Source organism: Falco rusticolus, chromosome 1 (assembly GCF_015220075.1).
Source record: "Falco rusticolus isolate bFalRus1 chromosome 1, bFalRus1.pri, whole genome shotgun sequence".
Classification (NCBI taxonomy): Eukaryota; Metazoa; Chordata; class Aves; order Falconiformes; family Falconidae; genus Falco; species Falco rusticolus.
This window is the reverse complement of record NC_051187.1, coordinates 10,481,211-10,603,106: the sequence shown is the minus strand read 5'-3', so window position 1 is coordinate 10,603,106 and position 121,896 is coordinate 10,481,211. Positions and strand designations below refer to the sequence as shown.

General features: G+C 54.0%; 1 protein-coding gene and 1 long non-coding RNA gene across 2 annotated transcripts; one reads left to right on the top strand and one right to left on the bottom strand.

Moving 5' to 3' along the window:
- Positions 1–2,275: 2,275 nt before the first annotated feature.
- On the bottom strand, positions 2,276–105,339 carry NTN1 (netrin 1). Its single transcript, XM_037409471.1, has 6 exons — positions 103,972–105,339; positions 50,787–50,975; positions 33,851–34,000; positions 30,578–30,631; positions 12,084–12,158; positions 2,276–2,687 (listed from the first exon to the last, which is right to left on the bottom strand). The coding sequence occupies exons 1-6, from the start codon at positions 104,993–104,995 to the stop codon at positions 2,359–2,361; spliced, it is 1,821 nt and encodes a 606-aa protein (XP_037265368.1). The 5' UTR covers positions 104,996–105,339; the 3' UTR covers positions 2,276–2,358.
- On the top strand, positions 33,975–47,604 carry LOC119158012. Its single transcript, XR_005107734.1, has 2 exons — positions 33,975–36,377; positions 37,014–47,604. It is a non-coding gene; the product is annotated as an uncharacterized LOC119158012 (long non-coding RNA).
- Positions 105,340–121,896: the final 16,557 nt, after the last annotated feature.

The window sequence follows — 121,896 nt, the reverse complement described above, 5'->3', positions numbered from 1 at the left end:
GCCTCACGTTCCTGCTCTGCAGGCAGGGAGCTGGCTTTGGGCTGGACGTGCCGCTTTCGGGCCGTTCAAGGTCTCCCAGGTTCAAGGGCATCCCGGGGGCTGAGCGAGCCCGAGCTGCTCCAGCCGGCGCAGGGTGCTGCTGGCATCAGCTGCGGGAGAACACCCCAGCCCCGCTCCGGGGCTTTAAGCCTCCATTTAGGTGCTTGAGGTCAGAATTTATCCTTCAAAGCCTGGTGGCTTGGGTTTCCTTGACTGCAAAACTGTTGGCTCTCCTTGAGCTCTGAAGTAAGGAAAACCAAGTCTGCTCCGGGTAAGGGGAGAAAACATGGGCTCGGGGGGGTTGCGAGGGTTGCTTGATGGCCAGGGTGGGATTTGTCTCCTAATACCCAAAGTAGTTTTGGAGGGGGCTCGAGATTGCCAGGGGAGGCTCAGCAGCGCTTGCTCCCTCCGGGTGGTGTCTCCAGCAGCCCGGCGCTGGCGGGTGCTTCCCTGGGAGCCCTCCACTTTACACCTATTTACATGGCTGCCTCGCTTTATGGTGGTTTATGTCATTATATAAATATTGTCAATTGCTATAAAACAAGGCAAAACCACTGGAAAATGTCATAAAATAGATGTTTCCAAGTTTCCTAAAAGGAAAAATATCAGGGAGGTTTTCCTTTTCGTAGCGACTAATGTTTGCTTCTCCTCCAGGTACCCGTCCTGCCCTCCCTGCTGTCCCACCCCGCTGTTGCCTGTCGCTGTTGATCCGCTGAGCTCAGATATCCCCATTTCTCATGGGCCGCTGTGGCGGGGGAGCAGCCTGGCAAGGGGACACGATGTCTGGGTGACAAACAGCTCAACAGCCAGTCCTGCCCGTAGGGTGCCCCAGGGAAAGATGCTCCAGCCCTCGGGCTGGGGCGTGGGGTGCGGGAAGGCGGAGAGGCAGCTGCCGCCTTGCCGAGTGCATTAGCGATGAGAGAGGGGGAAATTTAGATTTGCTGGTTTTCACCCCCAGCAGAAGCAGGAGAGCAATCTGGGGAGCTCCAGGTGGGTCACATCTCGCTCATCCAGCCCCTGGCTGACTCCCCTTCCCCTGGGCAGGTCTCTGCCCTGTGTTGGCTGTAACTTGGCCAAACCTCAGAGCTCTGCGCTGGCCCCGCTGCCCACGGGGACGGTCCCTTGGCACTCGCCACCCCCCTCCTTTCTCTCCCGAGGGGCTGGCCGCCCTGTGCAGGGATGCTGGGGAGCTGCGGCTCCAGAGGGAGCGTGGGCAGAGCTGGTGTGGGTTTGGGAGAGTTGGCTGAGTTTGGGAGCAAAGCCAGCGGCCAGGCAGGACCTTGGTGTCATCTGCACGGATTTTCTGTCATCTGAAGGTTCATCAGTCTGCTGGCAGCAGCAGGGAGGACCAAGCCCATGAAGAAGGGCTCAGCGGGGGCTGCAGTGGAGATTCAGGGACTGCAACAGGCAAGATCTTCCAGGGCACCTATGGGAACTGGATGCCAACTTTTTTTTTTTTTTTCAAAGTCTGGGTGTTTCCTTGGAGATTCCGGTTATTAACTCCTTGACTGTGTATCGGTGGCTGGGAGGGGGCCAGGGTGTCCCACGGGCTCACGCTCCTTCGGTGTGGTGGGGTCAGCACTCCTCGGGGTGTGGGGGACAGAGCAAGGAGTCCCCCCGAGTTGTGCCCATGTGGAAGTCGCCCACCAACATGGTCTCGGCTTGTGCCTAACCTGGGATCAGAGCATTGTCACGGCTGGAGACCTCGGCCACTCCTTGGTACCGTACAGTGGATGATCCTTATGGCTATCGGATACCCAAGAGTCTTCAGATGACCTGTGTAGTCAGTGCTCGGATCTGTCCCCGGCGATAAGTCTCGGTTTAGTTTCCTTTACCATAACTGACTTGTTCAACCTAAGCTGAGAATCGTATTTTTGGGGATGGGGAATTAATTTCCAGCATCGCAGTTGATTAGTTTCGGACAGGTTTGATGTTCCCATGCCGTGCTTTGGAAGCAGCAGATGTTGGCAGCTGGAAGGCAGTTTGGGGTCTCTGATTTCTTCAGCCAATGGGGCAGAAAGAAGCTTGAGGGGGAGCCTGGGTGCCACGCACCCGCACCCACGCTCCTTGTTTTATATCCACGTGTGCAAATTTTTTTGTTTTGTTGTTGTGTTTTGTTTTGTTTTCTCCCAGAACACGAGGTGAAACCTGCCAGCCCCACATCCATGATTGCCATCCCTCCCGCCCCCCCAGCCCGCCCCGACAGCGCGACTTTCCTCCCGCTGTCCCCATCGCTGGTCCCTGCCCGCCCCAGCTCTACACAAAGCAGCATGCACAGTCAGTCTCTCCCTCTCGCGTGCTCCATTGCCTTCTCCTCCTTTAGGCTTTCTTACACTTCCCCTTCTTCTCCCGCTGCTGGAACTTCCTGAGCCGCCGAGCCCACGTATCCCGCCACTGTATCACCAGGCTGGTTTTGTCTGCAATGATGCCGCTCTGGTCAGGAGAGTCCTCGTTGTTGCCCAGCAGCAAATACTTCTTCATGGGCTTGATTTTGGGGCACTTGCACGCTATGTCCTTGGAGTGGATCCACAGGGTCTGGTCTCCGCGCCGTATCCGGTTGCTCCCTTGTTTGTAGACGGAGATGATGTTGACCGTGAACTTCCACCAGTCGGCATTTTTTTCCGCTTTCAGGATGTGGATCTGGACAGCTGGAAAAAAAAACCAAAAACATGAGGCAAGAGAGGAAAAGATGTTACAATCTGAGCTGGCGAGAACAAAATGAATTTCAAGTCTCACCTAACAGGCTGTGTGAGGAAAAGGGATTTTGTCTCCTGAGCCCAGGCTGGGGGACAGCAACCAAACGGGTGGTGGCACAAGAACCACCTCTGTCCCCAGGCCATCTGTCACCAGCTGGAGTAGCCAGTGCTGGTGGCAGAGGATGTTAGCAAAGGTACTGAGACCACCACAGGCATGGGAGATGATCTCCAGCTCTGCTGCCACAGAGGTGGCCCTGTAGGTCCCCAGTGAGCGTGGGCATGGCTCACCCAAGGACCACGGGGACTGCAGGACCCCCAGGCCGGGGGGAGGCTGGGAGCAGCTGTGGGCCAGGAACCATGGGACTCCTCCTGCTAGGAGCCCTGGAAATGACACAGGGCTGCCCAGAGCAGTGATGGAGAACAGGTTGCCTTGATCTCCTGTCTGGGTCCTAGGGAAGACCATCATCTCCAGGACATGGTTATGAAGCAAGCACGGGCGGAGCAGTTCCACAGGACCGCTGGTGCAGCGGCATCTGCCCCAGCACTGGTGAACTCAGAATGATTGAAAGAACCTTTAAAAATCAGGTGGATTCGTGTGCGCTGGACCTGCCTTTTCCCTTGAAGCAGCAAGCACAGACAAAATGAACAAGCCCAGGGCCAGCTTGTGCCTCCAGCCCCGGGTGGTGGCCCGAGTGTGGGGCAGGGGCTCTGTGCACCAGGGGTGCGTTGCAGCAGGCAGGGCAGGGAGGTGCCTGTCCCCGTGGGCAGTGCCAAAACTCCAGGCTGCACCATAGGACCAGGGATGAGCTTTCCTCCTGACCAACGTGTCCAGAGAGCAGCACACGCTTCAGCCAGAGGATGGGTTTCTGCACGGGGCATCCCTCTCCCTTCCTTGCTGGATGGTGCATCTGCACAAGGACTGTAAGGTAGCCCCAGGTTTTAAGAGAAAATGAGGTAAAATCTGGAGGAAAACACTGCTATCAGCCCACATCTCCAAGCACTTGGCATCTGGAGGTAGGAAAGCCCTGTCAGGGCCTCCAGCACATCTGCCTGGGGCCGGTGCAAGGAGAGAGCTCTCCGTGAGCGCCCGGCCTGGGGGCAGGACAGTGCAGGGGTTCAGACCTATGGATGGATCTGGAAGCAGGGAGCATGGCTGTTCACGTGTTTCTAGATGTTCCTGAGTTAAGGTCGTTCATCGGTTGCTCCTGGTGAAAAGCACAGGTGGAGGACTGAGGGCAGGGCTCTGTAAGGAGAGGTCAGCGGCAGCGTCCGACCTGACTTCTGGGTCTGGCAGACTCACTCTGTAAATACTGAACAGCAACATCGGGCTCCAAGGGGGCACCTTGGCATGCAGCAGCCGGGCAAGCCAGGTGTCCTGGCAGGTAACAAGCTCCTAAAGCAAGACTGAGATGGAGGACAGCCGTGATCCATAAGCAAGATGATGATGTTTTCCAAGCCTGTGGCTGATGTTGCGTAGCCAGCCCACCTGTAGTCATACGGACTGAGGAAACCTGGTGGAGTCAGCGCTCTGCCACTCCGGCCCTGGCTCTTTCCTGAAGCACGGTTTGTACGTTACGTCATCCCTGCACCCACCAGCATCCGTGCAGGAGCGATGGCCCGTGGTCACGGAGGGCCAGAGTGAAGAGGTGGCTTGTCATTGTGATCTGGGTGGGAAGAGTATCTGCAAGATTGTCCGCAAAGATGCTGAGAGGTGGGACGGTGGTGGGCACCAGCGTGCTCAAGGCTCGGGCTCTGCTCGTGCCTGGTTTCAGAAGCCCCCCGGAGCCACCACCGTTTTATCCTGTGGGGCGGCCCTGGGCTGCAGCCCAGGTGGGCCTGAGCAGGCAACGATAAACCCTTCCAGCCCTTCCCCTCCTCCTCCCTTTCCTCCTGCAGGAGACTGCTTCCTTGGGCACCCTGCCCATGCCGGAGCACATTCACCCGTGCCTCCTGGCCATCCTTCCAGCAGGCGCTGCCATGCCCTTCCAGGTGACATCTGACTCGGGTTCAAGCCAAAGGGAAGGATGAAGACCCATGTGGGAAAGGGAGCGTTTGGCCCCACAGCAGGGCGAGGAGGAGGAGGAGATATAAGCCTGGAGGCAGCTCCTGCAGTGCTGGTGAGCTTCTTCCCAGCAGCGGTCCACCACGGTGCAGGGACAGCAGAAGAGGACGGGAGCAGCAGTCAGACAAAATCATGTCCTCCAGGGAGGCTGAACACATTCCTCCTCGCTAAAACTCAGCTTCCAGGAAAATATCTTCACCAGGAAGTGACCACCCAGCCCTCCTGGGTTTCTTTGCTGACTGGGATGAGGAGTACCCACCAGCAGAGACAGAAGGAAACACCTGGGTGAGGATGCCAGCCCTGGCCGGGAGAACAGGCGAGGGCCGGTGGCTCCGTGCAGGCTGGTGCAGTCCAACCATGAAGTGCTTTTTGACCAAATCTTTGAGTTTTTCCCATTTTTTTCCCCTTCCCCTCCATGCCCTGTGAGCTACAAACCCCTGCCCATCCACCTGCCTGGCTCAGCCATCTGGCCAGCCTCCAGCAGGTCCAGTCTGGCCTGTATAGATTAACGGGGGGGAAGAACCCTCAAAAAAAAAAAAACCAGGCACAACTCTCATTTGCCTTTTAACAACCCAGTTTTACCCCCCTGGATTAGCAGTGGAGGAGCATCACCCTCTCTTTAAAACCGCAACGTGCAAACTGATTTCAGGCTATGGAAGGAAGCTGGGCTCTGCAGCCCAGCAAGGCTTTTTAGCACATTACAAAATATATGGGGTTTGGTTGGTTTTTTGGGGGTTTTTTTTAGAGCATGTCATGGATGCCAGATGCTTTCATTAAAAAAAAATAAAATAAAAAAAAGAAAGAAAGAAAAAAAACAACCCTAAGCTCTGACCGTGTATTTCCCAGTCTGGTGTGAAGGTAACAAAATGTGAAGATTAGCCAATTTTTATTTTTTGGAAACAAATCTTTCCAAAAAAGCTTAACCCTTTGACCTGCCTGGATCCACACTGACAAAATGGAGAAAATGAATGAAAAGGAACCGGAGAGAGGTGGTTACAGGAAACTCTGCTTGAAAATACACAGTCTGTATTTTTTTGATGTCAGGGCCCCCGTCTCTTATTTTTTTCCCCTTTTATTAATGAAGTGGAAGGAGTGAAAGCTTCAGTGAAGGCTTGGCTGGCACGGCCACAGCTGCCTCTGCTGACAGCAAGTTTTCTGCCCATAACTTTGCATCCAGGACATGTGGTTTCCCCTGAGCCTGGTTTCAGAGCCCAAGTTTAGCGCTGACTTGTCTGGGCATTTTGGTGGTGATGTGTGGTGGGGTCTTCAGCACCCCCTGAGGAACGTGAGATGTGCAGAGAAGCAGAGAGGCGCAGGAGGAATTTTTGGAAGCACCTAAGTTGGCTCCCCTGGGTGAATCCCTGGGGATTTAGGCACTCATTTTTCATGAAAGTTTCAGTTCCTTCATGATTTCAGGAGGGGCTCAGCTGTGCCCCACCACTCCAAAGGCGGCTTTGGTGCTTGGTGGTGTCATTCAGCTGCCATCTCCTAGGGCAAAGCTTGGCTTTACCTGTGCCATGGTGAACTGCTCTCACTTTGCTGATGCACCCACTGAACCCCTGTACCGAGGCTGAGCTGCACTGAGGACAGTCCCTGTCACTGGAAAAGCATCCCTGGAAGTGTCTGTGGGGAGGGTGTAATAGGGGGTGATGCATCCCTTGCTGCGGTCCCCCAGAAGTGGATGGTGAGCCAGAGGGGGAGAACAAAACCACATGAGCTGCAGCTGTGAAGGTGCTGCTGCTTCAGCCAAGGCTGGTGACACTGATTTCCAGCGAGGATGGGCTCTGGGCCAGGTCCTGAGCCTGGTGGTGCCCTGGGGCTGCCTGTGGCTTGTTCCTGCTTTGCCCTGTGCTTTGCCAAGGGTGGGCAGCCCAGCCCTGCGGGTAATCCGCACCCAGCTGCGCCCCTCATAGCCCTCAGGATTTTTCTCCAGGTTCACTACTCTGTGCCTGCTCTGCTCTCCATCAGCCCCAAGGGAGCTCCAGGTCAACCAAAGAGGCACGGAGAGTGGGGGGACAGGCGCTGAGGAGCGAGGGGAAGATGCTCAGACCCGGTGAGCGCAGGGGTCTGCCCCTTTAACCACATCCCACCTGACACCAAAGCTGTTGATCCACAAAGCCCACCTAGATGGTGCCTTATAAGTCACCCCAGCCCAGGTGTCTTACCACATTATGCTTCTCTCCGAGAAAAAGGTGGCCGAGTGGTCCCCTGGCTGTGGGAGGGGATGGGGGTCCTTGGTCCCCCCTGCATCCCCTGGTGCAGGGTGCTGAGCAGTGCTACCTCCAGCACTCAGCTCTGGGGCCCTGGAGCTGCCCAGATCCTTGAGGCTTGGCTGGGAGCCTCCAGCCACAAGATAGACCTGAAGGCTTGATGTTGCAGATGAAAGCCGAGGGGTGGATGACGGGATGTTAATAAAAACAAAAACCAACCCCAAACCCTTGAAACAACATGCTTGAGGGCGGCTGTGTAAAGGCTTAAATAAAAGCAGCGCCTCACAGCATTCAGAGACCATGAGTCAGGGGCCCAAAAATCATGAGATTTCCATGAAAAGAGTGAGGCTGGAAAAAAAAAAGTGGGCCTTTTTTTTGTTGTTTTGTATTTACTTTTGGGTTTTGTGATAAATCTCCTGATTTCAAGGCTTCCCCTGCCAAAGCTGACCTAGGACTGGGCTACACAGACAAACCTACACATCCCATATGCTAACCTGACCGTGGGAGCTGGAGCTTTGTGGAACTGAGCTTCCAGCGATGGAGAACATCGCTGTGCTGGCCCCGGGGAAAGATCCCATGGGATCACGGGGCTGGCAGTGGTGCAAGTAGTTTGCCAGGAGAGACAAGAGGGTCTTTAACAGGGACAGATGGAAACTGGTGCTTGGGACAGCGGCTGTGGATGCAGCTTTCCAAAGGCTCCAGTCCCTTCTTTCTGCACAAGCAGAGCAGAGCCCCTGTGGATTGTACTCCAACCAGCAGCAGAAGGTGACCCCAACACCATTTGGGTTTGGGAATGGAAAGGGCTGGCTCCTTGCTGGAGGAAAGGGTTAAAACAGGGTTGCCCCCCCCCCCCCTTTTTTTTTTTTTTTGGTTTTAATTTATTTGGCCGTGGCTTTGCCTGCCTCCGGTTGCCAATTTCCTACCGATTTAATATTGGAGATTTATGACCCCTAATCCCTGCTGGCCTGGGTGCACCCTGGCCAGGCAGAGTCGTCCCCCCCCCGTAATGCCGGGGGATCCAGCGCTGCCCAGTCGCTCCCTCGGGACGCGGTTACGGGGAGGGATTGCTCAGCGCTTCCCCGCTCCGGGAACAGGATTTCCCTACCTTCCAGGGCAGTGGAAGGGGCTGTGAGCCGGGGATGGTGTTTCCCCTCTGGCCTTGGGTTTTTCTGTGGATTCAGGGTTTTTTCTCCCCCCTCTCTCTTTTCAAGCTGCCTTTTGAAAACACATTTTGCTTTTTTCCACCAGCCCCTGCCAAGCTCCTCTCGACAAAGGGGGTGACTAAGTGAAGTCTCCACGAAAGGAAGGATTTTTTTAATTTTTTTTTTTTTTTCCCCAAGAAAGGGCAAAGTGAGCAGATGATCTCACCTTTCAGATGAAGATCCTGCTCCTCGCCCCCATCTCCACCCCGATGCTGCGCAAGGGACGCAGGGAAGGCACAGGGGCAATGGCTGGGACCATGGTACTGGTACCCAGCAAGACACTCCAGCACCATCTGTGCAGGATTGGGCCCCACCGCAATGCGGGGAGCTCACTCAGGGAAAACTGAGATTAAAGAGCTCGGTTGTTCCTTCCCTGCAGCTGCCCATCCTGCTGGGATGAACCACCCCACACAGACAGTGGGAAAAGCCCAAAGATCGGGCTGGAACAGCAGCACGCAAGCAAACAAGAGATGCTCCTGCATCACCTGGACCAGCATCACCTGCCCTAATAAAATAATCCCCTCTCCTCTGGGGCCATGGGGGAATCTCCATCCTCAGCTGGGCTCAGCAGGGACCCCCCCCTTCTTCTCCAGGCTAATTTTAAGTGCCCCAAACCCAAGTAAACCCCCTTCTCTACCCCTGGTTTCCTGGGACCTGAGCAACCCCAGTGTTCCATCAGGCAGCCAAAATAAACCCAGAAAAAGCAAAAGCTGCTGTTCTTGCCTGCCCCCACCGAAATCTCCCAGCCTGCCCTCCCCGTGCCCTGTTTCACTCCAAATATTTGCACCAAAACCCATCTCGCGGGTAAGAGCCCAATTTAAAATAAAAAGAAATAAAAAAACCCCACAAACCCAACAAAAACAAACAGATAAGAAAAATAAATAAGGGAAAATATCCCCTTTGAATTGGTGAATGAAACGGGGAGCTAAAAAGCCCCATTGAGAAGCAGGGGCGGATGATAGCTTCCCGATTGAGCCTGCGGGAGAAGTAACTCTGTTCAAGCTAATTAGGGCCTTTTAGGACATTCAGCCCAGCGATGCCAGCATAACGGTGAGGAAAAGAGCCTCCTAATTGGCTTCCTGCTGGGGTGTCAGTCCCAAAGTCTTTATTATCCCTCCCTGCACCTTTTCAACCCTTTCTTCCCTCCCTGGCCCTGCAGCCCAGCGTGGCCGGGGGTGCTGCAGCACTGCTTGCCCTGCTCCCTTGCCAGGCTGCTTTGCCCTTGATAAAGCACATTTGCCATGGGGCTGGCTGGGGCAGCGGGGCTGGCTGGGGACCCCCAGGGCCAGGAGGGCTCGGGTGGGAGCACCCTGGTTCCCACACGGGGACAGCCTGCACCCACTTGCACTGAAGCAGCCCCAGCAAACGGCTTTGGCTCACTTGTGCGTTTGCAGAAGTGATGCTGCGTTATAAAAGACAAGCTCTTCCCAGCACCCCTATTCATTGCTCCGGGGGTATCTCCTGCCCGAGCTGGTTCTTGAGCTGCTCTCATCTCCCCAGGACCTCTTGAAGCCTGTGAGCCCACATTACAGCCTCAAACAAAACCAAGTGTGAGTTTTCACTTGAATCCCCAGGAAATATCTGTCCCCAGCGAGATCAGACAAGCCATGGAGCAAAACCACAGCGGGGCTGCCCCTCGAGCAGAGCCCAAACACTGCTGCCACCAAAGTGTTGCAACTGTCAACCCAAGAGCCACAGGGAAAGGTAGCGCTGCTCGGCTGGAAACGTGCTTCGAGGGGGATGCACGAGCCTTTTTTTCCTCCCTACCATCCTCTGAACCCCCGGGGCCAATTTGGATCGTGACAGGTCCAAGTTTCCTGCAATCAAGTGTCTGCTTTCTCCCCTCTTCAGAGAGCAAACGCTCCAGTGTGAGCTCAGCCCTTAGGAGATGCTGGAGAAGCCAGGTGGGAAAATGAAGGGATGCATGCACCATGTGAAGGAAACGCATTTGTACCTTATTAGCCAGCAGAGAATCCACCCACGAGGAACCCCACAGCTTTACTAGTCTGGTGCTCAGCCCTGCTCCCATCTTTAGTAACCTCATGTTCTAGCAGTGACTTTCTCATGTGCAATTAAACCTTTTTCTCTCAGGGAAAAGGCATTCTTTGGACCTTTCTAACATCTGATGAACCTTCAGCAGCAACTACGAGCATGGCCGGACCTCGGTGCAGCCTTGCTGGAGGGGGACCACAAGCACATCCTAGCCCTGGTAGCTCATCCTTGCCAAGGGATGCTCTCCACAACCATTTTGCCACTTGGGTAGTGGAAGAATAAATGGAATGCAAATAAAACATTGGCCTTCAAGCCCTTTTGCTTCCCCTGAGCTCACAGGGAGGTGCCAGAGCACAAAGCCAGCACTGAGCATCCCTCGTCCGGTCCTGCAGGGAAGCGCCTTGTCCAGGGATGGGCTGTTAAATGGGAATTCGTTCTGCTCTTGCAAACACTTCCCAGACATGCTGAGAAGCTGCTGTGAGCACGCTTGAAGGAGAGAGAAGGTATCTCCACTCCTGAATGTTTTGATGCAGATGGGATGGGAGTTTTTTCCTTGCTAGTTTGGTGAAAATATATACACACACAGAGAGAAACATATATACACATGCATATGCATGTATGTATAATGCATTCCTCTACTGTGGAGGGGAAGGGCTGGCAGACACCGAGGCAGCTGCAGCCCTGGCAGATGCTAAACCATGTCGCACAGCACCCTGTACTTCCCTGGCTGTTCACACCTTTGAAGGCTCAGGTCAAAGCCAGGCTCACCCGTACCCAGCCCGCTCCCCAGCCCCACACCAAACCTGAAGGCTCCAGTTTGGTTCCTCCTGCAGACACTTTGCTCCCCTCAGCTGCCGTGTCTGAGGGGGGGTGAGATAGTTGCCAGCCCCCGTGTATGTTTAGCAGCATTTCTAAACATCCCCTGGCGCAGAGCATCTCTATTTAACCAGCTCTACCTGATTTTTCCAGGTCAGTCCCATTCCTGACACTTGGCTCATCCCGGCAGTATTGGCGTGGCTGGTGAAGGAGGGTGATCTTTTGGGCAGGGAGGACCAAAGTGGAGCCATTCCTCCCACCTGCCCATGCCGGAGCAGCTCGATGGCAGAGCCGGGTTGGAGAGGGGCTGCTGAGCCCCAGGGAGGGCTTCAAGGGGTTTCTTGGTGTGGCCTGAAGGAAATCCCCTCCCAAGGTCACCCTGGACATCTCCTGCATGGACCTGCTGGTGACCACATTGGAAATGGACCTGCATCAAAAATAACCCCAGGAGCAGAAAGGTGGGGATGTGCCCGTTCCAAGCCAGAGCTGTGGCAGGATGCTCAGGACCTTGAGCAAGGATGGGGATCTCGCAGCCTCCCTGGCTTGTCCGAGGGCTGTGTCACCCTCTGAATTTGCCTGAGATTTATGGGGGAGATGGATCCATGTGATGGGGAACCGCCCGCTGCTCATCACCACAGCAAAGCACGGTTCTCAAAAGCTGCTGCATGGAACAGCACAGTAAGAAGAGACAGGACACAGTGTCACTGTAACCCAGAAGATGCTGTGGGATGAGGACACTACAGACACTGGGATGAGGACGCTACAGACCCTGATTTGGGGGTTTTCTCAGCATCTGCAGAGGAATGCATATTTTCCAAGTAACACATCACATTGCTTCTCCGCCAAGCATCGCTAGCCAGGGCTTCCTCTCCAAACCCAGCAAACCCCATACTCCAAACTGCACACCCCCAGCACGGACAGCCTGGCCCCAGCTGTGGCTGGGACCCAGCCAGCAACCTGCCCCTGGGCCAGGTGGGCTTGGGGACATCCCGGGAGGGAGATGCTCCCCCTCTCCATCTCCTTGCAACCACTCATCCCTGGGAAGTGGCGGAGAGAGGCGACTCACCATAGTCTTTCTTACAGTACTTCTTCATGTTGATCTTCAGTTTCCCCTTGGAGGCTTTGCAGTATGAGTCACAATCTGCACAGGAGAGAGGGGGAGGGCAAGAAAACATTAACAAAACAAATTAGCCTTAAAATGAATAAAAGGCTGGGGGGAGGAGGGGGGGGCGCGGCTCAAAGCTGCAGCCTGCCATGAATAAGCAGCGTGCCTGTGATATCCATCTGCCAGGCCCCGATTGGGTCGTCTAAGGGGGCATTCAGAAAAACCTTCCTTTCTAAAGAAAGCTTTTCACAAAGGAAACCATCCTCCCGCCCGCCTCCCCCTGCCCGGCTTCCCTGGGCCGCCTCTGTCTTCCTGGGAGACCCCGGGGGCCTCCCTTATTGTGCCACCCAGAGCTTTTGAGAGCCACACAAATTCCCCCTGTTCTCCAGCTCCCAACTGGAGCCTGCCCGGAGCCCACAGAGGCCCCATTGTCACCCCTAACCCGGGCCGGTGTCAGCCTTTGGCATTCATTGCCGAGAGATTTGGGCTGGGGTCACCCTCCGACAATGCGGGTCAGAGAGGAAATTAGCAGCCCATGAAGCATTAGCAAAGCCTTTTGGTGTCCACTCTACTGAAGTGTGCAAATAAAATACCCCAGTAGGAACATTTCATTTCTAATGGGCCCCCACTGCTGGGACACGCTGGCTTCGCTGGGGCGGCGCGGCAGCCGGCGCGGTGGGCAGGCGGGGGTGCTGGCATGGCAGCCTGGCAGCACGGCCAGGGCTGGTGGGGCTGGAGCCCGGCCATGGCCCCAGCTGGCTGCGGGGATGCTGAGCCCTGCTCCGGTAGCTGCTGCTCCCCGGGGACCTGCTCCAGTGTGGGATGCGGCTGGATGGCATCACGCGGTCAGATGGCATCACGCTGTTGGTGCCTCCAGCCACTGCTGGGAACAGCCTGGTGGCACTGTGGCTGGCTGGGTGATGTGCCACCATGTGCCAGCTCCCAGGATCAGTGCTGGCTCCTGGATGTGCTGTCCGTGCACATCCCATGTCTCAGTACTCATGGGTGCTAGAGAGAGGCCCCCAGCACCATGGAAACCCTGTACTTGAGGGAAAATGGGACACATCCTGCTGCAGCGGGAGACCTTGCTACAGCGACAGTCCTTGGACATTTCCACCTCTCCCAGCTGCCCACTGGTCCTCCACAGCCACCACTGGAGACCAGGTATGAAAACCTGCTGAAACGCCACAGCAGGGCCCAGGGCTCTGCAAGCAGGGCGGGATGCTGGGAAGGTGGGGGATGCTGCTGGTACCCCATGGCCAACACACACAGGGTGCCCATATCCTGCGCCAGGCCACACTGGCAGTGCCAGACTGGAGACACACGTGCCCATGCAACACCCCACACTCTTCAGGGGACCATGACATGAAACCCTGGGGGAGAGGCTGTGCGGCATCACCCTCTGCGACCCCCCTTAGCACGGCTGTGCTGCAGCCTCGGCAGGGCTTGAGGCCCCGTTTCTTACGCACTGCAAGAGCCCTTGGAAGCAGCAGTGCTTTCCTAGAGAAGCAGACACTAAGCAGCCTGGGAGGGGAAACTGAGGCACAGAGCTGGGAAGTGGCTTCACAGCTACAGCAGCTGCAGCATTTTGCGGTGATAGCTCTGTTTGCAGTCCTGCTGCACACACAGGGGCTGCACTATGAAGCCAGCTTTGGGACAGGGACACCCTGGAGAAGGTGGTCTCCAGCGGTGGATGCTCAGAGACAGCACAGGTAAGGCAGACACTGAGGTCTGCAGATGCGGTGTGCTGGGTGCTCTGCTCACCAGCCTCAGTACAGGAGGTGTCTCTGGAGTGGGAGGCAGGTTCAGAAACATGGGGAGCTTCTCTAGGCGGAGAGGAGATGCTCCAGGAGATCTCATGGACCCCAAATCCCACCCTCCCCACTGGCAGCAGAACCAAACCCAGCCTGAGCCAAGCAGCAGCTTCTTTTTCAGCTTGACTGGGAGAACCAGCAAGAGAAGAAAACCCACAGACCTGAACACACACACATCTCACGATTGTCAGGTACCACCTCAGTACCAATGCCTCTGATCCATCCATGCCCCAGCCTCTCAATGTCACCAGCAGAGTCACCTCACCTCAGCACCATCCTCCTGTCCTATTGCTGCTTGCTGCTCCTGTTCCTGAGGGGAGCACCCACAGTAACACGTGGCTTCGTGCTCTTTCAGTATGACCTACCCAGGGCCAAAAGCGAGAGCTGTGATATGAAGTGGGGCACCTTCCTCCTCCAAGAGTCCCAGCTACAACCTAGCCGAAGCCCTTAGAAAACGAGGAGCTGAGCTGAGGCCTCCCTTTTGCTTTTCTCATCTAATACGATCCCAGACATCAAGTAAAACATGAAACGCACTGAGGAAAGAGTAGATATTCCATAAAAACTGTAGTTCAGATGATGGAGAGTTGCTAGAAAAGCCTCACCCAGCAGGATGCCACCATGCAGAGGGATGTGGCTGCCTGGCATCACCAAGCCCAGGGAACAGAAATATTCGTGGTACAACTCGATGGTAAGAGGTTCCTGGCCATAAACACTGAAGGAAAAGTCTATAAAGGGAAATAAAGGAGCATGCAGCAACGTAAGAGCCTGGGGCGCTTCCCCTCACCTGCTTGGTAGAGCAGGGGACTGACAAAAGACAGGCCATGGGGCAGCTTCGCTGGGCAGCTGGTACAATTCTGCTCATCCACAGACTGCTGATGTTTTCAGGACACCAAAGCAGTTATGATAAACGTGACGATGGCTCTCCTCTGGCCCCAAAATCCCGGAGCTCTGTAGGTGTTCAGCATTGTTACATCTGAGTCCCTATGTGGTGCTGACCTGCAGAAGAAGCTGATGCAAGGGCAGGCAGGGAGCAAGCAGCTGAGCAGGGACAACACCGGGGAGCTCTGGCTGCAGATCTCTCCTCTCCTGGCCAAATCTAACAAGCCAGGCAAACAGATGCTGGTGAGCAGCTGGCTCTGAGCACTAGTGATGGGCAGGGGTGGGCAGCAGCTGCCACCCACGTGCCCCATGGCTTGCTTGACCATGGGATCTGCAAAGGGGTCTCCACCGGCCAGGCTGGCAGAGCCCACTGAGAGCAGCTCCTCCTTCCAGCCCCGCAGCACCGCTTCTGGGATCCAGCCTCAAGAAACTGCAACCAGGTAGAAACCATTGCTCTGGGCTTCAGTCCAGAGCGCTTCACAAAAACAACCCCAAGTCTCTTCAGCAGCCTCTCCCCACAGAAGCATCCCTAACCACATCTGAGCTTCCCAACCCTTACACTACTGCCATGATATTTCCACTCTGCCTGCGATCACAGACCTGCTGGAAGCCCATCCCAGCATCACTTCCCAGCCAGGGAGGCTGCGGGTTGATGTGCTACCACCCAGCTGCCTCCCACAAGCCCTGCAGGTCAGCACCCTGCATCCCTACAGCCTCCACTTGCCCCCAGGGTGCGGACCTGGAACCAGGTTTGCTGCTCAAGGCACCCAGCCACAGCCCTGCTCTGACCCTGCTTTTGCTAACACGACCCTTGTGCTGCCTTCCCTTTCTCTTTCTTTTTCTCCCAACCCCACAGGCTGTGCCAGACCCTCAGCTGGTTTAAATTGAACTTGATGTGGCCAGAGCCAGCTGGTGTAGATCAGTGTAAATCACCCGATGCCAGGGCTGCCAGGGGTGGGGGATTTGCCCTGGCTCATTTCCTTTGTCTCCTATGTGGAGAGCTCTCCTGCCTCCTGGGTGACTTGGAGGTCCTCCGGGGCCTCTTTGGGAGAGCAAATGAAATTTCTCAGAGCAAAGGATTAGAGCTTGTGCTTGCTGGTGAGCAATGCTACATGTGTGGGGTGATGCCGCAAGATCACTGCTTGCTTAGGGGAAGTGCACAGAGGGGATACCACAGGATATTATTTCCCTGCTGCCTAGTGCCTAGGGAAGATCCTGCTCGTCCACCAAGTGACGTTTCAGCAGTTTGCTGAGCTGCAGGTCTCCTGATGGAAGGTGACAGCAAAGCCAAGCTCAAAGGCTGGGGAAGGGGTGGGAGGAAGGGGCAGCAGGTCGAAATGGGAGGAGAGGATCGATCTGGAGCCCGGAGGGCTCTCAACGCTGCTGCAGTGACTCGTGCATGTGTGCAGGAGATACACATGCCGTAAGAGACTTGCAGAATTTCTCCCCAAAGTCTTCTGTTACAAACCTACAGAGTCCCGAGCCATGTGTTGCCTGCCCCGGTGCAAGGGAGGCTCCTTGAACTGCAGGTCCCTCTCGCCCCTCTCCGTGGGGTTGCAGAGGGCCAGCCTGGGGTAACCTGCCCTTGGAAGGTGATGCTGGAGCCTGACCAAGGCCAGGCTGAGAATAAAAGGAGGCTGCCTGAAGAACTGAAGCCCCCTTTTCGATGGGGAGCAACCTTGTATCTGAAGCATGGGATGGTAAGTGCCCCGGTCCTGTCCACCCAGGCCCTATGGGCATTATGGGGTGCACACCACGCAGCTCTGCCCTGCAGGGCTGCTGGATGGGATCAGCCCCAGCTCTCTGCCTGTCGCGTTGTACAGAGGTTTCCCGTGCACACGAGGTGCAGAGCAAGGGTTGGTCCTCATGCTGGTGCTGTCCTGCCCTGCTCCTCCTTCCAGGCAATCTACCCTCTCAGCCTGCCCTCAACGGACCCTGAAAGCTCTCTGAGTCCCTCCTAGCCTGCACTTGGCCTGGCCATCCCCCCGGGAAGGACTGGAACACCCCTGGCTACGGCACCATGGTGTGGGAGAAATTGAGTGGTGATAGCCAAACACCCTCCTCCCCTGCTCCCAGCACTTTCCTCCCCAAGTTTGCTCAGCTGCACAAATATTTCAGTGCAAATCCCCGTTTCAGAGATGCAAACCCAAAGCACAACCAGACTCTAGAGCTTGTTTTTTCATCACTGCATCCTAATGCACCATGCCCCACCGCGGGGGCATCCTCCACCTCCCTGCCCTGTGCCCCAGGTGAGGAGCAACTGGCCGCTTCCCCGCGGGAAAGCACAAACTTTCTGCATTTCCCGGACAAACAGAGCAGGAGGAGATCTGGGAAGAGGCGGTTGGCGCTACTTGTTCACAGAGGGCTGAGAGCAGGTGGCGGGCGGCTGTTTCGTGTCTGTAGCAGCTTAGTAAAATGTGTCAGCATAGCATTCAGCAGCTTTGCAGCTCAGCCCATCCCCTTGATATAACTAAGTCTCTGGCTGAGCAAAGAGTTTTCACAGCTAAACACCTTCTTTGTTTTGCTTAATATTTTTTTTTCTCACAAAAGTTGCATTTTTAATTTTTTTTAATTTTTTTTTTAACGTCTTCATTTTGGGGGGTTGTTTGATCCAGGCTGGTGCTGCTAACATGAGAGTGGAAACTGTGGGAAGCTGGGGTTCTGGTCACCCCGTGCTTTGTTAATGCACCCCACTCCTGCCAGAGCACTCATGCCTTTGGGGCTGGGCAGGATGAGGTGCTGGCAGCCCAGGCTCAGGGCACTGAGCACCATTCCCAAGAAGACGCTGCACGAGACCGCGTCTTGCTGCGCTTGCAGTTCCGAAATGAGCTTTAAGCCTCTGCGAAAGCCACATGTCGGTAACGGAAATTAAAGGCCCCTTGATTCTGACATGATAGAACGATTAAAGCCACATTTCTTGGCCTGGGTACCTAACTCGAAACACAGATATAAGGCTTAGATCCCCAAGGGGATTCAGATTTCTAATCCCAATTTATGCAGCTAAATTCTTATTGATTTCCCCCAGGTAGGGCCCTAAATACCTTTGCGGGCTGAGATCCAAAGTGGAGGTGTTGTGGCTTAGAAGGGGAGACCCCAGCCTTGCTGGTTTGGCCTCAGCATTCCGGGGGTGAAGGGCGCCTGCCTGCACTCCCTCTGCATGCTCCTGAGGGGCTGCGCTGCTTGCTGGGGCTCTGTGGGTGGGGGCCTGGGTGTCCCCACCTTCTGCTTGCACTGGGTGGGATGTGCAACGAGACCGAGCTCCAAAATGAAGGCGCAGGTCCAAATGTCAAATCTTAAATCCAAGAGTCCATCACTGGAGAGAGCAGGACTGAGAAAATGGAAATGGGGGTCTGCTTGGGGTCCCAGATACCCCCAGAGCTGGCTGGTTCAGACCAGTGGGGCTGTTTTGATTTGCTTTAATGCAAGGAGACCATGGTGATGAACAGCTTTCACCTTCTTTCCTTTTTTCTCTTCCTCCCCAGCATTATTGGTCAAAAATTGCCCATCTGGAGCTGCTCGCAGGCTGCAGCATCCCTGAATGGAGCTGGGGTGTGAGCTGCCCCCTGCGATGGGGCTGTGGGAGTGAGCAGTGGTGACTGTGGGGGAATGCGGCAGCACCCAGGTCCCCCCCAGCTCTGGGTGAATCTGTGCTTGGAAATGCTGGCTGTGGCACAGAACAGCCAAAGCTCTCTGCAGGCAGCTCCAAACCCATGCTCCAGCTCCTGCATTGCTACTGCTTCTGGCTTTCTAACAGCTCCTGAAGTTGCAGGGGGGGCTCAGTGCTGCAAAATCCATGAGTGCCCACCGGGAGGAAGGTGAACGTCTCACTACTGCATTTTTGTGAGCTCTGGTATCACAGTGATGCAGAAGATGGACCCAAGTGAACTCTCCCTTCACTGGGAGTTGGGGAATCCCAGCTCTCAACTGTGGTCCATCCCCAGACCTCACAGCTGAGCCACCAGTGTGCTCAACCAAAGCCCTGAGGTGGGTGCTGTCTGCATCAAGATGTTCCCTGAGCCCATCCAACAACCACAAAACTCTTCCAGGCCCTCCAAAGAACCACTACAGCCTTTAGTCCTGTGGGATGCACAGGGCAATGTGTACAGCAGCCTGCAACTCCACGCGTCTGCAGAGCTTCATGCTGCCCCATGCCCGTGGGACTGAGCGCTCCTGCAAACTGTTCAGACTGTGGAAATAAATTTCCAACCCCTTTACAGGCAGCAGCCTGACATCTTCAGCCTGTGGTTGGAAGCATGGAGGAAAAGCGCATGAGATGGAAGGGGTGTGTGTGGGGAGCCAGCGATGGGGAAGGCAGGGGCAGAAACATCATGTCTCTGCTCTGTGGTTAAACACAGGCTCAGCCAGGTGCTGGATGTGCCCAAACTGGGCACAAAAACATTTTCGTAAGTCTTCTCAAAAGTCCCAAAGGCAGCTGGGAGCCATGCTCCCAGGTGACACGGGGTAAAGTGCAATCCACCGCTGCCCAGCACGAGGACAGGAGATGATGACCTTGTGCTGGGGTTGGCCCGCGGCAGTTATGGCAGGGATGTCCTTGGCTCTTGGACTTCGGGACATTTCCCCAGATGACCATGAAATCCTGTTCTACTCCCCACAGCACTGAAGCTGCCCCTTCCTTCCATCCCAAAGAATTATTTTAACATCTCCTCCGTCAGTCTCAGCGAACGACTGTTAGAGTCATTTCGGAGAGTGCCAGCTCTGCTGGCCAAACACACTTGCTCCGAGCTTCTAGATTTTGGCCTTTGCTGACCACATATCCCGAGGGAGGGATGCTCTGGAGTAGCCCTCTCCCTGCACTGGGAGCATGGATGGGCTTCTCCCTGTGGGATGAGCGGCAGAGCCTACAGTATCTGGCTTGCAGAGCGCGTGTTGAACAAGAGGGATCAATGCTATAATTTAATTTGGGCTGGACTCCAGAGGGAGTCTTTTTCTCAGAACAGGCTTCTTTAATATAAAAGCAAACTTTAGGCAGCGAATCCCTTGCAGGTTATTCACTTTAGCAGTGACACCACTTCTCCTGGGCTCTGCTGCACCCTCCGCAGCCCCCTTCCCCGGTCTGGCTGTTGAACAGAGCAGGGGACTCTGTTATGACTAAATTGGCTCTTCTTCCCCCCACCTGGCAATGACCCAGCTATCATGCATGATACCCTTTGCAAATATAACATGGAAATTAGAGCTTTTCATTTTGGGGCCAGCTGTGGGACAGCCAATGCCTCTGGCTGGGTGGCCTTGGCCATCTCTCCAGCACAGCCAGGAGCTGATACGGGGAAGCACAGAATTTGCCAGCCTTGGACCTGGGATGAGCTGGGACTGGGCTGCTCCAGTCGTGCACGTTGTGTGATCTGCAGAATGGTCCCCAGGTTTGAACACTCTCAGCCTGTGGACGGGGATCCCGAGGGCCTGGGTCTGCTCCCAGAGGGTCTGTACAAAGTCGTGGTGCAAAGCAAGGCCCTGGCATAGGGTTGCATTTAACCATGTGGCCTTGTGACTTTGTTGTCTGTCCTTGGTCACCTCCTAAGCTGGCCCAGTCAGCCTCAAAGCAGTGGTCCCCACAGCGTGTCCTGGAAAAAGGAGTATCAGCTCCTGGGACAGCCTTGGAGAGGGTCTGTGACCAGCCAGGAGCATCTTCTGGTCTCCAAAGCAGGCTCAGGAGCGTTTACACCAGCATGACTGTGTGTGGGTCACGGAGGGCAGCTCTGCCCCATAGTGAGTACAGCCATAGCAGCAGCAAGCGGTGCCAGCCCTGGCTGGGCAGCAGAACTGTGATGAGTTATTTTTACTTTTTTGGTTTTCTTTTTTTGGTGCTCTGTAGACCCAAACATTTCCCTGAGACCCTATTGAAACCCCTGGCAATAGGTATGCAAAATCTTTTCTGCAGAACAGCACCAGGACTCCTTGGGAGCACCTGGCTGGAGGATCCTGTCCCTGCCTGCAGCCCTGCCTGCATTCCTGCCTGCAGCCCTGCCTGCCCCACCTTGTACACCACAGCCTGGGCCACTGGCCTGTTGCTGGCTGCAGAAGGTCCTCACAAGGCAGCATGTTTCAGAGACATCCTCAGGCAGCGGCCAGGCTGCTGGGTGCCCGAACTGGGAACCTGTTGCATGGTGCTGGGCGAAAACATGGCTAAACCCACCCATGCACCAGTGCACCAGCCCCCTGCAAAGGGAGAGCCAGGTCCACAGTCCCGCAGGCATCTCCAGCAGAATAATTGCCACTAACCTCTCTCTTGGAACAAGAAGGTGCAAATGAGCCCACAGTGGCCTCCTTTCTTCTGGCTGAGCAAGATTGATTGAAAAACAAATTGGCGCAAATAAAGCATGTAATTAGATTAAAGCCTCTCGCCTGGAGTGGGTGGAAAGCTGCAGCGGGTGCTTCACAGGAGCCCACAGCCCCCTTCCCACCTCCGCAGCATCCAGCATGGCTCAGGGGGGGCAACTGGCACCAGCTGCCCTGGCTGGACCACCAGCACACGGCAGGATGCGGCCGGGGCTGCCCACCACCTCTGGGGAGCTGCCCCTACGGGGACCAATCGATCATTCCTGTGGCCCGATGCAACATCCCAGCACTGGCTCCTGGCATGGTGAGGATGCTGCTGGGGCACACGTTAGCCCGGCCTGTTTGCTTCGGCCCTGGGACCCCTGACTGTTGCATTCCCAGGGGAAGCCACCCCCAGACACCTCCCAAGCCCCACTGTGGGTCGAGGTGAATTTGTTCCCTGCTTCTTTAGCTGCCTGCTGCCAGTTTGGGGATGGGATGGGATGGAATGCGCCTGAGCAGCTCTTGGTGTTTTGGGACAGGGATGACCATAGCAGCATCAGTATAATCTAATGGCCTCATCAGCATCCCGATTTTTCCCAGATATAAAGAGAAGTGAGTAGGCACGCTGTGGTCCCTGGTGACACATGGGGACAGCCCAACTGTGCCAGACACTAACGCACAGGAAAACACCACACGAACATGGGAGCCTTATGGCTCATCCACCCCTGCCTCTGCACACTCCTTGCTCCTCTCCTGGCAGCACGGGAGCTGGCAGCATGTTTCCTACCCCCTCCCCACAGGAGTAAACCCAGCACTGAGCCCCAGGACACACGGGGGATGTGGGGTGCTGACCCTGACAGCACTTCATCCTCACCCAGCGCTTCCCCACCGCAAACGTGTCCCCAGCTGCTGGCCGCTGATGAACTCCAGGGCTGCCGCTCCCAGCACCCCTGGGGACACAGCCCTGCCGAGTTGCAGTCGACATGATTAAATACGTTAATAGGAAACCATCTGTCTTCAGGAGTGTTGGCCACCCTATAAATTCCTGGCCTGACAGCAGCTCCCTGGCCAAGCGGGTGCTGCACAGGACATGGGGGCAGGACGCAAACAGAGCTGGGGCAAATCACTTTCTGCTCCGGGGGAGACACAGCAACAGAGAGCTGGCGTGGGGGACAAGCGCTTTCTTTCACCAAGGGGAACCAGCATCTGGAAATGTCCCAGGATGGGGACAGAATCAGTTCATTTCACGTCAAAATCACCATTATTATTTTTTTTAGATGGGTTTGACAGCGATGCTGGGCTTGCAAGTCCTTGCTCTGAAGCTTGTGGCTTGGCTATAGCACCCAGGGCTTGTGAGCACCTGCGTCCCCTCAGCGTCAGAAGAACAGTCCCCAAGGTGGCAGCATCCCAGAGCTGGGGAAGTGGGGATAGAGGAATTGGAGGGATATGGGGATGAAGGGATGCAGGAATGGAAGGATATGGGGATGAAAGGATGTGGGAATGGAGGAATGTGGGGATGGAGGGAAGCAGGGATGCAGGGATTCAGGAATGGAGGGGTTTGGAGATGGAGGGATACAGGGATAGAGGGATGAAGGGATGTGGGGATGCAAGAAGCCCTGCAACAGGATTATAAAAGCACGATGCAATTGTGTGTGAAGCTTATCTGCATTTCAGCAGAAGTTTTGTGGTGGTTTGCTTTGTGGGTTTTCTTCACAGACTTTCCGAAATATTTTGAAGTGACCAGAAGTTTCCTTCCTCACTGGAAGCCTATCACCCCCTATTGTGCTCATAGCCATTCACTGCAGATCACCATGAGAAACCTCTTTTCAGGAGGGAACTGGATGCTGCGGCCAATCAATCAGTCAATCAATCATGGAGTCAATCCATCACCTTGCTTACAGCCTGAGACAAGTGAGAGAATACCCATGCAGGGCTGACTTAATTACTCATTTGGATGGTACAAAGCTGGAGACCTCCAGCCTGCACCCAGATTTACACCAGGGTGACTGAAATGAGAATTTTGCCTCCTGATTGTACCACAGGCAGCTGTGCAGACCTTTATTCCCAGCCTGTGGAATGCTCCTGGCTTTTTGCAGAGCTTGCGCTCACTGTTAGCGCTTCCTTGGAGCAAAGAGCTGTGATTTTTCTCTCTGCCAGTGCAAAGCCCTTCTGGCCATACCCTATCCCTGGCTCTGGCAGCAGCATCACCAAGGCAGAGCAGGCACGGCTGTGCCCACAGCCTGGCAGCTCCTCCCCAGCCCAGCAGCAGCTGGGGACCCTTCGGGCAGGCGAGTGCTGCCGAGCCCCGCGCCCAGCTCCAGCGCTGCGGATCCCCTCCAGAGGTGTGAGCACTAACATGAGTGTGCACACATAGGCACACCTTTTTTTTCATTGAATATCAGTGCTGGGTGATGACCAAGACATGTTGCTACTTCACATCCGGAGAAAAACTAAGGCTAGCTGGTACTCTGCTTGCAGATCTGCAGAGTTTAGAATTTGTGATTTCCTTTGTTGGTCTGGAGACAAATCTAGTTTGCAATCAGATACCTCCTCAGGCTTTTCCTCCTCAATACATAATGTCAATACAGTGTCTTTCGATAGTCTTTTTCGCATTAAATTTGCAAGGTGCTACATAAATCTATTGTCTGTTTTTCTACTTTTTCCCCCAGTTTGCCTCTGCTAAAGGAGGACTCCCCAGGGATCAGCCTCCTCCAGGAGCCTGGGCTCCCTCTGCTCGGTGGAGAGCATCCCTCCCTCCTGGGCAGGGTGCCTGTGGCAGTGCAGCTCCCTGGGGGGCACCACACTGGCTGGGCCAGCCGCACCGGGCTGGTGGGAGGCTGGGGGAGGTTGGGTGGCTGTGCTGCACCCATAGCCCAGGCTCGTAGCCAGCCAGCCCAGCCTGAGCAGAGACCTGGACCTGCTGGGGTGACTGAGCCTGGAGCTGTCAGTCTGAGATTTCAGAAAGTTGCAACGCTCAGCACACACTGGCAGGGTTGGTTTGGGGCAACATCAAAGACAAAATTCCAGCACAGAGGGACTCAGCCCAGCCATCACCCCATGGGACGCCAAGGCCATGGGAGGCAGGGGGAGATGGAGTTTCAAGGAACATCTCCCTGGCCCCTCTGACACAGCCTCTGAGCCTATGATGGTGAGATGCCATGAGCAAGTGCCACCATCCAAACACAATGACCATGGTGCAACCCTGGTGCAGAGCTGCCCCCTTCCCTCCCTGCTTGCTCAGTGCTCCAGGGAGGAGGGAAGATTTGACCTTCAGCACGGTGTGGGACTTGCTTCCCCCAGCCCTCCCAGAGCCCACCCAAGAGCTCTGTCCACACGCCTGTGCCCAATCACAGAGTGATGAGCCACATCTTCCCTGGCCAAGCCACCAGCACCTTCACATTTACCCTTGTGGGCACAACGCTGGGGAGAGATTTGCCACTGACTTCACCCAGGGATGGAGCTGGTCCAGCAGTTTAGATAAACGTTTGGGAAGGGGCTGGGGAGCCGCGGTTTGGCCCCATGTCCTGTCCCAACCAGAGGTGCTGCGCAATGCCAGCGGCCCATCCCCACACTGTCATTTTCCGAGCAAGCCTCGCACCCCTCGCAGATGTTGTGGAGGCAGCTGGCGGCTCACATGGTGTTGACTCCTAGTTTCCAGCTGCTGCAGCTCATTAAAAGGAGCTACGGTACATTTAATCCTTTCCTAATGTCACTTTTCCCTTGAAGCGGTTGCTGCAGTGATGATCACAGTGTTTATGTGACCGTGAGCAGTGGGGACAGTGGTCCACAGCCTCTGCTTGAGACTGGAGCTGTTGAGGCAAAAAGACCACGTTCCCGTGGCGATGCACGGGTACAAGCTGGCTGGGAGGCTGGAAATAAGGAGGTGGCTCGGGCCGCTCAAGCTGTGATGTTCAGGCACAGCCCCCGTACCTGCAGTGGGAACCAGTGTTTTAACTCATCTAACAGCGCCTGGTGAGGTTTTGCTGGGGTGAATCAAGTGCTGGTGGCAGCAGACCTTTCCTCTTGCACAAAGGGACCCCTTTTCCTCCACGTCCATCTACAGAGAAAGCTGTGCGGTTGTGGCCACACTCTGAAATCTGCATTTTACCCTTCTGGTGTGGGATGGACAAGCCCCACTCTTGCTGCTCACCCCCGTGATTGCGGCAGGGGTGGTGGCACGTACCTGGGAGCAGGGCATTCTCTGAGGGGGGCCTGGAGTCACCTCAATTCATCTAGGCATGGGCAGGCAAAAATGAAAGCTTTTGACCTTCAGACAAAAGCAAACCAACCCTTTTTTAGGGCAGGATTACTCTGACTACCAGCAAATGATGCTGAAACAGGAGTACCAACTCATCAGAGAGGCCAGTTTTCCCCATTCCTGGCTCTTGATGGAGAGTTCTGGCAAAAATTTGGACAATTCAGCCCAAAGCCCAAGGCTGTAAGTAGTGAAAAGCCAGCTGCAGCCTGGGAAGGATGCGCAGCCTCCAGCTCTGCCATGGAAGGGGATGGGAAGGCATCAGGAGGTTCCCAAATCTGGGATGTGGGTACAGGGTGGTGAGGGCTCCAGAGAGCACCGCAGAGGTTGCAGGGGGAGGTCTGCAGGGGGTAAGAGTGCAGGTACACGCGTGGTGCACAGGGAAGGAGTGGCTGGCACGGGGGCAGTGGCTTGTCCCAAATGCTCCTGAGAGTGTGGCACGGTGGGGGGGACCTGGCAGCGCGATGGCACTGGGGGGCCACCTGGCCCTGCGAGGCAGATGGAGAGTTCTCCCTCCAGGGAATGAACGCTTTCAAGTGAATGTTTTCTACTATTTCCTACAAAGTTTCTATTTTCCCAGACTGAAGCCATAACCTTTGAGTGAGTTTTTTCTAAGTGAGACGCAGAAACAGGAACAGTCTTGAAAGGCTCAGACAGCCCATGGGATTTGGGTTTTTTTGTTTGCTTTTTTTGTTTTTCCTTGAGACTATTCCAGATTGTTCCAGAGCAGAGACCTGACTGCCCATCTCCCTCCTACAAGCTGCTTCCGGAAGGTCTTAATCACCCTCACGTACCACGGCACGCATCCACCCCTGTGCTGCGTCACCTCTGCACCCTGGGAAAGCTGCAACCTGCAGCTGAGCTGCTTCAGGTCCCAAGGGAGCCCCAGGGGTCCCTACAAGCAGGTTTTTTCCCTTTTCTGTGCATCCAGCCTCTTCCTCAGCAGCCAGGAGCAAAACGCACAGGCAACACCTTGAGCCCAAATGACTTTGGAAAGTCCAGATCTGGTTTTGAAACTGCAGAGGCTGGTTTCCAGGGGAAAACCATGCAAAGCTGCATCAATCCAATCACCTGTTTTTATTTAAGCCCACTAGCTGAAATCATCCACCTAAGATAATCATTTCCAAGCCAACGTGGATTCGATTCAGATAAGACAATGACTGACTGGCAGGTCTGTAAACCTTTTCCCTCTGCTTTTTTTTTTTTTCTTTTCCATTTTTCCTTTCACTGTGTCCCCTTCTGCATCTCTGAATGGGACCAGAAAAGGATGGGTGGTAGCAAGAGCTTGTCTTGCTTGGCCACAAAAATAAGAAGCACCCCCTCCTCATCATCCGATCTCCCAGCATGGGAGAGCATGAATGCATTTCATCTAAACAATTCGGTTTTGGACCATTTCCCCAAATTGATTCGGACCTCTGAGAGCCAGGCAGGACCCCCCACGCCAAAGTCGACATTGTTCCACCCCTTGTTCCAAGGCCAGCTTTGGCCTGTGCTCTTTTGAAATTTATCCCTCATTGACTCAGAGCAGTGGTGATGCTAACTCGGCTCTTGGCGAGGAAGGCGCTTTCTGTCCTGCATAGCTACGAGCAAAGGAAATAAAGCAGCATCTCTCCCAGAACTGGCTGCACCCAACTTCTCCCACTAATTTCTTTCTCCATCTCTATAACCCTTTTGCTCCCGTACCATGGGAGCTCTGGCTCACAGGCGCGCTGATTTAAGGATTTCTCACGAAGACAAGATGAATTTTGGCAGGATGCTTCAGGGTGGCGGGGTGGGGGCTGAGTAATGCCAAGACCCAGGACTGCCTGATGCTCCCCACTGAAGGGAAGAGATGAAATATGGAGGGTTCAAGCTCCCTGGACAAAATAGTGCTTAAAAAGTCCAATAAAAATCACTGCAAGAAGAATTATGATCAGATGCTGGGCCCATCAGATTGCTCAGCTTGGCTCAGCCTCTGCTGGGCTTTCACAGGGAGGCGGCGCGGGAGGCTCCTGGTGAGATGGATCGGTCCCTGGTCACCCCTCAGGGCAGGGAGATCCAACCCTCCAGGGACACAGGGATCCAAGAGACAAGAGACACTGTATGGCTCTCAGGCTGTCAGGGCACACGACTTGCTCCCAGCCCATGGATGACCCTCTCCCAGCCTTCAGCGAGGGTTTCCTTTGCTGAAGGGAGATCTCTAACCTCGCCGAGATGTTCTCAGTTACTGTCATTATGCAAACCCAGCTGAGCCTGGACAGATCCCTGGATAACCCTTCTCCCCACAACAAGGGGGCAGTTACAGGGCTCGCTGCTCCCCCAGTGGGGCTCTTTGCTGACAGGATCTACCGGGGCTTGGGACTGGAAGCTGCAACCTTGCCAGCAGCACCAGGGTGAGATGGCCCCTTTGCAGGAAGGCTGGAAAGTGTTGCAGACACCTCCCCAGAGCCCCTGTCAAAGGTGGGGGGCACGTTCTGACTGACACACCACTGATCCCCGCAGCCATCCCTATCGGCCCTCACCCAGGGAGATGCATGGGTGGCAGGGAGCACCTAGCTCTCCCCACCGGCTGCACAGGGACCGACTCTTCACCAAAGTGTCCACATTCAGCGCCTAAAATCGGCTGTGCACCCCCTTGTTCTGCTCGAGGGTCCTGTTGCTTCAGGCTCTGTGCTTTTGCTTTGTTCACCTTGGCCCTGCTTGTGGGCTGGGGCCGAGGGGCCACAGGGGCACCGGCCCCAGCCCACCCGGCACAGTGCCTGGCACCGAGCTGGTGGCTGTGACTCGCAGCCTGGGGCTACTGTGGGTCACACTGCCAGAGTACATGAGCTCTGGGCAGGCGCTGAGGAAGGCTGTGGCCAATCGAGGTGGCACATGGAATTTGGGATAGCCAAATGCAGCTGCCCCAGTTGGCATTCACCCAGGACAGTGTGGGGAGTTCACGGGAAGGAGCTGCTTCCCAGCTGTGTTGGGATCTGCGTGGAGCACACAGGTGGGAGATGTGTCGCCCCCAAAGCCGTTCCCACCCCTGGGGGCAGCAGGGCTGGGGCTTCAGCAGCTCTTTACTTTCACGCCAGGACGTTGGCTGATGGATGTGGATAAATGTTGCTTCCTCCAAGCCCTCGCCTGCATTCAGCCCCTCTCCTGGTCACGGTCTGGAAAGATGTGAGAGGACGTGGGGATTGGCAGGGAAAGACTGTGAATAATAGATAATGTCCTCAGAAAGGCTCCCTTGGACTCATGACTAGGAATGTGCCCAGATAAATGAGCTGCTAACAGCAGCAAAAAGACATTGAGAGATCCCTGTGGCCAAGTTCAACCTCAGGGACACCGCTCAAGTGTCACTGCTTGCCACCGGCTCCAGGGCTGGTAGGAGAAGCTGTGTGCAAAACTGGCCTGAGGGATGCTTCCCAATCCTCTGCTCACTCAGAAACGCACCCTGTGCCCTGCAATGTGGTCTCCAGCACAGGAGGGGATGGCACAAGCCAGGTCCTGCCTTAGGAAAGGGCTGGGGCAGCTGCACCGGGTGGGACATGCCCTGGCCCCTGGGAGGAAGGACCCCTAGGAAAAAGGAGACTCCATCAAGGATGAGGTTCTGGCCAGGAGGTCCCCAGCATCAATTCTGGGGCTGCTTCTGCTCCCTGGGTCAGTGATGGTGTGAGGACATCCCAGCACGGAGATTTTATAGCTTTACACACAGGGAGTTCAGGATCCCAAGCTCCTTGCAGAAAGGGCTGTGATAAGACATCTCTGCGTCTCCTTGGCTGCCAAACATCCACGATTTTTGGCAGAACCTGTGAGAAGCCCAGTGGCATCGTGGTGCAAGAGGTCTGTTCTGCCATCCCTGCAGCACGCTGGGAGCAGAGCGGGTTTGGGAGGCTGTGGGGGGACAGACAGATGGATCCTGGTGTGGAGCAAAAAATCCCAGTGTTCCCAGGCCACGAGACAGAACATTTAGTATGCAAATTCCTGCCAAATAGCCCATGAGAAAGCTGATATTTGATCTGTTGAGGTTTTTGTATTTAAGCATTGCTTGGGTTTGTTATTACCTGGCGGAGGGTGAGAGCACTGCCCCGCAGGGCTGTAAGGGCTGAGTAGTGCTTGGCTCCCCGCTCAGCAGGCTCAGTTTGGAAATTGTGATGCCAGGTGCCTAAGACCCCCTCCCCAAAGATCGGTCAGTGAGTCAGGCAGGTGAAGAGGCTCAGTCTAACATGATGGCACTGCGGAGCAGAGCTCACCCCAGCAGGATCCAGGTAAACCCTTCAGAGCCTGCTCTGCTGCTATCCATCTTCTGCCCCAGAGGGGACCAGCTGGGACTCAGCCTCTCCTGCAGCGTGCACTCAGCAGCGCAGCAGGCACATTTTTCTGGAAGTCCCACTGATTCTTAAACTGCCACTTGATAGGCTCTATCTGCCTATAATTCTTCCGTATATCAGCAGCACAGTCCCATACAGATCCTCCGTATTGCAGCTTGCATAAACATGGTGATCCGGGTCCATCGGGGCTGGGCTGCTGTCCCCAGGCTGCAGCTGCTACTGCAGGACATTTTGCTGCAGGATCTGCAGCTGCAGGACCTCCTGCTCCAAGCTAAGATGCTTCCCCTGCTCTTACAGTCACTGGCCTTGAGACACCTCTGAGCACAACTGGCCCCCACAGTCTGCTAACCACAGCCGTGTCCCACCCCAAGGACCTGCAAAGCCAGACATGAGACACACTGCTATAACATCCACAGGTCACACCTGAGATCGCTTAGCACAAGAAGCACACAGATATAGGCAAATAAAGGAAATGCTCGTATGCAGCGGTAAGCTATGTTTAGGAGCTTTGTTCTCTTTTGGAGGTTTTTTGGTTGTCCAGTCCTTCTCCACCAGAAAAACTTGGCAGAACAGTTCTCTTAGCCTCTTGAGAAGGTAACCACTAAACTTTAATAATCAACCAGCGGTGGTCTTGAGTCCTTACCCCTCTTCCATCAACATCTACATTAGGTAACGCCTGTGAGTTTATAGATTTAGCACCTCTGGGAAAATCTTTCTGCATCTTCTCCACACTCCCATGTGCTCCTAGAAACCCCCGTCTCTCAGGATGCTGCACACTTCTTTCAAACACTTGGACATTTTGGTATAAAAGGAATCCCCCTTGTCCCAGCACAAACAATAGAATTTACGTATTAATTTAATGTAATTTCATCCCAGGCAGATGATTGCTCATAAGACATTTACCATCAATATGCTTTAAAAGAAGAGACAACGTACCTGCAGGCTCCTCTGTGCTGCTGGCAGCGGTGGTGGGGGGAGCGGCGGGGATCTCTGTGCAGGGCAGCGAGAAGCAGACAGGAAAGGAGGGGAGATAAAAGAAGGAGGTATTATTCCAGATCCCAAAGAGTCTGGCTCCTGCACACAATGCATTTTCCCTTCCCAACTATGACTACCAGCAAGGGGTGTTTCCTAGCTATGTTTTCTGGCCAGGAGCCTTGCAAGAGCCCCAGAAACCAGCACACCAGGACCATACCCACTGGGGAACAGGGCCTCCCAAGAGGGTGTGGGAAAGGGATTTTTAAACCAAACATTTTAGCTTGTGGCTGAAAATAAAAGATACAGCTAGCCAAATAGCTGGTATGGTGCCATAGCCAGCAATTGCTGTGCTGCCCAGACACGGCCTGCTGCAATTGCTAGGTCCCAGGCTGGACCCCAGGGTGAGGGATGCCCTTGCAGGGGCTCGGTGGGTGCATAACCCCGGCAGGGTGGTACGGCTGCTGTGCGGTGCCCAGCCCCAGCAGACAACGGGAGCGGTGCTGCCTCTCCCCATCCCTGGGTTGTCCCTTGCAGTTGCTGTTTCCACCCTTGTCTGAGGCAGTGTCACCGTTCCTCTCGTGTGGGATAGGGTGCAGGTAAAGTATTGTATCTGTCTGCTGGGGTGCACGTGTTATCTCACACATTTAACGGAAACACAAACGTGTCTGGTGCCAAAGCCATGGCCCCTGGTTTTGATTTGGGGCCGGCTTTGCATAGCTGAAGCCACATAATGCTTGGGATATTCATACCCAAGTCTGACTGTGTTGATGTTAACGAGGACGGACTGCAGATGGAGCGCATTATATGGTCCCAGCCTCGGCAAGATGGTCTCTTTTCCCCCGTGCACGTACACAGCTCTCATCACTGACATCTTTTGTGCATTTAGGGCACAGGGCTGCAGTTTCTGGGCATCCCTGGGAATCCTGGCAGGGGAAGACCCTACCAGTCCATTTTGAAAGTTGAATTTAGGCATGAGCTGGGGGGTCAGCATCTGCCTCCTCCTGCTTTTGCCCTGGGCAACCTGCCTGGCCACAGAGGCAGGGTTTGCTGGGGTCTGTCTGCATTGCAGTGATGGCAGCTTATAGGGGTGCAACCCAATTAGTATTAGATGACTTTTTGATTTATTCACCTGCATGCAACTAAACACAGGCACAAGCCCATGTAAAACATGTGGTGCCTAGTCAGGCAGTACATGAACAACCAGCACAGCCAGCCCAAAGCCAGTGGCTGGATGGGTGCTCATGCCTGCCAAGCATGGGCTGCAATGCAAACAGACCCCGCTGGTGTCTTTTTCATTCCCCATGTGGTGATTTTTGCATGACTATAATTCTTTAGGACAAAGAAAATATAAGCAATGATAAATCAGGGAGTAACTGAGGACTTGCAGACAAGGTGGACAACCCCTTGGTAGCTGCAGTGTACCTGTCCCTCCCAGTGCCAGATGGGAGAGCAGTGTGGGTAGGGATGGAGAGCAAGTGCCCTCCACTGCATGTGTGTGAATTATGTGTCAACTACACCCCCACACACACGTAGGATATGCTGGCTGACATTTTTCAGGGATGAAAATGTGCTGGTTTCAGTTTTTCTAGGATGAGAGAATTGTGAGTTGCTCATATCCTCGCTGTAATTGCTTTAGCATCCTATGTGCAGATCAAACTCCCAGCAACCGCACGGTGGCTTGGTAGCCAGGCCAGAGCATTGCTTGAAACACATTTTGAACAAAAATTTTGGCCCCTTGGAAAGGGTGTTTTGCAGTGACACAGAAGTAAGGGGCTCTCATGGGTGCCAGGACGGTGGCTGGGCGGCAGGGCAGCCCTGCCAGGCTCACACCAGTGGGCAGCCATCGGCTGGTTCGGCAGCTGGAGTGAGCACAGCCCGGCTCTAAACGCCTGGTTGGATCGTGTTGAAATTCTGTGTCTGTCTTTATTTAGTGCAATGAATCCCAAGGGAGGTGATGCAAGGAACAATTTACTCTCTGATTTACCATGACCCTGGGGAATGATTAATGATAAACCTTTGCGCATACTTGCTGCAAAGCATACTGGAGCCATGACTTGGGGAAACAAGCATCTGGTTTGAGCTCTTGCCGTCCCATTGCAACACGGGGAAGAATGAATCTCAAGTGACCAAAACCACCATGGAATGTATGTTTTCTTCAGCAGGAGAAGGTGGAGAAAGGGTATCTACCTCGCAATTTGACAGGGGCCACCCTGTGAGACAGATGCTGCGAGGGGACAGTGCAGGAGCAAGCTGTGGGTTCCTAAAGGAGACTTGATTCTTTCAACCTTCACTTTTCTTTGCCTGTTGGACTTTTTTCTCCTTTCAGTAGCAGGGAGTCAGGCTTGAGGGGCGCAGCCCCTCCTGCCCAGCCCAGCCCAGGCACTGTAATTTTGATGCTTCCCTTTGTTAGGGCAGGTGGAGACGTCTTGCACAAGGTGCCTGAGCTACTGACTGATCCAACAGCAGCAAAACCAACAGGCAGCAGAGAGGAGCCCTGGGCTGAAGCCCACCTTGCCCTGGGCTGAAGCCCACCTTGCTGGGGCAGCGAGCGCTCGGCAGGGACCACCTGGGGATGTGGGCGTTTGCAGAGCAAATGCTGCAACTGAGAGACTTGGGGAGCTGTACCTGGTGCTTGATGCTGTTGCTTTAAGAGCAGAGAATGAGAGCAGCCTTGGAAAGGTAAACTATAAAGCAAACCCAAGGAAGCAAACGGTAAAACAGCCCATGTTTCTGGGTGGGTTGTGTGAGTATAAGATTCCCTTTAGCAATCCAGGGGCTATCAGTTGCATTACTGTGATGGCAGCTCTATCCACCAGCAGCTCCTCTTATTTGAGCTATGTGCCAGTGTGGCACAGCCTGATTTTAGAGAGAAAACCCTGTTTGTAGCCATCTGCCTTAGCATCCAGACCTGATGTGGTACCCCAAAACAAACATGCTCTCAGGGCATCTTTGCTCTGTGAAGCAAAATCAAATTACTGGCAAACTGGGCTGCAGAAGAACTCACACAACCCACCCAACAAGGCAGATGAGCTACTTGGAAGCTGAGTGTGAATTTTGGACTATATGCCCTACTGTGGGCAGTGCGGCTGGCAGGGGTACCCCAGCAGCTCTGTCCTCCGAGCACTGCCCGTTGGCACATATGTGGTGGGGTTAGTAGCTGCCCAGCTGGGCTCCAGTGGATTTACAAAGGTTAATATCTCTAATCTACAGACATCAAAAGAGCGATCCACCTACTTATGCAGGGGGCAATGGGAGACCGGCTTTGCTGGTAGCCTTTGGCGCATCGATTGCACGTGATGCCGGTGACACCATCTTTACAGGGACATTGGCCCGTGGTTTGGTTACAGGTTTGGCCGGCGGCGCCCACGGGATGGCAATCACACTCTGTGGGGGGAACACACAACAAGAGGGTCAGGGGGAGAGGAGAGCAGGCACAGGCGGCCTTGCGACATCAGCGGGGAGCAGGATGAGTGCCGTGGGGTGCCAGCAGCTCTCACAGCACAGCTCCACCTTGTCCGCAGCTGGTGCTGGACCTCCAGCAAATGTCCCGTCCAGCCAGCGACCGCACTGACCTGAAACAGAGGTGGCATTTGGCAGAGGGGATACGTGTGGCTGTCACTTGGGCACAGGGGGGATAGCACAGAAAGGGGGTGGCCCAGCCACAGCTGGTCCCACTGTGGAGATGGAACTATAGCCAGGACATCTTGCCCAGGGCAGTGAGTGCTCCACAGGTCCAGGGAGGCAGCGTGGGCGTCCCTGCACAACGATACCTACGCACAGACACGGCAACGGCCTCATCCCATGGGTGCTGCGATCAAGGGTTTGCAGGACTTGAAGAGGAGGGGAGCAGGCAAGGCAGCATTGCCAGAGGACTCCGGGAGCCACAGCACCCACTGCCCCCACCCCAGCCAGCTTCAATCTCCCTTGGGCTCCCTGGAGCAGTGGCGGGGCTGTAAAGAAGAGGTACAAAATCAAGGAGCATTTCATCACCTCTTCAGCACATGAGATCTCAGGCAGGAAGCAATTGTTGGAAATTCATTTCATGTGCACTACAAAAAAAAAAACCAACACAAACAAACAAAAAACTACCAAAAAACCACCCTCCTTTCAGTGCTCTTGCTCGAGCCCTTCCCTGCTGAGCAGCATCCCTGGCAGCTGGCACCGCGGGCTCAGGAAGGAAATGCCCTTGTGGGATGCAGGCAGGCTGGAGGACCTGCTGTTCCTGGCCAGATGGATGGAGGCTTGACGGCAGAGCTGGGCAGATGTGAAGGGTTTGGCAGGGGATGTAAATACTGCACTTGAAATCATTCACCATCTCATTTCCCACAGTGGGACTTACCGGCGCAGCTGTTTGTAAAAAAAAAAAAAAAAAAAAAAAAAAAAAAAAGGGGGAAAAAAAATGCATCGGGGCTTGTTATCATCACTGCTCCAAAAGGATTATGGCCTCGCACATTTGTTAACAGCCCTGATTTCTAAAAGCTGCAAGCGCCGTGCCAGACTGTGGTCTGCCCCTGCTGAGCAGTGGCAGGGAAAGGCAGGAAAGCTTTCCTTTTCTTGTGCAGCATCCTCGGGAAGGAGCCAGCCAAAAACCTCCCCGGGGAGCACTGATCCTGCTCTCCTTCTGCCCCTCAGGGGAACTGCCTGCCAGCAAGAGGGTTTGGGGGAACACCTGCCCCACTGCCCAAAATCGGGGGGGGGGGGGGGGGGGCTGGTCTGTGGGTCAGGGCCAGTGCAAGTGTAGCTCCATGGGCTCCAGTGGCTGGGCTTGGCTTTCAAACACCCCCAGATCCCCCAGACTGAGCATATCACTCCCATGAGGGTTTGTGCTTCTTGGCTTGGCTCGCACCCCCTGGCTCTGAGACACCCTAAATCTGCCTCATCTGGGGACAGCAGATCACATCCCACCTTCATTTGCATTAGGTGTCCAAGGTTTGGTGTTTGGCTGGAGCTTCCCTCCAACCTGCCCCAGCACCATCCTGCTCCTGCTCCCTGCACCACCAGATTCCAGTTTGAGCTTTACTGGGCAGCAGGTCCCAGGCTGGTCCCCTTCCCAGCAGGGTTTGGGTGGTGCCTGGAGCCCCCCTGCACTGGGATGTCCTCTTCTCCCTGCTCTGGCCATCCCACCCCTGTGCCGCCCACCCCAGAGCATGAACAAACTGCCGCCATCCCTGGCTCAGCGCTGGGTGGGAAGACACCGAGCCTTGCCAAAACCTGATGGTTTTTCACACGGGAGGGGAAAAAACCCAAACAACAAGGCTTTTGCTTCTTTTCTCCTCCTTCCCTAACGCTTCTGATCTGGGGTTTTTGATTAAAAGCCCTCTTCTCCTCCCCTGCCTTGAGCTGCCTGTGGGAACCAGCCGCCTGCAAACCTGCCTGTAGTGGAAAACTTGCTTTTCTATCGAACCCAGTTTTGATTGGAAAAGTTTTAACATTAAATCAGCGTGTCTGGCGACGAGCGCAGAGAGCAGAACGATGTTTAGGTGGGAAAATCTGCACACTGCAGCCCCAGGGGATGGCTTCAATAATGCTGGGGGAGAGGAAATAAAAATACATTAAGCAAGGGCCTGAAGAAGGAACAGGACAGAAAACAGTTAAAGAAGAGCAGAGAGGCAGGAGTTAATACAAAAATAAGCAAATCAGGGAAGGGTTACACAAGAAGAGGCAAAGGGCAGGAGGATGGGGAGGAACATGCCTCATGTTTCAGGCTCCCCTCTGGGGCTGCGCGTGCTGGTTTCAGGCATTGCCTGCAAACCCCCATCCTGTGAGTAATCCTCCCCCATGTGAACGGATTGCACTGGTTTCAGTGGGACCGCTTGGATGAGAGGAGAAAGGCGGGGCGGGAAAGAAAGAGAGAGAGGGGGAAAAAAGCCTTCGTGAGGAGTAAGATTTACAGAATCAGGCTCTTGGAGGCCAGGCTGCAGAGCACAGAGCGCTCTTTTGGACACCACATAAATAAATAGCGATGCTGCTGCTTCCTCCCCTCGTGAGGTAATGCCTGAGCACAGCTTGTCCAAAGCTGCCGTGGTTATTTTTACGGCTGTATCTGTCTGAGGTTGTCTGCTCTTCTCCAGGCTGGGCTCTTGCGTGGGCTCTGCAGCACAGCTGTTAGCCGTGTCCGCACGGCACGCGAGATGTGCCCAAGGTTACAGAGTAGACAAGTGGCAGAGGAGGTAGGAACCACAAACCTCCCATCCAGGACCTTACCAGGAGAAATGCCTGGCTGATTGCTGACATGCCGTGGGGTAAATCCTCTCTGGGTGTAGGGATGTGCTTTCTGCCACTGGTACCCAGCTCCTGCTTGCAGTACAGGACCCTGTGAGTCTGGGATGACGGCCTTGGGCAGCAGCACTCCAGTTCCTTCAATGCCTGACCCCATTTTGACTTTTCTGTCTTCCAGAAAACTCTCCGAATCAGCAGCAACTCAACCCTCCTGGCATGGAGAGGCAGGAGGTGGTCTAAGGAGAGTCTGCAGATGTACATTTGCAGTCCCTGTCCTGGAGGAACTGAACCAGTGCCAGTAATTAGGGGTAATTAAAGGCAATTTGCAGTTCCCTGGCCAGTGCGAACACTTGCAGCAGCAATTACAGGCTCTTCTTCCCCAGACATGGAGTAGCTCGGCTGCTGGTGGTTAATGCTGATTTTTCCAGTGCAGTTCAAATTCCTTTGGGTTGTAATCCCACACCGAGGAAAGACTGCACTAGAGTGGCAAAGGGGGGTGACTGGTGCAGACACCCCTTTGGCACCCTCACTGCCTTCCTGATAGGCACCTTTTGGTTCACAAAACATGTTTTCTTGCCTGGATTTCTCTGGGTACAAAAGTCTCTCCGTCACCCACCATCGTGCAGAATATCAGCACTTCCCTGCACTGAGCAAAGCAGAGACCATGAGGCACCAGAGCTGAGAAAACCTCACTGCTCAGAAAATGAGGGTGCCTAGGACATCGTTAGAGATAACGAGGGGGATAACAACTGATTTATCCTCTGTACCCTCATGCCTTGCTTAAAAGCATCTCACCACAGAGAAGAATGTAATGGTGTAGTGAGTGAGATGTGGAAGGAGCAAACAGGAATGATGTTGGTGCAAGAAAATGGTGAGTCTTTAGTTTGTTAGTTCACACAGCATCAGGAGGAAAGGAAATAACTGGGGTGATTTAGTTTTTTCAGAAAATCTTTAAGAAAAAATCTTTGATGAGTGACTGTGGCAGAGATGCCCAGGCATTATTAGTGGAAAATTAAGTTATTTCCTGCTTAAAAGCCTGGCTGTGGAGAGAAAACAAGGAGTGAGAATATATTCTGAGGTTTTGATGGGGAACAAGGGTAGCAATGGGTTTACCCAAAAAAGGTGATTTTTTTGTTTTGCTTTGTTTTCTTATATAGTAACCATGACCTGGAAAGCAGGGAGCTAACAGTGTTTCTAAGTGCCTACATTCAGCTTGGCTAGTCCAGGTGTGAGGAGACAGTGTAGGTCTTCTGTGATACCAACCCAAACTGGCCGGAAGGGCAAAGGGATAGCAGGCAAAAACCACTGTGCGGAAGGATGCATAATCAGAAGGAGGGAACAGGATGGCTCATACACACTGAAGGGTCCCAATTAACTGCAACCACTCCAGGAAAAGATCTAGGAGTCAATGAAACATCTGGCTGATTGCAACGGAGCTCAGAAGAGCAACAAGATGGTAGGTTGTATTATGAAAGGGGTAGAGAGTAACACTGAATATAATATCATGACACTATAGAAATCAATAGTACGTTTTCAGCTGGGAAACTGGAGTGAAAGGCACAGAGGCACCCATCTGAGGGTGGTGGAAAAGATTAGAAATGCCTTGCCAAAAGACGGTGGAGGGATGCCAAGTAATGCACAGCGCCGGGAAGGTCAGACAGGTGCTCCTCTTCACTGGTCCTTAAAATACAGGAACAAAGGGACATTCAATGCATTTAAAAGGCAACCTTTTTCAATGATAAAAGGAAATGCTTCTTTGCGCTGCACGTAATTAACTCGTAGAACTCATGCTACGAGACACCATGGCAAAGGCCCAACAGGATTAGATAGGCCTATGAATGAGAACATCTGTAGTTACATTAGCTGGGATTAATATATATACAGATATAAGCACTCCAAGCCAGCTACTAACTGCCTGCAGTTAGGAAGAGATTTCCCCTGGGGGCATGCTATTGCAAAACTGTCTGTCATAGAGTTTTATATCTCTGTCTGAAGCTTCTAAGACAAGCCACTATTATATCTATTATATTAGAATCTGCTGAGGCAGCCCATCGCCTGCTCGAGCACAGGCAGCGATGCTTTTCCAGGCTTCAGCTGAGGTATGGCTGGTTGGGGGTTTAAAAATACCTGGAAGCAGATTTTAGGACCGTGTATGAAAGGATGCAAAACACCCTGCGAAAGTGGTTGAACTTGCTGGGATGTCTCTGGCCCACCGACAGTTGACAAATAGCATGACAAAAATGCAAATATTTTTCCACCCCTGAATTTTGGTCGGAGGTATTCCCAGCTGCTAATCTTCCCACACACATGTGTTGAAGGATAAACAGAGGGATAAATCTCTAGGCTTAGCTCTCATCAAGTGTGACCTTTTATGAGAAGGTACCTGAAAGGACCTGCATTTTTGGAGAATTAGCATCTTCCTGTTCGGGGGGAAGCTGTTTCCTTGGGAGGTTTTCAGTATGATCAAAAATCCATTTGACTGAACAACAGAAAAAGGTTTGAATTCATGGGCTATCCGGATTTCCTCTTGTCACACTGTATCTGCAATAACATACGTCGCAGGGCTTCCAGATTTAAAAGGCCAAGCGTGACCTCTTTGTGTTATGCCATGCACCAAGCAGTAAACCAGCAACACATTAAACTGGGAAAAAACACCTGAATTTTCAATAGTAATTGATGAAGGCTCCTGTATTGAGGAAGAGCCTTCTTCAGGAAATCACACTCACTGTTGAGTATGAATTTAAGCCCCATGTAACCAATGTGCCTTAGGTACACGTTAATATAACCGTGCTTACAAAAGCTTTTCCAGAACCATGGCCAAAACTGCCTCCCTTTGGTTGCTTTCCTTCTTTCCTCCAAAGACTCCAGCTGGAGTAAAAAATGCAGCTAAGCAAGATTTCTGCTGGAAAAAAAAATGCACCAAAATCAAGCTTCTTGTCTGGATACTTGGATTCCAACAACAAAGAGCAAAATGTCAAAACAACTCAACCTAAATTTGCCTGTTGCTTCAGTAATGCAGCCCACATCATCCTGAGGCAGTAAACATATTTCACCTGGTATTATGTTTTAGTATTTAGAGGTATGGTTCAGATATTATTACTTAAGCAAGCTTTTTCATCGTGGTAGAGTTAGGTTTTTTTCCTGCTCCACTGTCTTTAGTAACTCGGGTACTTTAAATTCTGGTTCCAGTGAACGCATCTGCCCAGGGAATGTGTGAGAAACTCCTGGGCTGGGGCTGGTAAGGTGACCCCAGCCTTGAAGCTGTCCCAAAGACCTGACCTGGGCAGGCTTTTCTTAGCAGATTTGCTCTGGCTCCTGTCTTTGGGGGAAAAAATTCAAAACAAGTGGTGCTCCATCCTTTGGAGACCTGACCTGGTTATTTGTCCGTGGGCGAGGAGAGTTATGACCTAGTATCTGCACACCTGAGTAGCGTGGGGAGGTTTATGCTGGCTCTGGGGATGGGATCCTGCAGGGATGGGTGAGACCATATTTAATGGCAGAGCATCTCCACCATGGGTGGCATGTCCTGCAGATCCCACAGATTTATGTCACGGGGAAAAGAAACTGCGGTATTTAGTGTGTACCCACCCAGTCTGGCCCCAGCTAGTTTACTAACCAGAAGCAGAGGTTGAAATGTCTCTGTGTTAACTCTGAATACTAATAATGCCTTTAAATATTAACTGTTAACGGCTTTGCAATGAGATCGTCAGCTTGTCTGCGATATTGTGCACTGGATTTACTTCTCCAAAGGATCGTGTTCACGCACAATGTCCCTCAGCACATTCTCTTGGAGATTTAAAGGTTTCTTGCCAGCAGAAAATGAATTCCCCCTTTTATCGGGCAAAGCCAAATAATCTCTTGGCGTTTCACAGTGTCCCTCCTCCTGTGCCGCTTCTCAGGGCTCTCCCATTTCTTCCTCCTGAACTGGCACTCAGGGAAGCCAAGGGCTTTGGCGCCCTGCAGTTTGGGCCAAATTTCACAGATTAGACCTTGTCTTTGTCTTCTCCGTAACAAGTAACAGACGGGGCCCACAATGCCTCCACTGAGCAAGAGTCGCCTCTAATCCGGAGGGGGCTTTGAACCACAGTAATAAATCCACTTTTTGGGCAGGCACACTATGGGCAAGCATTAGTGATACAGACAATAAGACAATTATGGCAGCACTTTCCAAAATGCTCGAAAATCCTCTTGTTAAAAAATTGTTAAAAATTCCCGTGTCGTCTGGGAGCTCCACCTTTTGGGTGATCGTAGCGGAGCTGGAGAAGCCATGAGGAAGTGTGGTGGGGATGCTGAGACACCCAGGGATGAAGCACTGGGGCTTCCTTCTCCCCTTTTTGCTGGCAGGACTTGGGTTTTGTCATGGAGGATGTCTTCCCTTTTATTTTTCGGTTGAAAAATGCCAAGTCTGCTCAAAGACCCCCAGGGGCAGCTCTGGCCAGGCACAGAGCAGCTTCATGGGGCACAGCCCCTCAGCACTGTGTCCCCATGGCTCTAAAGCAAAATAACTCAACCTGCTTTCATGGGAGACGTTGCCTGAGAAAGAGTGGGTTGGAAAATACTTTTATTAGGGGTGGGTGGATGGAGGGAAGGCAATCATTTTCACCCCCTGATGCATTTTTAGCCTGGCTCCTGAGGAAATGAGGTTCCAATGAGGTTCCTACAGACGTATTCTTCCACTAATCATATTTCAATCAAATCTGGCAGTGGAGCAAAAGTCTCAGAGATAATGAGGTTGCCACAAGCCTCACAGAATGAGGCAGCTGGGTAGATGGGGGAGAAACTCTAGAAAAAGCTCGGCAGAGCGGGATCCCTTTGGTGTGCACAGCCCTTACCAGACACTAAAGCATCCACAGTGGGGAGAGCCCCCTAACACCCCACCTGCAATGAGAGCTCCTGGGGCACAGATCCAGGCCACCGATTTGTGATGCTCTGAGAAGTGTACGTTCAACTGGAAAATCTCTCTCTTTCTATCAAAAAAGAGCCTTTTCATTTGAGTATGCCTAAAATCCCAGAAGGGCACATGGGTGAGCGGGGCTGAACTTTGTTTTAGCGCTCAGGATCTAAGACCCTGGTGGACTTTTCACTCTCCAGAACTGATCTGAAGCAGGAAAATCTCTCAACAGTTTGAAAATATTTACGTGGAAAGCAAATTATTCCTTTTCTTTCTCTTGGAGTTATGCGAAGGTCTGGCTGCACAAATGAACTTTTGTTCTTAGTCTGAGACTTGTGATGGAGAACTGGGGTTTAGTCTGGCTTTTTTTAATAGGGTGCGAATTCCCCTCTATTGTGTCGCACTCTGCCGCTTCTGAAAAACCACAGTCCGAACCTGCCCTTCAGGATTGCTTGTGGGTGTATTTCTGCTGAAAAACCAAACCCAAAACACAGTTTTGAAGGTGGTCAGCCCCATATTCAGCCAGTAAATCTCTCGAGCACCATCATTGCAAGGATGGGATTTTTTTCAGAAGTGCAGAGCTCCTGTCAGGGAGTCGGCAAGTTTTCCCAGTAAGCTAGATTGTCCAAACGTCTGACGTGAATTTGGGGCTCAGCTGTGAGCTGTATCTCCCCTCTGCTGGGGGGGAGGCTTCCAGGCTGCCGTGGAGAGCTCAAGGTCCTTTGGAGGGTCTCTGGCTGAGCTTCCTCCATCACACGTCTTGGCTCCCTAGAGTCAGCAGAGCATTTTGCCCTGACCTCTGTGATTCCCACACAGTGCTGGAACTTTCTGCCATGGCTTTTATCCTTTCTGCATGCTTTTCCAGCTCATCTGTTCGCGGGGCTGTTCCTCTCTCCCACGCTAAAAGTGATGAAGGTCTCCCATTGCGGTGGAGATGCAGCTCATCTTGTCACATCCTCCTGGGAGGTGGTGCTCTGGGTCTTGGTTTTACTCATTTGGGTGGAAGAAGCAACTGGTGGGTGCTTTTGTGGGAAAGAATCCACGGGAGCAGGACACACTGGGCATCACCAGGGCACCAGCTGCATCTCCCGCAGGAGCGGCTGCTCCTGGCTGGCTGGGGGATGTCAAGCGGACACATCAGCGCCGTGCTCTGGGGTCTGTGCTGCAGGTCAGGCCCCTGCCCAGAGAGATGCTGTCTTGTTTGCATCCAGGGGTCCTCCCAGATGTTTGAAGCTATGTCAGAAGCCCCTTCCTCACCTCCCCTTCCCTAACCTGGATCTGTTTCAAATTTGCCTTTAAATGCAAGTTAGTCTCTACCGATCTGGCAAAGCCTGAAAGATGCTCCCAGAAGCGAGGGGAGCTTTGCTGAAAGGGCCCTGGAATTGCCAGTATAGCCTTTTAGAGGAGAACGGGGGGCTCAGACTAGGAAGCAGCCCCTGCCCTCAGCACTGCTGTGGGGATGGAGTGCACAGTTTGCCCAGCCCAGCGGCCCCAGGAGTCTGAGCCTGCAGGAGAGTCAAATCGTGTAGCAAAACACGCTTGGGTGGGAGCAAGATGTGAAATTACTGACTTCCCCGGAGCCTGAAGACAGCTGCAGCTTAAGGAAATTTTTGGCATGGAGGTGACTGTGCTCTGATCTTATCACCAGGCACAGACAGACCTCTCTCTCTTTCTTCTTGTTTCCCTCTCATTTATTTGATTTTATTTTTTTGCGCTTTTTTGGTTAATGATCTTCTACAGCCGATTTCTGGAGACTGTAGCAGACCAGAAACCCTCAGCATGTGCACTTCATCTGGGATGTGGGTGGCAGAGCCTCCTTGCCCATAGCGATGCCCCTTGGTGCTCTGCCAACTCCCCCGGGTGGGTTTTCCTACCTCTCTGCTCTCTCCGAGCATCCAGGTTTCAATCCCAGACTGCCTAAAATATATTCCACTGAAAGCAAATATCTTTTTAAATGTTGCTGATTGTGGGAGGTGGCCCTGATCGTAAGCCAGAGAGAGGAGAAAGTCAGCGATGAGCTTCTGGGAAAGCCAGGCAGCAGAATTTTTACCTTCGTCCCAGTTAATTTGCACCAAAATGAAAAACCAGCCCCAATACTGGAGCACTTCCAGGGGCAGATACACAGAGGAGCAGAAAGTACGACTGCTTCAGATCACCAGTGGCTACAGAGATCAAACTGGAATGTGATTATCTGGGGTCCCTAAACTTGTCCCCAGTGCATGGCATCACTCCCGTGCACTGCATGGAGGTGGTGGAGCTGCCCTGGGCTGCGGGAAGGGGCTGTGCAAGGCTCCGACATTTGGTTTGTTCCTTGCTGATCAGACTTAATTAGAAAGTCCTCGGAACTGGAAGGCACGCGGGGAAGGGAGAGCAGGATGAAGGCTGGCACAAGGAGCCCCGTCTAGCTTGAAGCAATTAGAAAGTGTCTCAGTTGCTGGGTTTGCTGCAGGAATATTCCACTGCTGCGATGCAGCAAACTTCCCACTCTGGCTCACGCAGAAATGGCTGCTCATGTGTCATTAAAACCATGGATGTTTAAAAGCTAGCATGGCCAGGTAGACATCTTGCATTGAGCTCAAGGCTTCATGTAAAAAAAGAAATTGCTCCTTTTCCATGTTTTCACACTACAAACTCCAAACAATTTAAGAGCTTCTGTAATAGTCATGTCCTTTCTTTGTTTTGGGACCCTTCCAGCCCAAGTGGGTGACTGGTGCAGCTATGCCTGGGGTTCTGGAGGTGTCCTGGAGGTGGTGGCACTTAGTGACAGTGGCACTCATGCCTCCTGTGCTGCCCCAGGACACTTCCACACAGCAACTTGTGTGCGTGGGACAGCCTAAAGCTGCTTTTCTATAAACTTTCTCCGACTGGTTTGTGTGTGCCTGGGGGTTGTTGATGACAAGTTTTAGATGTAGAAACCATAAATCAGTGCTTAGCACTTGGAATAATATCGATCTAAAGAATTATGGGGCCTTGGGGAAGGGGGTGACTAAGGCATAGCCACTAACAAATGCAGTACAGAAATAGAGCTAGAAAATTGTTCTTGCAGCAGTGGAAGAGCATGCCCTATGAAGAAAATAAAGTCTGTGCTTGGCAGATCAATGCCTTGAAAGTCTGGACTTTCTCCAGTGATGTGATTTCTCAGAGGTGACCAAGTCTGGATAAAAGAATCCAATCCAAGCCCTGCCAGCACTACAAGTTGGCTCATCTCTCATCTAAACGGTAGCTCCAGCTGGTCTCCGAAGAGGAAGAAAATGAAGGGAAGGAAGTTTGATGATTAAGGACAACTCCCTGGAGGGAATTAATAGAAAGTATGACCTTGGACTTTGCCTTGTGAAACCACAAATGAGCTGGACTAGAGATTGGCATCAAAATGAAGTTGCCCTGGGGAAAGGAGCATCTCTTTTAGGATGCAATTCACTTCCTCCTAAGGTGGACACCAAGGGTAGGTCTCCTGCACCAATGATGGACACCAAGGGTAGATTTCCTGCACTGATGCCCAGCAGCAATGGGGTCCCTGCAGTGATAGAAGGGAGCCTGTGGGAACTGGTACTCACTGCAGGTGAGGAAAGGCTGGGGACAGGAGCCCTGCCAGGAGCCACCACTGGTGGTCCTGATGCCCCAGAGAGCCCTGGTTTAGGGCATTCAGCCAGACCATCCCCCTGTCTTCAGGATGTGTTAGTTGTGAGCTTGCCTACCCCCTACCTTGCTGTGGATTTGGGGACCGTGGTAGCAGGGGACATCTGCGAGGCTGGAGGGATGCTGACCACAACTGAAACCTGCAGAGATGTGCCATGGACAGGCTGATCTTTCTGTCCTACGCTGGGACATGGCCCATTGGATACCAGCAGTGGGACACCAGTATGCTGGTGGCAGCGAGCCTGTCCTCAGACCCTGCTATCTAACGTGGGGTTTACCCCAGCTGCCTCCTGCACCCCAACTTCTCCGTGGGGCTGCAGGCAGCAAGGGAGGTTACATCTCCCCTGGCTTCAGCCTTGTGGAAATGAGTTCTCTGCTCTAAGCTGGTCATGCAGCTCCCTCTATAGTCAGTGGAGAGAGACGGGGGACTCATCCCACTGTCCCCGTCACTAGTGACTCTGCTCTTCAGGCAGCACAAGGAGCCAAAGGGGTTCAGCTGTGTCAGTTATATCCCCCCCACCCCAAAAGCCTGCAGCTGGGTGGGAAAAACCCCTGCATCTACACCCATGAAATCAGGGACTGGAGGCTGAGCCCCTGGGGACAGCACTCACCCTCTCTGCTTGAACCCAAACTGTCTCCAAAAAGCAAATGGCAAAGACTTGAGCCTTCGCAGTACAAGCCAGTACAGGCAGGTAGGCTGGGAGGGATCCTTTTTTATTATTTTTTTTCCCCATAAGCCATTAAATAATCCTCCAACGCAGATGGAGAAGTCTGCCAGGCTCACATGGGCATGGGCTGCAGCAGCGCCGCGGCGGCAGGTGATCCTTATTTTTTACCAAAGCATTGAATCCTAATGAATGTGACCTCTCCGTGTGCCAAATCCTGCCCCTCCACAAGGGGTTTACCCTGGCAGCCTCAGCACAAGTGCATTCATAACACGTATCATTTGTCATCTTTTCATCAAAAAGTGTGTAAATCCTTCCCCCGAAGTGCAGAGCTGTTTTACAGCCAGGCTATAAAATCCTGCAGAGTCTCTGTTCCAATAGAATTACATTAGTGCCAATAATCTGGCAAATATCAGGAGTGAATTTAATCAAAAGAACTAACACCAGGGCTCTGATTTACAGCAGCTCACGACAGAGTGGAGCGGTCAGAGGTTTTCAGGACCCAGATGTGGAATTTCACTTGCAACATCATTTGGAGCAGAGGGAAAGCAGAAGGAATGGGAAGCAGGGCTTCAGCATTTTGGGAACTCTTCACGCTCTCACAAAAATCAGTGAGAAAAGAGGAACAATTCACCCTTGTTCTGAATTTTAAAAGATGAACATGTGACATTTCTGATATCTGGGGTTTTGCTGTTTCTCAGGGCAGCCCACACACCTCAGGGGTGTGCGCAGGACCAGGGGTTTGATGGATGTGCCGGAGCAAAGGGCACCCTACCCTGGCACCCGCTGGGCGAGCCCATCCAGCCCCGTGGCACAGGACCAGCACCACCACTCGTCCTCCAGTGCGAAGAGTCCCTGTCTGGGGCCACGCAGAGATCAGTTACGTGGTCTGACCTCAAAATGCCGGGGGAGCCCAAGCCCTTGCTTGAGTAACTGGTGTCCCTGGGTTCGCCTGACCACCCACCCACAGCAGTCACAGCCCTTCAGCTCCCAGCTCCTGCCTGGCAGGCTCTGGCACGCACCCCGTGTTGCCACTTCATGCAATATCTCTGCTCCATCTGTCATCAATTCCTTTGCATGTGGTTTGCAGACTTCATGCCATGCTCTGCCTGTTGCATGGCTCTGCAACAGGGCATCTCTGATCACCGACAAATTTTTTGCTTTTATCGTTTTTCTGAGAAAATAACTGGAAGCAAATGCACAGGCAAGGGACGTGGCACGGCTGCGTCACTGCTAACCATCAGGGTAAAAGTCATCTTTAAAGTCCAACTTCTTATGCCTTCACCTGTGCTGCTAAGACAACTTCAGATTGTTAAAAAAAAATCTTTTAATTGAAAATCACTATAGATTTGACTGTTAGAAAACCAACCAGCCCTCTGCCAGGGCAGGAGGACACTGCCCAGCTCCACTTTCAGCTCACCTTTTGCTGCCTGAGACTCACACCATGCCCTGCAACATGTGCAAAAGTTTGGGGCATTTTTGTTTTTCTCCACATTAAAAAAAAAAGTAGACATTGTGCAAACATTCCTGCAATGTGTTGTCTTTACATAAATACCAAAACCAACCATTTAACACAATGCAACTCATGCCTCTATGATTTTCTGATGTTAGATGCATTATGACTTGAGGTACATAACCCAGCACACAGGATGGAGCGAGAGATGAGGAACACAAGTGAGAGGAAAGGTAGTTTAGCTGGATGTGTCTGTTAGGGTGGATTAATGAAGTTGAATTAATACAAAATTCTCTTCAGCAGCTCTTTCACGGACCATTTGCTGTGAGTTCGCCTGAGCTGACGCACGCTTGCCAGGGTGGTTGAGCGTGCTGCATGATTCCTTGGCAGCTCTATCAGCTCACAAGGCACCGGTGCTCTGTTCTATACATTTGTTTAAATGTGTTACATGTAGGACATGAGTGGAGCAAGACGATGGTTGAAAGAATCAAGTCTTATAGAGCAAACACAATCCACTGGGTGAGATGAGACGTCAGGCAGTTGTGAGGGAGATGGCAGATGCTACAGGATGGTTAATTCCTTAATTCTAAACACATTCGGCCGAGATGAGACTCTGGGAGAGCTTTGCCCATCGGCAGATGGCTTGGTGAGATGATAAATTAATATTGTTATCAGTGGCGAAATGGCTGAAGTTGTTAGATGGTAGGGCTTGTTTTTTAAAAATGCCTGTTTTCCACAATTATTTCAGAACAGTCCCTGACTCAGGGAAGAAAAATAGAGGGAACACAAAATCCCCTGTGTCATAAACAGAGCTCAGGAAAACGAGGTTTCAAAGGAATGCCTTTGCAGTAGGAAACTTCATTTTGCCTGCTTTTGTATAGGTCGATGGATTACGCCAACAATAAACCATTCCAACTACTGTGAAATTGTGCTAATAGCCTGCGAGTTGGGGAGCTGTTCATGCACCAGCATATTTATTACATACCTTTGTATCTGTTAGCTCCAATAGCCACATTTTTGTTATAAGCCATGGGGGGTTGGAGAAGCATTTAAATTTGGCGATCTCAAATTTCAACAGCAGGAGCAGTTGGAGAAGGCAGAGGGATGAGAAAAGGACAATTGCAAAGAGCATTTAATAGAGCAAATGATGCATCGACTGGGAACTTCAGCCTTCCAAGGTGGTGGAGTGCTTCGCCAAGGCCAGCACACATCTTCCTGAGTGCTTGCTTGGGGAAACCGAGGCACAGCATGGCTCTGAGGTGTCCTCCCTGTAGGTACCACCCGCCACCCGTCTGGGCTTTTTGGGTAAGACCAGTGTGCTGTCAGCCATGGGGAGGTTAGCCAGGGTGAGGGGCCAGGGCACAGCAAGGATAAATGGGCAGCAGAGGGGGAGCAGGGGCTGCCTGGCCGGGGAGGAGAGCTGCGAAAAGTAGGAGTGAGGAAGGTCCTGGGAAATGCCGGGGTCAATGAGACAGAGAGGGTTAAGCATGGACATCGCTGCCAACACAGGGCAGGCACTGCCTTTTCCTTGGATGGAAAAGCTGGGGATGGACAGTGGACAGAGTCCGTCCTACCCTCCAGCCCAGCATCCCCTCCCTGCTCCCTGTGCCTATCCCAGAGGACTGGAATCCCTATGGATGCACAGTGACCCCACGGCTGGGAAAGATCTCTCTTCTCTTCCAAATCCCACCACATCCCCAGGAGCCCTCATGCTGAGGAGGCAGCTGGGATAAGCCAGAGCCCTGGGAAGGAGTTAACTATGCTTGGGGAGGGGTGGGAATTCCTCCCACTGCCCTGGCACTCCAAAACCCTTTCTGGGGAGCAGGAAGGTAAAGGAGAACCAGGCTCTGGCCACCAGAAAATGCCTCTGCGAGCCCACCACTGCCTGGGGGTGACGGGTGCCAGCCTGCATCGCTGCCTGGCCCTGCTCGAGGAGAGCCCATGCCTTCACAATTTCCTTTTGTTTGCCTCAACCTAACGTGCTGTTACTTCAGCTGTGACCCGGCCGTGAAAGCAGAAATATGAACTTTATTACGACACATATCCGCCGGGACCGGGGGGCAAGGCGCGGCCGCACGCGGCAGGCAGCCCGCTGCCGGAGCGGGGGTCCCGTTGGGATGCTGGTGTTGGGGAGGGCACGGACGTGGCTCAGCCCCCCTGCACCCCTGCATTCTGATGCCTCGGACCCCCAAAACAGCAGCTCCTCTCCACCCCCCAGAACCACGGGTTGGGTTCACATCCCACCAGCCCGCACATCGGCTGAAGCTGTAGCTTGTTAGCAGCCCCAGTGCAGGGTGGGTCGAAAATGTCTCATTTAAATAGTTTTTACAAGGTGAAAAAAGGGGGAGTAGGGCTGTCTAAAGAAGCAATTTCTTTTTCTGCTTTGGAAAAGAGTGTCTGTTTTCAGTGGAAAGAAAAAAAAAAACAACCCCACCATGAAGAAGCATTTTCATTAAAAATCTGAAAATGCTGAAGACCCAAAGCTTTCCAGCCAAAAATACCCAGCCCAAGCCAAAAAGCTTTTCGTTTCTTGTTGAAACGGGTCTTTAGAGAGCAAAGAGCAGTAGCTTTCTGTGGGAAACCCCAGCATCTTCTAATCTGGCTTTTGAATGTTTGCTTGATTCCTTTAGCTGTGTCTCAGGTTCAGGATTTACATGTCTTCCAGCAGACAGCTGAGAGTTAAAAAGTTCATTTGCAGGGTTTGCTCTTATGCTCCCGCCCCAGCTGAAGCCTCACTCGCCTTCTCATCTACTGCAGGAGAAGAGGAAACCTCAAAAAACTCCACTGGCTGAGCTCAAAATAAAATTGTTTCCCATTTTACCGTTCTCACCTCATCCTGAGGAGGGAACTGTTTTGTGTGTGGGTTAAGCAGGGTGAGGGTGGAGGGTGGGAACAGGAGGCACGGGCTTGGAGGAGGCTGATTTACAGATGCTGCATCTAACCCCATACCTGAGGTTTTCTGCAGCTCTGCCTTTACATGTGTGATGACCAAGTTAGCTCTGGCTGTCAAAGCAGAGGAATTGTGGTTTGTAGGTGATAAAACCTGGAATAATTTGAAGTCGTCCTCAGCAGCGAGGACTTTTTGTATTTCAGTGACCTTGTCCTCACCAGGAGGGTGGGAAGACCAGGGAGAGGTGACAGCAGGGGATGTGGGGGCAAGGAAAGTAATTTCAGGGGCTTGGTTTGGGAGAGAGAGAGGGGCAGGAGGACTTCGGTGAGAGCAAGAGCTGTAGAAGCAGGAGTGGCTGGAAGCGGTCGGAGAAGAAGGAGCTGTGTGGTCCCGGCCGTCCCGCCCCGCCCCGGTACCTTTGCAGGCCTTGCGGTGGGAGATGGGCTTGCTGAGGTCCCGGTAGAAGCCCTCCTTGCAGTAGTGGCAGTGCCGCCCGGCAGTGTTGTGCCGGCAGTTCAGGCAGACGCCGCCGCTCTTGCGTCCCGACAGCTTGTAGAGCTCCATGTTGAAGCGGCACCGCCGGGCGTGCAGGTTGCAGTTGCAGGCTGCGAGAGGCGAAGAACAGAGACCGTCAGCATCTGTGCTGGCCATGGAGGTGCCAACCCTGGAGGAGCCTGTGTGCGTGGGGGTGGGCACCCTCGAGGTCCTGCCTGGGATGCCCCACCACAGCAGCGGTGTCACAGGATGGGATGCTCTGGTGGCACCTCTGGCTATGGAAAGCCAACTGCTAACCCACCTCCCTTCTCGACCAGTGCTATGTGGTGAGTCTAGCTTTTGGGAGGGGAAACTGAGGTCACTGAGACCTCATTTCACCATTGTGACTTGCAGCAAATATGCCTTTTGCCTCCCCTGACTTCATGCGAATTAAAAGCTGGGTGCAGGCAGGGCTGCAAGAGCAGGAAGCCCATCCATGGCAGAGAAACAGCAACACACAACCCCCCCAGCTGCTCCTCCAGCTTTGTCACAAGTGCTTTGCCCCTCATCCGCTCTCACACTGCTCAGTACAAAGCACACACACCACCACCCCCCGCTGCTGCAAAATCCCCTGCCTCCCAGCACCCCAGGAGCCCCCTCTGCCTGCTCCTGGGAGCAAGGAGGTTTCCAACATCACCTGCTCAACCTTCCCACTCCCACCAGTCCTGACACACGTGTTGGAGCTCCAAATACTGTTTCAAGACCTTCCTAGCTAGCTTCTTCCTCGGCTTTCCCTCCCCATGCTTGGTACTCGGCGCACAAGGTTCAGTTGCACGCCTGCAGCCGTGGACATGCCGATGAAACCTCCCCTCTCCCACGGATCTCCCACCCCACCACCGGGACAGGATCAACCTGTTGCCTGGTGGGGCACATACCAAAAAGTCCCCCTCTGCTTTGATTGCATGTGCTGGGACTGAAGCTGCCGGGAGATGTCCAATTTCTCCACCATATGCAGCCTAATGTCAACACGGGGACTATTTTAACAGGGGGCCTGTGCAAAGGACAACTTCAGGACTTCAAAAGCTCAGCCCTCGCCTGCCTCTCCCCAGAGCTGCCACAGGAACATCAAGAAGCTGTTGCTGGGGCTCTGTGCTTTGCTGAGAATTTTATAGCTTGTTTTCTTTTCCCTTTGCTTTTATTTGCTCTTCACCCCCGAACAATGCATCTGTGCAATGCCAGCCCGCAGCTGGGCCTCTCGGCTCGGCATGAAGGTGTCACGGCTCTGGGCTTGTCACCTTCCTTTAGAGCAGACACATCTTAATCTCTCATTCCTTCCTGTTTACCTTATGGTGCTTGCCCAAGACAAAGACATGCTATATTTGCTTAATTATCAAATTTCAGCCCAGAAAATTACAGTGCAGTTCCGGATTATTTATTAGGAACAATCCCCAGCTAACCCACGGCATGAAAGCAAAGGGGAGAGCAAAATCCTTCAGACGGGTCCGACCAGCAGGATGGAGACTGCTCTCTCCATGCTCTGCAATCAGGATTCCTCTGGCTGGCGTGGTGAGGCCCCAACCTCATGTCCCCATCAAACGCTGGCAGAGCAGGAGAAACAACCACCAACACACTAATGGCATGAAGAGTGGTCTGACAGCAGTTTGCTGGCTGTGGGAAAGTGAGATTCCTGACACCAAGCGGGGCCTCTCCTTAGATGATCCCACTAGCCTGTGGGTGCATTTGTCATGTCCCAAAACAGGAGAGACCATCAAGGAGAGCAGAGACACAGCTCCTGCATGCAGAGGGAATTGCTGCTTTTTAGATCTGGCTGGTCCTGCAGCCACATTTGCAAGCGCACTTAGACAGCCTGTTTGCATCTAAAAGCAGCACAGGAGCATACGGTGGAGAAGGCACCGGGTGCTTTCTGCATCTCCCCCTTGCAGGTTTTTCCCTTCTGCCTTAACCTCAGGAAGAGAACTTTGTGCTTTGCTAGCCACTGTGGCATTCTTTCCTCTCGGCATGCTGCGCGGCCACGATGGCTCTGCTGCAGCCGGTGCTGTACACGTAGAGGTGACTCTTGCCCTGCAGAGCTCATGAGTTAAACTTTCGGGATGGAGGTGGGATTTTTAGAGTCCTGATCCTTGTTTTACAGATTGGTGAGCAAGATGTTGAGGTTAAACCCTTTTCCTGGCCATGCAGGCGCAGGGCTGAGGGCTGGTTCCTCCACTCAGGGCAGATGGACCTGCGGAGGGGTGCACCAGGGCTGCAGCATGAAGGATGTGTTCTTGGCTGTAGCTCACCACACAGGCAGCACCTGTACCAACGGCACAGCCTCGGGACTCAGCTCAAGCAGAGGAAAAAAGGATTTAAGTCCCTCAGTCTGAGGGTTGTCGTCCTGACTGTAGCCTGTGACCACGCAGGCACATCTCCACCGCTCAAAACCTCGAGGCTCACCAGCCACTCTGCCTTTGGTGCTACAAACCACAGGATTTCAGTCCCTGGTGACAAACGTGAAGAGGCATTTCTCCAGGGGGTGGCATGGCCTCAGAGAAGACCTAGTTCTTCCTGGAATCTGGCAGAAAGGCATGTTTTCCGAAAAGCATGAAAGCTCACCTCCTCCTAAAACTGGACTTGGTACTCACATATGTTGCAAGATTGCATTGGCAAATTCCTTTTTAAAATTCAAAGCTGAGCCCACCCGAAGAGTGAGCGAAAATCCTCACATTTCTTTGGGTTGCTTGATAGCAGAAATGTTTTTGCAAAGCCAGGAAAGCAGAACTCCTGGGATTTTCTCAAGATCTTTGCAAATATTTCCGCTGGTCCCACCAAGGCAGAGCTGCATGGGAATGTGAGGGACTGAACGTGCAGAGCTGCTTGCAGCCCTGCTCCCAGGATCGGTTTTGCATTGATCTTCCAGGAATGGGAAAATCCAGCGGCTGGAGAAGGGAAGAAGCTGCAAAGAGCTCCCCAGAACAACCATCCCTGTCCTCATCCAGAGCAAACAACCTTAAAATTGTGTATGCCTCAGGGTATAAACCCTCCCAGGAGGGGGTGAACGAGCTGGGTGAAGGTGTGGGCTGGCTGAGACCCTCTCCATGCTCAGTGTCCCTGCACTTGGCCTCCCTGCGAGCTCCCCACAAGCACTGCAAGCAGCCAGGGCACAACAGCCACCCTTCCCCCATGAAGTCTTTTGGCTCTGACAGCTTAGCCTTGGCTCTGTCCCCACCTTTCCCTACACTCCTAGGTCACCGAGTACATCCACTGGGCACTGACTGCCTCCTAACCCCATGCACACGGGTGTTTTTCAACCATCCACTCGCTCCCGATCCACCTGTTTGTGCAGACAGAAGAAGCCAAACTGACCCAAGGGTTTTAATTGAAATTACTGTCTCCTGTACTCACCTAGAGTGCCTGGGTCCTGAGTGGCCAGTGCTGTGCACCACTGGCCACCAACCAGGGCTAGCTGGCAGCTCTGTCTGTAACCTGATGTGTTTGGAGATGTTTAACTGGAGACACTTGGCCTGACTGAAGGAAAATAGCCATCCTTTTTTTTTTTTCTGACAGTACTGCACAGGGATGGAAGAATTTGGGCGATGCAATATATGACCCATCTAGGCGCCAGAAAGTCCTTGCTGGAGACAAGGCTGGGACATGTTGTGATGGGATACATCGCGCTGGTGCTATAGAAAACCGGCAGTGGGGGCTGGGAGCTGCAGCGTGCAGCAGTGCCTGGCTACAATGCTGTCACTGGGAGCCAGCCCCTAGGACTGACTGGGACCGAGCAGCAGATCGTGGTGCTTTTGGACCCCAGCTCCAAATCTGTGCGTGGTCCCCGGGTGCCGCAGGCAGGGTGTGCAGCTCACCCGGCCGCATTTTCCCTGGACAGAGGCGCTCAGGAAACACAGCTCCCGCCCAACCTCTCCCTCGGCCGATGGTTAATCCCCTGCTGTGCTAAAGCATTTTGCCTTGTTCCTAACATGAATTGGCCTGGCTTTAATTTCCAGCCAGTGCTTCTTGGTTTGAATTTCCCTGCCACAGTAAGTGGCTCTTTAGCAACCCATCTTTTCTTTCTATGAACGCCTTCACTGGCTGTAATAAAAATCAACTCCCGATTACCGGCATCACCTACAGTCCCCATGCCTTGCTTTCCACGCGGTGGAGGACACCCCTGCACGGGTTGCAGATCCAACCATAGGCAAAACATGTGCCAGGTGCTGAGATCTCCCTGATGAAAGGTTTTGGCTCAAGTTGCTCGACTAAGCTCGGTGTTGCTGCCTCCTCCTCTCTTCTTTCCCTTATTTTGCCAAGGACCTCACAAGCCTTTTGTTCGCTGACTTTATTGTGCACAGATGTAGAGAGCTTCATCAAACAGCCTTTACCTGGGCCGCCAGGCTCCAGTATGATTAACCAGAAATCACTTAAATGCAGATGTTCAGAAACCTGGAGAAGGTCTGAGCAGGAAAGAGGAAAGCTGTAGTTTGGAGCCAGGTGAAGAAACTACAGCAGAAGTACCTCCACATTAAAAACTGTGTCTTGATCAATTGGATCCATTGAAGAAGGTCAAGGCGGGCAGGATTTTCCATTTGGGAGAATGAAAGGAGATATGTGAATGGAGGCGCAGGCTGGAGCTGTGCGGTGGGAGCTGTGGTTGTGGTCTTTTGTGCTGCCGCCGTTTCCCCCGGGCCCCGCATCCCAGCGCCCTGCATCTCCCAGGACGCATTCCTCTCCGCGGTTTTCATTCAGCAATGACAATGCTGCCCTTTCAAAAGACCCCACCCTTCCAAAACTTATATTTTGGCAATTTTCAAAATGCAAATTGCTTTTTAAACAAACGAAAACCCCAACACATTTTGTTTTAATTTTTGCAAACAATAATTCAGGGGAGGGGGGAAGGGAAAGGGGAGAATAGAAGAAGCCAGGGGCTGAAAGTAATCTCTAAATTTGACTTGAATTTATGTGTAGTCTTAGTCTCCTTAAAATTGTCCTTTTCCCAGATAAGTGTTTCTGGGGTTTTTTTTCCCAGAAAATTGCTAACTCAGCCTGAGCCATTATTTCTCTTCTGCAGGAGCAAGCCTTGCACGCATCGCCCCAGCTGCTGAGAGGGACACTCTGCCTGTGCCCATCTGGGGAGGGGCTTTGCTCCCAGGGGACCCCTGGAGATATCCTCAGGGATATCATTTTTGAGGGCCGTATTCGTGAAGGAAACAGCCACCCTTAAATCAAAGAGAGGGGACAATGGAGATGGAGCAGCCAGAGCCAGCGGAGACCTGTCTGCTTGCTGGACTGGGAGGTAAAGAGAAAGTGGGAGGCAGTTGGAAGGTGTCCCTGGTCCCCTACAGCACAGCATCCCTTCAAGCTTGCTGCTGGCTGGTTTGAGGTTTTGGAGCAGCTGGCATGAACTGGAGCTGTGGGATGAGCTCCTGCACCGCTGCATGCTGCCGGACTGCGCTGGTCCAGCACGGGCTGTGGTGCCTGGGGCTGCCAGGGCTTCATCTGGTGAGTGATCCCGGGCAGTGTGGATGTCCCCTGGGGGCCATGGATGCTGCCCAAGCTGGGGAGAAGGTTTCTGTCCATGCTTGCTGCAGCAAAATGGCAAAGCAGAGATGAACACTGGCCGTGGCAGCAGCGAAGTCCTGAACAGTACAGCCACCACGTGTGGCCCCGGGAGCTTGGAGCCATCGGGACTGAGCAGCCGGATCCAGCTCTGCTTGCATGGCAGGCGGCCCTGCGCCCTCCCGTGTGGCTCAGTGCCACCCACCACAGACCCAGTTGGCCGACACTGAACAAAAACGTTTGCTCGGGAAAATTCATTTGCGTGCGCTGTTAAGTCTGAGTAAGGAGGAGGATCGGAAATTGGTTTGGTTTGCTCAAGCTAATCCACTGAAGGGGAAATCCATCGGGGTGTTGTGGCTGTGAGAGGGAGACGCAGGGTCTGCGCCAAGCCCCAGGTCTTCCTGACGGAGCAAAAAGATGGAGGAAAGTGTGTGGACACACCACAAAATATGCAGCTATGGCTGGCATCGCCCACGAAACCAGAGCCACAAACCTGGCTTGCAGCAAAAGCAAGTGTGCGCTGGTGGTGGGGGAAGGAAAGCCCCATCCTTGCTGATGCATCCCAGAGACCCCCCACCGCTGGGGCTGGAGGTTTTTTGGGCAACCACTCGCACCCTGACCTGCTCCCCATGAGGCCAAATGCCTCTCACCCCTGTCCACCCATGAGAAACACCCCTGAAAGCAAGGAAAGGCCAAACTGCAAATGCAGATGCAGCAAGAGAGGGGGATCCTGGGGAGAAACACGCTGAGAAAATCTTCCTGGTGGCACAAAAAGGCATTGGGGAACAGGAGACTTTTCCATGCGTGAAAAACCTGAGGAATGGCAATTCTGTGGAAAAGCATTAGGCAAGATGGCATCAGAGTGACCCAGAACCTCCCTGGGGATGCTGCATACCATTTCCCACTTTGCCCAGTTCCCAAAACCCTACATGCCTCAGTGACCAGGAGGCCCTGGAGATGTCCCCCTGTCAGCGCTGGTTCTGCAGAGTATAACAACGGTCTGCAATACTGAAGCCCAAGATGGTAACAGCAACATTAATGCTGCCTGATATTTCCAGTCATAAGAAGACACTCCTTTTCTTCTGCGTAAAAAAATGACAAACTCACTGTTTGGACTGAAATGTTTGAGACTGGGTGTCTGACTCAGGTTGAATATTTCTGGAAAAGTTCCTGTTAAAATGATTCAGCTGCTAATGAGAAACAAGGGTAGTGAAAAATATAGTGTTGTGCCAATACTAACAAATTTGGGGATTTCTTTCCTTAAAGAAAATCTATTGCCCTTATATTTGAAGCCAAGGCTTAAAAAGAAGAACATTGCTCCCTGGTAGGGATGCCCAGGGAGGTGGTGGAATCACCATCCCTGGAAGTGTTAAAAAAATGCGTAGATGTGGTGCTTAGGGACATGGTTTAGTGGTGAACTTGGCAGTCCTGGGTTAACAGTTGGATTTGATAATCTCAAAGGTGTTTTCCAACCTAAACGGTTCTACAGTTCTGTGGGTCTTTTGCTGTCTCTAAGAAAAACTGCTCCAGCTTGGCTGAGTTTCTCAATCACTGAAAAACAGAGGACATACTAAGCTGAAGTTGATGGAGTTTTGCAGCTCAATTGCCCAAAGCTCTTATTTCCACTGGCCAAACCAAGCCTGTAGAGATGGGACAGCAGGTGCTTAATCCTGCCACTGGACTTGGGTGCTGAGCGTGGCAGTGCCAGCCCACAGTGCTCCCTCCTCACCTCCGCACAGCAAACCTCCCCACCAGCCACGGGCATCGGCAGCAGGGCGGGTGAACTTCCAGATGTTAGGGAGCGGGTAGGAGAGGAAAGATGCTCAGCAGGAGAGCTTGATGGCTTCAACACATGAATGTGTTTTGGGGAGCGCCGGGGTCTCAGCGGACGGTAGGGGTAAACCAGGCATGTCCATGGTAAACTAGTCGACCCTCAGCACCCGTAGCCAGCTCAAACACTGGCTGTCACAACTGGGCAGCAGAGAGCTTGGCAAAGCCACCAACCCGTATGTGGCCTCCGGCATGTGGTTTTGAGAACAGATACAGGGAGAAAGTCCAGAGCTGCTCACAGATCAAACCCAGAAGAGGAAAGAACAAGTCCCATCAGATCAGCTACTGAGGGCTACTTTGACACTCGCAATGACCAAATTTCCCTGGTGCTGTAGGACCAAAGTTCTTCCCAATAGCACAAGATGCCTTTAGAGAGCACCGAGCAGCTGCTGCAGGCCAGGCGTGGTGGCTGCCTGTCTGCCCCTCCAGCCACCCATGTCACAGGAGCTGGTTCCAACAGCAACAGACACTGCTCGTGACTTAACCTGTGACATGAAACCATCTGAACTGAGGTCTGATACGTGTTTTTATTAATTTCAGGGAGGGAGATATTTTCATAACTGCTTCCACACTTATTAGTTCCAGGCTGGACTGGAGCACCAAAAAACTCACCAGGTATTTCCTGGCTGCCCACATGGTATTCCGGGCCCCACGGGAACCATCAGAGGAGCAAGAGTGAGACTTATTCCTGGGAGATTTACAGTGTGGAGATGTTCAGAGTATGAGCCAGATTTTCACAATCTCGGAGCAGTGGCCATCTCCCCGTTGCTAGCTGGCACACGTGGCAAACAGCTGCTCGCAGCCAGCAGGGTCCCACTGATTTGTGTGTTCCTGCCTTGAACCCCTGGGGACACCTCCAGTGACCTGCCACAGCTCCTCCAAAGCCACCAGGCAGCTGACTGCCCATCAAGAGGCAACTGGGGATGGTTGAGAAACCTGTGGGCCTGTGGCGCTGCACTGAGATGTGTGGCAGACTCTCACCCAAGGCATTTTATCCCAAGACAAAAGCAGTCTTACTCAATACAGGATGCAAATGACAAAGCCAGCCTAGCCCTGGTGCAGCACATACTGTTGTACTCAAAGTGCCTGGAAATGGGCTGCAAATTGTCCTGGATGCCTCCAGCCAGTGTGCTGGGAGGGGACATGGGCTGCTCTTCAGCAGAGACTGGAGTGGAGTCGTCTTCCCTCTAGAGCACCCTTGAAAGCTGTCCAGAGATGAGGGTTTCAGCCTCATTAGGCTAATCCTCAACAAGGACTGGAGGAACCACCTCTGAGGGGTGGGATGAGAGCTCCAGGTGGACCTTACCTGGGGGCTGATCTGGGGCTGGGAAGGACATGGGCAGAGTGGGCCAGGCTCTCCTGTCCTGCACTGAAACTGCCAGCACATTGCACCCCACTCAGGTCCTGGCACGGCCCTGAAGCGATGCCACTCGCAGGAACATTCCAGGTGATCTAGCAAGAACTCCCTTTTCTTCAGCAGCGGTGGGATTTGACCAGGAATTATTCTCTGCAAATCAGGTATTGTGCAGGAAGTTTGCAGATAAGCTTCAGCCTGGAAAGAGCTTAATTAATTTATTTTTGTGAGAAAGGAAAGGTCAAGAAGTGAACTCTTTATTTCAATCTGGAAGATGATACCAGGCTGTCATCAGCTTGCTTTGTTTAATTGCAGGATCCAAATCCAGCCTCCCGAGGTTGTAAATACTTTGAAATGAATTGTTTGCATCCCATAATTCATCCAGATGCCATCCGAAGGCAGGAGCTAACAGAAGAGCTCACCCGACAACCTATGGCTTATCAGTGAAAGCACACAGCCACCACCCCCCACCTGCCCATCCCAGCCGAGCTCCTCCAAGGTGCTCCGTGTTTATTTGGAGTCCCGGGGGAATCCACTTTGGAACAGTTTATCCGCTTAGGCTCTGGCCTTGTGGTTTCCCTCTTATCTGGTACAGATCTCAGCAGCGTCTGTGCTGGCTGCTGCAGGGGTGGTGGTGCTTTGCAAGAAGACCTTTCTCCTCCCTCCACTCCACGCCATGGTGCTTACCTCCTACCTGTCCAGTCTGCTAACCATGGGCAGTTAGGAACCGCTGCAGGTTGAGCGAATGCTTTGCAAGGTGCCAGAAATCAGCATCCCAGTCCCCAAGTGATCAATATCTGATCAATACTTTTGCATTTTTGTAGAACCAGAGCCCCTCAGCTCAGGAGGGCATGTGGTGCCAGGGATCTGAGCACAGCTTCAAGTGATGCTCCAGCCCAGACAAGGGGCAGGAGCCAGCACACCCAGGGCTGACACTGCCCCAGCCCCAGACATTTTCCTGTTAAGTTTTCCTACATTTCTGATGCAGGATTAGATCAGCCACTTGAGGGTTCATGTCACAGCAGAAACAGATATTGGAAGAATTTGCACATAGAGAGCAAAGGTTACTCAAAATGCAAAAGGCCTGATAATGCAACTAACCCAGCAAAAAACCAAAAGATCTTAAAGTCTGTATTAAAACTGCTCAGCCTAAAAGGACCAGGGATACAGCCTTAACTCAGCCTCCATCACTGCCCCAAGGAGCCAGGAAACTTGGCCGTGGTTCTCTGACAGCTGAGGGGTGAAAGCAATGCAAAGCGGTTTCAAACTAGCTCAGGCTGTGATTCCTCCAGGGCAGACCCAGCTTAACATGATGCCACTCATGTGCCCAGTCACTGCCTCTCCGGTCGTGCTACTTCAGCCGCCTGTGAGGTCGGGCTGTGCCGAGCTCCGGTTTAAAAACAAACAAAGCGTGTTCAGGACCATGTTGTGTTTTTTTAACCCTAGATCATTTCCCAATCTCGTCTGGAGCAGAGCCAGGGGAACTGTTAAACCGGCCCCAGCCAGACCCACTGCTGAAGAGACCCTGCGCCTGGGAGCTCCGGGATGCTGCCAGAGCCCATCACACAGCCGTGCACAACCCGTGGCTGGTCACCTCCCCTCCAAACGCAGCGGCATCCCCTCCGAGGTGACACGGAGTCCAGGTCCCTGTGCTGCTGTGCCAGAAACACCTTTCTGAAGATCAGCTCTCACAGGATTTCCCTTTGGAGGCTGAGTCAGCACCACTTTCTCCTTTGAATGACTCTTTTGCCCTTCCCCAGCCATCAGTTTGATGCTGCCTCAGCCATCGGTTTGATGTTGCCTTCCCTCCTCTCTGCCAGGATTGCATCACCTTGTTGCCCCAGGCAGTGCCAGTGGCTGCATCTGTGTATTTACACCCCCCACTCCCCAAGACCCCTGTAGCCCTGTGCCAGCAAGAGAAAGGGGACCCCTGCCCAAAAGCCAGCATCCTTCTCGGAGCTGGAGAAGGATGCTACCCTGCAGGCAGCTCCCATGAGTGACCCACAGAGCTGCTGTGATACAGCATGGACAAAAGCCACGAAGAGAGGGACTCTCCAGGGAGGTGGACCCCTCCATTTTGTCCCACGTTATGGACCTGTTCAGGAGATGGCCCTGCCTGTGCCTGTGGACACTGCTCTAGCCCTTGCCTTGTGCTGGGAGATGGAGCATGGGGTGGTTTGGGGAGTGCTCACAGCAGCCTCCTCTCCTTCCCCATGAATTGCAAACCTCAGCTTGGCCACTTGATGTGCCAGACAGTAACACCAGCTTGACAGATGACGGCTCTCGGGAAGGGTTTTGGTTTCTCTCCGAGGCCGAGCTGGCTCAGGGGAGCAGTTGGCAGCTCAGTGCATTCGTTGCCACCCGGCAGAGCGGGGCCGAGCATCTGTGCTGCTGTGGAGGGGCTGGCCCCGCTCTGTGCAACACAGCCTGGACCCAGCCACTTCTGCTCTGTGGCTCTGTCCCTGGAGAGGAGATGATCTCCGGCACAACACTCCTTCCCAGCCCAGGAGGGGCAGAAAAACTCATCTTTGCCCATGTCATCATTCTCAACTGCAAAGCCCTGTCTGTGTCAAAGAGGTCACACAGGTCTAGATGAGAGACCGAAGCCTTGAGCCACTCTAAACTGCCGGAGCTAAGATTGAGAGTCACCCATTTTTTAAAAATATTTTCCAACCCCGTTATATTAATTAATGCATTTCAAAATTCATGAGTGTTTTGTAAGACTGGTTTCTTGTATCAGCTATTGTGTGTGAAGAATCAGTGTCTTCAAAAGCAGGGATCAAGCACCACTGGGCTAAAACAAGTCTTGATCTTCCCTGCATGGTGGGTCTCTCTCTGGTTTTTTTGGCAGTGAGGTTCCCTAATCACTTTGGGCTGAGTGGGTTCACCAGTAAACAACACTGAAAAGGGCCTGAGCCCCTGGAAATCTGCAAAGTGCTCTGCTAAGGCAGGCGGGTAAGTGGGAAACATCATTCCAGGAGCCTGGGGCTTTTTAACCTCACCACACTTCCCTGCTTTGCTAATAAAATGCCTTAGATTGCTGCAAATTAATCCCTGTTCAATCAGTCCTACAGTGATTATGCAAACAGGGGCCATCCCTCCCCTGTGCCTGGCTGGAGGAAGGTGGGAAACCGATCACTGGCACGTGTGTTTGCTCCCTCTGCTCTGCCCTTGTTCCTGCTCTACAAACATCCCAACATTCAGGAGCTGTCGATGCCAAGGCACCCAGCACCCAACTCTACCCACTTTCAAGCCCCCTCCTGCCCACCACCGCCTCTCCCAATTCTGCCAGTGCATGGGCACATGCTTTCCTGGGCCACCACAGCTGGTGACAAACGCAGCTGCACCATCCCCTTCCCTGCACTCTAGCACACAAATGAACTCCTCTAGATGTGGAGAAGGTCCTGCCATGGCTCTGCTCTGAGCTCAGCATAATCCTGGCCAAGCCACCCACCACCACCGTGCCTCATTTTCCCTCCTGGAAGCGGGCACGAGCCTGAGAGGAACCTTGGAAGGGTTTTGTTGTGGGGAAGGCTGAGAGCTCTGTGTAACAGGTGACAGAATTGTCTGTGGGTCTGCAGAAAGATGTTAGATGAGTTACAAAAATTCAACCCTAGCTGGGAAACCTCAACAGAGATGGATTTTAATTCTGCTTCCAAGTCTTCCAAAACTTGAGCTAATGCTGCAACCACCCAGGCTCGAACATGAATCCCAGGGGTTGGTGAGGCAAGCATCCACCACCCATCCTGCATTAACCTGGACCCCGTACTGGCTCCAGGCTGGCTCTGAAACTCGCGCAGGTGTGAAGACCCGGATGCCAGTGTTTGCTCAGTGATATTTGCACCTTCGGGGCTGTGGACAAAGCTCTCCTTTGTGGCCGTGGCTAAGCCTGGGTAAACAGAGCTATCTTATCACTGGGACCTCATCAGGGATCTGAGAAAGAAGGAAAACTCTGGCTTACGTGCCTGACCTCCCAATCAGCGTTATCATCAGCAAGGGCATGAAAGCATTCAGCAGAGGTGTTGGGACAAGCTTGTCTGCCCTGCTACCCGCAGCGCTGCGGGATGGTGGCTTTCCCCCCAGTGCTCCCGGCCAGGCTGCGCCGTCCCAGCACTCCCCTGCAAGGCACTGGTGTATTTTGTTTTCCTGGAGACTGGGGTTTTATCAAAAGCTGACAGGCTTATCCCACCTTATCAGGGGAGTGGTGCTACTGTTGATGGTTTTCTGTAACAGGCTCTGGGCAAATATGTTGATTGCTGCCCAGGCTCAAGTAGGTAGGAGAGGGCATGCGGGTGACATGGATAAGCACAGCATCCTCTGCCCACTCTGGAGGTCTCTGTGGAAGGCAGCACTGCAATCTCACATGTGAACAGGACCATCCTGCGCTGTCCTGCAACGTTTAACATCAAAACCCCAGCACCTGTGAACATCAAAAGGTCATATCTCACCCTCTGCAAGGGAACAGCTGCCAGCTTAGGTGTCCCACACACATATCCACCCAGAACACGGTATTTCACCTTCTCATTTTCCCTCTGATTGCCATGGGATATGTTATTTTTCCTTCCACCTGCCTCATAGCTGACTAATGGTGGTCAGCACTGTCTGCAAGCTCACCCCAGAGACGGGTCTGGGCTGCTGTAAGTGACGGGCTATTGCCTGGTCGTTCCAGTGCCAACATCTCAAGGAGCCTTATGGTCTGCGTGTACTCGTTCTCACAAGCAGCTATTATCCACTTTTATAAATGGCAAAACCAAGCATGGAAACGTTATAGCGTGGGATCACAAAGTTGTTAGGATCCTTAAAGAAAGAATTGATGAGCTGGAAACACAAGTATCTCCAGGGTCATGAGACCTATTGAGCAATGCAGGGCAGGGATTTCAAGCCAAGTTTCCTCTACCTTAAGTCAGTGCTTGAGCATAGTCCTGAGGGTACAGATGGCAAAAATGCTTGGTGATGCACAACAAGGGGAATAGGTGGGTAGGGACACACTCTTTGACACACTATGAAGGATGCATTCTGCCCAGTCAGCCCAGCCCTGAGCTGGTGTGGGGCTGGGAGTGATCTCAGTGACACAGCATCACCAAGGATGAAGCGGGCAGATGTCTACTTAATCCTGAAGCAAAGCCACCAAATCTGGCCCTGCATCCCCCCTCAGGCAAGGACGATGCACCTGGAAATACAGCACTGCTTTACTGCCCAGCCCAGAGCCTGCAGCTACCTGCCCGCTTTTGAGGGTTGCTTAGGGCAAACTTTGATGGTGTGAAGTCAAAACACACAGCCCCAGCCTTCCTGGAGCTGTTCCTCTCTTTCTTTCTGAGGGATTTAATCCAGATCAAAGCTCGTCAAACACAGAGATTTCCCAGCTTTTCTGCGGGGGTGAACTTCCCAGGCATGCCACAGCCCTGCAACACTGCCTTGGCCCTCACTGCTCCTTTCACCCAGGCAGGGGGGGCAGGAAAGATTAGAACTCTTTGAAGAGGATGGTTAATCCCCAGAAGTGACAGCATTCATGGCAACCGGGCAGGTCTTTGGAGAAGAGCTTGACATGGATGCCCAAACACATAAAACTGCATGTGCTTCAGGGCAGCAAAGGCTGTTTTGTGCTCTGGAAACTCTTTGCTTTTCATTTTAGCCCAGACTTGAGGAATGGATGTGCCTGGGGTGGTTCCCTGGGGGTGAGAGGAGAATGCTGGGGTCCCCACTTTCCTAATGCCACATAATCTGCATTTCCCAAGCTCCCTGCTCTCGACTGGGCTGTCACTATGAAGCCCCTGCCAGCACCCAGCAGTCACAGCTGTAACCCCAAGGTCACTGCCAAAAAGCCACCCCGGGGCAGAGCAGGGACTGAGCAGTGACAATGAGACAGCCCAGGCCCAAGGAAAGGTGTTGACAATCTCTTGAGGGCAGGGGAAGAGGAGGGGGGGTCAGTGCAAGGGGTGTAACAGAGCCTGGGTGTCCCCGCAGACACCTTCTCCCTTGGTCTGGGGAGACCAGGGCCACCACGGGATCCTGCACCTGCCAGGCAGATTTTATCAGAACCCTTTAATTAGCTTATCGTGGGCAATTAGCTCCACAGCTCAGACCACCCCCGGCAGTCTGCAGATCTGGATCATTTCAAACAAGGGCTGGGGATGTGAAGACATCCCTGGAAACCATGGGGCAGAGTGGCAGGGCTGGTGACGGGGAAGAGGATGCTCTGCCACCAGCTTGGGCCACTGGAGCCAAGGAATGGGCCACGAAATTGCTGATACCACCACCTCAAGAGAAAGTTACATTCTGTCTTGGATCTGAGCCTGGTCCATGGCCACCCCTGCAGTGACAGCAAGGAGGGAGTGTGACTGGGTGCTTACATGGACATGGGGCAGCCTGGGCACAGGTGGGGTTGTCCCCACAAATCCTGAAGCCAGCCGTGAACATATTCCCATCCAAAAATACCCTGCAGTTACGCCTATAGCTTAAATCTAACCTGCCAGGGACACTTCTCAGCTCACATCCAGACTGTCCTCCCTCCTGTCCATCACAAGTGCCCCCTGGGAAGGGTGTCTGGATGTGTGATCCCACATCTCAGGTGGAAACCTGGGGAAAGCTGGTCCAGGCCAGCCACATGCCAGGACCACGTTGCGCTGATGGTGCAGGGAGCCAGGCTTAGCTCTTGTGGTGAGCGGGTGGCCACAGCGTGACAGTGCCACGTGATGTGGGTCACACCTGGGGTGACATCTTACTGCTGTGGGATGGGGGTTGGAAAAGCCACTTGCCCTGGGCTGGAAGATTAATGGTGTGAAGGGCAGGGTGACAGACCTAATCCCTTCAGCTTGGGTTTTGGGGTTTCTTTTGTTCTTCATTTTTTTGCAATGGTCCCCACGGCCCTGCAGTCCCAGCTGCTGTGTTAGATTGAGATAGAGCCTGTCTCAGTGGGAGACCTGCTCCACGCTTTAGCTGAAGTTCACGAATTTTGCCCGAGTTGCAGAGAGGAGATTGCATTTCTTTTAAGGAAACTGCATTTCCTCCAGTTAAGCAGCCGGCTGGAGTGAGTGAGGAGCCCTGTGTTTTCATCTGGTCTCTACTTTTGAGTCTTGGACGTTGCTCTGAGCCAAACCTCTGATCCTGCTGTGGTTCATTTTCAGGCGCGTGTGCCCCAGAAACTTTTTTTTAAATTAATTTTTCATACAGAATTCTTTTGCTTGATGGATGCAGTGAGAAACTATTTCCCAAACAGGAAAGAGGACCTCGCTCCCCCCCTCCTCTCTCTCATGGATGTTTTTAATAACAACATCAATTGTCTGCAAAAGACTTATTCCTTTCTGACCTCAGAACAACTCCTGGTTAGTGCATTCCAGTATGGCCACAAAACGAGCCTGAATGACTTCACAGGGCTCGGCAAGAGGCTTTCCATAACAATACGGAGTCAGTGAAGGACCTGATCCTGGCAGACGGGAGCTGCCTTGGCTTTGCTGGGGGCTGGGGATGCTGAGCACCTCAAGAGCAGACCTCAAGTACTGGGGCTGTGGGGATGCTGTGCCAGTGATACCTCCGGTGTTTCTAACTTCATCTGTTCCCTTTCCCCCAGGGTCTCCATCCATGAGGACAACCCTGCTAGTCCTTTGTCCCAAAGCCCCTGTGAGTGGTTTGGGCCAAGGGGTGTTTCTGGTGTGAGCAATGGGCTCCTCGTGGCCCAAGCCATCTGTATGTGTCAGGAGCAGGAGCAGAGACCTCCCAGATGTCTTGCTGATGAACCATCAGCCTAAGGAGGGTTTATGGTGGGGTAACAAAGGGAAGGGGAACCTGAAGCCCTTAAGTGCCACATCCGAGGGTGGATGTGTCCTCCACCATTCAGCAAGTCATTGCCACCCACAGCCCAAAGCTAAATGATGACAGAGGTTTAGTGTACCAGTACAGATACAGACTATCATTTAAACCCAAGTCTGCCCTGGAAAGTGGGCATTTTTGAGTTGTTTCCATTTCCATCCCTGACTTCAACAGAAAGCACCACGTAATAGTGATGGGGCCATCACAGCACCAGCTGGCTGGGCATGGGTGAGATGGATGCATCTCACAGCCACCTCCCATGGTGGCATATCTGGTCCTGCCTTGGCTAGGTACAAAATCTGCCACCCCCCCGAAGCAGCCAGACTTGCTCAGCCCCAGCAGCCTCACAAGTGCTCCTGATTAACAGGCTCCTCACTAGGCATCACACATTCACAGCTGTTACAGCCCAATTTTCGAATTTGCAGTCCTGCATGGCTGGACCGCAGCAATCAGCACAGGACCCAGACCCACCAGCCCCAAGACTGCAGGATCCCCACCAGGCCAGGGGGCATTTTCCAGCCAAACAAATTATCGATTGATTAAAGCAGCTTGGGACCAGCTGGAGCTGCTCACAAAGTCACGGTGATTGAGCTGTAAAGAAATGCTGATTTTCCTGTTAGGTCATTGGAAATACCCATCTGGGCATTTTTGAAATGCAGCATTTTGGTTTTCCGCTGTGAAAGGGCACTGCAAAGCCAAGGTCACCTCAAGGCAGCCAGAGGAGGGAAATCAAGCCACAGACAATCAAACCAAAGGGAATTTTGGGGTGGGGGAGCAGATAAAATACTTCTATGGCCTGCAGTCCTGGAGGGAAGGGGGGAAGGGAAGCGTGCAGGACAGCAGATGCTTTGGCAAGGAAAAGGAAGCTTGAGCTCAAGCCCACCTCCGGACAGAAAAGCTTTTGCAGTTCCCAGCTTGGCCCGAGCCGCAGGCGCTCGCCCACTCTCGGCTCCCCTCCCCGGGCGTGCGGGACAGTGCAGCTATGCCCTGGGATGGGAGATCCCTCCAGACCAGAGATGACCACCGGAAACCCACCCTTCCTACCCCAGCCAGAGAAGCCAGAGCTGCCTGAAGCAGCCCCCTGCCTCTTCCTTTACTCACCCCAAAGCAAACCTGGAGGTCTTGGGGATACCCAGAGACATATTAGCTCCAAAAAGCCTGACTGCAGCAGGGGCTGATGTGCAAAATCCCTCCCACTGGAGTTTTTTTGGCTGAGTTTCTGGGCCAGCTGTTACGCGGACCACCAGCCATCTCCATGGGGAATCCCAGCCATGTCCCCAGGGGTGATGGGTACCACAGTCCTGCCTGTGCCAGGTAGCACCCCAGTGGCCACAACCTCGGAGCTGAGCGGGATGACCACTGCCACCCTACCCCCAGCCCCAGAGCAGCTCGGGGTGTTCCTGTGCTCGTCAGTTCTTTTGCCTTCCTTTGGGCAACTGGTTTCCCAAGCCAAACCTCTGAAGTGTCTGTGGTTTGCCCATTGCTGAACACAAGGCTTTTAAGTACTTGTTTGCCACAGTTTGTATCTCTGGCACAAAGCTTGCTGCAGCCCTGGAAATAACCCTCATCCCCATGGCAGGAAATAAACATAATTTTATAAGCGTTAACAGACAGCAGAGTACCGGCAGGAATATGCGGCATTTCCTAGGAACCCAGATGTTTGTAAACCGACGGGCTGCGCCGCGCTCACGCTGATGTCAGGGAATGCTCAGGGCCTAAAGGGATGTTCCTACATTAGGAAACAATGTCTTTGAAAACCACAAAAACAGGGACTGTGGGGCTGAGAGGAGGAAAATGAACCCGTGACACCCACCAGAGTATCACCTTGCCGTCAGGCCCCAAGGAACAGGAGGGATCCGGAGCAACTGCCAGCCTAGCAAGGATGGTACGGCAAGGAGAGGCTGAGATGCAAAGGGGACATGGCTCTTAGCCCTGCCTTAGTGGCTGAAGCTCTTTTAAGTTCTTACAGGCTTGAATTTGGCCCTTAGCATTTTCTGGCTGCCATCCGGGGTGTTGGACTGAGGCCTTGGCAGTCAACAGTGGGTTGGTTGCTGACTCCACTTGGAAAACAGATGTGTTTTCACCTGAAAGACCTGGGAACCTCCAGTCACAAGCAGAGAAACAAGTTTATCTTCACCAGGACAAATACTGCTGCTTTTAAAACCAGGGTTAGACAATCAGCCTAAAGCTTTGTCTGACGTCCCCCCTGCCAGGAGCTCAAGTCTTCTTCACCTATGGCCAAGCACGTTCCCCCAGAGGGAGAAAACCCTTCTACTCCCTTTGAAAGCAGCAAAGCAGATTCATTCCAGCTGCACCATTTCGGGGAGTGCAAGTGAGAGGGTTTTATTTATTGCTTTTGTTGACAAGCTAAACTAAACTGACACTTGCAATCTGAAATCGGAGTATCTACTGCAGCCTCGCACTGAGACTTCTGTGGGTGAGAGCTGAACTGGTGCCATCAGCTGGGCTCTGGGTACGGTTCAGGCTCATCACACAGCCAGCCCTTCCCGGGATGCTCCCCCCGGCCCCGACTGGCACACAGGGTGAGCAGTGCTGGAGCTGGCAGCACGCGTGAGGTCTTTTGAACTGTGTTTGCCAGCGAAGACATAAAAATTGAGTTTTTCAAATGGTGTTTCAAATGCAACTTCAGAGCCCTTCCCCAAGGATGGGATGGGAATGTCTCTGCCCATGGACTAGCAGTGGGTGGCTGGGAGTGCTGCAGCACAGCTACCCGCTGCTGGCTGCTGCTTGGGCAGGCTTCCATACTTTTGGTCTCTGGGGCACAATTTTCCCTGGATTAAAACTGATGGCGTGCAGCAGACCTCTCCAGCCACACAGCTCATCCCAGGAGCTGCTCCTGCAGATGGACCAGGCCACTGTGGACACAGCACTGTAGGCAGAGGGGTTGGAGTACCCTGAGCATCCTGGGGATGGGGCACCCTTATGGCACACCAAAGACTGGGCAGAAGTCCTGCCCATGCTCCTGATGCCCTCCTGGGTGCTGCAGGGTATTTCTTCAGCAGCAGCACGGACACAGACAGGTCTTTTCCCCTCTGTTTGGACAGCTGCATGGAAAGCGTCCCAGCTAAGAAACAAAATTTTGGTCTCTCCTTTTTTTAAAAACTTCTGCAAGGTTATTTATCATTGGTTCCAGTCCCAGATCTGTTCACTGTGTGGCTGTGGACAGCAGTGCGTGGGCAGGAGAGATGCCCCAGGGACTGTGAAACTGCAGCCTACGCAGCCCCGGCTAAGGAGGGGAGCATGAGCCTCCCTTCACTGTGAGCAGGTGGCTGCCCTCCATCATCACCCACTCAACAGGAGACCCAAGCAACAGACATTGCCCCAAACAGGCAAATTCTCTTTGGGAACCCTTTGAAGGGATTGAGGACTAAGGAGCATCAGCCCCAGGGGGTAGGTGGTGTTGCTTGCCCTTGGAAGCAGTGCTGCAAGGACTTTGCAAGTATACTGCCCTAAGGACATAGGCTGCATGCTTCTAGTGAGGCTTCATCAGCAATAAACCCTTGAAAACAACTTTCACATTTGCTGACACTCAGCTCACATTTTTAACAAACCAAAAAGCCTATTTTTTTCAGGCAGAACAGCCCCAAATAAACATTCAGACTGAAGCACAAGGACTCCACCTGGATAGAAAAAACACTGCTTTCAGAATGGCTGGAGGTGAGAAGGATGGCCATGGGTCTGGGATGCTCAGCTGGTCTACGAGAGAGGGGGCCTCAAGTTCCCACCCTGCGATGGCCCTTTGGGATGCGTTCCATCAGCTCCAGCAAGACAAGGAATGGAGGAACACCACCTGCTCCCCCCACCCTGAGGTGCTCAGCAGGATTCCATCCCACCTCGTGGGACACAAAGACATTGCATTTGGGGACAGGGCAGCATGCAGCAGAGATACGGTCCCTAATGCCTGGCCCATGCCCTGATGCCCTTCAGTATTTATCCCTTCAGCCATAATAATACCCACATCAGGAAACGGGCAGAGGTTTTTTTTCCCCCATCATATAGGTCTTTAACTCAGCCCCTTCAACCTTCAACCATACTCCTTATGCAATTCTCTTTTCCTTAAAAATTGCAAGACGTAGCTTCCTTTTGCAGAGCCTTAAGCTTGGTTTCACACCTGCATCCCACTCGGGGCCTCACCACAGCAAGCTGCCCCCCTGACTGCAGCTGACGACTCCAAACCCTTCGCTAACAAACCCGGGCAGCACTGGCTGGCATCCCTGTGCGCCCAACACGTCCCTTTGCTCCGGGTGATTGTTCGGCCCGGATCCTGCCTGGATCATTTTTAACCTTCTGCAACTTTGGCTCTGGCAGAACTAAGGCTGCTCGGTGGGTAGCCTATTCGAACCAGCGCTCCCTTGTATTTGCCTCTCTAGGTGGTAATAGGCTGAAAAGCGCCTGTAATCCCTCTGAATGAACCGCACAGCACAGAAACAAAGTTGAACTCCATTGTATTATGTTCATCCTCTTTTAACATGGGCTGGTTCAGCCACCCAAGATAAAAGCAGGCAAGGATCTCACAGCTTGCTGTGCAGGGACCCCAAAGGAAGAGGTAGGAAAGGTCCACCAGACACACACCCCCACCCCATCCCTGCCACCCACCCACCCCCAGCCCTGGGGGATTTGTCTGCAAAGCTGCTGCTGCTCTTGCCACCCTTTTTCAACTGCATCAAGAAAAAAAAATCTCCTGTCCCATCCCCTCCCACAACTGGTGCTTTTCACCATGTTTTTTGGCGAAGTTCAATCTGATTTTTTTTCTCCAGCCTTAGTTACATTCCCTGGTTAACCACAAAAGCTCCTTTTAGGACTATAGTACATCTCCGTGGCTATAGATAGGAGACACCTGCAGGCTTCATCTGAAAGACATGGACACATGGCTCTGAGCTCGGCTGAGCTGCATGTCTCTTTGCAGTTTCAAGGGAAATGGCAAACCTTTTGACATAGTTCACTCGGTAGTGACTGCGATATATTCCCTATGCCAAGCATCACATTTGCGCCTTGTTTCTTCACTTCAGGTTTTCTACAGAGGTTTGAGACAGCAAACTAAATAATCCTTCTCTGGTTGATCTGGTTTGTGGATCTGCTGTTCTGTACCCTCCTGAGACACCCACCATGGCCCAAGGCCTCTCGGCAGAGGAGGCTGCTGCCCCGAGGCTGAGGAGCTGCGCTGCTCGCAGCACGGGCAGAGGACGCAGAGGCAGAACAGGCAGAGCTGAGCCCCAGCCCCAAGAGCTGCGCGCCAGCTGTCTCCTGGAAAAGGGATGCTGAGCATGGAGGTGGCCACACAGCCACCACCTGCTGCATTCAGCTGCCCTGCTCGTGCAGAAACTCCTCAGTGTGGCAGCCAGAAAAAAGCTATAAGCACCCTTCTAGCATGTCTCTGCATTAGGGGAAATGCCTTCTTGCTGCTCACGAAGCTGGGCGGTATGGCTGCCCTGCCTGCAGCCCTTGTGCCTGCTCACCCGATCGTGCTCACGAGGGCTCACTGTGCCAAGTAGCCAAGCCAGGGATGCTCTGCTACCTCCATGTCCAGCTTCTACTCATTTCCAACACCTTCACCCAGTTAAAGCCCTGACGTAGTAAAATTGGCTCCAGAGCATCTTCTCTGTGCTGGAGCCCAGGCTCATACCAGGGCAGTGCTGGGAATACTCCAGCTTGACTTGTCTACAAGGGATCCTTTGAGCTACCAAGCTGGTAGTGACTGGGATTGGGAGGGAGAAGATCAGGGAAGCTGCTGGACTCCACACCGGCTGGGACTGCCCTGCGTCGGCCCCGGCTGGACCCTGCATTGGCAGCTCAGGAGCCGGCAAGGGGCCATGCCTGCTCGCGCCAGACCTGTTCCTGGCTCCAGCTATGTGGACTGTTCTGTCCTGCCCTTTGCATCTCTCCCCTTCCCCTGACTCCCCCACGGACGGATCGCAGCTTTGCCTCCCTGACCCACAGCTGCTTGGGCCAAGATGAACAAGACCTCACTGAAGAAGCAGCCATGAGCTATGTTCTGTGCATAGCTCTGTTTAAGCAAAAACAACTGCCCCGTGCCAGTTTAAATACAACTCCCCTTTTCTTACTTATATGACATGGTAACCTTCTTTCAACAATATCACTTTTTTCCCGGCCCAGCAAAGCATTGCAGAGCCCTTATGTTTCTTGGCCACAATGGCCAAGACCCTCTGAGAAAAGCAAAGCTGCCTGGAGTCAGCGCGGGTACGTCGTGCTGGTACATGTCAAGGCTTACATGAAACACCCTGTGCACCAAGGCCTGGATGTTTGCTAAGGGCAGGAGAAGCTGGCAGGACTCAAGGTTTCTTCGGACCGTTTTCTGCCTTGCGTCACTGTGGAGTTGGGTTGAAGTGGAGAAATGTCAGCACAGCTTAGGATGCTCAGGACCTCCGGGGCAGGGTCTGCTCTCCATCCAGCACACCTTGGGTGGCCCCAAGCATGTCCTTGACCTAGTCTGGGAACATTCCTGGTTCTTCTTTTCTTCGGCTGGACAGGGATCTTGGTTTCCAACAGGAAAGGGCAGAATCAGTGTTCACCTTTGGGTTCTCACAACACTGAAATGGGACCTGCATCCCAGGACCTTCCTAAGAAATCAGGTTTGGCTTCTAAGGGTAGTAGTGGAGAAGGGTTTGGGGCAAAGGTAGACCTCCCCATCACCAAACCCAGACAGTGATGAGGAGAGGGAATGACATGAGACCCTGGAGAGGGAGTGGCATGAGACCCAGGAGAGGGAATGGCATGAGACCCAAGGAGATCCACCTCGCTCCTGTTTTCTGGGGAGCAGTTCAAGCTAAGCCAATGACCAGCCGGTTCGTTAAGTCAGCTGTTGTTTTGGAAAAGTGTCTCATTAGCCTGGTGTTTTCCAAGAACATCAGAGCTTTGGCAGGACCCAAGCAGCAGTCTGAGGTTAACAAAACAACCTGGTGTAGACAGGCGCTCCAGTGCTGTGGAGAAGTCCTCAGTCAGCAGCTCAGTACGTGCCGCGGGGATCTGTACAGATGCCAGGGATGTCCATTCCTCATCTTCCCAAGCCCTTCCGGAGGCTGGGAACAGCCTATGTCCGCAGGAGGACAGTCCATGAGATGCATCTGGAGAACAAAGTCTCCTAGGCCTGCCGGAGAGACAGCAACTGCCTGGCTCCTGCAGGCATTTCTCCACTACAAATGAATGCTGCAGCCAAGAGCAACCTTTCCGACGTCCAACACGCTGTCTCCTTCAGCAGTACTCAGCCTGCAATAGCAGCAGGCGTCTCAGGGGACAAGCCCGGCTGGAAATGTCATTAGCATGTGTCACCTCTGCCTGCTTGGAAGGATTAATCAGAACGAGGAGCTCACTTTTTTAATGAGCCTTTTCATGGTGCGTTACTGGGGGAGGAAAAAATACAACCTCCCCCCAAGCGAAACAGATTTTCCAATAAAATTTATAGAGCATGAAAAGGGCTTCTGGTGCTGGGGTTCAGAGGTGGTTGGCCCCGTGCATGTGGAGGCACCACCCTCCTCAGAAGAAGAAGATGAAAACAAAACAAACAAGCATAGAAATCCTGGGAGCAGATAAGTTACGTCTTGTCCTTCACTGGAACAAGTGAGTTGCCGTTGTTGACAAGTGACCCTTGGTTGGATAAACTGAGCCCTCTGAGGCTTCTATGCTCTGCCACCACCATGGCCATGGGGGGTCAGGTCTTCCAGCAGCCCCCTGGGACGTCCCCGTACACCAGGAGCAGACCCACAGGCTTTCCTTGCACTGATGTAGTGCTCAGAATCCTCAGCCCCAGCTGGGCCAGGCTGCACTAGGTACCGTGTGTGTCTTTAGAAGATGCTCACCATGGAGAGCTTGCACGGAGTGCACAAAGTAGATAAGCAAACTGTGGCCACAGTGAAAGCCCACACACCTCACAGTCTGTGTTTCGGTAGTCGTGTGGGTTACATCTGAGCTAGGCACACCAGGTTCCCTTTCAGAGCCACCAGGGAGAAGCAGCCACCTCCAGGGCGCTGCATCTCACCCTCGGGCAGGTGTCTGAGGGTGGGGTGAGCCACTGTCTGCAGCAACTGCTGTGGGTGAGGTGCTCAGACTTGATATCCTCCTTCCAGCCCTGGCAAGGGGCAGGAGTGTCCCCAGGTTATCATTCACAGGGGCTGGCAGTGCAAGGGGAAAGGGATCTCCTTGTGCCAGCATCCCCTGACCCCCAGCCAGCAGGGAGCAGAGCCTGCCCTGGCCAGCCTCTGGGCAGAGCCACAGTGTGCAGGACCTTGGGAGCCAGCATCCCCTCGTGGGTGAGGGACAGGGGGCAGGGAGGATGGAGGGCGGGGAAGGGGGAGCCGGATTTCCATGCCCAATCAAGAGAACAAATTATTCTTGCACAGTCCACCCTTCCCTCCAGTAGCAAGTAATCCTTGCAACCATGACAGCCACTTCTCTTTGCCCCGGAGAACTGTATAAATCAGAGCAGAACAAAAGTCCTTTGCTGGGAGCTGGGCATGTGCACTGCGTTTCAAAGGGTAGGCACATTTCTCTATAGATCTCCATTCTCCAGGGACTGCAACTCTGACAGCAAAGAGATTAAGCAAAACAACCCACTCAACCTACTCTTCTCCAAGATCCCTCCATGGGTGGAACAAACCCATCACAGTCAAACCACAGGGCAGAGCCATAATTCACACTTGTTACTTTGCTTCTTAGTTGTTTAATGGCCTATTTTTCCTACTTAATGTTTTCAAAGTTTTGAGTAATAATTACATAGAATACAGGCTCCTTTGGCGTTAGAGCTGGAAAACTTAGAAATAATGAGGAAAAGCAAACCAAATGTACCAATTATTAGAGTCCTCGGGGAACCTGGAGAGCTCTAGTGAGCTGTATCCAAACCTTCAGAGAAGCCATTCAAACTACATTCCTTGCTGGACTGGTAAACACTCACACACAAACCCTCGCCCACACACCCCGAGTGAAAAGCCTTAAATCAACCCAACGATACCAGGCAAACTTTTTCAGTTAAAGCAACCACAGCTTCTCTTGTTATTAGCCACATCGCACATCGCAGATCTCATGCAGGACAGTGCCGCTGACGGTGTCCGTCACTTGATAACAAAAGAGAGCGAGCACTGGTTTCCCCCTGTGCTCGTACAGACCAAGATGTGTTTTCTTGCAACTTTTCTAAGCAATCAGGGCAGAAAAGTCATTTCTTTTCCAGTTGTATTTGCATCAGTGGAGACCTGGGCTCACGCTAGCTGAACGAGGTACTGAAAAAGAGAGTCATGGGGAGTTTAAGCCCTTCTGCTCCTCGGGGTGTCTTGGGAATGGGATATTTTTCTGTGAGCTCCTAATTATACAGCTATTTGCATGGACAAATTTTGGCTTCTAGGCTTCAGGGCTTGGATATTGGTGAGGTGTGGGACCATGACCTCCGCCAGCTGCCATGTCTCTTCACCTGCCCCAGTGCTGGCAGGAGAAGCTCTCGGTGCCGTCTGTCCCTGTTATCCTATCCCTAACCTCCCCCTCATCTGGAGAAGACTGTCCCGGAGCTGGGAGCCAGTCCCCACCTTGCTGACATTGCTGGAGAAGAGATGAATATCTCTTAGGTGGTGGCTCTCTGCATTGCAAGTGAGGGACCCTCAAAAGGTCCTTTGAGCTACTTTGGAGCTACCCAGCACCTCCATCACCCTCCGGGCACAGCAAAACCAGGGGCAATAACTGCCCTGCAGAAAGCCTCTTCCTCCAGCTCAGATGAATGTAACTGAAAACCTGGCCTGGGAATGTCTTTGAAGAAAAAGGAAGTATTAAAGAGTAAAGAATGAACAACAACCACATGTGAACATCATTATTCGTACAAAGAAGTGCCATCCCCCAAATCTGTGCCAAGAAACCTACTGCCATGAAGTTCCTCTGCATAGGAAATAACAAGGAATTGTGCAACCGCAGTTGTTGTCAGAGCATACAACCAGAGCTGGGAAGTTGAGTTACGGCTTTTGCCAACCTGCCTGGGTGTCAAACCTAAAACTGATCACACAGTGTATGTGCTTCAGACAGAAATCACAGGGGTGACCCTTTTGTTGGAGACTCTTGGAGGAAGCATTGTCATTTTTCCAATGAAAAACATCTAAATGTCGTAGAAACAGTTTTGGGTTTATTTCAGACTGAAATGGTTTCATTTGGGGTTTTGAAAGCCAAGCCAAGCCAAAAGTTTGGATTTAAAACAAAAAAAAGGAAATATTTCTGTCCTGTTTTGAATTGCCTTCCATCAGATAATCAAAAACTTCATGGAAAGGGAAGAGTTTCCTCCAAGCATTCACATCCAATTTGAAACAGTAAGTTAAAAGAAGTTGAATGTTTTTAAACAGCTCCCTTATTAGCAGCAATGGAACTTTCTTCCCACCAGCATCAGGACACAATCTCCCCTGCCTTGCCTGCCGTCGTCCCACTAACGGATGGGTTAGTTTCAGGGTGCTGGGTTTGAAGCTGAATTGTCTCCTGCTGGTTTCCAGGAGAGATGAGCACCCCCTTTCCCTGCCCATCCTGCCTGCTGCCCTGGCATCACTGGGCTGGGGGCACTCAAGCTGGTATTTGCCCGGAGGTGCTTTGCTTTCCTTTTCACACTGCATCTGACGACCGCTGCCCAGAGGCACAGGAGCCTGGCTCAGAGTCTGGGTCCCCCCAAAATTTGGGTACATACACAAAGAGTAAAAGAGACCCTGCTCCAAAGTGCCTTCAGCCTGCAAACTGGGCCTAAATACTATTTACTCTCTGCAAGCTCTGCATGAAAAATGATAAAACGAGGCTAAATCTCTGCTTTCTTTTTCCTCCTCTTTTTAATGTAGAGAAGGTGAGACTCCTGAGCCCTGGGGATTGCCTTTATTTTCTCTTTTATGATATTTACTAAAGACTTAAAGATGGGAAGAGGCAGAAGCCTATGGAGTGTATGGGCTGAGATGAAAAGGTCCCGGATCCCCAGCGGGATAGGAAGGCTTCCAACAGGAGGCACAAGCTGCTCGGCTTTGTTTCTCAATTCAAACATGGTACCATGCACAAAAGGAGGCGAATAATATCGCTCTCCCAGGCGGCAAGCCCACGCCTCGCTGCTGGCCATAATAATAATAATTCAAAACAAAAAAAGGATGCCAGCAAGAAAAATGATTTGGGATTAAGGGTTCCCGTGTCCCACCTGCTGGCTCGGGGTATTCTTCTGCTGAATAGACCTTCAGCTCCCCCAGATCTCAGGCACCCCGGGGCAGGGTCCATCCCTTTCCGGGCCACCATTGACATGCTGTGGGATCAAAATGCCTACAGAAAGATTCCTGGGGAGCTGATGGTGTGAATAAAAGGGCAACCTGTCAATGTCTCCATGCCAGCACAAACGCTGGGGCTATGGGGAAGGGGCAGCTCAGGTTTTCCTGCGAGGCAGAGACTGGGGGGAACAGGCAGTACAATGCAAGCTAATGCTTGAGCTGACCAGGTCTGGGCAGCTCAATGCCACCCCAGGAACTCCCTGTAATCTGCCATTATATCCCCCTTTTGACATGGCTTTCCTCTGCTTAACAGTCCTCTTTGGGCTTTGCTCCTGAGGAACAAGGCTGAGGTGGCCAGCCCCTTCCCCAATCCCAAGGTGCACGCACAATGTTCGATTTTCTCCTAACAGCACAAATGCAATGAGAGAGTCAAGTTTGCCTTAGATGTCAATAGAGCACCTAAACCACCTCTTTTTCCCCACAGTCTCCCCTTGAGGCCACAAAACCCATTGTCCTGTACCACATCCAAGGGTGAGGAGCTCCACAGCTTGCCCACAGTGCTGGAGGAATGACCTCGTTCTGTTTGACTTGGATCAAGATCCTACGATCTCCATTTTTCCCCTCCTGCATGAAGTCCCACACATTCCCACAGAGCATCCTGCCCCATCAGCACCCACCCACCCCTGTGTCTCACTCCAAGCACTGCTAAGGGATGTGGCTTCAAGGCTCAGAAATGAGCTCCGCAGCTCCCCAGCCACTCGGACTTTTCCTGCCCTGTTGACTGCTGAGGTCAGGCTTTGTTGAGTGGGTTCAGGGGCTGTGAAACCCTCCCACCCACAGCCAGGTTCAAATCCCACTGCAAGGGTAGGACAAGTGGCTGCTCCTGAGCCTGCACCATCGCCACTGCAGAAGTGTCACCACCTGTGTTGGCTAGGCTGGAGGAGCATCATCGCTTGCCTTGGTTGGCTGGAAGAACATCACCACCTGTGTTGGTTTGGGCTGGAGAAGCATCACCACCTGCCTTGGTCAGGCTGGAGGAGCATTGCCACCTGCCCCAGCTTGGCTGGAGGAGCACCACTGTTCTTCCTGGCTGGGCAGGAGAAGCATCACCACCCTCCTTGGATGGCCCCAGAGCACCTTGGCAGGCTCTGAATGAAGGTCCTTGCTATCCTCGCCAAGCCAGAAGGTCAGTGAGGCTGACAAGGCGCTGCGGTGCTACAGAGTGTAAAAGCTAAAACTGAAGCTGGAGGGAACCAAGCTCTGATGAAGGCTTCCTCGGAAAATAAAACCTCTCTGTTGAGTCTTTCAGCTGGCTTGGAAACCTCTGTGGGCCACCTGGAGAGCTGTGCCCTTTGCAGTTTGTACAGTAGGAGCTGCTCGGATGTGTCGCCCTGTTTGTCCTTGGCATGGTGGGAGCAGGGCAGGTAACCCAGCGCTGGCATTTTCCTGTTGGGGCTCTGCCCTGCTCCCACTGCGATCAATGGGAATGCTTCAATTAACTCCAGAGAAGAGGCTGAAATCAGCTCTCCCATCAGCTTTATCCAGCATGGAACAAGCCTTTAGAAGCCCATGAATAAATAAAAGCATTTTCATATTGTTTTGCATTGAAGCCGGTAGGATTTTTAACTCATTAACAACCAATGCATCGTGCCCTTCATTTGCCCAGCACATTGTGTGGGTATTGAGCACTTAATGGCCAATAACTAAACCGATCCTCCCGCAAATTTACACAGTGACATGCCACTTCTGCACATGGGAAGCTGTGGGTGACCCCTGCGATGAGACCACACAGAGGGGACCCCAGCTTTGTCCTTTCAGAGATAATCCCACGTTTGCAGGAAAGCTTCAGCCCTGCCCAGGGCACAGGGTTATGGGGCACCTATAGAAACATTCCCCCTGAGGCAGCTTCGATGTCCAGCCTGGACCCTATGGCATGTTCGGGTGGTTCAGACACAGCCCCAGGTAGCTCCTGGATCCAAGGCTGGCCAGCTGAAAAACTGGTATAGGGAGGAGTCGGGAAGGATAAACCTCTGTCTATAAGAATATATATATACCTATGGGGAGCTGTGGGGTCTTGCTGGAGCAAGGCCACACAGAGTTATAGAGCAGTAAGGAGAAGGGCCGAGGAAAGGTTCTGTGAAAGGAGCGGCGCTGGGAACAGGATGAGCCTCAGAACGAAGGCAGGGAGGGCACTAACGAACGAGAGCTGCTCCTGGCTGCTGCCCCGCGTCTGTGACACGATGGAGCTGATGGATGCCCTGACACACACTGTGCTGCTGCAGTTTGCTTCCCTTGGAAAGATGCGGCCGTGGGGCTCACCTGTCCAAGCAGGGGTGGGGAACACCACAGCCATGTCACAGTTGGGCTGACACGCACCCATGCCGATGAAATTGCCTCCTCCTGCCCTTGCCACCGCGGCTTTCCTCCAATTCCGATAGAAACAGTCACCATTTCTCACAGACAAATTATGCCAATCAAACCAAACGCACCAAATACAAACCAAGAACGAATACAGCTGGCAGCATGGTGAAAGAGATACCCAAGCAGGGGCTGGAGAAAGCAAAGACCCCCAAATTCACTGGGAGCTGTCAAACACCCTTGGCAGCTTCCTCACCACGCCGCACTGGGGTACATGAGTGTCCATGTTTCGGCTGTCGGCAATTTAGTGGGTGCCAGCAGCTCTCTGTGGGAGCCCTGCATAGCCTGTGCTTTGTGCAGGTGTTCAGCATGCAGAATTTTTCCCATTTTAAAGATACTTATGTCTTCCATAGCTGTTTCAGGGTGAACGCTTAAGCGTCTCTGGTGGTAGCACTAAGATACTGATCTTCTGGCAGAAACTTCTGAACCAGCTACAGAAATGCAGAATGGGAGGGTGTGCCATGCTGGCCTGACCCCACTAAGTCTTGTCCTTTCTATCTGCTGAGGTCTTTTGCATAGAGTCACAGACTGCTAAACACCAAAGTGGACTCTAGGACCAAATCAAAAAGCAGGGTCCCCCACCACATCATCTACATCAACACCACAAAGTCTAATGGAGCCACAGCAAAATTATCAGTCAAAAACCATCACCTGCCTCAGTTTAAAAACTTAGGATGAAGGAGGATCAGCCTCAACACGAGAGACACTTCCTTGGTATTTGCAAAGACTTTCCTGGTCACTGCTTCACATGGGAAAGGGCAGGATTTGCCGCACTTCTTTGAAGAGGTACATCAAAAGGCATTGCTAAAGAAGAAAATTTGGGGGCATTACAGTCACAATACACCATTGCATCATTCATCAATTATGTGTCAAAGCCGAGCTGAAACACAGCTTTCAGTACGAGACTGTGATGAAGTGACAATCTCGCCCACATCTATGAAGAAGGTCTATACCACATTTATCTCAGTGAGAACTGGGAGCCTCCAGTCATTTTGCTTAATCTTTTACATGAGGTTCTGAATTTACAAGAGATTCAGTCTGGGTATCTGGCCAGAAAGGGAAACCCTGGCATCATTTAGATCCTTGTGTTCTGCAGTGTTGTGATGATCTCTACAGCATCTCTTGGACTGGCAATTTTCATGCCCAATAGGGTGTTGAATTTGGAGTTGTCTAAGAGGTTTCAGTTCTCCATCTAACATTACTCCCTCCTGCAGGGTTGGAAATTGCTGTGAATTTTATTTTGTTTTGAAAGAAGGGAGTTCTTGCCTCCTGTTTGCTTCAGCCTCCAGCTGCTTTGCTCATGGCTTACAGCTCATGACTTCTACGGGCTCGTAGCACCAAAGTCAGGACCTGCAGAGGTCTCATCATGCTTGGTCACTGCAATCCGCAACCTGCCCAAATCCAGCCCTGGGAGACCCAGAGCAGAGCAGGGAGAGGGGCAGAATGGCCTCTCAGAGTGCACTCCCTGTTCCTGCTCTCCCAGTGTTTCTCCTCTAACAGGACGCCCGCACTTGAGGTTCTGCACTTCATCTCCTTCATAAAACTGATGCTAGGCAGAATACTTGGCTCAGCTTGAGCCTGACCCACAGCTATAAATCTGCACTGCTTCCCCTGCTCTGCCCCCACGGAGCTGCTGTCACTGCCCATTTTGAGTTGAAAAACCAAACATGACATCTCCCAGGTGCAGATGTGTTTGTCTCCCCTCCCTTCCAGACTTCCTTGGCTTCTTTCTCTTTTTGAAGAGGAAGAGATTTAGCAGGCTCTCCTCCTGGATGGAAACGTTGAGGCAACAGCCGGGCTGGGCCAGAGGCACTGCCCTGACACCCCAGGAGACGGCTGGCTGTGGCACTCCAACCACCCCATCAACCCTCCAGGCTGAGGAGCAGGCCTGAGGGCTTGCCTTGCCCCAGGAGGACTCCAGAGGGAAGGAGTTTCCCCTATCCCAGCCCTGAGGCAGTGGGGAGGATGGGGAAGGTCTCCTGGTGCTTGGTGGCTGCAAAAAGAGCCTCATGGGGTAGGGAAACAGCTTTGTGAGAGGAGGGTAATGGGGAGAAGATCAGACATGGAGGAAAGCTGGTCTTGTGGCAAGACACTAAACTGAGCTCCAGTGCTTCTGCCCTTCCCATGTGCACCCCACACAGTCCTTAACCCCCCACTGCTGCAGCCCTGCGGGCGGGCGCTCTCAGGGGAGATAATGTGCTGGGGCCATAGCATAAGGGAAGCCTAGGGGACCTTCTGGCCTTCCAACCTTTATGAAAGAGCAATGACAAAATGCAGCACAGCTCAAGATCAGGTTTTTGGACTCCAAATGGTCCCAACCACTTGTAAGCCCCTATCCCATACCAGTTAATTCACATAAAGAACTTGAAAATGTCCCAGATGTGTGATCCACAGCAGCAAAAGCCATTAAACTACTGTTACTACTAACATGCTACTAGAACTAATTGCAAGGATGCCATCTTTTGTTCAAAAAGCCCTAAACTGCAGAGAATACACCAGCCAGCTGTTGCTACATGGCTGCCCCATACTCAAAACACCTCCCAAGGCTGGTGCTGCTCAGGTTGGAAACAGGATCCTGCATCAACAGGTCCTTTCTTCTGACCAGTATGGCCAGTCTAAGGGCCAGTTACAAAGCCTGCAGGCTGGGATTCACCCCCACTTCTTGCTGGCATTGTAGCTGATGCCCACTTTAGGTGTGTGGCTCTGGCCTGCATTAGCAGCTGTGAAATGAGGAAGAATTTCCAAGAAGGAAACTCAGAGTGCAAGGAGAAATATCTTCCCACTTTCCAAACAGCACATCTGTGATTCTGCAAACACATCACCCTAAGCACAGGTCAAGGATGGCAGCAGTCATTTAATGAGTGTTACCTGGCAATGGTAAGCCCTGACAACACACCGCTATGAGCCTTCCAGAAAAGTACAAGCTAAGAGCCCCCACCTGCAGCCTGAGGACTGCAGGGTTTTGGGTGAAGGCAGCAGTACTAAGCAGCCACGTCCTGGAGTAGTGCCCATACAATGTACTCCGGCTGGCCATGTGCCCCCCTGATCAACTCACGGAGACAGAAGTGTTCCCCAAGCCTGCTCCTGTGGTGGCCCTGTGTGACTTTTATAGCTTGTTGTGTGCTCAAGCGCCAGATTTTCTTCTATCTCGGTGCTGTGTGGAGGTGGGTCTTATTTCTGCAGCTGGTGCTAGAAGACTCCTCTTCAGATTGCACAGTGATAAGTGGCTGGGGCTCTTTATGACATTGCTTAACGAGCTGATGACATCTTTACGACTTAAAAAAGTCCCAAGATGATTGAACTTGTTGATTCTTCAGAGATGCCCTAACAAACCCTGTTCACATTCTTCTCAGTAGATGAAATCTTTGCAGTACACTCTCTCCTCCTGCCCTCCACCAAAACTGTCCTCTCCTTCTGACCAGCCTGAAGTCAGTTGTGGGAATAACCTTGCCTTCCTTTTGGTGGGAAACTTTGGCTTCTCTCACACAGGGTGGGAGGCTCCTGAATTGGAGGTGTCCATGGCACTGTCGATTGGAGCCTCCTGGGCTGGGTGGCTATCAGTATGGTGATAGGTGCTTTCTATATATCAATATAAAAATATATCTAATGGGAGAGCAAGTCTGGATATGGGCTGATCTTTTATTAAGGTCAGGAGAGGGATGGGGAATGAGGTGTGCACAAAGGCACTACTGTGTATGGCTTTACAAGAGCCAGTCCTGCCTCTTAATGGCTCAGATGGCTTTGAAAGAGCGAGTTAAGTGTGCCAGGGTATATGAAGACTTTGTGAGGGGCTTTTCTAAAATCCCACACAAGAGGCTGTTAAGGAAACCTGGTAACCAGAGTATAAGAGGCAAATTCCCATCTTAAAACCAGCCTCCGGTAGCGGAGACAAAGCGTTTGAACCCTGCAAGGCTTGGCATGCAGGGAGGTGAACAGCGCCTGGGGCACAGTCATAATTAAAAATAATAACACTGAGCACTTTCAAAGCACTCGGTAAACATGATTAACTAATTAGTCAACTCCTTACTAATTAACCAGTCACAGGACTGGTGTTGCTCAATATGTTTAATGATCCGGAGAGTGGTTGAATAGCTGGGGGCAACGTCTGCGGAGGACAGGGTAGCTGCGTAGGGGATTGACAGGGAGGCTGGGATGAGCTCACAGCGGGAACGGAGGGCAGGAGGGGACACTCACCCTGGCCATGGGCAGGGGCTGCACCCTCTGGTCCTGCAGAAGACAGAGCTGGGCTCTTCTCCTTCTCCCCTGGCAATCCCCTCCCCACCCCCAGCCTTCCTCTCAGAGTAAGGGACTCGCTATGCATCTTCCACAGATGCCTGTAGTTAACACTTAGAGAAGTTCAGGCACTGCAAGATGTGGATGGAAATTTTCCGATATACCTGAAACCAGCCCAGACTGAGATCAGGCTGAGCTAAACGTGAATCCCCTGAAACGCTGTGTACCTCAAACTTCATGTTAATGTTCCCCAGCACAGTGAGGATGAGTCTCCTCTCTCTTCCTTCCCAGTAAACCAAGAATCCAAGAATTGGAGTAACACCGATTCAGGAAAAGAAGAGACATAGGACCAGGAGCCTCTCTGGTTGCCACTGCATTGCTCATTGATTAGTTCCCCCACCCATGCCTCAGTTTCCCCAGGGCAGGTACTGTACGTCACACCAGATGTCACATTCAGATACTCCAGCATCAATTTGGTTTGTTTTTTAATCAGGGCTGCAGTTGGAAACTACCCCACAATTGGAAAGAAAAACACCTCCCAGAAAACCACATGGGGCTGGTTTTAAACCTGCTGCTCACGATTGCCCCACACCTTTCTCCTTCTGTGTAAGCTGCTGCTGTCTTCTGCCTGCAAGCGCTAATCCCAGCAGGTTGTTCTCAAAAATGCTTCTGGTGGCCCCAGGGTGCCTCTATGGCCTTTGACAGGTATCATCCTGAGGGAAAGCTGCTCCTGGCTGGCAGCTCCAGTACATCCCAGAGCCCTGCAGTGTACCTTCATGTCCCTGTGATGATCCTGCCAGTGAATGCCACATTTTGGGGCTGAGTTTATATATTTTTTAGCTGTAATTTGGGCATTTACTGTCCAGGACTCTCAGAATCCAAGTCATTATATACATCGTCATGCAATTAAACATTGCATTTCACAGCATCACAGATATGATCATACAGAACAGATCTGTATGGCTGTGCTCATAGCTGTTATTAAAACATCTCATCACACAGTTCCTTCTTCCCCAGCACCAAGAAGACTTTAATCCCTGCAGGAGGGATCTGCAGGGACCAAGGGAGCACCATGCAGTCCCACAGGGTGCTGAGCAGGGCTGAGCCCTCAGTCTCCCAGTACCTTTTTTCCTGGAGTAGCTGGGAATTGCTGAGCTTTCCGTGGGACCTGCAAACCTTCAGCATGGCACACTTAACCCAGCGCTGATGGGATCACACGGCATTTCAGCCACTGCTACAGCCTAATCTTACGGGATGCCTGCAAGAAAAGCTATGGAGAAAGTCTGACCTCGGGGCTGCTGAAATGGAGCTCTCTTGGCTGGATTGGCTTTCTCCATCAGACATCCCCGGCAAGCTGGAGAATGGCAACCAGTGCCTTGCAGGGAAGACAGAGGGCTGGAGCAGGACCTGGCAGCTCTTGCCTGATGTGATGGTACTGGGCGCTCTTCTCATGGTGATGGAGCATCCCACCTTGCTGGAGTCATCTCAGAGTGCTTGAAAAAAGCATCCTCTCCGTTTTCTCCTAGCTGACCCCTGGACCTTGGGAACTGAAGGCCCACCACTGGGCAAGCGTCTCCTGGCTGAATTACCAGCTTGCTGTTGTGGTAGCGAAAGTTTCCAACTGCAAACACTTGATTCTGCAGTTACTAAGAGAGAAAGAAAGAAAATTCTCCCATGCAGAACAGTGTTTCGAGGTCAATAGAGAAAACCCTGTGGCCTGAATACCCAATCTGGGGAGCCTGGGGAGCCTGGCAGGGAGGCTGGGGTCTGGGTGTCTGCGTTGTCACACTTGTAGCCAGGTTACCATGGCTCATCCGCTGCGCATCCACATCCCGGGGCTCTGCTGCTTGCCTGCATTCAATGGGTTCTGCTCCTCCAGCATTGAGAGGGACAGTGGATTTGCAGAAGAAAAGCGAGTCCTTAGTGGTCCTGTCATGTCATCACCCCAGGGGTTCACAAAGATGTGTGGGTGCAGCCTAGGAAGGGGCTGCCTGCTCTGCCCCACTGCCCCAGCATGGCCCTGGGACTGGTGCCCATGGGCACAGTGCCTGCTCCCATCCCCAGGAAGGGGTGCTGCACCCAAGGGTGGCCAGGCACCCACCTTGCCCTGCTCAGCTGGGCTCGGACACAGCTCGGTCCTCTGGTGGCCCCTCTGGGTGTCACACAATGGGGACCTGAAGCACAGCGGCAAGTGGTGTGTACGCAGAAATGGCCACGTTGCCTTAAATTCATGGGTTCAGCCAGCATCGCCCTGCACAGCAGCGTCTAGGTGTCGGGGCAAAGGAAGCGCTAGGACCTCGGTGCCTTCTGAGACATGGGTCCAAAGCCACCCAAACAGCCAGGAGGGACACGAGGACCCTGGTTTTTTGGGTTTTTCTTCCCAGATGCTTGAGCTGATACCCTGAGCAGGATATCTAGTGGGAATGCTTCAGCCACAGATGCTTCTCAGTCTCCAGAGGACACCCTGGCTGCCCACCCCACGGACAGGGACCCTTACCCAGCTCTTTCAGGGCTCCTCTCCGCCAAGCCCTGCCAGCGTTTGCACTCGCAGGGCTGCTGCTGGGGGAGGGGAGTTGGGTGCTTTAGCCATGTCTGCCCACCCCCCTCCCCTCCTCCCGTGGGGTGAGAACCAAAATAAAAGGTCCATTTCTTTAGAAAGCCAGGCCTGACTATGGGAAGGATCCCTGTATCCATGCAGCTCTCCTGGCCTCCCACTCCCCTGTTTAGTAATCTCACTTCTGGGCCTGAATTCATTCAAATGTTGTGAAGGATTAGCTGACCTTTCTTTCAGCACTTGGTAAGCTGGAGATGTTAAAGCTTCCCAAAAATTAAACTCTCAGGAGGCTGCCTCAGAGGCTGGGAGCCTGGAGGGATGGTCAGCAGCTGCTTCCCCAGCATCCACCCTGGGACAGGGACAGACCTCAGACTGTTCCTGCATCCCCCCTGGAACCGCTCGGATCCATGCACAGCCTTAGCACCTGGCTGCATGGTCCTGGTGCAGGGTGAAACCAGCCAGGTTTCTCTCCTATGAGTGATTTGGTTATTTTTTCTGTTTGCCATACGTGGGTTTCAGCGCCTGTTTTTCCCAGCTTCTCTCAGCCGCCATGAAAGGAAGGAGTAAGGGAAAATGTGAGCCCGTGAACCTGGGAGCTGAGGTCTGGGGAGGCAGGTGAAAGCTGCCTGAGAACAGATGATGCTGTCACAGCTAACAGGTGGCACTAGCTAGCACGGACAAGCTGCTCTCACCTTCACGAGGAAGCGTTCACTCTGAAACCTAATGACAATGTGTGGCTTGGGTAGCATTTTGCTGCCTGGGATCTCAAGCTGGGACTGAGCATGAGGAGCTTATTTTAAGCTCCCAAGCACAGACATGACGGAGTGACATATAAATACTTACTGCAGAGGTGGGAATGTGCACACAATGAGGCTGCACTCCCCTGACCTAGTGAATCTGATTCTCAGAGCTGCTCTTTGCTAGATGCATGGGAGATATAGAAGAAATCCTCTCTTTTTCCACATTTTTCTATTAATTTTCCCCTGGCAGTGAATCTCAGAGCTGGGGAACTATACCAGGGCATGAGTAGAGAGGACTCCACTATCAAAGCTCATCTTGTCTCCCTGCAGCCCGGGATGCAGAACTGGCCCCAGGCACTGGCAAGGGAGGTGAAATTGCTGCTTCCCCCATTTGGGCACCCTAAGAAAGCAGCTGGAGCTGCAGGGGAGCTAGTGGCTGCATGACCCGTGCCCCACCACCTTGCAAAATATTGTGGCTGCCTTTGGGGGAGCCCTCCCCCTGCAAAGGAGGGGTTGCAGGGGTGACCCCGCACCCCAGCCATCAGGGCAGCCAAACTCCTGGAGGCAGCACCTTCCCTGCTTGGTTTCAGACTCTCCTGTTCAGGATTATGTTGTTGCATCTGGCAGAACAGAGGCAAATTCATCAGTGTGAGCAAAGCCCACATGCAGCCAAGCCCGACCTTCTGCCCAAACCCAGGCAGGGAGAACAAATTGCACAGAGGGAGAGCAGAGCTTCATCCAAAGCCCACGGAAATGGGTGGTGAAACTAGAAATGATTTCTCCTCCTCCCACTTGCTTTCTCTCTCCATCTCATTGGAACTGAAGCCGTTTGCATGCAGAAAGAAGCAAACGAATCCAAACACCGCAGCAGCAGCCGAGCCGCGTAGAAGTCTGACTCAAGCAAACACATTGCTGTTCTCCTTTCCATCTAGCTAAACTCAGTTTTTTTACAGAAGCTGTGAGGGGAGCGAGGGGATGCCTTTGTTATCCATTTAAATTGCTTGTTTAAATGGGCAGCCAGCTTCTAACGGGGCTAATTTTATAGGCACCATAACCCCACGCAAGAAGTTTCTTTTACGACTCTGCACTCCCCCTGTTTCAAGCAGGAGCAAGGGCTGCGGCCGAAGCCCCCAGGGAGTTTTCACAGATCTGCCAGTTCTCTGGCAGAAAAAGGCATTGGTAATTCAGAAAAATAAAACTGTCTTAGGAGATATAAATTAGATTATTGCTCTGGGGAGATGAGCCGCTCTGCTCACCCACAGGGCTGCCGCCGCCGGATAGCATCTGTTGCAATTACAGGTTCTTCAGCCTGCTCGGCAGAAATGACCTCCCAAATATTTCAGCAGCAGCTGGAGCTCACACAAACGCTCCATGTTCTTTCTATGGCTGAACAGCAAGTGGTAGGTCTGTGGTAAATTGCTAGCTGGTGGCCCTGTCTCCTCCGAGGACTCGGGGGGTGGGGATGGGGGCAGAGTGCCCTCACCAAAGGTAACAGGGTCCAGATTGTCACCTTGCAGCGGGCGCTGGAGGCTGAGCTTGTCTCTCTTCACGGGTTCGTACAGTGCAAAGTGCACCCTTGGCACTAGATCAGCAATATTAATTGCCCATGAGAGGAAGCATATAATCAGCCTTCAATGCTGTATAATTACACAGAAATTACCAGAAGAAATTAATTCCAAAAGGTGAACATATGGGCCGCAACGCTGAAGCCGAAGCTGGATTTTGCCTCTGGTTACTGCCACTCATAACTGAGGGCAGAATCTAGGCCAAAAGTGTGTTTTCTAGTTCGTGATTTATTGTACCAAAATGGAGCCGGTAATGAAAACCGTGCTCCGCTTAATACACAGTCAACTTCCAACAAAAATGCCAGCAGGAACTCTTTCTTCTCCTTCTTGCGTTACAGCTGCCCGTCAGCAGAGGATCAACGAGCTCCGCTCCCCTGCTGTGGCCATGGGGAGAGGCACCACCACGGCACAAAACCCCAGCGCCTGCTGGCACCAGGCTCAGCGGACGGGCACCCTGCTGTGCCCCCCCTACCCTGAGCCAGCCCTGGACCCTCCTCTGCCTCTCCCCCATCTCCCCCAGCCTCTCACACCTTCCCCCACCTGAGCAGGGCTGAGCCTGAGCTGCAGACTCTTTCAGCAAGCACATGAAACCAGGCTCCAGGACTATGTCTTTTGGCACACCAGGCTCTAAAACACCCGCCACGGGCTGGCTCTGTCATGCCAAACCTGCCTCACTTTGCTGCAGTCTGTGACCTGTTCAACACAAACCGTGTGGGTGCTGAGCACCCTCCACAGCACCTGAAGCTGATGGAGCCCTACGGGCTAAGAGCTTAGCTCCTTCCTGGCCCAACTTGCTACTTCTTAGCCTGAAAAATGCCATTTTTTTTCTGTGTGCATGAAAGAGCAGGACCCCTCCCCTCTCCTTGCTGAGAGCAGCAAGTGGAGAAAGCTCTGAGGAAGCCCAACAGCAGCGAAGGGACCCTACAGCCCTTCCAACCCCCCCTTGCGAACACGGGGCAACCTGTGGGAAACCGTTGGGAGATGGCCGAGTGCCATGGCTGAGCCCCTTTGCTGCAAACGGGAATTCATTTGCATGCCAAAGTTGTAGTCGGGCACTTTACAACACGGTGCAAGCATATAAATGTATTTGAATCTTCAATATCGCCCAGCCATCATCCAGCAGCGCGCTCCCCTTGGAGCAAATCCCTCCAGCAGGGCTGGTGGAAGAGGGTCCCAAATAAAAGATGCCCAAATGAAACCTGGGGTCCCAAGGGCAGCAAAACGATGGAGAGCTGAAACGCACCAAATTCAGGCACATGGCGTATCTGCGGCGGAGTTTTTCCAGCCAAAAACATGCGTGCCAGCGACAACAGGAAACTCGCGGGCTGTGTGACAAGTGTTGTGGCCTCTCCTTAGCTCTCTTACTGCCTCAATGGGTCCCGGGTGACTCTGCAATCAAGGTCCCATTCAAGTCAGGAAGAGTCGAATCCCGGGGCTATGTGTTAGGCCAGCTCTTTCCACTTCTCTTTCAGTTCGTGGACACCTATAAATTTTCCAGGGACAGTGGTACAGTACATGCCTCCGCTACAGCCACTTCCACAAACTCCTTAAAAGTAGTCCAGGACCCTGAGAAATTCATTATATTAAGCAATTAACAGTGATGCGTGTGAGTTCATGGACCTCCTCGCTGCCAAGGACTAGAGTACAAACTACATCACCCCTAGTCAAGGCAAGCGAGTCAAATTATTGGCGACAAATACATTTATTCCAAATGTCGACCCACTTTACATTCCTTTATTTAACACAGCTGCTCTAAAGCAGTGCCGGAATAAAGGGAAAATAAAGTCTGAGTCTCCATGCCTCCCTGGTTCTCTCAGCAGAGCTGGCTGAATTCTTGTTGCTATTATTAGTGTTACGATTGTTGTTGTTATTATTATTGTTATGATTATATGCATTTCATTCTCCTTTGGGTAATGAATAATTTATGACTCTGTCTCGATCCCCTTTCAATGGATTCACTATCCAGGGAGACTTGCTGAATAATTTGGATCATTCGTTTTCAAGTGCATGGGCTGCCGACAAATTGTTCGCTTTTCATTACTGGGGACATTCATTGGTCACCCAAATCAGGGGATTTCTTTGGTCGCCCCAAGCACGTGATGTGCCGTCTGGGGTTTTGTCGGGATTTTTTTTTTTTTTTTGATTGGGTGAAACTTTGTGAAGTGGAGACTAACAAACAGTTCACTTGGGGGGCTGGATTTCTGGAGAAATCAGTTTGCCAATTTTTGTGAGCATTTGATGGTTTTGCAGAGGCTTGTGAAAAGTAAATCTTACGGAGCATATTAAGCATTATTTAAGGTTTTAAAGGTGTTGCTATTTTTGCCATTTTATTTGATCAAAACTGCTATGCAGCTGATTATTAAGTTTTTGCTTACTCAGTGCTAACCAGAGAAATATTGTGGTATTAGCCTTGCTTCTTTGTCTAAAATCTGGGGTCAAGGGAATTTTCAGGAAGCTTGCATTTGGGGATCTTTTTGCTCTAAAACCAAATGAGCGCCTGTATTAACCTGGCTGTGTCCACCAGGGCTGGTTTTAGGACCTGGCAATTCCCTGATCCTGCAGGCATGGTCCATCCCACTAAAGAAGCATCCCCCCAGCCCTGGGCAGGCTCTGAGTCCCACGGACACACACCCCTGGGCACGCACACGGTGCAGAGAGGAAGAGCACTGTTCCTCGCTCTGCTGCTGGACCACGGGATGGAGACGGCTGACACATCACCACTGGCATCCGCAGTTTGTCTGGGAGGTCCCCGCCTGGGCAAATCTCCGCAGATTTGCTGCCAGCTCCATGAAAATCATCAGAAGACGCCACGCTCAGCTGCTAACAGAGTTAAATCCAGGTTCGCCTGGGAATTAGCAGGGCTGTGTATCACCACTCCGGCTCAGACCTTCCTGGCACAGCGCAGCGTGATTGCAACCCTGTAGACATTGAGCATCCAACTCCCTGCACTATGACGGCCGCAAAGGACAACCTGACGGTCCCCAGGGCCCTGGGCTGGAGGAGCTCATCCCCTCCCTGCCCTGCACCGCCTGCTGCCTGCGCTGCCTGCTTAGCCCCGATTTACGAGCAGTGTGTGAAGGACAGACATTGGGCCACTGGGCTGAACAATGTGGGAATATTAGCCGAGTTACAAAAACAAACAAACCAAACCCCGCCGGGAGCCCGTTTCATTTATCTTCTTTTGTCCAGTTTTGCTTCAGCGTGAAAGTCGCCCTTTCAAGTCCAGCAGTTGTGTTCCAGCCCCGGCGGGTAGCTGATCCAAAGCGTTACACTGAGAGCTTCCCAATGGCATGTTTGCACAGTTCAATTCATTTCTAAATATTCAGTGGCGTTTCCCTCCCTCCTACCCTCCCAGGACTTTTTGCCCAAGAGCCGAGGGTGTAAAGTACAGGGCCAGGGATACTGGTGCACAGAGCCTTTGTGTGCAAACACAAGCTGCTGTTTGTATTTGCCTTCACACTGTCAGAGCTCAATTGTGTGCGATGCAATACTGGCTACCAGTCTGCTTTCAATATCCGCTCGGCCATCCCCGCTGCCAGAGAGACGCTCCCCCTCCCTGGCCGCTTTGAAGCAAAGTGATTTAATTTCATGAGACTTTCGGTAATCATGTTACAATCTCCAACATTAACCAGAACTGACTCCCTATTGCAAAAGGGCGGGCGAACAACGGAGTAAACAGCCTGGCTCAGGACAGCCTGCAACACCAGAGGAAGGCAAAATGCACGACGGCTGCCCGGCTGGTTCCACGCCGCTTATCAGATCAGGCTGGAAAACAACAGCCTCTTGCCAGCACCAGGAGGGAGCAGCCGGCTCCGACCATCCCAAGGATGCTCTACGGGCTGCTCTGCTCATCTGCTGCACCACTATGTCTGATTTTTAAAACCTGACCTTTTTCTCCTGTGTTCCGTTTACTGATCCCTCTGTCACATTCCTCAGGACTGGATTTGCTTCTGGGAGAGGCTCCTTCTGGTTATGCATTGCTGCATGCTGCAGCGGCCAGGGGTCCAGGAAGAGCAAGAGTCTCCCTGCACGGAGAGTGGGGTCTAGGGTGGATCTAGCAATGAGAAGAAGAGGCTGAGAACAGGGAGATTCAGCTCACTTGCCTGCACTGTCTCTCCTTCACCCCTCCTCATCCCCCTGCAAGCATGGCTCAGCTCTTCCCAGAGCATCATACACTAAACCCTGAAGGAAAGAACTGGGGCTGCGAGCACAAACCAAGGTGCTGCACCAGGCTGCCGGGCACTGGGCAATCCCCAGTGGGTATAAAAAAAAAACTTTTTCTGCTCAGATGCTCTGTCCTTGATGTCTCCATCCACGCCTAAGACTGACCCTAAATACCTGGACAGGTAATAGCTGACATTAAAGGACATTAATTCACCCCACAGAGCTTCCATGAAAACAGTCAAACTCAGTCAAAACGATGTACAGATCACAATGATCCACGTGGTGCTGCGGAGTGCAGCCTGGTAGGATCTGGGTGATGGATGGCTCTGAAATGCCACGGGGAAAATTACATGGACTCCTCATCCACCTTTCCATCCAAATCTGTGAACTTGGAGTACACAGGCATGTGTAAAGATGGTGATCGGGGACAGAACAGCTGGGCTTCGCCTCACACAAGCTGGGAGCTCACAGACCCAGCACAGATATGGCACGCAGCCCGGAGAGCGAGTATGCGGAGCGGGGACTGCTCAGCCAGCAGCTCTTCTCCTGCATTTCTTCTCTAATTCCCACCTGGGACAGGGAGGGAAAAAAATCCCCCCAGTCCCTAGTGCCCTGAGAAACTGGGGAGTGTCCTTCCCACTCTATCATGCACCAGTGTCAAAACTGTGTCTACTTCTCCGCCATCAGAAAGTGTTTCCCATCCCAGCAGCTGCCCGCAGTGGGTCAAAAGGAATAAAAGGACAAATGCGCAGAGCCTGGCTGCTCACAGCCTGCACCAGTCCCTTGGCTGCTTCTGCCCCTCATGTCATTTTTACCCATTTCTAGGTGAATTTGGGGGTACTGAGTGTAGGCTCCTGGCTCTCCACCCTCCTCTCCCCAAACAAGGTTGATGCAGCAGCTCAGACCCTCAGGCAAGGATCCCCAAGGCTGCTCACCCCCATCCACACTGGCATCCCCACCCGCCTACCTGTACAATCTCTCTCTCTCTTGCATTTTTGGCAATTTTTGGCAATTTTCTCGGTTTTGGCAGAAGATGGCAAAGGTCCCCTGGGCTCATCCTTTACCATTACCAGCTCCTCCATCCCCAGGGGCACACCACTGGAGTGGGGCTGGGAGCTGCGGCTCCCCACATAGCACCCCGGGGCACCCTGTCCCTGCGCCAGGCTCAGCACGAAAGGGGATCCCTCTCTGGCTGATGCCACAACCTGGGTGACAATGGCCAGGGGGCAAAGCCAGAGGTGCCTTCCAGCCTATAACCTGCCATGAAATAATTTAAAAAGACCCTGCGCTTATAGGAGAAAGTGAAAAAGAGGTTTTTTCCTTCCCCAGCTTCCAACCCTGTATCAAGGAGGGCGATGCAGATATGATTTTCAACCCGCCCAGCATACACAAGACAATTTGAAAAAATTTGAAAGGAAAACTTCTGCCTGCACCCCCCCACTCTCACAGCTGTGCGTGGGACATGAAGCTGGGCTCTTTCCCTATCTATTGTTTTCTTTGCCTCCTGCTCTCCCCAGCGATGCAGCAGCCACAATGCACAGGTGCATGCTGTGAGCAGCAGCAATTTTGTGCCTAGTTTGCGCTGTTGATGCAGCAGACCCTCCAGATCCAGCTGAGACCTTGGGGTGCCCAGCACCATCCCCACTGAGCCCCAGGATGAACCAGTCTCTCTGGCCCCATTACTCCAGCAGTTTTTAAACTCCAGTCTCCACTAAAACCAGTGCTGTTCAAAATAAATCCATAAACCAAGTTTCCAGCCGAGCTGTGTGCCCCCTCCACCCCCGACCCACTGCCGACACGGGTGCTCGTGCTCTCCCAGGTTAGAACCTGTTTCTTGAGCATCTGCTAAAAAAAGGGAAGATTTCCGCGTCTCCCCCCAAGTTAATCCTCTACCTTCTACTGAGCCTAACGCAAACTCCCAGCTGGCGTGTGGCTGAGCCCTTCGTGCTGCTGATCTCTGCCGTAAACATGGGCTGCTCCCAGCTGGGACACGAGCGAGAGCAGCCAAGCCCCCTGCCCCGGTCCCCCAACAGCCTCCACGGCTACACCAGCTCAGCGCAGGGAAAGCCTCCCTGTCTCCTTATCAGTCCCCAGGGCACCCTAATTCCCCGATAACTGGAAGCTGTTATACAGATACCTTTTTAAAAGCCTGCCTGTCACTTCAGCCGGGTCCCAGCCATCAGGGGATGTTGTGGAGCGTCGCTAGTGGGGCTGAGGCACTGCCACCGGACAGAGCTGGGTTTGCACCGGGTGAGGAGCTGGGCTGTTTCTTTCCCAGCTGTGCTTTGATCCCGGCTCCAGCGGAGAGCGGTGTTCCCCCTAACCCCGGGCTGCAGCGCCAGGCTGAGCCCCGCAGCCGTGCCAGGCGTCCCGGCTCTGCCACACTGCCTTGCGGGAAGCAGCAGGGATCTGGCAGGGATGCTCGGGGAGGGGAGCTCGGGTTATGCAAAGGAAATGTCCCCCGCTGATTGCAGTGGCAGAGGCCAAACGGCAGCCACCGCTCTGGAGACACCCTGGGGACAAGGCAGATGTGACTGCCGGGTTCCACCACGGCCGAACCCTTCTCGCAGATCTAAGCCGCCTGCACAGGTTGATCCTGGCAGCAAAACTTCTACCTCCCCTGTTGCTGCTTGAAAAATCAAGGGGACCTGTTTGGTGCAACTGTGAACATGCTGCAAATAAATAGTCTGGGTAGGGTCGAGTCGGGGGGCTGTGAATGCCCCCCCCGGCCCCCCCTCATGCGCTGAGGGCTCAGCCCTGCCGTGCCGAGGGCTGGTGCATCCAGCACTGCAGGCAGCTGCATCAGTGCTTTCTAGGAAAGGTTGGATGTGGTATTTTGTGGATCCTGGGGCTGGTTTGAGTTTATTTCTGCCATTTGACAGCAACACGGGGGAAAATGCTGCACCACCTCTGCAATGCTATGAAGGTAACTAGCTGGTTCCAGTTGTCCTGACTGAAGAACTTTCACCCTGTATGTCGCCCAAGGCAAAACTCACTGGGGAAGAAACTCAGCACCCCAAAATCCTCCAGAAGGTCCCCAGGAAAACTCTGCTTGCACAGCCCAACCCCAGCACACAATAGCCCATAAAAGGCACAAAAGCCTCCAAAATCACTGTATCGAAAAGCAGGGCATCCCAAAAGGGAGGCAGGAGAGACCGAGGGCCAAAGAAGACAGCACCCCTCCATGGTCAGAAAGCCTGTCCCCCATCCGCAAGGATGAAAGGGGACATTACTAAGGAAATAAAGAACAGGGTTGTGCATCCCAGCTGCCCCACTTCATGGGCCAGGTAGGAAAATTTGAACCCCAGGAGTGCTTTCATAAGCAGGATCCCTAGAGGCAACGAAGATTTAAGAGCCCACATGCTTCTTGCTCCATCCTCGGAGAGGCAGCACGTCCCCCCGGGTGGTCACAGGGAGTTTGCTGAAGCGAGGACAGCGTAGGCTGAATAAGGATGACATGCTTTGGCCCAGAAAGATGAGGGCAGAGATTAGCTGTGGACAAGCTCAAGGGAAGGCAAGTGTCCAACCCAGAGTGCCAAGCCTGGTTTTGTTTTAGCCTTAACTGCGCTTTTTTGTTTGTTTGTTTGTTGGTGTAAAAACCTTTCTGTTGGAAATCAGTTTAACTTTAAGCTTCCTGAGAATAAAAGCCTGTGAGAAAGCTCTACCCATGCAAGGCCCCCTTGGGAGGCTACAATGGGAGTCTCAGTATCTTATGGGCCCATATTTCTATGGCTACAGCACCCACCTGCTCAGCAATACAGTGTTACCCACAGCTTGTACAATTCCGCACGCAGAACAACCCGCCGAGAGCTGCACCAGCTGGGGTGCAAAGGACTTGCATCTCCTTGGACAGCACATGGTGCCATGAGAGGTCCTGCTCGCACAGGGTCTGTTCCAGCTGCTGGCTGGTGCCATGTCACTGGTGAAGCTGCCCCACTCGCAGTGTGTCCTGAGACGCAAGGATGCTGATACTGCTTCATGCCTTTCTTACCCCAAGTCCAAAGTGTTTTGCACAGCCCACCTTTACTCTCTATCAATGGGGAAACCGAGGCACAAGAAAAGACTGGATATCAGAAATTGTGAGTATGCCTAATATCATCAGAAGATAATGGGCAGTATCACCACACAGCAGCTCCAAAATGCACCCGCCAGCCTTGCCTGGCTGGCTCAGTCTAGAGACGTTGTGCTGTGCTGCCACAGCAGCGTCCACCTCTGGCAGAGGCTATTGCACCCTGGGGATCCCGCAGGGACACCTTGGAAGTCCTGCTCAGAGCCTGTTTGCTCAGATAAGAAATGCTGCTGCTTTACAAGGCGAGAAGGGATGCTTGCATCCTTCCCCATCCCTCTGGAAGATATATGGCCATAAGCTGGGTGAACACTGGGGACGTTCAGACCCTCCTTCTCACAGAGGGATGTGCAGAGCCATGTAAGTGCTCTGTCTGACTTGCATCCTTCCACAGTGACCAGAACAAAAGGGAAAGAGGGTACAATGGATGTGCCCTGCCGGATCAGCTCCCTGCCGTCTCTGCTGGTCCTACCCACACGGCACTCCCCACTCTGCTGCAGAGCCCTCTCCCTTTGTCCTCCTCTGAGATGGACCATTTGCAAAACCCTGAATCACCACAGGAGAGGAGAAGATAGAAAGGACATCTTCCACCAGCCCAGTTCTCCCTGGTGGGTCTCAGCCAGTGTGAACCGTTGTCACCTGTCGGTGGCCCGAGGACTTGCCCTGACTCCTGCTCATCTGTGTGGTCCTGGGGTGCCCCGACCCTCCAGACAGGCATCGGGGGCTGCTAGCCCAGCCGAGCAACAGCTGCAGGCATGCTCCCGTGGGCCCGAAGCCATCAGTCACCACCAGCCTGACTCCTTGTGCCATTCAGAGGCCAAGGGCAATGGGAAGGAATCATCACTACCCACACCCCACTGTGCCAAACCCGGGGAAAACAGTTACAGATGGGATGAGAACCACGAAGGCTTTTTAAGTGGAGATGATTAATGCAGGCTAAAAGAAAGGGATCACTTATTTAATAAGGGACACCAGGAACTCCCTGAGATGAAATCCCACAGTCCTTAAATCCCTCTGCAGGACCAGAGTGAGAGAAGCACGCCGCTGTGGAAGGGTTTGCTTTCCCTGGTTGTGATGAAGATGAAGGGCAGCCCACTGGTGGTTTGAGTGAGCACTGCCCTGCAGATACCTCCCCGGACCACCACCGAGATGATGAAGCCCCAGGTTTGCATGGAAGGAAGTTTTTCATCGGGAGTTTTGGCAGGCTGTTCTCTAGTAGTTCCTGCTCCCCTCCTTGTCTGAGCTGGAGTTTCCTTTTAGCAGGAGGAGAGAGTTGCTCAGAAATTGCTCTGACATGAGACACATCCCAGCCTGGGAACCCTAGTGCAGCACACACCGCCGAGCAGAGCCTGTCTAACACCAGGCTTCACGTGCGGCTTGTGCCAAATCCCCTATCTGAAAACACAATATGTTTCCTTTCTCTCGCTGCAGTCGCACTTGTTATTGTTAAACACTCTCTAGGCATCACATAGGGCCAAAATCCGAGAGGCACCCAGCACCTGCAAACACCACTGACGTCAGGCACACGTGCAGGTGCCGGGTGCATCTCCCAGTCCCGCAGGGAACGGGCTGTGCAGCACCAGAGCCGGCACTGGGAACGGAGCCTGGAGGTCATTCTCAAAGTGCCTGTCAGTGGGCTGCAGCCTGGGTTTGGCTACTAGTGCTTTCTCCAGCCACGGCAAATGCAAAAGTATTTTATGCAAACTAAAAGGAGTATTCAAAAGCAGTGCTTGCCTGTGTTCATTGCCAGCACTCAAACAGCATCGCGGTTTGTGAAAAATTGTGGAGTGGCGTCGACTACATTTTATTGATACCGTGAAATCTGGTTGAAGCCCCTGCCTGCATTTTCATGTGTCCACACAAGCTCACCAGCAGTTGAGCTCTGACAAAATTTTAGTTCAGGCCTTTTCCAGCTGCAATCTTCTCTCACAGGGGAGCTGGAAGCTTCATCAGGACAAACTGGGTTGGAGACACGGGGCTTTGGGCTGGACCAACGCTGAGCAAACGGAGCCAGCCTGGCGACGCTGGAGAGAGGGAGGATGGAGAACAGACCTCCAAGCTTGTCTCCAAGCTGTGTCCTCCCTGGAGCATGTTAGCTCCCAGGCGCCCGGCCAAAGGCAGACAGTAAGGCCAAGCTCTATGTGGATGAGTTATTTGCCAGGTAAAGTTGATGGGAACCTGAATCTATGAAAAGCTCTGCTGGCTGGGCTCCTTCTGCAGGAGCGGGTCCCTGGAGAGCATCTCCTTGGGCCAGGCCCTGTGCTCTCCGTGTGCGGTGCCTGGGCTCTTGCAAGCAGCAAGAAGTGATAAAGAAAAATTAGATCTGGCTGACGAAAAACGTTCCCGTGGGAATTTTTGACTTTTTGTCAGAAACTCCAGCGCGTTTCTTTTTCAGCCCCAAATAAGCATGAATAGGAACAAAGATTCGGTTTTGGCAGGGAGAATGGGCTTACCAAAGAAAACACCCAAATTTTTAAGCAAAGCAGACACATTCTATGATTTTTCTCTCTGGTTGAAAAAAAAAAAAACACAACAAATTTCCAGAAAAAAGAGCAAATTCTGTGAAAAAATTGTAAACGCTTCTCACTTGGGGAAAATTCAGCCATTTTGGCTAATTCACCCACCCTCTCATCGGTGCTGCTCAGGAGGGTCTGGCCACCTCTGGCTTCCCTCTCCAGCGGCTGAAGATCCCTCCAGCGTGCAGCCAGCACCATCGCCACCGTCACGGCTGGTCCCCTGCCACTGCCCGGGGCAGGCTGGGTGCGCAGCCCTCGGGTGACCGCAAAGCCTGACTTTCCCTCTGGATTTAGGAGAGAAAGCGGAGTGGGCCGATGGTCATGAGCAAGTGGGTGGGAGCTGAATAGGGTTATTGTGATCTTTATCTAGGGGGATTATTCCAGGCAGTGTGGGCTTGGCAGGGCGATGCAGTTGTTTGGCTGTGCTTGGTTTTGCAGCCTGATAGGTATGGCCCCTGTGAACGTGCGGCAGAAACGGGCTGGGGAAAAACTATTTTATGGTAGCTTCATCCTTGTAAAACGTTCACTTCCCAGCAAAGTCGGCACAAAAAAGGAAAAAAAAACCTGAGTGATTTTCATTTGCAGAAGTCTGACGCGGCTAGGAGTGTGCATGGGCTGAAATGCAAAGCCTGGCACAAAAGTGACACGTTTTACTGGAAACTGGGAACTGTTTCCTTTTTATTGGAAGTAAATTGGAAAGGAGAAGGATGGTAAGTGCACAGGGCCAGCACAATAACTCAACAGAAGCGTTTTCAGGAGCACTTCAGGGCCCTGTGGCGTAGACCAAAGGGTCCAACAGCACCCGAGATCGCACCCAATTTTATGGCATCGCTGACAGCGGTAACTTTTTTTCTGCACGCAGGGAGCTCGTCCCTGCTTGTGAGATGGGACCTTGGCATGGGGGGAGCAGAGCCCCCCTGCTCCCCGGGACCCGCTGCTGAGGAGGAAGCAGCGCTGGGGAATGGTCGAGGTGCGGAGCCCCGGCCCCGCGCGCTGCCTGGCGGGGGGACCCCGACAGGACGGAGGGAAAGCAAACGCGGAGCTAAAGGCCGGCTCGGCGCTGTGAGCACACCGGGGCACACCGGGGCACACCGGGGCTAAAGGCCGGCTCGGCATTGGGGGCAAACCCGAGTGGCCGCCGCCGCCCGCCCGCCCCCGGGAAAGGGCATCTCCCCTCCGCGCCCGCTCCACCCCGACGTGAACCGCAGCCCGGCGGGGACCAGCTGCTCCGGGACCCCCGCACCTTCCCCCGGGGCCAGCGGGCCCCTTCTCCCCGCCAGATAACCCAAGCTTGGCCGTGCCTCCGTGTACGAGGCGCCGGCGAAGAAATTGCGCTCTGCAAGGGACACATCTGATTGTGATTTGGGGGGGAAAAATAGGAGAAGGGAAAAAAAGAACAAAAGCCCAACCCCGGCCGCTCGGCGCGGTTTTTTTCCTATCGTCGGAGCTGTAAAGATTTTGGAAGACGGGGCCGTGTTTTCCATGTAAACAAGGCGGCGGCGGCGGCCGGTGCTGCGCTCCGTGGGGCCAGCGGGTCCCGGCGCGGAGAGCCGAGCCGAGCCGAGCTGAGCCGGGCCGGGGCGCATCCCAGACCCCAGGGCTGGGTCACTCCCAGCCGCCAGCACACGGCTGATCCCCGGCCCCCTAAACGACAGCGAGGAGGGGACGAGCAGCGCACGGGGGTCCCGCTGGGGAGGAGGGGATGGAAGATCGGGGTGAGCAGTCGGCGGGAAGTGCGAGGACTCAAGGGGAAAAACACCCCGAACCCTTCGCCCTTGCACCCCGGGCAGAGGTGAGGGACGCCCCGTTTCCCCTCGGGGACAGCCCGCCGGCTGGGGCTCGCTTATAGCCAGGACGGCGCGGGTTCCGCGTCCGAGAGGGAGCGAACCGGCTGCTCCCCGGTTGTCATTTGGCCTTGGGGCTCGTTCAAGTCCCCACAACGCCGCCACCGCCCCCGGGGCCGCCCGCACCCCCTGGAGACGCAGAGACGGGAGCCGCGGGCTGTGCCGAGCTGCCCTCCTCGGCGCCCGGCCGCCTTCTGTCTCCGAGAAGGACCAGAGCCCGTCCCGTCCGGGCACAGAGCCTCCCGGGCGAGCTGGGGGCTTTGCGGAGGGGCTCAGGCGGTGTCCCGGGGCAGGGAGCAGGGCTGCCGGCGACCTCCCGGATCCCCAGACCGGGCCGCGCTCTGTGCGCTGCGGGAGCCCCGGCCGTGAGCTGCCGGGGGCGGCAGACCCTTCCCAGCCAGCCAGGGCTCCCCAGCGCTTCCCCGGACACGAGCGGTGTTTTCCCGGTCTCCTCAGTGTCCCTTCTCCCTGCGCCGGAGCGCCTTGGTGTCCCCTGCCCCGCGCTTCCGCGTCTCCTCCGTCCCCTGCCCCGCGCTCCAGAGTCCCCCGGTGACCCCTGTCCTGCGCTCCCGGGTGCCTTGGTGTCCCCTGCCTCGCCCCCCCGTGTGCCTCCGGTGTCCCCCTTCCCACGCCTTCGGGGCTCTCGGTATCCCCTGCCCCAAATTCCTTGTGCCTCGCGGTCCCCTGGCCGGTGGTCCCCGTTCCCCGTGCCCCCTGCTCTGCACCGCGGGGTCCCTCGGCGTTGTCACCAGTGAGCTCCCGGGTGCCTCAGTGTCCCCCGCCTTGCGCTGCCGGGCGCCTCGGTGTCCCAGCCCCTGCGCTCCCGAGTGCCTTCACATCCCCTGCCCCGCGCTTCTGGGTCCTTCAGTGTCCTCTCCTCTGTCCTGCGCCCCCGAGTACCTCAGTGTCGTCTCCCTGGTCCTGCTGTCCGTCTCCTTACGTGTCCCTGTCCCGCTTCCCGTGTCCCTGGATGTCCCTGCGCTGCGCGCCGTGTCCCTGGACGTCCCCGTGCCTTTCGCTGCCCGGCCCTGAAGGCTCCTTGCCGAGTCCCTGGATGTCCCCGTGCTTTTCTTTCCCTGTCCCTGAAGGTCCCTTGCCGGGTTCTGGATGTCCCCGTGCCTTTCGCTTCCCGTCCCCCGCCGGGTCCTTCGCTCTCCCCTCCCTCTCCCTGCCCTTCCGGGGACCTCGGCGCCCTCTCCCTGTCCTCCTCCCCGCGCCTGCCGGCGTGTCCGTGCCCGCGGCGTGGGACTCACCCACGCACTCGTTGGCCTCCCGGGCCGTCGCTCTCTGCCAGGGCCGGTCGTAGTGGAAGGGCTTGCAGCGGTCGCACTCGGGGCCGGCCGTGTTGTGCTTGCAGTCGCACACCAAACTGTCGTCGCGGTCACGGACGCAGCGCGACGCGTGGCCGTTGCACTTGCATCGCCCGCCGACCTGCAGGTCGGAGACGGCGTAGAAGTAGGAATCGCGGGCCAGCTCGGAGTCATCCTCGCTCTCGTCGCCGAAGGTGTGGAGGCGGCTGAAGGTCACCCTGATGTCGGTGGCCGTCACCCAGTCCTGCAGAACGGGCGAGTTGTCGAAGTCGTGGGCGGTGGGGCGGCCGTCCAGGGTGCTGAAGGCGATGAGGCCGCCGGAGAGGGGCCGCACGTCGGTGTGCGAGTCGGTGCAGACCGCCTCCTGCTCGTTCTGCTTGGTGATGGCGGCGCGGCTGGGCTTGTTGTACATCTTGCGGCACTGCGTGGAGTAGAACTGGAAGGGCACCCAGGTCTTGCCGTAGTCCATGGACTTGTGGATGGCCATGGACTCGGGGCGCGGCGAGCAGAACTGCAGGCTGACGTAGGTCACCTCGAATTTCTTGCCCAGGGAGAGGGTGAGGGTGACGTTGTGGGGGTACTGGACATAGCTGTCGGACTGCCAGCAGGTCAGGTTGTGCGGGTTGTTGAGGTCGGTGAGGAAGGAGGGCGGGTGGGCGCGCTTGGGGTCGGAGGCGTTGCAGAGGTGGCAGGAGCGGATCTGCTCCTCGCCCTTCTCCGTCACCACGCAGTACCGCGACGGCGGCTTCCCGCAGGTGCTCGACACCTTCACCTCCTTCCCGAAGGCCGAGTTGACGAAGTCGGGGATGCAGCGGCGGGGCAGCCCGTGCTCGTCGTAGCAGGGGTCGGGCTGAGCCGTCTGCACGGCGAACATGCTCACGCCGTGGTAGCCGCCGCGCAGGGGCTGCGCCAGCCACGCCGCCGCCAGCAGCAGGGCCAGCGGCGCCTCCGCGCCCCTCCGCGCCATCCTGCGCAACCTCCGCGCGGCGCGGGCAACCGAGGGAGCGGAGCCGCCGCTCGAGCGCGCAGCTCCGCGGGGCGACTCGGCTGAGGGAGGCGGTGCGGCGGCTCAGGGAGCGCGGAGCATCGCCCGCCTCGCGGCCAGCCCCGCGGAGAAAGGGGAGACCGCGGCGGCGGCGGCACCACAAAAGTGCGGCTGGCGGCGGGGCTGGGTCCCGCCTGCCTCCCGCCCCGGCTCTCGCACGGAGAATGACTGGCGGTCCCAGCCCCCGCCGCGTTTGAGGTCATGCTAAAGGAGTGACATCGCGCTCAAGGAACAGAACAACGACATCCACTGGCGGCTCAGCCAGACACACGCACAGGCCTCGGGGAGGGCGGGGGGGGGATGGGAGAGGGACGGAGCCCGCCCCGACACCGCGGCGATGGGCGCCAGAGCCGCCGAGGGGCTCCAGAGCCGCCCCGAGGAGCCGGGCAGGGGCCATCCTCCCCCGCCCACACCTCTGGGCCCCCGGCCGGGCCGGGGGAGGCCGCGGCTGCCCGCGCCCCAGCAGCTGACGGTGCTCCGAGGGCATGGGGCGGGCAGGAGGGGCGGGCAGCGGCCGGGAGGAGCCCCCCGCATACCTGCGGGGACGCCGAGAGCGACAGGATCGGGCCCTCTTCCATGCGGTCGCTGCTGGCCTCCCCTTCTCCGCCGGGCCGGGTAGCGCCTGACCCCCCGAGCCGGACCGCGATGGGGGCCCGGGGCAGAGCCACCATCCAGGGCGGGACCCCGTGGCCCGGGTCGCTCCCGGACACCGGCCCGCTGCGGGGGGGCTCCCCGCGGGTCTCGGCCCAGAGACTTCGCCCCGGGAAGAGAAAACCCGGTGCCGGCGAGGTTTAACCAGGGGAAGTGTCGAGTCCTCGGGCACGACACGGGAGCTAAGGGGCCTGGGGACCCGCGGCAGGTCGTGTTAGGGGGCTGATCTCCGTTTCCCCGGCGCAGCCCCAGGTCCAGCCCGGGCACAGGGGCTGCGCCGCGCCCCTTGCCGCTCTCCCTCGGTTTGCAGCTTGTCGGCGCCCCCGTTCAAGCGAGGAAGGGGTTAAAGGACAGCACTTGTCCCGCACCGGGCCATGCCCCGGCCCCGGGCTCCCGGGCGAGCAGCCCCCCGACGGCCGCCTCCCTCCTACCCCGGTGATGCCGGCCGGGGGCACCCGCTGCCCCATGGGACGGTACCGAGATCCCGGAGGGATGGTCCTGGGAGAGAGCGGAGGAGTTTCCCTCCCGCGGCTCCCGGCTGCCCTGCTCACCCCCCTTCCCTCCCGCCTTGATTAAAAGGGCACTTTTATTTTTCCAACGGAGGTGCCCTCTCTCGGAGCGCTGCCCACCCGTGTCACTCAAGCCTTGGCACGGCAGCGCCGTCCCTCCCCGGCGAGCCCCGGCAGGGCGGCCCGAGGGGACGGGGGGCTGCCTGGGCAGTGGCGAGCCCCAGGCCGGCCTCCGCCCCCTCCCCTCCGCCCGCCCCTCTCCCCGCTTTGAATTCCTTGCCACCGAGCTGAATAAAAGTGGTTGTTGTAAATTGAATTAGTGCCTGATTAATCTGCTCCCGGGCCTGCTAGCCCAGCGGGACGTCTTTGGCAATGCAACCGCCTTCCCTGCAGGGCAGCGGGGCTCTGCAGCCTCCCTGCCCCCATTGCTCCCCCCCGGATCCCCCCGACTCCCACCCCCAGCACCGCCGCTGCCGGGATTTGTTAACTCTTCCCCGGGAAACAGCCCCTCCGTCCTGCTCCCAGCGCCCTTGCTGCTCCTCTGCCGGAGGGACGGGGTGGAGGGGGGTGTCTGTGGGGATGCGGACAGCCCGGGGCTGGGGGGTCCCAGTCCTGCTGCTCCCACCCGAGCCGCCCAGGGACCCCGACGCCGCCTGGCGCACCCGGGACACACATGCACAGTCCCGGTGGATCCCAACCCCGCAGAGATTTTTCTCCCCGCTCTTGAATTGCAGCCGGATTTGCGGGGGGCGGGGGGAGTGCAAGGTGCTGCCGTCTGGCTCGGGGGGGTACCCGAAGGAGGGAGGGGGCAATTTAGACCATACTGTCCTGGACCGTCGGGGTCAGAACGGGGAAGCGGCTGCGGGAGACCCCCGGGGACGCACCCGGCATGGGATGGGATGGGATGGGATGGGATGGGATGGGATGGGATGGGATGGGATGGGATGGGATGGGATGGGATGGGATGGGATGGGATGGGATGAGACGGGGGCAGGCTGTGCCCCCTGAGCCTGCCCAGGGGACTCCAGCCGGTGAGCCCGGCGGTCCTCCGGGACAGAGCTCGCTGCCCAGCCCCGGAGCCGCCCGGCTGTACCCGAGAGCCGCTTTGCCCAGCCGGGAGCCCCAAATCCGGGCCATAATCACCCCCCACACACACCGGTGCCTACTACGGGCATACCCGCTCGTCGTTTTTGAGCCCCCGCTCTGCCCGCTCGGCGCTTCTGCTCCGGCCACGCGTGTCGGAGACCAGCCCTTCCCCGTGCGAGGCGGGACGGGGCGGCGGAAGGACGGGGCGACCGGCTCCCGTGCCGGGGGGGGACACACAGGGGGCCGGCTCGGAGCGCGGCAGGTGCCGCTGCGAGGACCAGCGTTTTTCCTGGGAAAGATGCGGTTTTGGCTCCGGTTGCCCCCGCTCCCCCGCGACCGTCTCGCAGCCCCCGGCCTCCAGAATGCCACCAGGCCCCGGGCGCAGGGCAGGGCTGAAATTCCAGCGTTTCTTTAAAATCCGGGAGGGTTGTTAAAGGGCACCCCCCGGCCCCTGCAGCCCTCACGGTTCTATCCCGCCTCACAGCAAAAAATGGGGGTGTGGGGGTGTGTTTAAGAAAACTTGCCCCACGCTAACCTCCCTAGCCATCCCGAGGTGCTGCTTAATCCCATTAGCAGGGTGTTAATTTAACAACCATCCGGCGCTACCGGGCGCGGGGGGACGGTGCTGCCCGGCGGCCCGGGCGCGGGCTGCGGCTCTCGCCTCCCTCCTGCCCTTCTCGCTGGGTTTATTCGGCGTTTCACAACCCCCGGGGTTTGTAATGGCTCTTGCGGTCATTAACGTGATTTACTGAGGCTTTCCTCTAATTACCTCGCCCTCGAGCTATTAAATGCATGTAAGCAGCTCCGCGGGGACCGAGGGGCAGCTCCCCGAGGCCCGGTGCCGTGTCTGTCTGCCTCTCCGGGGCAGGGGGGTCTGGGGCGATCCAGGGAGGGTGCAGTAGGAGGGATGCTCGGGGCATCAGGCCATGCTCCCCCCTCGGCTCGCCCCCCGCTTCGGATGTAAGTTTCTTGTCATTAAGCACCAGCGAGTCCCGGCCCTGCCCTGGCCCGGGAGGGGACAGGTCCTTGCCGGCCCCAGCCCCGGTGCGACCCCGCTGTGCTTTCGCTCTCGCCGGGGTCGGAGCATCTCCTGTATCTCCACCGGGGCGGGAGCACAGCCAGTACCAGCACCGGGGCCAGAGCATCTCTGGTACCTATACAGGGAGCGGAGCATCTTCGGTATCTCCGGCACCTGCACCGGGAGCCGAGCATCTCCGGTCCCTACACCGAGCACGGAGCATCTTCCGTATCTCCGGTATCCGCACCGGGAGCGGAGCATCTCCGGTATCTGCTCGGCCGGGGAGAAGCCCCGGTGAAGGAGAGAGGCGAGAGGCTTTATTTGAACCCCACCGAGGGCAGCCGGCACAGGCGGCCCCGGCGCTCAGAGCCTGTTTTAAAAGTCAAATCGCTCCGGGCGCCGGAGCTCGTCCACCTCCCCGGGAACAATGCGCTGACCCCGGCCCACCTCCCCCGCCACCGCCCGGCCTCGGGGTCTGGAGGAGGGAGGGGGAAACCCAACCCCAATATCTGGGGGCCGTCCCCCCGGCGGGGACCGGGAGCGGCTGGAAAAGCAGAGAAGACCCGGGTTGAAATAATCAGGAGCGATTTATTCCCCTGGAGTGACAGTTCTTTTGAGCAGTTGCCGAATGGCAGTTTCTGTCTTTCTGAAAGCTTTTCTTCCAGATTCTGTTCAGATTAGGCTGGGGAGATGAATGAGGCCATTATCCAGCCCAGTAGCTATTCTGAAATGCCAAATTAATTACCAAGGGCTAAATCAAGGCGATGGGGGCTGGAGGCCGGGGGGTGGGGGGGGGGATGGGGCGGGTGGCAGCGGCGGTTTGAGGTGTGAAAATATCTCTGCGATCTTTTAAACCCGGGCACCGGCGGCGCACCGGGCTGCCACCCCCCCACACCGCCCCCGGCTCACTTCGCAGGTGCGGAGGACATCGACTGGAGCGGGCGGGGAGACCCCGCGGGGTCCCGCTGCGGCTGCTCCCTCCCCGGCTCCGGCACGGCCCCGCCGGCTGCCGCATCCCTTCGCCTCGGGCACGGCGGGTCCCCGGGCAGGGCGCAGCCGCCGCTCGCCCTGGTCGAGTGCTCAGGGCTCTGGCCGGTGTTCTCCCCCGGCTCTCCCGACGAGGGTCGCCCCTACCTGTCCCCCCGGCCACCCCCGGGGGTTTGCCAGCAGCCGGGGGGATCTCATGATTCCCTGGGCTCCCACGGGCCGGCGCGGGGATGCGCTAAGCGAAGCCCCGTCTCTTCTGGCGGGGCGGGGGTGGCCGCGGTGGGGGGCGGAGGGCGAGAGAGTGGGTGGCAGGGCTGCTGTCCCGGCCTGGCACGGGTCGGCCTGGCCTGGCTCGGACACACCGCCGAGAAACGGGAGAAAGACCGGTCGGTTACCCAAGATGTCCCAAGGGAATTCGGCAGGACGGCAGCGCTGGTTGTCCCCGGACTGGTGTCCCTGCCAGCACACCACACATTTGCACGACATTCAATCCTCCACCCTAAAGCTCTTTGGCTCTCGGCGGACGTTTGTTATTATTGTTGCCCTAATATTTACGTTTTGCTCCCAAGCAAGTGTAATTTGTGCATAAACACCTGATCACTTTGTAGATCACTGGCCTGGAATCCACTTTGCAGGTCCCGTGAAAGCACACCTCTGGCTCCTCTCATTTATGCAGAAAAATTTGCACAAATTTTATGAAAAAAAAAAAAAAGTTTAAGGAACGGTGGGTAGAGCCTGACTACCAGTTTTCGGTGGGGGGAGAGGTGGGCATGGGGTTGGCTCTGAACCTTCTGCAGCAAATGCACATGACTGGTGACATCCTGGCTCAGCGGCCGAAACCCTGGGCAGAACTGCTGGCAGCGACCAGAGCAGAGCGAGGCAAGGCTTTTCCTTACACTAGACAGTCCTTGCAAACGAGGAATAAGCAACGAGCAGATTTCCCAGGGGCTGAGAAGTGGGCTGTAGAAGGAATCAAGCCTTTAATGTAAATTGACCGTGGCTGGCAGAGACCACTGAACACTGGGCTATTCAGCATCTCTGTGAACCTCTAATGATCAACTCAGTTTTCAATTATACACCCAGAATTGCCACCAAGTGAGATAAGCCTCTGGAATACTATATTTTCTCTTGCAAAATGTTTTCTTTAGGGCAGGCAGACTGGAAAGCTTTGTGCGTAATATTTGATTTATTTTCAGCAGAGCAGCCTGACACCCAGTAGCCCGGAGAGCTCCCAGCTGTACCAAACAGGTACGGGAATGGCTCACACACACCTGGGGACTCGCAGGTGGATTCAGCCACTGCTGGGAGCTGCAGCAGCGTGGGTACCAAATATACCCAAGAAAATAGAGGCACTCCTTGATGGTAAAATTGTTAAACCCTGTGATTTATTTGTGTGCTTCTCTGCAGGAACAATGGTTTAATTTGTATGGGTGCAGATGTAGCACAACAAAAATTAATGTGGCTTAGCTGGAAAATGCTGCCAGATTCTGTACATGGGACATACTGCCCAGGTATCATCAGGGTGAGAAAGTGGATGTTACATGGCATGACCCATAAATGTGCATGGACCTTCCAGACTTCAGTTGCTCATGCATCCCGAAGAAGGTTGCCCTATATTTTTAAGCTATTTTCAAGGGAAAAATGCCTTTCTGAGCAATATATTACAGTGGGAGGGACAAGAGGAGCACAGTGACCTTACAACAATGTTCTGAGCTCAATGGGGATAAAAAATACCAGAAGTGAGTTAGGAGCTCAGTGTGCTGGGAACGTCCTGGCACAGCTGAAGAAACCTCGTGGCAATGAATCAGTGGAGGCCTGGCAGGACCACTTGCACCCATGGACAGGAGAAACCCTGTATGTCTCTGGGCACCAGTGGTGTAACCCAGATTTCATGGATCTAGAGGGCTCTGTTGCCAGGCTGAGATATGGGAGATGTGAAGAAAACAGGTTTTGGCTTGGAGGAGGCAGATTCTTGTACAAACTTTGCTGAGGATCTGCATGGGGAGGAGGGGAGGGGGACATTCAGGTTATTCAGTAAAATGTTTCATCCAAAGAGACTTCTGCTGATTTTCTGGGGCTTTGGGAAGGCACAGTGCAGTAAACCATTCAACAAAAATGAGCAGTGTTTGTCCTGCACATCTTCAGCAGTGCAGCAGAAGCCATTCTGCAGATCTTATTGTTAGATGATCAGAGCATCCACTTGGATCTCGGGGGACCTAGGAGCAAATCCACCCTTTGCAAAGGACTTTCTACTAGTGTTAGGGCTCTTCTCTTTATATCAAATATTTGTGGCCCTGACTTATAGAGGGACATCAGAGTAACTCACAAATCCCTGCTGTCCCAGGTCTCTGGAGGCAAACCTACCTGAGGACCCCTGGCTCTGTACCTGCCTAAAAGACCACCCAGCCCAGTTCCCATCCCCTGCCTTAAGGCTGCTTGGGACTCAGGGTGAACATCCCTGCCCAAACCCAACTCTGGCTGCACACCACATTTTGCGCAGGGGTTTAGTGTCTCCACTCCAGCTGCCCCTCCGCCCCCCATGGAAGGAGGCTTTGGGGTGTGCTGGCTTTCCCAACTGTGCTGGTTGCAGCCAACCCAGGCTTGGTGGACTCCAGCGCTTTTGCCACTGCTGCTGGCCCTGGTTGTCCCTTGGGCAGAGGGATGCCACCGCCCCGGCACGGGCTGCCCCACAGTGACTGCTGCCTTCCCGTGCTGAGGAAGAGCCTGGCAGGGATCCCTGCTCTCATCTATGGGTAATTGGCAGCAAACGGAGCAGAAGGGAAGACACTCAGGGTGGGCTCTTTGGGTGCAATATGACCTCCACAGCCATCAATCGTCCTTGACAGATTTTTTTTATTATTTCTACTTCTTCTTGCAAGTGCTGTGGCTCTGCAGGGAGCAACAAAAAGTTTCTTTGCTTCCTGCAGAGAAGGAAAGCCAAGCGAGAGCTGAGCAGGGCTTCCCTGCCCAACCGGTGCTGCCTGACATGACAGCTTGAAGCAGTCCTGTGCACCGTGAGCTGCCTGCTGTTCCTTTGGGCAGAAAACTCTGGGCTCTTTTTGGGGAGGGTAACAACAAAGTCTTTTCCTTTTGAGTTTAAACCAGTATTACTCACAGAAAACTGATATTTTTTTTTACTCGCTGCTTTGACTGACTTTAGCAAAATTTGACCAGCAACTCAAACACAGGAGTTCTGGTGCCAAGGGAGCTCAGATGGAGAGACAAACCAGTTAGTGTTATGGCAGTGGCCAAATGTTGCCCAGAGCAAGGGTAGAGTAGCCAGAACTGTGAAACCACAGCCTTGCTAAGGGCAGGGACATTGCAGTAGCAATGAGCAATGAACAATGTTCCTTTAAAATAATTAATGTGAACAGACATGATTCCTCACCTACATTACAGAAATGTTTGCTGGGCACAATGAACACTGTTGAGATCCGTCCAACCTGCAAGTTCCTTTGGCTTTAGCATGAGAAAATGGCCCATGTAGAGACTTTCTACCTTGAGAGGCATGGTTTAGGAGAATGAAAGATCATAATTTTATATAGGACCTGTGAAAGACTGGGGAGCTGAAATGCTGATCTTCTTGCTGGGAATTTTCCTCCCCGTTGATTCAGAATAGAGCTGTGAAAAGGAATTTGATCTTCTTAAGCCGGTGTAAGGTGAAGATGGAACCTGGGCAGAGATTCAGGGGGAGAGGGAGGGTGCGTGGCTGAGGCTGGGGCCAGGGCAGGCAGGGCTGGGGACATTTCAGCTACCTAAGGAGCAGGATTATTGAATCATGGGTCCCCAGAGCTTCTGAATTCCCACCATCTAGTAACTCCCTTTGCCAGGTAATTAATTCTTCTCCAACATTTGCTTTGCAGTGATAAGTGGGCTCATGGGGCTCAGCTCCATTTGCAACTGTGGCAGTCCTGGGACAGGCTCTGTTTCAGCATTGAAACTGAAGGGGGTGTTTTGCTGCTTCCTTTGTTTAAAAATAATAATAAAAAAATACATTCCAGAAAGCATCCTGTTCCCTTAGGGAAGAAGTGGAGGATCTGTAGGGGCTGAGCCAGCCAGGCTGGGTTTACCCATGGGTCTGGGCAAAGAGGGTCATGCAAACAGCCATCCAAGTTTTGGGTTTATATCTTCCTTAAGCAAAGCATCCTCTTGACATGAGAGAGGGCACAGTGAGTGCTGGGGGGCTTCCAGCACCCCCAACTCATCTTTGCAAAGGGAGACTGTCGAGACCATGCTGGGACGAGTGCTGGCCTGGCCCCGTGTGAAGGCATGTCACCCCGGCAGGACAGCGGGAAACATGTTTTTCAGGAGCCTTACCCAGAGCGCTTTGCAGCATTCAGTCTCTTTTTGGCAGCCATCCTAACCTAATTATAAGTAAGTATGTATTAAGCTGGGATGAAGTGGCCTTCGAGAGGCTATAACCTTTTAATAGGGGAACTTGTGGTAAGGCAGCGGGAGAGCAGCTCAGGCTGGGCAGCGAGACGTCGTGTGAGCCCCAGACACGGTGTTTTGGAGATGGGGCCAACAGTTCTATCAGAGGAACCTGCCTGCGTCTCCCTCCCGAGGACACGGAGCCCTGGCCCTGCTCCATCCCAGGGCTGGGTTTACACAGAGACCCCAGCTATGCTGGGCTGCCCACCCCAGTGCCAGGGCAGAGCTCCGGCGCCTTACCTCAGGGCTGTCCCCACACTTCCAGCCATTATCAGTGTCATTAATTGGTGTTGTGTCCATGCGAGGGTCAGCGATGGGGGCTGGATGCATCTGTGAGACCCCAGCCAACAAGTGCCACATTTGCCCAGGCACAGCATTCCCTGCACACCATCCTTGTGCTTTGGGGGTCTCCACCATCCCAAGCCCATCTGGACAACCCCTTGCCCCAGCTCACGGGGTGCCAGTGCCTGGTGGCGGGCACCACCCTGTCTCATCCAGCTCCCTTGCCAGGGCAGAGCAGCTGGGAGCGCTTGTTTGCAGAGCTGAATTCCTCGCTGTCGACTGCTGCTCAGCGGCACCGTCGCCTGCCTGCGAGCTGATCCCCGCTGCGCACGCCCTGGCGTGCCCGAGCACCGGGACTGCCGGCGGGGAGAGCGTCTGAGAAGCATGGAGGGGGTTTGAGGCAATGGTGAGAGAAGGCAAGTGGGTGACCCTGGGTCAGCATCGGTTTCCCCAGATATCCAGCAGGGGAATGATGCTTGCACCCTTTTTAAAACTTTTTGCTGTCCACAGCAGAAAGGGTTGCAGTTCTCATCCTTTCTCCCCAGATGCCTTAGTAACAAGGGGTTGGAGGAGGTAAAAGCTTCTTTTTCTCTCCTGGCATGCTCATACCCCATCCCTACCCTCTATGGCTTCAGTAATCCCCTATTGTTTTTCAGTGTTTGTCATGTGCTAGAGAAAAGCAAAACCATTCTCCCAGCACACTGCCTGGTTTTGTTTCTGCTGGAAAACAGCCTTCTCTCCAGGGTGCTGCTGCCTGTCCCCGTCACCCTGACCGATGCACACAGATGCTGCCCGTTGGAGGAAGGATTCTGGCTGTGACCACCTTGCACCCATCAAATACTGCACCAGGACCTCACTGCCTGTATCGCTGCTCCCTCCTCCTGTCCCTGACACAGGTCTACTGGTCACTTGGTGTCATCAATAGGTGCACAGTGATGGATGCAGTAAAATGTTCCTGTGACAGTTACTCTATTGGTGTAGGCTGCTTATGTGCCACCCCAAAACACAGAGATGAAGGTACACAACTCTGCACTGCCTGAGATCCAGAGAGCACGGAGATATCTGCAACACATCCACCCTTGCTGGCCTCCGATAGACCAGGGGGGTTGCTTTTATAATCACCTCATTTGAAAACAAAAGGTTGCAAATCAGAGCCTAGAAACGCTGATGGGACCTTGGATGGTCCCAAGCATTGAGTGGGTTTACCATAAATGTGAATTAGAGCATCAGGATGAAGCTAGCCACTGGGAGGGATGCAAACGTGACTGAAGTTTAAGGATTTAAGGGCAGCAGAGTATCCATGGGGGCCTCTTGCCTGGAGAGGTCTTGCACTTGCTGTGGTCCTCACTCAGAGCTACTTGCTGCCCACCCGTGCACCTCCCTTTGCCCTGCCTGCTCTGTTCCTCCTGCCCTGTTGCCCCCAAAGGAGGGTTCCTGGGGGTCTGCTCCAGAGGTTTGCTGGATCACCTGGCAGAACAAGTGTTCTGGTAACTTTATAAAAAGCTCCCAAAGGCTGTGTGTTCCCTTGGTGAATGTGATGCAGTTTTGCAGCCCAAGAGAAATCAAGTGATGTTTTGACCAGGGCTCAGGAAAACACTGTGGTTACAGCTGCTTGCTTTGGGCAGTGAGGTCTCCCTGGGAAAGCCTTATTGTGGTTGCTACCAGCTTGCAGGCAGTTCCCCATTTTGGTGACGGGCTTGCTGAACCTGGACTGGCACCAGCAAGTCTCAGGCATCCTCTACTGCCAGCTTCCTGGTCAACACATCCATCTTTTCCCACTCCAGGACCTGCAAAACACTGTCCACTGGGGATGTGGCTGTCTGCCCTGTCCCCTTCTCCTGCCCTTCACTCCCTCCCTGGGACTTATTCCAGCTTGGGGTCTGAAGGTAAGCAGACTGGTAGGGATCTCCAAAAGGTTTGTGAGGTGCTGTTATTATCAATGTTTGCTTTCCCTAAAGCTCCCAGCATCCTTTCACCTGCAGCCCTCTAGAAAATGCCCTTAAAGCATGTGCTTAACATTAAATACATGGCCAAAGGCATGTTGGAATCAATGCGATTTCAGCAGCGTCTCATGTACTGGAGTGGGAGGTGAATTCCTGGCACGGAAAGGGCTCGCTGCCCGTGGGAGGTTTCCTCTGGGGATTTTGCATGTCAAGGGCATGTGCTGGAGGTTGTTCAGGAGACTGGGCACTGGCATTTCCCTGCCTCCTGTAACCCCTGCATATTCCCAGCCACTGCCAGGCCAGGTTGGGTCCTCTCCGGACCTTTGCTGAAAGCACCTCAAGCTTCAGGACAAAGTGGGATGGCTCCAAGCCTTTCCCACTGAAGGCAGCAGTGACCTCAGAGGACATTGCTGCTCCCTTGATGGCTCCTTTGACCCTGAGACCTGCAGCCAGGTCGCTGGGGCAGGCAGGCAGGGCTCTCCCTGGGCAGCAGAGCCCTCCCCTGGTGGCACCGGCCAGCCCTGCCTGCCTGCAGCCTCTGTCCCTTGGGTGCCAGGGGGCCCTGTGCCCGGCAGGTGAGAGCTCTGTCCCATTTTCGGTGAGATAAACCCTGCCTACCAATACCAGTTTCTCCTCACCGCTAATCCGGGCGCGTAATTCAGATGCCTGCAGAGGATGGTGAGTCTGTCACCTGGATGGGTGACTGCCACAGCTGATCAGGACAAACGTCCCTCTCCCAGTTCAGTTTATCCCAAGATGCATCTACAGTGGATTTGCATGGGGTGGCTATTTTTATGTAAAGCAAAATAATAATAATAAAAAGATAATAAAAGGAATTCACGACCCCCTCCCCCCCCCCGCCCCCGCCTTGCCCTGTGACAGTCCCCCTGGGGCCCTGCTGCCACCTGCCGGGGTCCCAGCACCGAGCCACCGGCGCCAGCCCCGGGGTGGGGATGGGTCCTGCCCGGGGCAGAGGGGCCCCTCCAGGGTGCTGGGAAGCGGGGAAGCCACCGTCCTTGCTGTCCTGGGCCTGGCCCGCACCTGCTGCAGGCTCGTTTGAGAGCAAAACCACTGGAGAGCCCCAGCAGCCCCAGGCGCCCCCGCTGAGGAGCTTGGCTGTCCCCTGCTCCTCTGGGCTGTCACCTGCAGAAGGTTTTAGCACCGGTATTTGGGGAGGCAGGGCCCAGCTCCAGAGGGATGCAGGAACATGTGGCTTCTACTCACTGATTCAATTTTCAGATTTACAACTGATGCCTCACTTGTCCATCATAAAATGTGCATCCAAAATGTGCCTCTGCCTTTGGGCAACAGGGATGTGGGCACGGCTGGGTGGGTGCTGCCTCGAGGACTTCATGACTTCCTGGGCTGGAAACCAGGGAAGAAGCAGATGCTCCAGGTTCACAGCATCCTTCAAACGCTGCCGCCTCCACATCTGGATGTGTGAGCCACCCAGGAGTGTGGTTGGGTCCCCCCAGGGCTGGGGGTAGCACAGCACACTGCCAACATGAGACCAGCTCTGGTGGTTCCCCAGAAGGTTTGTTCAGCCCCACCATAACATGGAGCGAGGCCAACAGGTTATGGCCAAGTCTTCATCAAGTCTTCATCCTGCGGTGCCCAGAGCAAGCTCCCTGATCCAGGCTGTGTATATATCTATATCTATATCTATATATATGTATATGTTGCTGCCAAGGGATTCACCAGGAGCTGAGATGCTCTGTTCAGTGGAAGGTGGTGGTGGCTCTGGAGGCTCAGAGGCGGCTGGGAGAGAGGATGCTGGGCAAGGGTCCCCGTGGCCACAGCTATCACGGTGCCCATGCACACCGCTCCCCCGGCACGCTGCCCCCAGAAAGGCTGCCAGGGCAGCCCCCTCCCTGGGGAGGCGCTTTCCAGGGGCGCACGGCCCAGCTGGGGGTGGCAGGGGTGCTGAGCGCGGTGCTCAGCCCCGGCCCATCGCTGCAGTTCTCTGGCAGGACACAGGGTGGAAACCTCAGCCCGTGCGAAAGGCGCCGCCAGTCCCGGCTGCTGCCGGGGCTCTGCCCCCGACCGGGGCTGCCTCGCCGGGGCTCCCGGTGGCCCCCGGGGTGGTCCAGCCCAGGAGCCGCCCTGCTGCCGGGCCCTGCGGGAACTGGAGCAGGGCAGGAAGCTCCGACATGTAAGGACCAGGGTATTCCAGCTCCGGGAGAGAGGTTTTTGTTCAGCAAGGCTGGGACAGGCCAGCTCTCTGCGGGTAAGGGGACTGTCGGCAGCAGCATCTTGCCTCGAGGGGCCATTGAGTAAAGCCCGGCTGCAGCTCTTGCAGCAGCCAAAAGGCAGCAGCTGAGCATCTTTGCCTGCTTAAGTGCAAGTGGGGAAATGCCCACCAGGCTGAAAGGAGAGGAATGATGAGGAGAGGTTGTGCAAACCAACCCTCTGCTCGACTCGGTGCTGGGGAGGTGTCCCCGTGGTGCTGCGTCTCATCCACAGGCTGTGGCTCAAGCTGAGTCGGGTAAGCAAAGGGCTGGGAAACTGGTGACACTGGGGCTGTGTGCTCACGGGAGGACTGAGCCAAGGCAGGTGTTTTGACACAAAGAATAGATAGTCACAGGGCACGATGAAGTGATCTTCTCCATAAGCCACTGGCAGTAAGAGAAGTCATGGGACTCACTAGCACCAGGGTGGTTACCGAGAGAGGCTTTGTCGCAGTAAGGACAGAGCCATGCTGGCATTGCTGGGGATGCTGGGGGTCCCCGGTCCCCAGCAGGCTCCAGAACAGGGCAGACTAATGTCTGTCAGGGATGGCTATGTAGCAGTTCTGCCTTAGATAAGGGGATGATCCCCTGAGGTCCAGCTGGCTGCCCTCAGTTTCCATCCCAGCCGTGATTTATCCATCCTTTTCTTGTCCTTTCCTGCCCTTTTCCACAGCTCTGCCTCACCCACCACCAGCTACAAACTGGATCCCAGAAAGAGCACTGGACACTTGCACAGCAATGCACAGCTCACTCAGAAACCCAAACCACAGCGTGATGTGGCTGTGGGGACAGGAGGGGTGTGTGGCTCTTTCTCTTACAAGTGCCACTATAATTGTTAATATTACAGAGGGGGACAATGTTTGGCTTTACTGCATCAAAATTCTATCCAGACTTCTACTCATCTTGCTTCTCTCTGTGACAAGTGTGGATGGCTTCCAGCAGGCATCCATGTGGCTTTGAGCATGCAAAAGTCAGAGACTGAAATAGAAATGGTCCCGAGAGCTGCAGGATGGACCAACCAGAGCAAGACTTGCTGCATCACAGACGGGAAACTGAGGCACAGAGGGCTGAGTGACCCACTCTTGTCACCCAGAGCATCAGTGTCAGTGTGGGAGCCTGAGCCATGATTTCCAGTACCAGGATCAGACTTTCTCCATGGAAAAAGGCACCTGAGAAAGGAGGTGGAAAAGAGCCAGGAGTTAGAGTGGGTTTGCTGCAGCCACCCCGAGCCCTTGCACGGGGCAGGAGCACAGGGAAGTGCAGCTTAGACAAGTGTTCGCCTGCTGAAAGTGTGACAGCTCTGGAGCCCTTCCATCTCAGAGCCTGCCAAGAAACCTCCGGCACATTGCCCGATCAGGTCATTTAAGGTTATATTTTCACCTCTCTAGGAGGGGAACATCTGGGGTCAGATCTGCCACTCAGAACCCTGTGGCCCATTTTAATTTCTCAAGGCTCGGACTCAGGTGGTGATGAGCAATCTTTCAGTATCCTTTGAGTTGCACCAGAGAAATGAAAAACACAAGTCGTGGCGGGGAAACAGTGAGAGAAAGCAGGTTCCCTTTTCAGTGGATCCTGCTTCCCCTTCCCTCTCAAGCTGTGCAGGCATCAGGGAGAGGCTGCAGAGCTGCTCTGCCCAGGATGTGAAGCTCTGTCATTATGTGAACATGAGGAGAAGGAAGCAACGAGCACACCTAGAGCCATGGTAGCTGAGCCACTGCAGCCACGGGCACAGCCGCACATGATGTCCTCGGTGTCTGTGTAAGGACGGAGTTTCCAAATCCAGTAGAAACCCACAGTCTGGACAGCAGCAAAACCATCCTAGGGAGATGCGCTGGCTGTGGTCCGCAGCCATTGGCCTGTGCCTAGAGATAACGATTTTATGGCATTTTTGGGGAGCTGAGTTATTAGATTTCTATTGTGTGGCTTGGTCCGAGCCCAGCAAGGACACCTCAGCACCTCTCTGGCTGAGAGGGCAGCCCGTAGCCAGCCTGTTTTGTTCCTTCTTCCTGCTCATTCCTGGATGATCAGCCGAGTCCTGCATCCCACTGCCTGCTGCATCCTGGGGACTCCTGCATGCTGCCTGTGCCTCCTGCCCAGGTCTCCAGAGAGAGAGGGGAGGGCAGCAGGCTGCGGTGGATTTAGGGTGGGGGAGAGGTTTCAGGGCAGGCGTAGACCTGCATGGGGAAATTTGACCTGGCCAAGGGAGATCACAGCCTGCAGAGGGACAGTTTCTCTGCCTTTGCAGAGGGACAGTTTCTCTGCCTTTGCAGAGGTGCTGCCCAGGGAGAGGGGACCTTCCACTGGGCTTCTTGCAAAGGGTCAGCAGGGCCAGAGACACAGTGCCTGCCTGCAGAAACCTGGCGGAAAGCTGCTGCAGGGGAGGAGGATGAGGGGGAAGCCTGCATGGGATTTTTTGGGTGCTTCCCAGCTCCAAAGCCTGCTGCTCTCCCCTTGTTTAGACCTAGGGACCCCTTAGCTGGGGGACAGAGGAGTGAGGGGCATTGACTGGGGCAATGCGGCGGTGTGAGGGGGTCAGCTTTGCCCCATGGCCTCCCAGCACATGAGGGGCCCAGCAAGGAGAGAGCTTGTGCAAATCCTTGGGGAGCCAGGAGGTTGCAACAGGAGCTTCCTTCCTGCGAGCTGCAGTGCTGGTTCAAGCCGCCGGCAGAGAGGCAGGGTCCTCACTGCACCTGCAGAACTCCTTTAGGGCAGTATCCCCATCCCTGAGCCTCCAGCTACCAGCGCGGTGGGAACCGCTGCTGGAATGGGGAAGGAAAAAAAAATCTTCGAAAAGATGCATTTGCAGAAAGTGGTGGCTTCTTGGTTTGTAACCTCCTGGTTCTGCTGTGACGGGTGTGGATATGGAGAGCAGGAGTTTGTGAGCCCTCCAGCCATGAGCTGGGTGATGAGTCTTTATCCACAGACTTTTTTCCTGCCTGGGTTTTGAGCATTCTTGTCAATGCTCTGGTGGTCATCACACCCTGAGCAATATTCTTATGTTTAGCTTATAAACACTGCATTTAAGCAGAAAACTGAACTGCAAGATTTGAGACAGAACAGCCATCTTACAGGTATTTATCATAGAAATCAGCAGCGTCGTTGGTTCGGGGAAGTATATGTATAGTACCAATACAGGTTTTAGCAATGTGTTGAGTAGAAAGGAATGGGAACATGACCATGATGGATTTCTGAGCATCTCTGTGAGTCAGGGGTAAGTCCCATTTTCAGCAGCCTCCCTGTCAGAGGTGCCTTTGTGCTGATTCGGAGGATGAGGAACCAAAATAGAAGCTGGGCAAAGGAGATTTGGGTTTGTGAGTTTACATTCCTGGAAACAAAAAATGATTTGATTGAAGCAGAATGACTGCTTTCGTGGGAAATGTTGACAGCTGGCCGGCCCTCGTGCACCTCGGTGCCTTTGCATACATCGGAAACCTGATTTGCTTAGAAATGTTCTTTATGGAAATCACTTTCTATCACCCAAGGGGCTTCATTCAGCAATTACTTCGTTCTTCTCCCAGCCAAGTGTTTCCATGAATTACTTTGGAGTTGTTTGTGGAAAAAATTACATTTATATTTTAATATTTTCTCTCTAGCCCTGTATCGGCTATTGAACATCCTTTGGAGCAGAGGTGGTGACTCCTGGGCATCTGGTAGCAGTGATGTGCCAGATCTCTGCCCTCTGAATTTG

Excerpts from the sequence above, each read along its gene's own strand:
- NTN1 (XM_037409471.1), bottom strand. The coding sequence starts at position 104,995 with ATGGCGCGGAGGGGCGCGGAGGCGCCGCTGGCCCTGCTGCTGGCGGCG. Across the intron at positions 30,632-33,850 it reads TCCCATTGCCCCCTGCATAA|AGATCCCCGCCGCTCCCCCC; the intron begins GTAGGTGGATCG and ends TGCCCTGCACAG. Across the intron at positions 12,159-30,577 it reads CAGCACAGAGGAGCCTGCAG|ATTGTGACTCATACTGCAAA; the intron begins GTACGTTGTCTC and ends TCTCCTGTGCAG.